The 125,430-nt window shown below is 53.1% G+C and overlaps 6 protein-coding genes and 1 long non-coding RNA gene across 11 annotated transcripts; 3 read left to right on the forward strand and 4 right to left on the reverse strand.

Moving 5' to 3' along the window:
- The first annotated feature begins 14,016 nt into the window (after window positions 1–14,016).
- Window positions 14,017–28,700, forward strand: SUMO2 (small ubiquitin like modifier 2). Of its 2 annotated transcripts, XM_062216005.1 has the most exons (4): window positions 14,021–14,188; window positions 15,440–15,571; window positions 22,063–22,134; window positions 28,378–28,700. In XM_062216005.1, exons 1-4 carry the CDS (start codon window positions 14,168–14,170, stop codon window positions 28,438–28,440), a joined length of 288 nt encoding a protein of 95 aa, XP_062071989.1. In that variant the 5' UTR covers window positions 14,021–14,167; the 3' UTR covers window positions 28,441–28,700. The 2 variants fall into 2 exon arrangements, with proteins under 2 accessions (XP_062071990.1, XP_062071989.1); XM_062216006.1 differs by lacking the exon at window positions 22,063–22,134 and having other exon boundaries at window positions 14,017–14,188.
- Window positions 28,701–39,868: 11,168 nt separating this feature from the next.
- Window positions 39,869–57,156, forward strand: JPT1 (Jupiter microtubule associated homolog 1). The gene is made up of 5 exons (XM_062175695.1): window positions 39,869–40,050; window positions 51,014–51,156; window positions 51,966–52,063; window positions 53,226–53,244; window positions 56,894–57,156. The coding sequence occupies exons 1-5, from the start codon at window positions 39,995–39,997 to the stop codon at window positions 57,040–57,042; spliced, it is 465 nt and encodes a 154-aa protein (XP_062031679.1). The 5' UTR covers window positions 39,869–39,994; the 3' UTR covers window positions 57,043–57,156.
- LOC133747319 (uncharacterized) lies at window positions 40,791–60,577 on the reverse strand. Its single transcript, XR_009864305.1, has 3 exons — window positions 60,295–60,577; window positions 42,143–42,232; window positions 40,791–41,973 (listed from the first exon to the last, which is right to left on the reverse strand). It is a non-coding gene; the product is annotated as an uncharacterized LOC133747319 (long non-coding RNA).
- Window positions 60,578–60,682: 105 nt separating this feature from the next.
- Window positions 60,683–61,992, forward strand: NT5C (5', 3'-nucleotidase, cytosolic). The gene is made up of 5 exons (XM_062216718.1): window positions 60,683–60,878; window positions 61,053–61,153; window positions 61,231–61,291; window positions 61,444–61,558; window positions 61,669–61,992. The coding sequence occupies exons 1-5, from the start codon at window positions 60,702–60,704 to the stop codon at window positions 61,818–61,820; spliced, it is 606 nt and encodes a 201-aa protein (XP_062072702.1). The 5' UTR covers window positions 60,683–60,701; the 3' UTR covers window positions 61,821–61,992.
- Window positions 61,993–61,996: 4 nt separating this feature from the next.
- Window positions 61,997–81,899, reverse strand: ARMC7 (armadillo repeat containing 7). Of its 2 annotated transcripts, none has more exons than XM_062216719.1 (3): window positions 81,631–81,899; window positions 80,646–80,789; window positions 61,997–63,795 (listed from the first exon to the last, which is right to left on the reverse strand). In XM_062216719.1, the coding sequence occupies exons 1-3, from the start codon at window positions 81,719–81,721 to the stop codon at window positions 63,434–63,436; spliced, it is 597 nt and encodes a 198-aa protein (XP_062072703.1). In that variant the 5' UTR covers window positions 81,722–81,899; the 3' UTR covers window positions 61,997–63,433. The 2 variants fall into 2 exon arrangements, with proteins under 2 accessions (XP_062072703.1, XP_062072704.1); XM_062216720.1 differs by lacking the exon at window positions 61,997–63,795 and adding an exon at window positions 72,023–74,571.
- Window positions 81,900–82,682: 783 nt separating this feature from the next.
- SLC16A5 (solute carrier family 16 member 5) lies at window positions 82,683–105,094 on the reverse strand. 3 transcript variants are annotated; one of them, XM_062174787.1, is made up of 5 exons: window positions 104,935–105,094; window positions 103,711–103,906; window positions 90,158–90,301; window positions 86,862–87,671; window positions 82,683–85,508 (listed from the first exon to the last, which is right to left on the reverse strand). In XM_062174787.1, exons 2-5 carry the CDS (start codon window positions 103,871–103,873, stop codon window positions 85,264–85,266), a joined length of 1,362 nt encoding a protein of 453 aa, XP_062030771.1. In that variant the 5' UTR covers window positions 103,874–103,906; window positions 104,935–105,094; the 3' UTR covers window positions 82,683–85,263. The 3 variants fall into 3 exon arrangements, with proteins under 3 accessions (XP_062030771.1, XP_062030770.1, XP_062030772.1); XM_062174786.1 differs by lacking the exon at window positions 104,935–105,094 and adding an exon at window positions 92,694–92,938 and having other exon boundaries at window positions 103,711–103,800; XM_062174788.1 differs by lacking the exon at window positions 90,158–90,301.
- Window positions 105,095–113,653: 8,559 nt separating this feature from the next.
- Window positions 113,654–120,449, reverse strand: LOC133776898 (E3 ubiquitin/ISG15 ligase TRIM25-like). The gene is made up of 6 exons (XM_062216196.1): window positions 119,853–120,449; window positions 116,870–116,965; window positions 116,484–116,717; window positions 115,216–115,378; window positions 114,973–115,035; window positions 113,654–114,240 (listed from the first exon to the last, which is right to left on the reverse strand). Exons 1-6 carry the CDS (start codon window positions 120,447–120,449, stop codon window positions 113,654–113,656), a joined length of 1,740 nt encoding a protein of 579 aa, XP_062072180.1.
- Window positions 120,450–125,430: the final 4,981 nt, after the last annotated feature.

Below are 125,430 nucleotides of genomic sequence, written 5' to 3' on the forward strand. Positions count from 1 at the left end.
GGGCGGTGGCAGGGGTAAGTGCCCACGGTGGCGGCCCTGGCTCCCCCGTCCGCGCTGCGTGGCATCCGCACAACAGCGTCTCCGAGCCCCGGCGATCGAAAGGGCGTACGTTAGGAAGCCGTCGCCGCCATTGCTTCTCGGGAGCGCGGACCTAATTGATGGCGGCTGAACCAGCCGCGAGGAGTGGACGCCTGGACCTGCTGGTGCTGTGCGAAACAGCGCGCGCGTCCGCGACCGGCGGAGGAGGCAGAGGGGCTCCAGTGGCCCGCAGCCGTTGTTTCCTGAGTGACATGGAGGGGCGGTGGCGCTGGCCTCCGCTCCCGCTCGGCCGCGTGGGCGAACTTAAACTCGCGATTTGGAAGTTTTAGGAAACGGCGCGCGGAGTGGAGCAGCTCAGCGCGGGAGGAATCTGGCCCGAGGGCCAGTGTGGCAGCGCGTGCCCGGGGGCGAACGCGCCTTTCCCTGCTGGAACTGCCGCCCAGCCGTGTGTTCTTGTCGGGGGCGCGGGTTCGAGTCCCAGCTGCTCCACTTCCCATCCAGCTCCCTGCTAAAAGCAGCGGAAGTCCTTGGGCTCCTGCACCCACGTCGGGGACCCAGCTGGAGCTCCTGGCTCCCCGCTTCAGCGTGGCCCAGCCCCTGCCCATTGCTGCCATTTGGGGAGTGAACCAACAGATGCAAGATGCATTCTCTCTCTCCCCCTCCTCTCTGGGTCTCTGCCTTCAAATAAATAAATCCTTTTTTAAAAAAGTGCCTGCTACACACCTATTGAACTTCAAGTCCTACACCCGGTGCCCTCGGCAGGCCCGGACCAAGTGACTTACGGGCTTTACCCTGCCCACAGGCCAATGTACCCCACCTCTGACCTAGGGGGTTCAAAGCCGCCTACTATTTCCAAAAGGAAACTAAGCACTGAGTAGCAGATAACATTTTCAAAGTTGGGCGGGCATTTTCCCTGGCAGTCAGGACGCCTGCGTCCCATGTCGGAGTAGCTGGTTCTGCACCCCTCGGTTCCTGACTCGCCTCTTGCTGGCCCAGACCATGAGGGACAGCAGTAATGGCTCAAGTGGTTGGTTCCTGGCGTCCACACGGGGACTTGGATGGGGCTACCCAGTTCCTGGGTGCTGGCTTCGCCCAAACCCGAGACATCATGGACACTGGAGCTGTGAACTGTTGGGTGGGAGCTCTCTTTGTCTTTCTGGATCCTTCCTCTCTGCCTAGCAAACATACTTTTTTTTTTTTTTAATATTTATTTATTTTATTTGAAAGTCAGAGTTACACAAAGAGAGGAGAGGCAGAGAGAGAGGTCTTCCATCTGCTGGTTCACTCCCCAAATGGCCGCAACTGCCAGAGCTGTGCCGATCCAAAGCCAGGAGCTTCTTCCGGGTCTCCCACGTGGGTGCAGGGGCCCAAGGACTTGGGCCATCTTCCAGAGAGCTGGATCGGAAGTGGAGCCACAGGGTGTTGAACCTTTGTCCATATGGGATGCTGATGCCTCAGGCCAGGATGTTAACCCACCTGCTGCACTACAGCTCTGGCCCCACAAACACGTTTTTAAAAGTTAAAAAAAAAAAAAAATTGGGGCTGGTGCTGTGGCGTAGTGGGTAAAGCCACTATGCAGTGCCAGCATCCCATATGGGTGCCAGTTTAAGTCCTGGCTGTTCCACTTCCGATCCAGCTCTCTGCTATGGCCTGGGAAAGCAGTGGAAGATGGCCCAAGTCCTTGGGCCCCTGCATCCACGTGGGAGACCCAGAAGAAGCTCCTGGCTCCTGGCTTCGGATTGGCACAGCTCCAGCTGTTGTGGCCATCTGGGGAGTGAACCATCGGATGGAAGACCTCTCTCTCTCTGTTTGCCTCTCTCTCTCTGTAACTCTGTCTTTCAAATAAACAAAATAAATCTTTAAAAAAAAATTTAAAGTAGTTATTATGTTTATTCTGGCTGTTCAAAATTCCCCAGCAGCAGCGGTTCAAGTCAAGATTACGGAGTTGGGGGCCAGCACAGTGGCACAGTGTGGTAAAGCCCCAGCCTGAAGTGCTAGCATCCTGTATGAGCACTGGTTCTAGTACCAGCTGTTCCACTTCCAATACAGCTCCCTGCTATGGCCTGGGAAAGCAGCAGAAGATGGCCCAAGTGTTTGGGCCCCTGCACCCACCTAGGGGACCCAGAGGAAGCTCTGGCTATTGCAGCCATTTGGGGAGTGAACCAGCAGATGGAAGATCTTTCTATCTCGCTCTGTCTCTATTTCTCTCTGTAACGCTTGTCTTTCAAATAAATAAAAATAAATCTTAAAAAAGATTCTGGGTAGTGACGTTTGGTGCAGTGGTGGGCACTGCCCCACAGGGAGTTAAGCCGCCGCTTGGGATGGCTGCACGGCACAGTGGGTCGCCTGTTCGATTCCCGGCTGCTCCACTGCTGATCCTGCCGCCTTCTGCTGTGCCTGGGAAGCAGAAGTTGATGACTCCAGTACTTGAGGCACAGACGGACTTTCTGGCTCCTGACTTCAGCCTGGCCAAGCCCTGGCTGTAGGACTGCTTAATGCCCTGCATCACAGCACCAGCCCAGCCTCCAGCTCTGCTTTTGATTCCAGCGTCAGGCTAATGCACACCCCAGAACAGCAGAGAAATGAACATATAGGTAACTGTTTCAAGGGACACCACTACTTTGGAAAACAAGGTTAAAATGCATTTCCAAGATTCATACAAATACTTGTATACTTTGTGGAAATCTTCTCTTGAAAATTTAAATATCATTTAAAAAAAAAAACACGATGTATTTATTTGAATGACAGAGTTATAGAGGGAGACCTTCCGTCCTCTGGTTCACTCACCAAATGGCTGCACCAGCCAGGCTGGGCCAGGAGACTGAAACTCCATTGGGATCTCCCATGTGGGTGGCAGCAAAGCCCAAGTGCTTACGCCATCCTCCGCTGCTTTCCCAGGCCATCAGCAGGGAGCCGGGTCAGAAGTGGAGCAGCCGGGACTCAAACCTGCGCTCACATGGGCTGCTGGTGCTTCAGGTGGCAGCCTAACCCACTGGGCCACAGCACCATCCCCAATCTGAAATAATTTCAAAAAACAAAACATACATGAATTTGGGATGCGCTAGGAAGAACGTAACAGGAGAATAAATTGCTCAGCCCATTGATAATCTGAGCCAGACAATTCTGAGTTTTCCGGTGCGTTGTAGGTTGTTTAAATATACAGCCTCTAGCTGGCGCCGCGGCTCACTAGGCTAATCCTCCACCTTGCGGCGCCGGCACACCGGGTTCTAGTGCCGGTCGGGGCACTGGATTCTGTCCCGGTTGCCCCTCTTCCTGGCCAGCTCTCTGCAGTGGCCCGGGAGTGCAGTGGAGGATGGCCCAAGTGCTTGGGCCCTGCACCCGCATGGGAGACCAGGAGAAGCACCTGGCTCCTGCCTTCGGATCAGCGCGGTGCACCAGCCACAGCGCGCCAGCCGCAGCGGCCATTGGAGGGTGAACCAACGGCAAAGGAAGACCTTTCTCTCTGTCTCTCTCTCTCACTGTCCACTCTGCCTGTGAAAAATTAAAATAAATAAATAAATAAATATACAGCCTCTCCCCACTAGATGCCAAGAGCATCCCTCAACAATGGTGACAACCAAAAATATATTCAGACATTGCTAACTTCCACTAGGGGCAAAATCATCTGTATTGAGAGCCCATAGAGTCATAGCTAAATAAATATATTGAAGAGATTGTTACCTATTTAAAAAGAAACATGAAGAATGAAAAGGACATGCAAAAATCCTTCAAGAGGTTTTTAAAATGTCCAACTTTTTTTTTTTTTGGACAGGCAGAGTTAGACAATGAGAGAGAGACAGAGAGAAAGGTCTTCCTTCAGTTGGTTCACCCCCTAAGTGGCCGCTACGGCTGGCATGTTGGGCCAGCGCGCCACACCAATCCGAAGCCAGGAGCCAGGTGCTTCCTCCTCGTCTCCCATGGAGGTGCGGGCCCAAGGACTTGGGCCATCCTCCACTGCCTTCCCAGCCCACAGCAGAGAGCTGGACTGGAAGAGGGGCAACCGGGATAGAATCCGGCACCCTGATCGGGACTAGAACCCCGGGGTGCCGGCGCCGCAGGTGGAGGATTAGTCTAGTGAGCCACGGCGCCGACCAAAATGTCCAACTTTTTAAAAAAGATTTATTGATTTGAAAGGCAGAATATGGCCGGCGCCGTGGCTCAACAAGCTAATCCTCTGCCTAGCGGCGCCGGCACACGGGTTCTAGTCCCGGTCGGGGCGCCGGATTCTGTCCCGGTTGCCCCTCTTCCAGGCCAGCTCTCTGCTATGGCCAGGGAGTGCAGTGGAGGATGGCCCAAGTGCTTGGGCCCTGCACCTCATGGGAGACCAGGAGAAGCACCTGGCTCCTGGCTTCGGATCAGCACGATGCGCCGGCCGCAGCAGCCATTGGAGGGTGAACCAACGGAAAAGGAAGACCTTTCTCTCTGTCTCTCTCTCTCTCACTGTCCACTCTGCCTGTCAAAAGAAAGAAAGAAAGAAAGAAAGAAAGAAAGAAAGAAAGAAAGAAAGAAAGAAAGAAAGAAAGAGAGAGAGGAGAGAGAGAGAGAGAGAGAGAGAGAGAGAGAGAGAAAGAAAGAAAGAAAGAAAGAAAGAAAGAAAGAAAGAATAATGGAGAAGGAGAGAGTCAGAGAGAGTCAAATAAATAAATCCTTAAAAACAAGCGTGGATCCCCAGAGCTTCTGTATCAGTAGGTCTGGGGCAGGGCCTGCATATTTGCATTTCTAAAGATTTCTAACCAGGTGGCTCCCTTTGCAGCACAGTAGGTCAACCATCTGCCAGCTTGAGTCCTGGTTGCTCCACTTCTGATCCGGCTCCCTGCTAATGCAGCTAGAAGGCAATGGAAGATGGCCCAAATCCCTGAAAATAAATAAATAAATATATAAAAAAGGCAGAGTTATAGAGAGGGGGAGAGAGAAAGAGAGAGAGAGAGGTCCTCCATCTGCTGGTTCACTCTCCAGAAGGAACCAACAGCCAGAGCTGGACCAGATGGAAGCCAGGAGCCAGGAGTTTCTTCTAGATCTCCCATGTGGGTGGCAGAGGCCCAAACACTTGGGCCATCCTCTGCTGCTTTTCCCAGGCCATGAACTAGGGCCCACATGGGATGTCAATGTCCCGGGTGGCTGCTTTACCCACTATACCACAACGCAGACTCCAGAGTAAATAAAATTGTTAAAAAAAAAAAAAAAAAGAGAGAGAGAGAGAGAGAGAGAGAGACTTCCCCAGTAAAGTCTCTTTATCCATGGAACCACCCTTTGAGAACCATCCTTCCAACTTTGTCTCCCCCATGTTGGAGTGACAGTAACCAATCCCAGTAGAAACGTTGGGAGGAAGGACAACATCTATATTGGGTAAAATGCTACAAAATGTAGCTTAGCTTATTTTGTTCATGTTTTTACAAAACAGCCTCAAGTGACTGGACCTCGTTCCAGTGTTTGACTGCGGCCATGGACAGAGCGGAGTTGGAGCACAACTGAGGCCAGGAGACCAGCCATCGCCATCTCTAGGCAGAGGCTGTGTGATGGACGGGCGCTCGGAGCCTCTGCTGAAAGGCAGTTTTGGGTTTTCCCATGGAAAGTATGACCAAGTTAGCACTGCCTCAACAAGTACATGAATATTTACTGACCTCCAGCTCGCAAACCTCTGTTATTGGCTGAGACTACAAAGATGAAAGATAGGGGCTGGCAATGTGGCATGGTGGGTAAAGCCGCCACCTGCAGCACTGGCATCCCATATGGTTGCCGGTTCTACTGCCAGCTGCTCCATTTCTGATCCAGCTCCCTGCTGATGGCCTGGGAAAGCAGTAGATATGATCCAAGTGCTTAGGCCTCTGTACCCACACGGGAGACCTGGAAGAAGCTCCTGGCTTCGGATTGGCCCAGGGCTCCAGCCGTTATGGCCATTTGGGGAGTGAAACAGTGGATGGAAGCCCTTTCTCTTCCTCTCTCTGTCTGTAACTCTGCTTCTCAAGTAAATAAATAAATATTTATCCGGTTGGGGTGCCGGGTTCTGTCCCGGTTGCTCCTCTTCCAGTCCAGCTCTCTGCTGTGGCCCGGGAGTGCAGTGGAGGATGGCCCAAGTGCTTGGGCCCTGCACCCGCATGGGAGACCAGGAGAAGCACCTGGCTCCTGGCTTTGGATCAGCGTGCTGCGCGGCCATAGCAGCCATTTGGGGAGTGAACCAACGGAAGGAAGACCTTTCTCTCTCTCTCTTTCACTGTCTAACTCTGCCTGTCAAAAAAAAAATATTAAAAAAAAAAAAAGATGTAATGGGACTGCCCACAGATGATCACTTTCTAAGATATGTGCGCAATATGTATATCAATAGTGAGGGACTTTAACGTTTTGTTCAATGGGTGATTCAGTGTTCACTGAATGTATGACATTGTGAAGTGACACAATATTTCCTTACAACCTGACACATTTAAAGACCCGTATCCCAGATTTTTTGCATCAGCTGCAGACACTGGTTTGCCGTGACCCAAAGTGTTAAGTTGGAAGGTTTCTACAACATCATTATTTTGCTTCCGATTTCGTGCAGTGTTGAGGAATTCAGTATTGACTACTGCAGCATTCACAAAGACAGTTCAAGTACTCAACTCTGTTACCGCTGGAAGGAAATTTGGTGGCATACAGCATGCACCATTTAGCCATCTGCATTATAAATGTTGTTACGTGTTTCTCGGGGTTTTTGGCAAGAGTCTAAACCTCTAAACAGATTCTGAGGTTCTGTTCTTCTGCCCCTTTTAGAAATGATGTTATGTTGGTGACAGCATTGTCACACAGTGGATTAAGCCACAGCTTACCATAGCAGCATCCCATAACGGGGTGCCAGTTTGAGTCCTAGCCGCTCCGCTTCCAATCCAACTTCTTGCTAATGTGCCTGGGAAGGCAGTGGACTATGGCTCAAGTACTTGGGCCCCTGCTACTATGTGGGAGACCAGGATGGAGTTCTTTAGTTTTTTTTTGTTGTTGTTAAGATTTATTTATTTATTTGAAAGAGTTACACAGAGAGAGGAGAGGCAGAGGCAGAGAGAGAGGTCTTCCATTCGATGGTTCACTCCCCAGGTGGCCGCAATGGCTGGAACTGTGCCAATCCGAAGCCAGGAGCCAGGAGCTTCTTCCTGGTCTCCCACGTGAGTGCAGGGGCCCAAGGACTTGGGCCATCTTCTACTGCCTTCCCAGGCCATAGCAGAGAGCTGGACAGGAAGTGGAGCAGCCGAGTCTTGAACTGATGCCCATATGGGATGCCAGTGCTTCAGGCCAGGGCGTTAACCCGCTGTGCCACAGCGCCAGCCCCAAGTTCTTTAGTTTTTTGCTCCTGGCTTCAGCGTGACCCAGCCTTGGGTGTTTCCACCATTTTAGGAATTAATCAATAGACGGAAAATCTCTCTCTTTCACTCTCTGTTGCTCTGCTTTTCAAAGAAAGAAAGAAATCTAAGAAATGATGTTATTTTTCTTTGGCACCTGACCTTGGGGAGTAGATTCTAACTTGTTCTGTTCACCCCATTCTTACTTTCTCCTTCTAACACCAATTATTGATATTTCATTAGGTTCCTGGAGCAAGCAGGCCTTTCTGGCCCAGGTTAAGCCCTAATAGTTAAGCCCTAATAGTGAAAACTACTCACGGGGCTGGTGTTGTGGCGTCCTGGATTAAGCTGCTGCCTGCAACACTGGTTTCCCATATGAGCACCAGCTACTCCATTTCCAATCCAGTTCCCTGCTAACGCACCTGGAAAAGCAGTGGGAGATGGCCCAAGTGCTCTGTCCACATGGGAGACCTGGAAGAATCTCCTGTCTTCTGGCTTAGGCCTAGCCCAGTCCCAGCCATCTGGGGAGAGAATCAGATTGAAAAATATTTCAATCTCTCTCTCTCCCCCTCGCCTTCTCCATGCTCTTCTCCCCTCTTTCTTTCTGTAACTCTGCCTTTCAAATAAATAAGGAAGAAAAGAAAACTAGTCACTGCTCAATTCCTTCCTCATTCATTCCCATATTCACCCAGGAAATGTGCAAAACGCTGGGAAAAACACCTTGAACAAGAAAGGCAGATCTCTGCTTTCATGGAACTTGCCTTCTGCCAGAAAAGGCAAGCGACAGAACAATTTGACTGCACTCTGGTCCTATACTAGGATTTCCTTTGCCTTTCCATGTGTTCTCTCTGTATTCTTTCACAGTCATCTCTGTGCCACCTCCCAAAAATTAAGCACTGGGCTCTGAGTCAGAAGCCTGAGTTCCACACTGGCTCTGCCACGTCGAGCTGGGTGACCAAGTTGCCCAACCGCTCTCTCTCACTTTCCTCATATGTAAAGTGGTGATAATTATAATAGATGTTTTCCGAGGATTAAGGATTTAGCACTGAGAGTTCAAACATAATAATCACCAGGTTAATGAGTGCCACTCTTACCTTTCCTGTGTGTTTTCCTTGTAATTTCTCTCTCTCTCTCTCTCTCTTTTTTTTTTTTTTTTTTTTTTTTTGACAGGCAGAGTGGACAGTGAGAGAGAGAGAGAGAGAGAGAAAGGTCTTCCTTTGTCGTTGGTTCACCCTCCAATGGCTGCTGCGGCCGGCGCACCACGCTGTTCCGATGGCAGGAGCCAGGTGCTTCTCCTGGTCTCCCATGGGGTGCAGGGCCCAAGCACTTGGGCCATTCTCCACTGCACTCCTGGGCCACAGCAGAGAGCTGGCCTGGAAGAAGGGCAACCGGGACAGAATCCGGCGCCCCGACCGGGACTAGAACCCGGGGTGCCGGTGCCGCAAGGCGGAGGATTAGCCTGTTGAGCCACGGCGCCGGCCCCTTGTAATTTCTTTTAATTTCTTTTTCAAAAGCATCCTTTTTCTGCACACAGCTGCCTCTTATCCCACCCCTAAAAAATGAAGGAGGGAGAAACTGCATGTTGGGGGATTTCTACCTTTTCACAATTGGAAAAGGATTCTCAGTGTGTGACTTTGGTCGATGGCTGAGGCCAGCAGAACAGAATTTGAGTTTGCCATTGGAATATATACTGCTGACACATTTGAATATGATTCTTCTATGAAGTCCTTCTTTACTTAGCATAACTTGGGAGGGGAGTGGATATTGTAGGCACATCCATCACCCAGAAACCAATGAAAGCAAACATTTGACTATCGGTGGCCTCAGCACATTACTGAAAGTAAGCTTAACATGGGACACTCCTCTTTTTTAAGAAATAAGATTTATTTATTTGTAAGGCAGAAAGACAGAGAGATTTTCCATCTGTTGGATTACTCTTCAAATGGCCACAATGGCTGAGGCTGGTTCAGGTTGAAGCCAAGAGCCCCGAACTTCATTCGGGATTCCCATATGGGTGGCAGAAGTCCAAATACTTGTGCTATCTTCCATTGCTTTCCAAGGTACATTAGCAGGCAGCTGGATAGGGAACAGAGCAGCAGAGACTTGAACCAGTGCTCTGATAGCAGATGCCAACATCACAAACAGCAGCTTAACCTACTGCGCCACAACAGTGGCCAGACTCAACCTGGCTGACACAAAGCTATGGAAGCATGTGGTGGCAACAGAAAACCTGCATTTAGGACAGCCTTGGCCGGCGCCGTGGCTTAACAGGCTAATCCTCCACCTTGCAGCGCCGGCACACCGGGTTCTAGTCCCGGTTGGGGCGCCGGACTCTATCCCGGTTGCCCCTCTTCCAGGCCAGCTCTCTGCTATGGCCCAGGAAGGCAGTGGAGGATGGCCCAAGTGCTTGGGCCCTGCACCCGCAAGGGAGACCAGGAGAAGCACCTGGCTTCTGGCTTCAGATCAGCAAGATGCGCCATCCGCAGCGGCCATTGGAGGGTGAACCAACGGCAAAAAGGAAGACCTTTCTCTCTGTCTCTCTTTCTCTCTCACTATCCACTCTGCCTGTCAAAAAAAAAAAAAAAAAAAAAAAAAGGACAGCCTCAAGGACAAGGATGACATCTCTTTTCCTGGGTCTTACTACCTGGAACAATGCTGGTGTGTTTCTTCTTTGACATACGGCAGGACTACTACTTTCTAGCCCCTTTGAGGCCCAGTGGCAAAGGTTTAAGTAAGGAGCAAATGAGCTACCATTAGTAAAACCTCACGATGGCTGATCCGTGGCAGGTGTTTGGCATTTGCTGATTTCGTTCTGCTGTCATTTCTTGTGATTTACTCCTACCCCAGATACGGGGTATTGGCGTCAGGAGTCAGGGACTGCGTCTGCTCCTCCCATCTCCAGTGCCATGGGAACTTACACACTGTGATAGTTTCAGTCTATCTACTCGTTCAACAAGTGTTGCAGCACCTGCAATGGACAAAACCCTGGAGTTGGGCCGGCGCCGTGGCTCAACAGGCTAATCCTCCACCTTGCGGCGCCGGCACACCGGGTTCTAGTCCCGGTCGGGGCACCGATCCTGTCCCGGTTGCCCCTCTTCCAGGCCAGCTCTCTGCTGTGGCCAGGGAGTGCAGTGGAGGATGGCCCAAGTGTTTGGGCTCTGCACCCCATGGGAGACCAGGAGAAGCACCTGGCTCCTGCCATCGGAACAGCGCGGTGCGCCGGCCGCAACGCGCTACCGCGGCGGCCATTGGAGGGTGAACCAACGGCAAAGGAAGACCTTTCTCTCTGTCTCTCTCTCTCTCACTGTCCACTCTGCCTGTCAAAAAAAAAAAAAAAAAAACACCCTGGAGTTGAGGGAGAACAAGCACATTTGGGAACCCCAAGAAATTGTGATCAACACAAAGGCTTCAAGGAGGAAATGAGGTGGAATGAGGCTAGGGGAGTTAGAACAGATTAGCTCTCAAAGGGCTTTTTAGGTCTCCTGAGAAATTTGGACTTTATCCTGTGAGGCAGAGGATTGTCCCAGAACCAGGGAGTGCCCAGCAGTTCTATTTTAGAAGGGTTTGTTTCAAACTTCAGTGTGCCTAAGAATCACGGGGCCGCGGTGGCGGGGGGCAGCTGGCGTCGTGGCTCAGCAGGGTAAGCAGCACCAGCAAGGCCAGCAACCCATATCAGCACTGGCTCGAGTCCCAGCTGCTCCACTTCCAATCCAATTCCCTGATAACACGCCTGGGAAAGCAGCAGAGGACAGCCCAAGTATTTGGGCCCCTGTCACTCATTTAGAAGATCCAGAAGCAGCTCTTGGTTCCTGACTTGGGCTTGGCCCAGCCCCGGCTTTGTGGTCATTTGGGGGAGTGAACCAGTGATGTAGCATCTCTTTCTTTGTAACTGCCTTGGTGCTGTGGTGTAGCGGGTAAAGCCAGCATCCCATATGGGCACCAGTTTGAGTCCTGGCTTCTCCACTTCCGATCCAGCTCTCTGCTATGGCCTGGGAAAGCAGTAGAAGATGGCCCAAGTCCTTGGGGCCCTGCATCCATGTGGCAGACCTAGAAGAAGCTCCTGGCTTCTGGACATCATGGCCATCTGGGGAGTGAACCAGCAAGTAGAAGACCTTTCAATCTGCTTCTGCCTCTGAGTAACTCTGCCTTTTGAATAAATAAATAAATCTTTAAAAAAAAATCACTAGGTTGCTTGTTAAAAGGCAGATTCCAGAGCCACACTGCCAAGAGGCCTAAGGGTGTGTTTTAAACTAGCACCCTGAGTGACTTTTTTAAAAAGATTTATTTATTTATTTGAAAGTCAGAGTTACACAGGGAGAGAAGGAGAGGCAGAGAGAGAGAGAGAGAGAGAGAGAGAGAGAGAGAGAGGTCTTCCATCCGATGGTTCACTCCCAAATTGGCCGCAATGGCCGGAGCTGCACCCATCCGAAGCCAGGAGCTAGGAGCTTCCTCCAGGTCTCTCACACGGGTGCAGGGGCCCAAGGACTTGGGCCATCTTCCACTGCCTTCCCAGGCCATTACAGAGAGCTGGATCGGAAGAGGAACAGCCAGGGCTCAAACCAGTGTTCATATGGGATGCTGGCACTGAAGGCGGCAGCTTTACCTGCTATGCCACAGTGCCGGCCCCAGCCCTGGGTGATTTTCATTCACTTAACTATTCAGGCACCAGTGGCAGGACCTTAAAATACATATATTTTAAGATTTATTTATTTGAGAGGTAAAGTTACAGAAAGAGGGAGAGAAAGTTCTTCCATCCACTGGTTCACTCCCAAATAGCTGCAATGGCTGGAGCTGTGCTGATCCGAAGCCAGGAGCCAGGAGCTTCTTTCAGGTCTCCCATGTAGGTACAGGGACCCAAGGCCCAAGGACTTGGGCCGTCTTCTACTGCTTTCCCAGCCCATAGCAGAGAGCTGGATGGGAGGAGGAGCACCCAGGACAGGAACCAGCACCCATATAGGATGCCGGGATGCAGGCAGAGGTTTAGCCTACTATGTCACAACGTGGGCCTCAGGACCTTAACATAAAGCTAGTTTAGAGGGCATTGTAGTAGCCCTGGTACAGTTGATCTGAACTAAGCAGCACTGGGCTTCCCTTGCCTCCTCTGATCGACCTGCTTAGATTGGTTTGTCTTAAGTTTATGATCTTCGGCCTCTTCCTCTCCAATGCAGCTCCACCCAGAGCCAGAGGCTAAGAGAAGTGGAGCGATTTGGTAGCTACTTACAAGTGCAATAAACAAGAGATTGATTGGCCAGTGTGAGATGGGCTCAGGGATGCCCTGGGGCAATGTCACCAAGGGGAGCCATTGAGTGCAAGAAGGGCAGGCCTGGAAGAGGGCGTGTCAAGGAAGGCCCCCCGCCAGGAGTGTCAGTGGACTCCTGAGGCACCCCTGGGACACCCAAATGGAGATGTTCAGAAGTTGGCTGACTATACAGGTTGGAAATTAAAAGGAAAGATCTGACCTAGAAATAACAGATTTGAGCACCATTAGCAGATAGATGTTAATGGAAGGGGATGAAGTTGTCCCAGGAAAAGGGAATACAGTCACCAAAGGGTCTAGAACAAAACCCCAAGGAACAGTGAGGGGGAGGGCTGAGGCCAGATGAGGATGAGAGGAAGTTTGACCGACCAAGAAGTCGGAGCGAGTTCAAACTGGGACGCACACTGGCTCCAGCAAGGCCGCGGCAGCGACCTGGGAGAGAGCAGTTTCAGCCGAGCCCGGGCTCGGCAGCACCAGATTGCAGCGGATCGAGCATGAGTGGGAGGCGAGGGAGGAGGGACAGCTGGCCTGGACACTTTTTCAAGCGGTTTGGCCAAGAATGGAGATACGGTGGTAGCATAATAGAATTCAGGCTTTTTTTTTTTTCCTATGCTAATGCAAGAGTGGAAGAAAATACAGGGAAAAGGAGAAAATAAAGCCGACTGAGAGGTGCGAGATGGATTCCACGGCACAGACGTGGGGATCCTTCTTCAAACAGGAGGCGCCCACTGTATTCTTTAACTGAACGCGGGGAGGAAACGACCGCTGGGTGTGGAAGCTTGACGTGGGGTAGCGCGCTGCTGGGCTGCTTCCTCTTGGCAGTTGAAGGGCAGGTCACGAGTGAGTTGTTGAATGAATAAACGAGCATTTTCCTCAGGTAGTCGAAGTCTGGGGTTACCCACAGGGCGGAGGTCGCCACAGGGCTCGCGGCAGGAGCCCGGTGGGAAGCCGGCTGACGCTGCATGAGGCTGCCTGCGAGGAAGTGGGCTGTTCCTGTAACCCTGAGGAGAGCTGCATGAGGGCCACCAAGCAAGAGGGTTTTTTCCAGAGCCTCACGCTGGGGGGTTGATTTAGGCTTCCCCTTCCGTGTCCAGTGGGTCTGCCCTCCCCGGCCTACAGCTCACGTCGAAGGCCTCGGGTCTCCTCGTCCTCAGTGAGGACCAGCTGGAAGCCATTTTGATTATGCTCCACCACAGAAGGAGGACAATACAGCCCCGCCCAGAGCCAGGCGCGCCCCCGCGGCGGGCCGGGTGCGCGTGTCCGCGCCTCTTCCCGCCGGCCTGGCGGGCGCCTGGCCCAGGCGGCGGCCGCGCGGGGCTGGGGGGGCGGGGGTGGTTATGTAAGCGTTGCGCGCTCCCGCGACGCGGTAGCCAATAGGAGGCCTCGGCGGCTCGTGCTCGCGCACGTCGGGTGGGGGGAGGGAGCGCACGACGTGCGCGCGCCCTCGCCTTCGTCCAGCGCTGCCGCCTCCTTCTTCTGCCGCTCCTGGTGCTGCTTGTGTGCTCGTTCGGTGCGGACCTGGTGCCTCTTTTGTGAAGCGGCAGCTGAGGAGACTCCGGCGCTCGCCATGGCCGACGAAAAGCCCAAGGTGAGCGCAGCGCCGGCCCCTCGCCTCGCGGCCGGGGTGACGGCGCGGCCGGGGTCCGGCCCGGGCCGCCGCGGGCTCCCAGCGCCCTCCCGGGCCCCCCGCGGGGCCGGCCGCGGCTCAGGCCCGGGCGCTCCGCGCCATTTTCCTCCCGCCCGCCCGCCCTCCCGCGCCGGAGGAGGCCCCGCCGCCCGCCCCCGCCCCCGCGGCCTGCGAGTGCGCGCCGGCGCGAGCGGGGCGGGCGGATCGCGGACGCCCGTGGCCGCCGGCCCCGCGCGGGGCTTCTCGGCGCGGCCGGCTGGGCGCGCGTGGGCAGGGGCGTTAGTGCCCGCGGCTCGCACGCTCGGCCGAGCCCGCGCGGGGTGCCGCCTCCCGGCGCGGGGCAGCGCCTGCGGCCCGGGTCTCCTCGGGGATCAGTGGGCGGCGGCGGGGCCGGGGCCGCCCGAGGCGCCTTCCCCAGCGGACGGCGGGAGGGCCGGCGAGCCCCCGCCGCGGCCGCCGTGTGCTTTCGGGAAGTTGGAGGCGGCCGTGCCGCGGACACTTCGCGGGCTCAACTTCTGGACGCGGCGCGGGGCGCGGGACGTGCGGCTCGCGTGACACCCGCCGCTCCCCACGCCGGAGCTCTGAGCTCCGAAGGGCGCGCGGAGGGCTTGGGGCGGCCGTGTGCCGGCCGCTGACCGCACGCTGCACCGGAGTCCGACCCAGCGCGAAGGGAGATGCCCGCGGGGGCGGCCGCCGGTGGCGGTTCCGGGGAAGCCGGAGGGCCCGCCAAGAGGGCGTCTTAATTTTTCTTGTTTTCTTTGATGCAGCTTGAATTGAAGTTGTGGCGCTGACTTTGGTAACTTTTTAACGAGATAATAGTGGTGGGTTCTGAACTGCAGGCTCTGGGTTTTTGTCGATGCGTTCTGATTTCAGCAGTTGCCTCTGAACACGCTTTGAGGAGAGAAAGGACGCTTTCCGCCTTTTGGGGGAAAAGATAGTTTTGGGAGTAACGAGACTTGAGAGCATCGCGGCGAACTGAGTGGGACCCCTCTTGGGCCTGCTGTTGCCCCGCTAGTGTCGCACGCAGGCTTCTGTGACAGCTCTGGTCCCTGCAGGATGTGTCGTGGTTCACATTGATTGCGGTGGCTGGAAGCAGCTGTGTGTTGTATCAGAACCAGAAACCTGTTGATTGCCGAAGCAACTTGGGCTGCTGCTTTTCTAAAAGGTGTTTTCCACATTTTCCAAATTACACTTTTATTTTTCTTTCAACAGGAAGGAGTCAAGACTGAGAACAACGATCATATTAATTTGAAGGTGGCGGGGCAGGATGGTTCTGTGGTGCAGTTTAAGATTAAGAGGCATACACCACTTAGTAAACTAATGAAAGCCTATTGTGAACGACAGGTGAGGAATTGTCTGCACTTTCGCTGAATACCACTACTTTTTTAAAGCCGTATTTCTTGAGGAAATAGACTAGGGTAATATTGCAATGAATATTTTTGATAGGATAAATATGCACTTACATACTTGACAACAGTTTTTTCGTACACTGGGTGTATACATATATATATTTATATATGATTCTAAATGGAAAACCCTTAGAATAATTAATATTATACATAATTCCAGTCCTTTCCCAGAGATGCATCTGTATTCATTTATAATGCTAGTTTGCTTCCAAGGGGTTGCAGTTTTACCTTTATAAGAAAATAAGAGTGAACTTGACAAAATTTCTTGTCAAACTCTCCCATCAGAATATTCATTTTTAGTATTTTAACCAATTTGGTAATAAAAGAGTTAAGGATATTGACAGTTTCCCAATGTATGTAAATTGTATCATTTGCCTTTTTTTTTTTTACACTGACAGTATACACTGATAGTAGAGGCCAGAAAAATTTAAGTTCACTGAGCCAAGCATAAATATTGCTATAGGAGTATTTGCATTTTACTCAGAAAAATAGTATATAAGCATCAAGAAGAGGAAGTGGGAAAGTCTGCTGTCTTGATTTGACCAGATGCAATGGGGTAAATGCAAGTTTTCACTGCTTTTCTGGAATTTTGGGAGTCCCTAACAAGACAAAAGCAACTATAAAGATGACTTTTACAAATGTAACAAAAAGTGGTGTCTGAATCTGTTAATCCAACAATAACCTAACAGCAGAAATATCCTATCAAAATGTATAATACATAAAAGTTGGGAAAATAGTTTTTTTAGGCTACAGGAAGTTAATCTACATTGTGAAGTGATGTAAAAAATAGGCTCAAAATAGAACAAGACTTAAACCTTTCTAAGTTGGGAGGCTGTTTGAGTTGATACTTGGGCTTCTTCCATGATACCTAAGGATATTTGAAAGATACAGTGACATAAACTTTTTAAGTGTTTGAAGCATTATTTTATGCCTACGCCATTCACAATGTAATAGAATACTAAGCTCATAATTCTTTACCTTGATATGTAAATTTTATAGTTCCTGACAAAAATAAGATCTTTAATATACTTTTATCTGAACAATTTTGGTTAAATTCTTCTAAGGGTTAGTAAATACAAACTTACTAATTGTGCTAAACAATTTATGCACTGATGTCTTCCATATTTGAACACTAAGTGACCCTTCAGGTTACAGGGGTTTGAAAAGGTAATTATTTTGTAGAACTTATGTAGCAAAATCTTATACAAAATAAAAACTTAGGCTTTCTTTGGGTGGTTTTGAACAATGTTGTATGAATTTTTCTGTAATCACTACAAAATTTTAGCTTTTAGTATCAGATTTTTCAACAATTACTAAGAAAACAAATTTTTTTTTTTTTGTAGTCAATGTACCCCTGTGTTACTGCTACCTTCAGATATTAGCAGTTTGTTATATGTGTTAACTCCTTCTGTCCATCCTAAAAGGATCATTTAAGACTTCCTATGTCACATATCAGGGTCCCAAAGGATATCAGATATTTACCAGGTGCCTACCATGTGCTGGGGGCATTATGTATTATATATGAGGTACCAAAAAAAAAAAAAAAAAAATAATGGAGCTCATCCGCTATTCCCGATGGTCTTTATAAGAGATTGCTTTGTAAGATGAAGTGTTATCAGGTCCATCAAGAATTTTTGGGTTTTCTTGTGATAAACTGAGTTTAGTATATTACCCAGTATAAGTAAGTTTTTCTTTCTTTTTCTTTTTTTTTTTGACAGGCAGAGTGGATAGAGAGAGAGAGACAGAAAGGTCTTCCTTTTTGCCGTTGGTTGACCCTCCAATGGCTGCTGTGTCCGGCGCATCGCGCTGATCCAAAGCCAGGAGCCAGGTGCTTCTCCTGGTCTCCCAGGCGGGTGCAGGGCCCAAGCACTTGGGCCATCCTCCACTGCCTTCCTGGGCCATAGCAGAGAGCTGGCCTGGAAGAGGGGCAACCGGGATAGAATCCGGCGCCCTGACCAGGACTAGAACCTGGTGTGCCGGCGCCACAAGGTGGAGGATTAGCCTGTTAAGCCACGGCGCTGGCCAAGTTTGTCTTTTAATTGGGATTATATTGACTAAACTTGTTAAGAACACTCTTTAATTTGCACTAAGGAACCAGAAGCACTACTAGTCCATAGAAAGTAGAATTAAGTTTTGCTTATCTCAGAATATAAATATGATTTGAAAGTCTTGAGCAGGAAGAGCTCAGAAAGAGATTCTCATTTTCCTCATAAATTGGGAATAACTTCCCAGTTCTGCATAACAGATTCTTATTTATATTTCAAATGGTTTGTTTGCTTCTAAGGCAGAGAGAGTTGGAATGTCACATAAGGTACTGGCTATGAAAAGACTATGTGATCTGATTTGCATAGCTACGTGATTTTTTTTGTTTGTTTGTTTTTGTTTTTTGGGTGGTTAAGAATTCCTGACCAAGTATTTTCTATCTAGATTAATTGAATGTTCATATTTATTTTTGAGTGAGTTCACTTGGTATCATCATGTCTCTGAAGTGGATCCCATAGATGTCTTAAAAGGCATCTCAAACTCAATATGTAAAGGAGGACTCTTGTATTTACCCCTAGAAATCTCATTGAACAGATGATACTGTGGTGGGCTATTTGGTGCAGTGGTAGGAGTGCTGCTTGGGACAATTGCATCCCATATCTAAGTACCTGGATTCAGATCCTGTTCCACTTCCAATTCCAGCTCCCTGCTGAATGTGCACTTTGGGAGGCAGCAGGTGGGTACTTAAGTACTTGGGTCCTTGTCACCCACATGAGAGACCTGGATTGAGTTCTGGACTCCTGGTTTCTTTCTGGCCCAGCCCTAGCTATTCTGGGCATTTGGGGAGTGAACCAGCAGATAGAAGATCTTTTTTCTATCTCTCTGCCTTTCAAATACAATGAAAATAAATAGACATTAAAAAAAAAAAAACCTGCCTTTTTTTTTTTTTTTTTTTAGATTTATTTATTTATTTGAAAGTCAGTTACACAGAGAAGGAGAGGCAGAGAGAGAAAACAGAGATCGATCTTCCATCTGCTGCTTCACTCCCCAGATGGCCACAATGGCTGGAGCTGCACTGATCCAGAACCAGGAGCTTCTTCTGGGTCTCCCACATGGGTACAGGGGCCCAAGAACTTGGGCAATCATCTACTACTTTCCCAGGCCGTGGCAGAGAGCTGGATCGGAAGTGGAGCAGCTGGGTCTCAAGTGGCGCCCATTTGGGATGCTGTACTGCAGGCAGCAGCCTCAACTTCTATGCCGCAACGCCGGCCCCAACTGCTGGTTTTAAAAGATTAAAAAATGGTTCCATTCTATGTCCAACTGTTAAAGTAAAAATCTTGGAGTCATCCTTGATGATGCTGTCATAACTTATAAAAATCCATCAGCAAATTCCGTTCTGTCCAGTACGGTAGCCACAAGGTACATGTCCCTATTGTCCACTTGAAAGGTGGGTAATGCAAATTGAGATGTCATTTATAGTAAAATACATCCCAGATGTTGAAGATTAGATATAAGAAAAGTAGGTATCTTGACTTTAAAATTGTATGTTAAAGTAATAGTATTCTGAATTTATTGAGTTAAATTATTAAAACTTTGTTTTAAAAAAACTTTTTTGGGTAGCTTTTGGTGGAAGAGACAGCTCCCATATGCTGATTGACTCCCCAAATGCCTGCAACAGTTGGCTGAAAGCAGGAGCCAGGAGTTTAGTTCAGGTCTCTCATGTGAGCAGCAAAGACCCAAGTACTTGAGCCGTTGCCCACTGTATCCCAGGGTACACACGTTAACAAGAAGGTGGAATTAGCAAAACCAAAACTTAAGATGAGACTCCAGTAGAGGATACAGACGTCCCAACTGGCAGTTCTACCGCCAGGCCAAACACCATCCCTATTTTTAACTTTTTAATGAGGCTACTAGAAAAAATTACCTGTGTGGCTCACATTGTTATTGGATGGTGCTGAGCTAGACACTCACATGTCCTCCAACTGTTTTATTACAGTTTTGCTCAATTACTACCTCAGTCTTCTCTGACCATCAGGTCTTGAGTGGAAGTGCCCTTGTTCCCATCATTTAGTCCTCTTTTTTGGTTTGTTTTTTGCCTTGATTACTTCCTGTTTTTGTCAATTTTCACTAAAATGTGAGCTCTAGGAGGATAGGAACTTTTCACTCTTTGTCCAGCGTGCACTGTGTCTGCACATATGGCATGTTCAGTAAGTGCTTATAAGTGACAGCAGACATTCACTGTGCAGAGATGGGTTTGTGAAGAGCTTTTTCAATCACAAAGGAGTAGTTTGCACACTGTCTGCACGTAGCCTTCAGCTGAGAGCTGTTGATACTGTTTGATTCTAGCGGTTATATCATGGGGTATATAACAGTGAGTACCATTTACTACAGTTCATTCTTAGGAAATGAAGCAGCAGCAATGCCTTGTGATTCCTCACAGGACTCCTGGGCGCAGCCAGCTCAGGGATAGGGTTTGTACAGAAGAGGAACTCAAATGCTGGTGTAAGGAATCTTAGAGGCAAGTAAATGTTCTTTGGACTTGATATCATGGCAAATTAATGAGTGATGACTTAGTTTAATTGGTAGGGGAAAGCATTGAGTCATCTAAGAAAACGGAGTTAGAGGAGCCTGGTGACAGTGCATGACTTGTTTGGGATGTGTTTTGTGTTGGGGCCCTCAGCATTCTCGGCACAGCTCTTCCCGGCACTCTGCACATTTGTGTGCCCTACGATACAGGGTTAGGTTCTGTGGTACTGCCCTTGCCTTTGTCCTCTTGAGTGACCTCGTCATTGACTACTGGTGGGTTTAGTGAAGAGCCCAGCTAAGAAGGTGCTTAGCATTTTGGTGACAGAAGACTTACCTGGAGTGCTTGCACATATGTAATACTTAGCGAAATTAATGGCTTTTAGGGGATTCTTGGTTGTTTGGTGTAACGACAAATTTGAAAGTTGCAATGAATTAAAGTTATAGGTGTCACCTGCCTGGTTGGGGACTGCTTGTCGTCCTCAGCCAAGACAAGGTATAGTTTGAAAGTGGTACGTGCTCACCACTTAACCAGAGTAGCATTTTAAAGGAGAGCAAATAGGAACTTCATGTGATGGGTAGTTTTTTTGTAAGCACAGGTTCAGTAAATCCTTGTTAAATAATGAATATAGGTATTACACAAGTGTGTGAGTGCTTTGTTTCAATATTTTTAGTCCCAGGAACTGTTCTTTAATCATCAATTGCTATTTAAGGGAGTTGATTTAACAGCAGTTGTAATATGAACATGATTCAGTGGTGACTTTTTGTTAGACGTTTCCTAGAAAGCTATTAAGTGAATTCACAGCATTTCTCCAAAGATACTTTCCTGTCTTGTCTTCATTTGGTTGTTGCCAACAATTTCGCTTTTTTGCTTCTTTTCCCTTCTCCTTACCCCTTTGTCGGGTAAATCATGCTAAATTCATAAGTACAACGCTGAAATCTGTTTTGCAGGAATGGCATGCCTATGCTCATGAATCTCCTAAATACACATAAAAGTACTTTGAAGCTTAACTAACATAGTTTTAAAATTTCATTTTTATAATAAAGCTTCCTTCCAACTTTTTAGTATCTTTTGGTTTATTTTTGATTTTTAGGTTAACAAAGTAAAGTGGGGTTAGATGCATATTGCTTTTCATCATTTTACTGTTAGTACTTAGCAGTACCTACTGTGTCTAATACAGTAAGTAAGACAGTTTCTCCTGGAACTTGTTTTGTAGCGAGACATTTACTAATAATTACAGGTTAGGTAAGTACTAGGCAAGACATGAAGAACCAGGTACTTTTGAGCTATGCTAGGAATGTCAGGAGTATAGAGTGTGGTCTTGTGGGTGATTTTAAGAACAGTTACTCCCTGACTTCTGGAAATCAACTGACGACTTCAAGGCTGAGAACTTGTTCAGTGCTCATGGCATGGGTAGCATTGTTCAGGAGTTGGGGTCTTTGGTTTGCGTAGTGGTAGGAACTGTGTGGGTAGGAAGGAATGTAAGCTTTTTTCTCTCTTAAAGGCAAATTTTTAATTTAATCATCCAACATGTTTTCAGGTGACTTTGTTTTTATTGTAAAGGAGGGTTTTTCCCCCTTTTAGAGAGTTAACAGGAATTTGTTACTTTGTTTCCTTTCAGTGTCTCACTTATTTAAATACAATATTTGTCTCAGGTATGATCTGTTCTAGTTTGGGGTAGCTGTGGTGTCAAGCAGTAAAGGTTTTTTAAAAGATGATTTGTTTTTCCTACTAGATCCAGGCATACTCGAAAGAATCACTATAGAGTCTTTTTATTACTTGGAAATGTCAATATTGATGATTGTTTAATTAGGTATCTTTTACTATACTCAGGTGTAAATATGCTTATGGTTTCATCTCAGTAGAATTCTTACTGCTTCTTTACATATTCCTTATTGCTTGTAAACTCTCTTGTTCAGGGTTTGTCAATGAGGCAGATCAGATTCCGATTTGACGGGCAGCCAATCAATGAATCAGACACACCTGCACAGGTAAAAATTTCTTGGTGCTTATTAGAAAAATCATTTTTTTCCAACAGCTTCTCAAATTTGTGAGGCTCTAGATATTGGAATATAGTTTTTGAAGAGTCAGAGCCATGTGAAATGTGACCAAAGGGGAGCAAAGCAAAAAACAAGAACGGATTAAGGAAATGCTAATGATTGTCAAATATGTGGTTATCAGTAAAGGGAGTAAGGCATCTAATTACTATTAATTTATTAATAATGAATCCCTTTTTCCTGTTATCAGTATTATTTGGAGAAAATAATTAAAATTTCTGTCTGTGCCGGCACCGCGGCTCAATAGGCTAATCCTCCGCCTTGCGGCGCTGGCACACTGGGTTCTAGTCCCGGTCGGGGTGCCAGATTCTGTCCCGGTTGCCCCTCTTCCAGGCCAGCTCTCTGCTATGGCCCGGGAGTGCAGTGGAGGATGGCCCAAGTGCTTGGGCCCTGCGACCCATGGGAGACCAGGAGAAGCACTTGGCTCCTGGCTTCGGATCAGCACGGTGTGCCGGCTGGGGTGCACCGGCCACGGCGGCCATTGGAGGGTGAACCAACAGCAAAGGAAGACCTTTCTCTCTGTCTCTGTCTCTCTCTCACTGTCCACTCTGCCTGTCAAAAAAAAATTTTTTTTTTCTGTCTGCTTCTTCAGAAAGTAGTTTGCTCTTTGTTTTTGTTGCTGTAGCCCATGATCATGCCCAGGTTTCTCTACAGGTGTGTTTTGTTGTTGTTTTAAGATCCTTTTGTTTACTTGAAAGGCAGAGAGAGAGAGACAGTGAGTGATGACCTCTTCCATCCACTGGTTCACTCCCCAAATGGCTGCAACAGCTGGAGCTGAGTCAGTCTGAAGGCAGGAGCCTGGAGCTGCTTCTGGGTCTCCCGCACGGTTGCAGGGACCCAAGCACTTGGGCCATCTTCTGCTTTCCAAATTAGATAGCTGGATCAGAAGCAGAGCATCCAGGAGTTGAACCATAGAGAGGAGAGGCAGAGAGAGAGAGAAAGGTCTTCCATCTGCTGGTTTACTCCCCAGTTGGCTGCAGTGGCTGGAGCTGCGCCCATCAGGAGCCAGGAGCTTCTTCTAGGTCTCCCACGTGGGGGCAGCAGCCCAAGGACTTGGGCCATCTTCCACTGCTTTCCCAGGTCATAGCAGAGAGCTGGATAGGAAGAGGAACAGCTGGGACTAGAACCAGCGCCCATATGGGATGCCGCCCCCCCCCCCTTTATTTTATTTTATTTTGAAGGCAGAATAATATGACACAGAGATCTTCCATCTGCTGATTCACTCCCCAGATGCTCATGGCAACTGGGGCTAGACCAGGCAGAAGCCAAGAGCTTAGAATTCAGTCTGGGTCTTCTATATGGGTAGTAGGAACCCAAATAGTTGAGCCATCACTTGTTCCCCCCAAGTTATGTGTTAGCATGAAATTTGATCCAAAGTGGAGTAGCTGGGACTTGAACCAGGTGCTCTGATACAGGTGTCTCAAGCTGCAACTTAACTCATTGTGCCACAGTGCCTTCCCCAGATCCCTTTTTTTTTTTTGACAGGCAGAGTGGATAGTGAGAGAGAGACAGAGAGAAAGGTCTTCCTTTTTGCCTTTGGTTCACCTTCCAGTGGCCGCTGCGGCCAGCGCATCTCGCTGATCCAAAGCCAGGAGCCAGGTGCTTCTCCTGGTCTCCCATGCAGGTGCAGGGCCCAAGCACTTGGGCCATCCTCCACTGCCTTCCTGGGCCATAGCAGAGAGCTGGCCTGGAAGAGGGGCAACAGGGATAGAATCCGGCGCCCCAACCGGGACTAGAACCCGGTGTGCCGGCGCCACAAGGTGGAGGATTAGCCTGTTAAGCCACGGCGCCGGCCTCCCCAGATCCCTTTTTACTATTATTTTTTAAAGATTTGTTTGTTTGAAAAGCATAATTCCATTGAGAAAGAGAGAAAAACAAATTTCATCCAGTGTTACTCCTCAAATGTCCTCAAAGGCTCAGATGGGACCAGGCCAAAGCCAGGAGCCTGGAACTCCATCCAGGTCCCCACGTGGGTACGGGGCCCAAGCACTCAGGTCATCTGCTGCTTTCCCAGGTGCATTAGCAGGGAGCTGGGTTGGGAGTGGAGCGGCCAGAAATTGAAGAACTGGTGCTGATAGGGGATACCAGTGCTAGCTTAACTTGCCCTGCCCAAATTCTGACTTCTCAAAACATTTTTTCCGGGGCCGGTGCTGTGGCTCGCTTGGTTAATCCTCCGCCTTGCGGCGCCGACATCCCATATGGGCACCGGGTTCTAGTCCTGGTTGCTCCTTTTCCAGTCCAGCTCTCTGCTGTCGCCCGGGAGGGCAGTGGAGGATGGCCCAAGTGCTTGGGTGCCTGTACCCGCATGGGAGGCCAGGAAGAAGCAGCTGGCTCCTGGCTTCGGATTGGTGCAGCGCCGGCCGTAGCAGCCATTTGGGGAGTGAACCAACGGAAGGAAGACCTTTCTCTCTGTCTCTATCTATAACTCTACCTGTCAAATAAAAAAATGTTTAAAGTATTTCAAAAAGTTTGGGGAAAAATAGAATTAAAAGATGTTTATTAAAAAAAACCATTTTTTCCTTCAAGTACAACTCATAGAAATCTCCAGTCTTCCAAGATTGTCAACAAAACTTCAATCTGGATATGCTGTTACACACATGTCATAATTATTTTTAGGTTTGTTTCTTTCTTTTTTAAGATTTGTTTGAAAGAGCTACACAGAGGAGAGACAGAGGGCTTCACTCCCCAGAAGGCTGCAATAGCCGAGGCTGGACCAAGCTGGAGCCAGGAGCTTCCTCTGGGTCTCGTGTGGGTGGCAGGGGCCCAAGAAGTTGGGCCATCTTCTGCTTTGCCAGGCACATTAGCCAGGGAACTGGATCAGAAGTGGAGCAGTCAGTGTTGGCAGGTGGCAGCCCTGGTTTCTTGTTTATTTTTGCTTTGAGAGACAGAGCTCCCATCTGCTGGTTCATCCCCGAAATGCCCACAACAGTCAGGACTGCACGAGGTCAGAGCTGGGAGCTGGGAACTCCATCCAGGTTTTCCACATGGGTAGCAGGAATATCTGGGGACCTAGGCACTCTGATATGGGGCCTGGGCATCCTGACCAGCAGCTTAGTCACAGACCAAACATCCACTTGTATTTTTTAGTTGCTATTGAGTGGTAAAACTGAAATATAAAAAATACAGGGGCCAGCATTGACACAGCAGGTTAAGCCACCGCCTGTGAAGCTGGTGTCCTTTATGGGCACTGGCTTAAATTTCCTTTGGTGAATCTGTAAGAAGCAATTATAGTGTGTAGCCACAAGGAGGAGCCAGATTCTTTTCATGAATGCTGAGGGAAAGGATCTCTTAAGTTTTTTGAAGACGTTAAAGTTTCCTTACAAAAGTTATCATGCCATGGGCTGGCGCTGTGGCATAGAAGGTGAAGCCTCTGCCTGGCTGCCAGCATCCAATGTGGGTGCTGGTTCGAATCCCAGCTGCTCCACTTTCCATCCAGCTCCCTGCTAATGCACCTGGGATAGCAGTGGAAGATGGTTCAAATCCCTGGGCCCCTGCACCCATGTGGGAGACCCAGATGAAGCTCTGGCTTCCACCTGGCGTACCCCTGGCCATTATGGCCGTTTGGGGAGAGAATCAGTGGATGGAAGGCTTCTCTCTCTGCCCCGCCTCACCCCGGTAATTCTGTTTTTCAAATAAATAAAATTTTTAAGTTAACATTTCAGCAGGTAGGACGACTATCCTGTTGTGATTATTTAAGCAATTGTTTTAAGAAAAAATACTGAGGGACCAGGATTAGGCCTAGGGGTTAAGATACTGGTTGTAGCACATGTGTCCCATATTAGAGCACCTGAGTTTGATCCATCTCTGGCTGTTGACTACAGCTTCCTGTTAATGCAGACCTGGGAAGCAGTGGTAATGGCTCAAGTAATTGAATTTCTGGCTTCAGGCTGTCCATTGCAGGCATTCAGGTAGTGACTTGCAGATGGGAAGTCTCTCTGCCTCTCAAGTGAATACATTTTTAAACAAAAACTGAATACAGGGGCTGGTGTGGTCCAGTGGGCTGACCTACATCCACACAAGCACTGGTTTGAGTTCTGGCTTCTGATCCAGCTCCCTGCTAATATGACTGGGGAAACGGCACACAGTGGCCCAAGTGCTCGGGACCTTTCTGGGAGCACTTGGAGCTCTGGGTTCCTGGCTTTGGCCTGGCCCAGCCATGGCTTTTGAGGCCATTTGGTGAGTGAACCAGTTTGGATGATCTGTCTCTCCCTCACTCTGTAACTCTGCCTTTCAAATAAAACAAAATGAAACAAAACAAAACCTGAGTGAAAAGAATGTAGTTTGGTAGAATGTGTTTTGTGTGTGTGTTTTAAGGACTTACTTATTCGAAGGTGGAGTTGCAGAGAGGCAGAGGCAGAGAGAGAGAATTCTTCCATCCGCTGGCACTGCAGGCGGTGGCTTTACCAACTACACTACAGCACCGCCCCTATTTTCTGTTTTTAACCCCTCCTTATCCATAACCATGCCTTACTACTACTACTACTTTTTTAAAAAATTTATTTATTTGAAAGTGTTACAGTGAGAGAGAGGCAGACAGAGAAATCTTAATCCAGTGGCTCACTCCCCACGTGGCCGCAATGGCCAGCACTGGGCCAGGAACTCTGTCCAGGTCTCCCATGTGGGTGGCAGGAGCCCCAGTACTTGGGATGTCTTCTACTTTCCCAGATACCTGAGCCAGGGAGCTGGATGGGAAGTGGAGCGGCCAGGACTTGAACTGGCCCCACATGGGATGCCTGTGCTGCAGGCTGGCACTTTACCCTCTGTACCACAGTGCTTAGCCCCAGTACTACTTTCAGTGTATTTGCACTTATTAGAAAGCATCCCTTTAGATGTCCATGGTTACTATTTTACCTTTGAGATTACCAGTATTTAGAAAGTTTTTCAAAGTTAATTAGCACAATAAACTTGTAAAACTGCCTATTTTTAAATAATATTTAAAATTAGTTGTTTTTTTTTTTTTTTTTGACAGAGTGGACAGTGAGAGAGAGAGACAGAGAGAAAGGTCTTCCTTTTGCCGTTGGTTCACCCTCCAATGGCCGCCGCGGTAGCGCGCTGCGTCCAGCGCACCACGCTGATCCGATGGCAGGAGCCAGGTGCTTCTCCTGGTCTCCCATGGGGTGCAGGGCCCAAGGACTTGGGTCATCCTCCACTGCACTCCCTGGCCACAGCAGAGAGCTGGCCTGGAAGAGGGGCAACCGGGACAGGATCGGTGCCCCGACCGGGACTAGAACCTGGTGTGCCGGCGCTGCAAGGCGGAGGATTAGCCTAGTGAGCCGCGGCACCGGCCTAAAATTAGTTTTTTTTAAAACAGGTAAACTTGTTCATGGAAAGCAATTAGTATTATTTATTATTTAAAGATTTATTTATTATTGTCAGAGTTAGAGGGAAGAGGCACAGAGATCTCCCATCCACTGGTTTAGTCCCAAGTGACTGCAATGTGCAGCAAGCCAGGAGGCCAGAACTCCATTTGTCTCCCCTGTGGGTGGCAGAGGCCCACGTACTAAGTCATCTCCCACTGGTTTCCCATTGTGCATTAGCAGGGCGCTGGATGAAAAGTGGAGTAGCCAGCACTAGAGTTGGTGCTCCTGTGGGTTGCTGGTGTGGAAAGCAGTGGCCCAGGTTGGCCCCTGTTGTAAGCAATTTTTTTTAAAGATTTATTTGTTTATTTAAAAGGTGAGTTACAGAGAGGCAGAGAGAGAGAGTTCAATTTTCCATTTTCTGGTTCACTCCCACAAGGCTGCAATGGTGAGGACGAGGCTAGGCTGAAGCTAGGAGCTGCTTCCTGGTCTGCCATGTGAGTGTCAGGGATCCAAATACCTGGGCCGACTTCTGTGTTCCCAGGCCATTAACAGTGAGCCAGATTGAAAGTGGAACAGCCAGGACTCACCCGGTGCCCATATGGGATGCTGGTGTCACAGGTGGTGTCTTTACCTGCTGTGCCGCAACACTGGCCCCAGAAATAAATCTTTAGAAACGAGCTACACTTTCTCTAACATTCATACAAAGGGTGACCAAGTGAGAAATCTTACGCACTTTATGTTATGGGATATCTAAAATAATGAGCACTGGAATTAGATAAAACTTGTGCATTTTTTCCAGGATATTTAAATCTGAAAATTACAAATTTTAGGAGCTTCATCAGTGGTCTTAACGTTTGTTTTTTCCTTTTGATGTTAGTTGGAAATGGAGGACGAAGATACGATTGATGTGTTCCAGCAGCAGACGGGCGGTGTCTACTGAAAAGGGAACCCGCTGCTTTACTCCAGAACTCTGTCCTTACAGACCAAGAACACATTCTCAACCTGAAAACTGCGATTGGTTCCATCACATCCTGACTACTGCAGCATAGTTTTCTCTACTCTTTCATTTCCCCTTCCCCATTCCTTTATTGTACATAAAGTAACTGGTGTATGTGCACAAGCATATTGCATTTTTTCTTTTCTTTCTCTCCTTTTTTTTTTTTTTTTTAAACTAAATGGCCAATGGTATGTTTTGATTGACATCAAATGGAGATGGAATGGGGAAAAATCCTGGTTCTGTGAAAATACCCCCTTTCTCCATGAGTGGCATGCTCATTCAGCTCTTATCTTTATATTCCAGTAAGTTATTTTGCTCTCACTGTTTTAACAAAAAAAACCAACAACATAAAAATCCTTGCATACCTTGTTTGATTGGAGAATTTTAATGTTTTTCATTTATCATTGTAAAACCAAGGACAATTTTATAACTTTTTTGTACGTAGCTGTTACATGTAGGGCAATCTGTCTTTAAGTAGGGGTAAATTACTCTTAAAAAAAAAAATGAATCCTAGATAGTTTTCCCTTCAAGTCAAGCGTCTTGTTGTTTAAATAAACTTCTTGTTTAAAATGAGCTGTTTTCATTATTCTGAGGAATATTAAGTAGAAAGGTAAACCTTAGAAAAATCATGATGTGGACAGAAGCAGCGTTTCAAGGAAGAAGAGTCCCTTGCATTTCTGGTAGGGACAAGGCAAAAAATTACCAGTAAGGGAAATTTTAGCCTTTTTCTTCAAAACTCTTACGTAGGTCCAGATCCAAATATGCAGCTTTATTAGCAAAAGATAGGAAGTGGGTCATGATATTGTGGATACACTCCCAAGTATTTTTCTGAGGCAGTGTATGGTAGTGCATGTCAGGTAGGGAAAAGTTATTATTGTGCCTTCTCTGCTGATAAGTCACAGAACCATCCATCCCTGGCTTTGGTGAGTAAATACTCACCTACCAAAGTTTGTGTTCTTCATGTTGGGATATTGAAGGACAGAAAATGTGAGCATACTTGCATACCCATTCTTAGAGCTTAAATAATCACAGATGATCTAGTTCTAACCCACATAGCGATGAGGAAGCCAAGGATCAAAATGGGTGTTGTCACATAGCCGAACAGCGACAAAATCACAGAACGGTTGAGTGATTTCTGCAATATAGAACTCATACTTCCAGTGTAGCCTTATCAGGTCCCCGTGAACTATCTGTCTCCTTGGATCACTTAATTCATTCTACCTGTATTGTATTGGGCTTTTTTTTTTTTTTTTTTTTTTTTTAACCTTCCACATTTCTATAAGCTACCTGCCCTTGTAGAGAGCAGGAACTCAGTAGGTTTTCTAGTTTTGTGTATGAGTCTTAATCTTGAATCAGGTGGCCTTTGTTGAGTATAGGGGTATCAACTCAGAAATTTGTATTGTGAAACTGGTAAGCCTGTCCACAAGAACTCCTAGTATGAGATCAGTTGCTCCACTTCAGATCCAGCTCCCTGCTAATGGCCTGGGAAAAGCAGTGGAAGATGGCCCAAGTACTTGGGCCCTGCACCCATGTCAGGGACCCCAATTAAGCTGGCTTTTGGCTTCAACCTGGCCCAGCCCCAGCCATATGGGGATGAATAGACCAACAGGTGGTAGATAACTTCCCACCCTCCTTGTTTCCTTTTCTCTCTCAGACTTTCAAATAAAAATTTTTTAAAAAAGAGGAACTTAATGTCTCTGTTACCAAAAAGGATAAAATCTTTCATAGAAAACCTGGGTAGGATATAAAAAACTAATACTGGGGGAACAGGCATCTGGCACAGCAGTTAAGATATTTGGGACACTTCCATCCCATCTCGCACTACCTGGGGCAAGTCTGGCTACTTAGCTTCTGCTAACGTACCCTGGGAGGCAGCAAGTGCTGGAGTCCCTGCCACCCACGTATGAGACTTGGATCGAGTTCTGGGCTCCTGCCTTCCGCCTGACCCAGCCCTGGCTACTGGCATTTGGAGAGTGAGCCAGCAAATGGAAGATCTCTCCTTCTCTCCCTATCTCTACCTTTCAAGTAAATGAAAATAAATAAAACATTAAAAGTTAAATAGGGACAGGCATTGTGTCTGGGTGGCTTAACATCTTGGAATATCTGCATCCCATAATGGGGTGCATAGGATTGAGCCCTGCCTGGGTTTCTGATTCAGTTTCCTGCTAATACACACTGGAGGCAGCAGACACATGCTTCAGCACCTGAGCCTTTGCACCCACAGTGGGAGACCTGGATGAAGTTCCTGGCTCCTGGCTTCAGTGTGGCTCAGCCATGGCTGTTGCTGGCATTTGGGAAGTGAACCAGAGGATGGAAGAACTCATCTGTGTTCTACTTTTCAAGTAAATGAAAATAAAGAGAAATTGTCCAGTTGTAATAGATGACCACAGTTTTCTGTAGCAAAGAGTTAATTTTTAACTTCAGCATCCTTCATTCTACAAGCTGACTCGGGTCAAAATAAAAGGTACTAGCAACTTTTCAGATACAGGAGTATCAAGTCTTAGCCCAAGTGTTTACATGGGAATTACTTTAATCTGGTCAGATTGCAGTCTAAAGGGAGTGAGATTGAATGGCAGATAGGAAGAAGTGGAGGGCCTTTGTCCAGGTGTACTTGTGTGACCGTGAGGTCAGCGGGCAGTGGATCCCCTGTTGGAATGTTTTTCCCAAGGTCTATTGTGGTTCTCATGCACTGAAGATGGCCAGCTGTGCTGCTGGGGATTATTTTTCAGGTAGGATTCTGCTAGTTTTTGTTTTTTTTGTTTTTTTTTTTTTTTTCTTTTTCTTTTTAAAGATTTATTTCACAGAGTTACACAGAGGAGAGGCAGAGAGAGAGAGAGGGGTCTTCCATCTGATGGTTCACTCCCCAGATGGCAGCAACGGCCGGAGCTGCGCCAATCTGAAGTCAGGAACCTCCTCTGGGTCCCCCACGTGGGTGCAGGGGCCCAAGCACTTGGGCCATCTTCCACTGCTTTCCCAGGCCACAGCAGAGAGCTGGATCAGAAGTGGAGCAGCCGGGGCTAGAACCGCCGCTCATATGGGATGCCAGCACTTCAGGCCACTGCGCCACAGCGCTGGTCCCGGATTCTGCTAGTTTTGAGTATGATGGATTCTGGACCATGGTTTAGCATCAGAATTCTCTGGCAAACTTCTAGAAGACAGGAATTCCTGGAACTACCTCAGAAATATTTCTTCTGTCTGTTTTAAGATTTATTTATTTGAAAGGCAAAGTGACAGGGAGAGAGAGGGAGAGACAGACCTCCCATCCTCTGGTTCACTCCCCATATGGCATGAGGACTCCATCCAAGTCTCCCACATGGATGGCAGGGGCCCAAGTGCTTGGGCACACTAGCAGAAGCAGGATCAGCCAGGGACTTGAACTAGCACTCTGACATGGGATACTAGTGTCACGAGTGGCGACTTAACCTGCTGCATCACAATGCTGGCCCCAGAAAGTCTGGGAGACACTCTCCTAACCAGGAGTGAAGTGCCTATGGTGAGATGGAATGAGGGAAAATCATAGAGTTCTGAGGTTTCAGCTGACCACTGGCCTGCATTTCATTCAAATGAAACCAGTCCAGGCCGGCTTTCTATTCATTCTGAACACGGAATAAACTATTTTTCTCAGGTTTTGTAATAAAAATGAAATAATTGTGCCCTAGTGAATCTTCAAGGAAAACTTCAGCATTTCAATGACTCTAGTACCTTAAGAAGCAAAGGGCCCATCTCCAGACTGCTTCAGCTTGCTTTTTCTTTCTTTCTAAGTTTTATTTCTTTTGAGAGACAGAGAGCTCCCACCAGCTGGTTCACTTCCCAAATGCCTACAATAGCCAGTTGTAGTTGAGGACCAACTACATGAGCCATCACCAGTTTGCTGTCTCTTAAGCTGTTCAATAACAAGAACCTAGCATCCAGAGCACTTCCAGGACTTGAACCCAGGCACCTTGATAAAGGATACAAGTGCCCCAACCTGTATTTAACCACTAACCCAAATGCCCACCCCAGCTTCCTTCCTTGTTTCAAACCCCAAATGGCTTCAATGGCCAGAGCTGGGCTGATCTGATCTGAAGCCAGGAAGCTTTTCCAGGTCTCCCACGTGGGTGCAGGGGCCCAAGGACTTGGGCCATCTTCCACTGCTTTCCCAGGCCATAGCAGAGAGCTGGATTGGAGGTGGAGCAGCTGGACTCGAACCAGCGTCCAAATGGGATGCCGGCACTGCAGGTGGTGGCTTTACCCACTATGCCACAGCGCTGGACTCAACCCCAGCTTTCTGATCTAGGTGATTTGGAGGTTAGTACTGGATGTCATAGAATTTGGTTTTCATAGTGGTTAGCTAATGAATGGAGTTCCTCAGATGAAATGTAATTGGAACATAAACAGATTCCAATTTAATCTGTTATTTGGGTGTTGGGTGTCACTTCCCTGAAAGCATGACTATATGAGAGCACTTTAAGGTTTCCTCCAGCCTGGGGCCTTGTGAGACACTCATGTATTTGTTTTCTTTATAATCCATATTTTAAAGGTCTATCATGTGGCTAACTTTGCCAGAAGTTGTAGAACTTGGAATATTAAGAATTTTCCCACTTATTTTTCTGGGCATACATTTTTAAATTATTTATAATTTTAACAATTACATTTGCAACAGAGGCTAATTCCATCTCTAGAAGAGCAGGACAGAGGGGCAGGGAAGCTTGTTTCGAGAAACAGTTCATTGAATTGGGGAAAAGGATGAATTTATACCAAAAAATCCTTATTTAGCTCCTAGTTTGAGGAAGAGAAACGGACAGGGAGTTAGGAATTAATGGTCTCCATTTCTTTTTTCTTTTTCTTTTTTTGACAGGCAGAGTGGATAGTGAGAGAGAGACAGAGAGAAAGGTCTTCCTTTTTGCCGTTGGTTCACCCTCCAATGGCTGCTGCAGCCGGCGCATCACGCTGATCCGAAGCCAGGAGCCAGGTGCTTCTCCTGGTCTCCCATGCGGGTGCAGGGCCCAAGCACTTGGGCCATCCTCCACTGCCTTCCCGGGCCATAGCAGAGAGCTGGCCTGGAAGAGGGGCAACCGGGATAGAATCCGGCGCCCCAACCAGGACTAGAACCCAGTGTGCCGGTGCCGCAAGGCAGAGGATTAGCCTGTTAAGCCACTGTGCCGGCCAATAGTCTCCATTTCTACAATTCAGGGTGGTGACAAAAGGATTTGAGAAGGGCACAGACCTCTGCCCAGGTGTATGTGCCATTCTGTTGACCATGACTTAGCATAAAGGGAAGGCATGGACATGACAAAGACATTTTCTATATCTGAGGCCTCTTGCTCCATTTGTTTAGTTTTAAGAGGAAGTACCCCTTTCCCAACGGTCTTGATGTGTCTTGTTTTGTGAGGATACAGCTAAGAAAAGGGTGGGCAGATGTGCACTAAATTTGGCTGCAGGAGTGATGGATGCAGAATGTGTGTGTGTGAAAATGTGTCCTTAAGTTACAGTGATTCACTCAAGAGACACCTGGAGATGCTGGGATTCAGAAGTAAAATTTGTTAGAAAAGCTTGTCGGAGTGGCGCTATGGCGTAGCAAGTAAAGCCACTCCCTGCAGTGCTGGCATCCTATGTGGGTGCCAGTTCAGGTCCCAGGTGCTCCACTTCCGATCCAGCTCTCTGCTATGGCCTGGGTAAAGCAGTAGAAGATGACCCAAGTCCTTGGGCCCCTGCACCCATGTGGGAGACCTGGAGGAGGCTCCAGGCTCCTGGCTTCAGATCGGCCCAGCTCTGGCCATTGCAGCCATTTGGGGAGTAAACCAGCAGATGAAAGACCTCCCTCCCTCTCTCTCTCTCTCTCTCTCTCTCTGCCTCTCAAATAAATAAATAAATCTTAAAAAAAAAGAAAGAATGAGTCCAATATAGATTGTCCATTTCTTCCAACAAACTGAAATAAATTGGGGCAGGTTGAAATAATAGGGGATTCAAATCACTGCCTATTAATAGTGGGAAAGCTGGTAACACTCAAAGCGCAATAGATACTTGAGAGCTAAGAGATGCTAAGTTAGTGTATATTTTTGTATTGGTTAAAATTTAGTTATTACCTTAGGCACAAAGTGGTGCAGAAGAACTTTCCAGATGATTATTTAAGTAAATTACACATTATATTCTTTTTAAAAAAGATTTATTTGTTTTATTTGAAAGTCAGAGTTATACAGAGAGAGAGGGGAGGCAGAGAGAGAGAGAGAGAGAGAGAGAGAAAGAGAGGTCTTCCATCTGCTGTTCACTCCCCAGATGGCCACAACATCCAGAGCTGAGCCGATCTGAAGCCAGGAGCCAGGTGCTTCCTCCTGGTCTCCCATGTGGGTGCAGGGGCCCAAGCACTTGGGCCATCCTCCACTGCCCTCCCGTGCCACAGCAGAGAGCTGGACTGGGAGAGGTGCAACTGGGATAGAATCTGGTGCCCCGACCGGGACTGGAACCCGGGGTGCTGGTGCCGCAGGCAGAGGATTAGCTTAGTGAGCCATGGTGCCGGCCGAAGAAATGATTTTATATAAGATTTTTTTTTTTTTTTGACAGGCAGAGTGGACAGTGAGAGAGAGAAAGACAGAGAGAAAGGTCTTCCTTTGCCGTTGGTTCACCCTCCAATGGCCGCCGTGGCTGGCGTGCTGTGGCCCGTGCACCGCGCTGATCCGATGGCAGGAGCCAGGTGCTTCTCCTGGTCTCCCATGGGGTGCAGGGCCCAAGCACTTGGGCCATCCTCCACTGCACTCCCGGGCCACAGCAGAGAGCTGGCCTGGAAGAGGGGCAACCGGGACAGAATCCGGCACCCCGACCGGGACTAGAACCCGGTGTGCCGGCGCCACTAGGCGGAGGATTAGCCTATTGAGCCGCGGCGCTGGCCTATATAAGCTTCTACAGATTGTTAGATGTTTTTAAAAAATGATAATGATGGGGGCCAGTGTTGTGGCACAGCCGGCAAAGCTGCTGCCTGCGGTGCTGGCATCCCACATGGGCACGGGTTTGAGTCCCAGCTGCTCCACTTCTTGATTCAGCTCCCTGCTAATGTGCCTTGGAAAGCAGTGGAGAATGGCCCAAGTACTGGGCACCTGCACCCACGTGGGAGACCTGGATGAAACTCTTGGCTCCTGACTTTGGCCTGGCTCAGTCCTGGCCATTGTGGCCAATTGTGGAGTGAACCACAGGAAGTTTCTCTCTCTCTCTCTCTCTCCCTCTCTGTGTAACTCTGCCTTTCAAATAAATAAATAAATCTTTAAAAAAATCGTAATGATAGGTCTTGATGATTTTAAACACAAATATTCACACTGGCACATCCCTTTGCACTTCTTATGATCTGTATTGATTTTTGTGGACAAAATATATTTTATTATTTTCTAATTTCAACTGAGTTGGTCATTCTGAGCAAAGGTTATTATAGCAGAGTGATGTATATCTGCTTTACCACAAATCTCTATCTTAGAGCAGGAAATGGAATATAGTGATTTTATACTTGTTAAAAGATTTATTTTATTTACTTGAAAGTCAGAGTTACAGAGAAAAAAAGAGACACACAGAGAAAAAGATCTTCCATCTGCTGGTTCACCCCCACAAATGGCCATAAAGACCAGGACTGGGCCAGGTTGAATCCAGGAGTCTGGAGCTCCATCCATGTCTCCCACATGAGTGACTGGGGCCCAGGCACTTGGGCCATCTTCCCCTGCTTTCCCAGGCACATTAGCAGGGAGCTGATTTAGAAGTGGAGAAGCTGGGACTCCAATTGGTGCTCTGATTTGGAATGCCGGAGTTGCAAAAGTAACCCGCTGTGCCAAGACTGGCCCAGGATGTAGCAATTTTAGTCATAACTGTTACAGTACATGAACAGGTAAATGGGAGGGGTAGGTATTCCAATCTGTCACAATTTCAAGTTAGGATAAAGATGCCAACCAGGTCGACATCCTTAGTCAGATGTTTATGTAAGTTTGCTCTTACTCATAAATAAGATTAAAAGGTTTCTGCTGGGACTGATTCCTCACTTTTTTTTTTTTTTAAGATTTATTTTATTTATTTGAAAGACAGAGTTACAGAGAGAGAGGTCTTCCATCTGATGGTTCACTCCCCAGGTGGCCGCAACGGCCGGAGCTGCACCGATCCGAAGCCAGGAGCCAGGAGCTTCTTCTGGGTCCCCCACGTGGGTGCAGGGGCCTAAGGACTTGGGTCACCTTCTACTGCTTTCCCAGACCATAGCAGAGAGCTGGATTGGAATTGGAGCAGCTGGGTCTTGAACCAACACCCATATAGGATGCTGGCACTTCAGGAGGTGGCTTTTACCTGCTATGTCACAGCACCAGCCCCAATTCCTCATCTTTGTAACAAACATTCTCAGCCCAATCTATAAATGAAACTTACTTTTGATTTTATTTTCAAAAAAAAATTTAGGGGCTTGAGTTGTGCTACAGTGAGTTAAGCTGGCACCCCATATCAGAGAACCACTTCAACTCCCCGTGCTCTGCTTCCTATCCAGCTCCCTGCTAATGTGCACAGGGAAGCAATAGAGGACGGCCTGAGTGCCTGGGCCCCTGCCACCCACTTGGGAGACCCAGATGGAGTTCCTGGCTCTGGGCTTCAGGAGCTGTTGCAGCCATTTGGGCAGTGACCCAATGGATGGAAGATCTCTCTCTCTCTCTGCCTCTCCTCTCTTTCAAATCAGTAAAATAAATCTTTTTTTTTTTTTTTGACAGGCAGAGTGGACAGTGGGAGAGAGAGAGACAGAGAGAAAGCTCTTCCTTTTCTGTTGGTTCACCCCCCAATGGCCGCTGTGGCCGGCGCATCACGCTGATCCGAAGCCAGGAGCCAGGTGCTTCCTCCTGGTCTCCCATGCAGGTGCAGGGCCCAAGCACTTGGGCCATCCTCCACTGCCTTCCTGGGCCACAGCAGAGAGCTGGACTGGAAGAGGAGCAACTGGGATAGACTCTGGCGCCCCAACCAGGACTAGAACCCAGTGTGCCGGTGCCGCAGGCGGAGGATTAGCCTATTGAGCCGTGGCGCCAGCCAGTAAAATAAATCTTTAAAAAATTTAAACGTGTTTGAGAGGCAGAAGAAGAGACAGGCAGAGAGAGTGTCCTGTTAGTTCACTCCTGGAAGCTGGGAATCAGGAATGCAGTCCAGGTCTCCCCCTTGGGTGGCAGGACTTGGGCTGCCTGTGTCATCAGCTGCTGCCTCCCAGTGCATGCATTAGCAGAAGGCTGCACTGAGACCTGCGGTCCAAGCCCTGGCACACTGATGATATCTCAACTGCCAGGCCAGCTCCGTGCCCCGCCCCTAGTTAAAGATACCCATGACCGGACTCCAGCCCTGGAAACACAAGTGACCACATGGGGGAGGGGGGGCAGAATTCATTGTGTTCCTTAAACTCTCCCAGGTGGTTCTGATATGCAACCAGGGTGGGGCACTTCTAACCGTTTGGCAAATACAACATTCTTAAATTTCTCTCTTTCCAACTCTTATGACTCAGAGTAGGTGCATTAACTCCATTTTACAAAAGAGGAAACCAGCTCAGCGACATAAAGGACATTCCGGTGTCTTACAGGGTGGGGCAAGACTGGAACCAAGCTGCACCAAGCTATCTTCCACACTCAAGGGATCCGCCAATCCGGCAAGTCAAGTACAAAGTCAAAGTTTACAACAAAAGATTCCCTAAGAGTGAAATTGAAACCTGTCATTTAACAGTACAAGAAAATATGCGATTGATTACCTTCCAAGGAAGTCTGATCATAAAAGTCTGTCCTAGAACACTGCAGTCCAGGGACTCATGTATCCTGACTTCATAAATGAAATATAGTAAGGGGGCTGGCACTCTGATGTAGGGGGTTAAGCCTCTGCCTGTGGTGCTGGCTGGAGTCTCGGCTGCTCCACTTCTGATCCAGCTCCCTGCTAAAGGCCTGGGAAAGCAGAAGATGGCCCAAGTGCTTGGGCCCCTGCACCCGCGTGGGAGACCTGGAAGAAGCTCCTGGCTCCTCGTTTTGGATGGACCCAGCTCTGGCAGTTGCGGCCATTTGGGGAGTGAACCAGCAGATGGAAGACACCCAACCTCCCCCCTCAGCCCAACTCTGTCAAAAAAAAAAAAAAAAAAAAGTTTCAAACCCAGATTTCCCCCATGAGAGCCTGAGCTAGCACCCGCCATGTTGCACTACCTCCCTGCGGGTGATTATGTGATTTCTGAGGAGGGCAGGCTTGCTGGCTGGATTGGTCTGACAGGGTTTCTTTGCTTTGTTTTGTTAAGGTTTTGGAAATTTAGGCTCAGCCTTTAAAAAAGGGAAGATTCTAACCCAAACAAGTGGTGTGCCTCATGCTGTAGTGGTAGGCACACACACGCATGCTCAAGCCATCCAGAAGGGAAGAAGCTCCTCTCCGGCTTTTATGGGGAGCTCAGGGGAGGATGGTTAACCAACACCGCCAAGAATACAAACTTCCCAACTGCTTGGAGGCAGGCCAAGCAATGTGGAATGTAGCTCAGTCTTTATGGAAATAGTGACAAGCAAAGACATCTGCCTTGAGGAGATATGCGGGACACGGGAAGGGGTCAGCCACCCACGGCCGGCTCGCGTTTGCCCAGTCTTTGCTGCTGCGATCCTGCTAAGCGCCGTTCCCCTCCAAGTGCGTCTGCATTTGGCGCAGGGGCGGATTACCCGGACAGGTGGCGGAGTCAGGACTCAAGGGTTGTAAACAGCTGCAGAGGCCGGGGCTGCGCCCCAGTCTTGATGGCAGGCGAACGGCCCAGCCGCCGGGGCCCCAGATGGGAACGCCGGTCATTTTGGTCTAGTGCGTGCACCGCCCATTACAGCTACATAGCAGCGTTGAAATGTGAAGAATGCCCAGTCGTTGTATATGGAATCATCCTGGCGTGCTTTCTGCTGCTGACTCATGCTGCTACCGCTTTGGGACTGTTAGGTTTCCAAAAGGAACACACAGTAGGTATTCAATAAACACGTCTGCCTGCTGTGGCATGGGCATCCCTCCGGGGGAATGCCCGTAATACCCCGCCGAAAGAGGCAGACGAGCGGTGAACGACAAATCCGCCCTCGGGTTGCCGGTTCTAATCCCCCAGAGCAAGCCTTTCCCTCGTCCAGGTAACTTTTCCGGTGACAGCGAGCACAGCTTGTTCCGAGCTCGGGCAGCTCCGTCGTCTATCCAATCGTCTCCGGGATTTTGGGATGGGGGAAGGGAGAGCAGACCTTCCCTGTCCAGGAAGGGGGCGGGCTTAGGCTAAACCGTGGTCCCCGCAGCCCGTCGTTGCGCCGTAGGGTACTTGGCACTCGAGGAAACCAATAGGAATGAAGAGATCCGTTTGAATCAGCCAATGCCGACAGGGCAGGGGCGGGGCCTCGGGGCCCTATAAAGGCGGTGGCCGAGCAGCCCGGCGGTGGCGGAGGCTCTCGCAGTGGTAGCGGGCTGTGGGGTCTGGAGTGTGCCTGCGCCCCTCGGGTCCGACCCTTTCAGCGTTCTGCACCCGCGCCAGCCTACCTCGCTCCTCGGCGCCATGACCACCACCACCACCTTCAAGGGTGTCGACCCCAACAGCAGGAACAGCTCCCGGTGAGGCGACGGGGCGGCGAGCCGCGCGGGGCTGGGGGCCAGGGGCGCGGTGGCCGGCGGCCGCACAGGCCGGGCGCCGGGCGTTGGCGGCCGCGTGCTCGGGGCGCCGCGCTCACGCCCGGGCGGGCAGCGGGGTTCGGCTGCGGGCGCCGCCTTTGTGCCGCCCGGCGAGCCGGCCCCGCCCAGATGCCCGTGGCTCTCCATTCATTCTTCCCACGGAGCGTGGGGCCGGGGAGGCCGGGGCCCGCCGCCCCTCGCAGCACGCCGGGTCTCGTTAACGGGGGAGCGCGGAGAGGGTCGTGGCCCCCCGCTCTGCAGCCGGCCGGCCCGGCCCCTGGGTGGTGGTCCCGGCTCCCCGGGTGCCCGGGCGAGCCTCTGGGGCGCCGCGCTGGGGCCCATTGTCCCTCCCCCGGACCACGCGCTCCTGCCTCTGGCCGGCATGTGCTCCTCTCTCCGGCGCGGGGCGCGGGGATTCGATCCTGCGATCGGATCGGTCGGGTCCTGCGGGCTCCGACCCTCGCCGCGGCCCCGCTCCTGGGTCCCCGGTCGGGCCGCCTGGCAGGTGCACTGGTGCTCGGGCGGGGCCGGGTTCCGCAACCCTTTACTCCCGCTCCGGACTCAGCCGTCAGTGCCCTCTCTGAAGTGCCGCCCCTCTCCTAACAAAGAAAAGACCCCTCTCTTCCCCTCCCTACGCCCACCCCCGGGCGGGAGGGGGAGCAGGCCAGCCCCAATGGGCTCTCTGCGCCCAGACCTTCCGCCCTCGGTCTCGGCACCCCAACCTTTTCACTTGTCGCTTTGACGTTTACCAAATGCGTTCATCCCTGGCCCCGGCTCCCCCGAGGGAGGGGGCTTCCTGCTCCTGGGCGGGGCCCGACACGTCCATTGTCTCCTCCGGTTCTCTCCACCTGGGAAGAGGGCCCTTTCTTGCCACTCAGCCACTGCGTCTTGCAGGGGGGACACTGGGCACGGTATCGGGACTGGGACCGTTTGCCAAGCCCTTGCTTAACTTGGTGCCAGGGTTTGGGTCGTGTAGAGGTGTCCACATTGTCTCGGCTAGGGCACACTGTTGTTCCAGGTGTTACGGGCGTTCCTGGGATGACCCTCGTGGCTCAGAGGAAGGGTAGAGTCCACTTTGTCTGGGCTTCTGTTCTAAACTGATCCAACCTGCAGTCCTGTGTGGCCAGCCTTGGGGTCCTGGCCAAGTGGCACAAAGGGAGCCATTTTGTAGGGCTGCAAAGACAGGCGTGAGATAGCAATGTCTCCCAGGGGTTAGAGAACTTGGGGACAAAAAGCTGGCCCAGCACAGGGGTCTAGGAGGAGGCCCTGCAAACGATAATCCTTATCAGCTCATCTCTGAGCTTTACCATGTGGAAAAGAATGAGAAGATTGGAAGAAAAGAAAAACATTCACTGAGTGGTTGCTGGCAGGGTGGGAGAACTTGCGAGGTGGAGACCCAGGAAACACTGGCCACTCCTGTGTGGCCATCCTGCCGAGGACGGCATTTTTTCAGAGGGCACCGGAACAGATCAAGCCTTGGTTTTCATTTTGGGCGAGGAGGTCAACTTCTTGCCGGTCAGACTCCAGATGTCAGAAGGAAGGTGTGGAGTCGGGGTTTTGTCCGTTGGGGTTGAGCTCAGGTTAGTGCTTTGCCAGGTCAGATGACCTCTCAGGCGAGTTTCTCTTATGTGTACTTGAAATGTGAGACAGAAGTGATGTCTGGTTCGGCAAACTGAATGTGTGAACTCACCCGTGGTCATCTGGTGGCACACTGCTGTGGCGCTGGCATTTACTGGCTACCCTTCTTCCTGTGGTCTCACCTAATTCTCCTAAACTCCTTTTCTCCAGGAACATTGTCCTGGCTCCAGAAACTTGCTTTAAATTTAGTCTGGTAGGGAATGATTTGCAGCGATCATATTGTGAACTCTAGGATTTAAGGACAGAAGAAAGAAAAGGAGTAATTTTCTAAAAATCGCTATCTAAAGTACATGGATCCGTTTTTGTTGAGTCTTAAATTGGTAATTCTGATTTAGTTATCATGTGTGTGGTTTAGAAAGATGAATAGGATCTTCAGAATTAAAATGGAAATACTTACTGTCTTGTGATCCAAGTCCTTTGTTTGGGGATCTCTCACTATTACAAATGGTCTCTCCAACGCTGACGTCATCGGAGTAGCTGTCACCTGCTATTGCAAGAACACAGACCTTTAAAAAGTTGAATGTGGCAGACCTTTGCTTGCTTTTAAGCTAGTGTCTGGGTCCTACTATCTCCTCCCTCTGATTCCCCCCACAAGGCTAAAAATATTTCTCAGCCCGCTAGGGTTCTAAATATTTTTATCTGGCCAAAATAATTCATGAGATTTTAATCTGGATTAATAAAGAAAAAAATCATTCTACTCTAGGGGATAACAATGAAGCAAGTTGATTTTGATTATGGTATTTCAATGTCTTCTTTGTTGATTTAGGGGAAAATTATAAAAACCTAATTGCTTCAAACTCCAACGTGAAAGAAAGCATATTAAGAATTGATAACAAACTTTTGTGATTTAATCGGTTTAATTAAACCTAAAATTATCATCTTTGTTAAATATATACTAGAACATTTATCTTATTTCATATAACAATATCTGAGACCTTAAAAAAAGTAGTAAAGATGAACAATGAAAATTATTCAGGATGAATTGGACATTGCTTTTTGCTGTGGGCAGACACTAATACTACATTCGGGGGAAGAAGCTCAGGGCTGATGCTGTGGTGTGGCGCGTTGAACCACGTGGTCTGCAGTGCCAGCATCGCATATGAACACCTGTTTGTGTCGGGTGGAGAATATCTCTGTGGCTCTGCCTTTCAAATAAATAAATCAATCTCTTTAAGATTTATTTATTTGAAAGGGTTACACAGTTTTACATATATATATATGTGTGTGTGTGTGTGTGTGTGTCTGTATATATATGAGAGGGAGAGAGAGATCCTTCATCCACTGGTTCACTCCCCAAATGGCCTCAACGGCCAGGGCTGGGCCAGGCTGAAGCAGGAGCTTCTTCTAGTTCTCCCATGTGGGTACAGGAGCCAAGACACTTGGGCCATGTTCTGCTGTCTTCCCAGGAACATTAGCAGGGAGTTGGAGCAGAAGTGGAGCAGCTGGGTGTTGAACTGGTACCAATGTGAGATGCTTGCATTGTAGGCAGTGGCTTTATCCCCTATACCACAATGCCAGCCCCAATAATTAAAACTTAAAAAAAGGCGGGGTGGGCCAGTGCCGTGGCTTAACAGGCTAATCCTCCGCCTTGCGGCGCCGGCACACCAGGTTCTAGTCCCGGTTGGGGCGCCGGATTCTATTCCAGTTGCCCCTCTTCCAGGTCAGCTCTCTGCTATGGCCCAGGAAGGCAGTGGAGGATGGCCCAAGTCCTTGGGCCCTGCACCCGCATGGGAGACCAGGAGAAGCACCTGGCTCCCGGCTTCGGATCAGTGAGATGGGCCGGCCGCAGCGGCCATTGGAGGGTGAACCAACGGCAAAAAGGAAGACCTTTCTCTCTGTCTCTCTCTCTCACTATCCACTCTGCCTGTCAAAAAATAAAAATAAAAACTAAATAAATAAAAAAGAATAAGGAAAAAAAAAGGCGGGGTGGAGGAAGCTAGAGGAAATGTACATAAGAAATGTAAGACAGGGCCAGCGCTGTGGCTTAACAGGCTAATCCTCCACCTTGTGGCGCCGGCACACCAGGTTCTAGTCCTGGTTGGGGCGCCGGATTCTATCCCGGTTGCCCCTCTTCCAGGCCAGCTCTCTGCTGTGGCCCAGGAGTGCAGTGGAGGATGGCCCAAGTCCTTGGGCCCTGCAACCACATGGGAGACCAGGAGAAGCCCCTGGCTCCTGGCTTCGGATCAGCGAGATGCGCCGGCTGCAGCGGCCATTGGAGGGTGAACCAACGGCAAAAAAAGGAAGACCTTTCTCTCTGTCTCTCTCTCTCTCTCTCTCACTATCCACTCTGCCTGTAAAAAAAAAAAAGAAATGTAAGACAGGACAGCCCACAGTTAAAGGGCCTGCGTTCCACGTCAGAGCACCTGGCTTGATTCCTGACTCCAGTTTACTGCTAGTGCAGACCCTAGCACACAGCAGTGCTAGAATTCCAGGCTTGCTGTGGGCATCTGGGGAGTGAATCAGTGGAAGAAAGCACTCTGTCTCTTAAATAAATACATTTTTTTTAATTTAAAAAAGGAAATAGAAGATAGATCAAGGCTAGAAGACAAGAAAACCTTAGTCATAGTAGCAACTGTACAAGTTTGTAATTTTAAAAAGTGGTAGGGCAGAGCTGGCGCTGTGGCATAGCAGGTAAAGCTGCTGCCTGCAGTGCCAGCATCCCATGTGGGTGCTGGTTTGAGTCCCAGCTTCTCCACTTCCGATCCAGGTCTCTGCTATGTCCTAGGAAAGCAGTGGAAGATGGCTCAAGTGCTTGGGCCCCTGCATCCGCATGGGAGATCCAGAAGAAGCTCCTGGCTCCTGGCTTCAGATAGGTGCTGCTGTAGCCATTGTGGCCACTTGGGGAGTGAGTCAGCAGATGGGAGACTCTCTCTCTCTCTCTGTCTGTCTGTCTCTATGCTTCTGCCTCTCTGTAGCTCTGCCTTTCAAATAAATAAATACATCTTTAAAAAAAGGGGGGTGGGGTGGGGCTAGGATTATGGTACAGAGAGGTGAGCTGCCACTTGTGATGCCAGCATCTCATTTTGGTGCTGGTTCAGGTCCTGGCTGCTCCCCTTCTAATCCAGCTCCCTGCTAATATTCCTGGGAAAGCAGCAGAACATGGCGAAAGTGTTTGGGCCCCTGCCTGCCACATATGTGGGAGACCCAGATGGAGTTCTGGCTCCTGGCTTTAGCTTAGCCCAGTCCTATATATTGCAGCCATTTGGGGGAGTGAACCAGTGGGTGGAAGATCTCTCTGTCTCTCTCTCTGCGTCTTTCTCTCTCTGTAGCTCCACCTTTCAAATCAATCAATCTTAAAAAAAAGAGAAACATGGCACTGTGTGGTTCCCCCACATTGGAGCACTTGGAGCTCATGTTGTGTGCCTGCTACGAACTAAGGTTTGGGGCTATGTTTCCATCTTTATCTATAATTATGGATTTTGCTCTTCTAACATGAGGCTGTTCAACTACACTGAGCAGAACTCAGCAACCTACAGACTACCTGCAGCCACTCAGCAACACCTGTTTTTGTAGGATCCATGAACTATGATTTTTTTTTTTTCTTTCAGATTTATTTATCTGAAAAGCAGAGAGAGAGAGAGAAGGAGGTCTTCCATCTGCTGGCTCACTGCCCGAATCCCTGCATCAACCAGGGCTGGGCCCTACCAAAGCCAGGAGCCAGGAGCTCCATTTGGGTCTCCCACAAGGGTGGCAGGGGCCCGAGTATTCAGGCCATTTTCTGTTGACTTCTCAAGTGCATCAGCAGGAAGCTAGATAGGAAGCAGAGCACCTGGACTCCAACTGGTACTCTGCATGCCAGCAACACAAGCAGTGGCTGAACTTTCTACACCACAGTGCTGGCCCCTTAATTTATTTAAAAAAAAAAAAAGATTTATTTATTTAAAAGGCAGAGCTACAGAGAGGCAGATGGAGACAGGGAGACAGGGAGGGAGGGAGGGAGGGAGAGAGAGAGAAGGAGAAAGAGAGATAGAGGTCTTCCATCTGCTGGTTCACTCCCCAAATGGCTGCAATGGCAGGAGCTGAGCCAATCCAAAGCTAGGAGCCTGGAGCATCTTCTGGGTCTTCCACAGGAGTGCAGGGGCCCAAAGCACTTGGGCCATCTTCTGCTGCTTTCCTAAGGCCACAGCAGAGAACTGGATTGGAAGTGGAGCAGCTGGGTCTCGAACCAGCACCCATTTGGGATGCTGGCACTGCAGGCGGTGGCTTTTACCTGCTATGCCACAGCGCTGGCCCCTGTTTTACTTTTAAGGCTGACAGAGACACAGAAACAGAAACTTATGTTTTTTTTTAAAAGGAAGTATTTATTTCTTTGGAAGTCAGAGTTACACAGTTCACTCCCCAAATGGCCACAACTGTCCAGGGCTGGGCCAGGCCGAAGCCAGGAGCTTTGCTCAGGTTTCCCATACGGGTGGCAGGGCCCTAAAACATGGGCCATTTCTGCTGCTTTTCCTGGGCTATTAGCAGGGAGATGGATTGGAATGGAACAGCCAGAACTCAAACCAATACCCATATGGGATGCCAGTGTCACCAGTGGCAGCTTTACCTGCTGTGCCACAGCACTCGCCCCCAAGATACGTTCTATGTGGTGGTTCATTCCCCAAACACCCACAATATCCAGGACTGGGCCAGGCTGAAGCCAGGAGCCCAAGTGGGCGGCAGAGACCCAAGTACTTGAGCCATCGGTGCTGCCAGCCTGGGATGTGCATTTGCGGGAGGCACTATGTCTTGGAACATGGAACTGGGATGCAGTGTCCTAACCGCTGCTCCTCACTCACCCCACACTTGTTTTCATGTTGTCTGTGGCTGCCTTGGTGCAATCTGACAGTGAATGATTCCTAAAGACCCAGGGCTGGCGCCGTGGCTCACTAGGTTAATCCTCCGCCTGTGGCGCCTGTTCTGTCCTAGTCACTCCTCTTCCAGGCAAGCTCTCTGCTGTGGCCCGGGAGTGCAGTGGAGGATGGCCCAAGTGCTTGGGCCCCTGCATCCGCATGGGAGACCAGGAGAAGCACCTGGCTCCTGGCTTTGGATCGGCGCAGCGCCAGCTGTAGCAGCCATTTTGGGGGTGAACCAACGGAAGGAAGACCTTTATCTTTGTCTCTCTCACTGTCTAACTCCACCTGTCAAAAAAAAAAAAAAGAAAAAGAAAAAAAAAGATGTGATTCACAACCAAAAATATTTCCTGTCTGGCCCCTTACAGGAAGAGCTGGTGCCTCCTGAGGACAGGAGTGCCAGGCTCCCTGTGTTCTCTGCTGCCCTGTGAGTTTCCCTTGGCAGTCATGGAGGCTCTAACTGCTTCCTGGAGTAGCTGGAGGCTTAGGGTGAGGCTGTACTTTGGTTCACACCTAGGGAAGGGTGGAGAAAGTTCCAGACTGGAGGAAATAGGCCAATAAAGACTCAAAGGTGGTGAGAAATGGTGAAGAGTCACCTGACTGCACTGTTGGGGAAGGTGGTAGGAATTGTCACAGTTATGTTGGAGGGGAGCCCATACTGCTGCTCGGCAAAGCCCGTCTGGTGCCTTTGGCACCTGCTCCACCAGTTTTGCATCTGCTGGGCCATGGAGCCCAGCCAGCAAAGGACATGGGACAGGCAGGGCTCACCACTGAGCACAGGAGGGTTGGTGTAAAGGTGCAGAGGCAGGGCCCTCAAGGGAGCTGAGTAGCTGTGCTTTCTGCCTAGAAATCCAGGAGGGACACAGACACAGGTGACCAAAGGACCACATTCCTTGGAACAGACAGGGAAAAGGTGTATTGTCAAAAGAAACCTTGTTAGGGAATTCTGGAACCCAGAAGCATTTAAAATAATCTTAGGTTAATAGCAACACAGAAAAATCAGTTTTAAAATGATATTAAGGTATTGTGGTATAGTGGGTAAAGTCATCACCTGTGATGCCAGCATCCCATATGGGCACCCCTGTGAGTCCCAGATGCTCCACTTCCCATCTAGCTCCCTGCTAATGCACCTGGGAGAGCAGCAGAAGATGGCCCAAGTGCTTGGGCCCCTGCACCCATGTGGGAGACCTGGAAGAGAAGCTCTTGGCTTTTGTCTGGCTCAGCCGTGTCCACTGTGGCCATTTTAGGGGTGAGCCAGTGGATAGAAAATCTCTCTCTCCCACTTCTCTCTAACTCGGCATTTCAAATAAATAAAATAAAACGAAAAAGACATGCACATTCACCTGAAATCCCACTTGTGAGAAAGAGCCCCAGGTAGCACTGTGGTGACACTTCTGTCTGGTTATGGTCCTGACTGCGGGCTTCCAGCGCAGTGTACATGACATCCTTGTAACAACATTATCCTGATCCAAGAGGAGAAAACCCAGGCCTGGAGAGGGTCTGCAGTTTACCCAGTCACACTGCTCTGTGTATCTCTGTGTACACAGCTTTATAGAACACGTAATTTGGCTCACACATACTTGTTTTCTAACATTTTTCATTCCCTGTGCTTTGGGTAACTTCACATCTACTCATAAAGGGGAATCTCACCCCACCATGCCTACCTTAATATTTATGAACACTGACAACTGACCCCTACTATTAGGCAGGTAAGAAATTACCAACTTTTTTACAGATTACTCTATAGGAGTATCCTTGTACATATGTCTGGTTATCTGTAAATTTCTGGAAGAAGAAATGCTAGTTCAGATAAGATGCAAGTTTGAACATTTGGTAAATGTTATCAAGATGTCCTTTAGAAAGTTTGTATAGGGGCTGGCTTGTGGTACAGTGGGTTAAACTGCTGCCTGCCACACCAGCATCCCCCATCTGTGTGGGCTTGAATCCTGGCCACTCCACTTCTTTATTATTATCATTTTTGAAGGGTTTACTTGCAGAGTTAGAGAGAGAGATATTCCATCCACTGGCTCACTCCCCAAATGCCCACAACAGCCAGGGTTGGGACAGGCCAAAGCTGGGATTCCAGAACTGAATTCGGGTTTTCCACATGGGTAGCAGGAACCCAAGTACTTGAGCCTTCATCTCTTATTTCTCAAGGTATGCCTTAGCAGGAAACTGAAACCAGAAGTGGAGCCAGGATTTGAACCCAAGCAGGTGATATGGGATGTGGGTATTCCCAGTGATACCTTAACCACTGTGCTAAATATCTACCACTTGCATGTACTTTTGACAAGTTTAATCTGTTTTTCATGGTTTCATCTTTTGCTTAGAAAGCTCTTTAAGACTAGAACCATATTTCATATATGTTTTTATCCAGTGGTTTTAAAAATATTTAATTTGAAAAGCAGAGAGATCTCTCATCCACTGGTTCACTCCCCAAATGCCTGTAACAGTTGAGGCTGGACCAGACAGAAGCCTGGAGCTGGGTCTCTCATGTGTTTGGCAGGGATCCAACTATGCCAGCCATCACCTGCTGCTTCCCAGGGTTGCACTAGCAGGGAGCTGGAATCAGAAGTGAAGCTGAAACTTAAGCCCTATACTTAGAGAATGCAGGTATCTCAAAGTGGTGTTTAAACCATGGGCCAAATACCCACCCCCTTGTTATAATTTAAAGCTAGCAAACAGTAAATTAGTAAGACCTCCATGTTTGGCAAAATAAAGGTACACTTTATTTTAAATAACCTATGGATCAAAGAAGATAATGGAAATGAGAAAAAATTAGAATGAAACAATAGGGACAAGTGTTAAACTGCTGCTTGGGATCAAGTCCTGCGTTCTCCAATCCAGATTCCTGTTAGCACACCCTGGGAAGCAGCAGATGATGGCACAAGTGCTTGGCCTCTGTCACCCACATGGGAGACCTGGATGGAGTTCCTGACCTGGCCCACATCAGACTGTTGGGGACATCTGGGAAGTGAACCAGCAGATGGGAGCGCTGTCTCTGGCTTTGCTTCTCAAGTGAAATAAAAGTCACAGTAAAAATTAGAAAGTATTTAAAAGGAAAGAATGAAATAGTAAAAATGGTGCATATCAAAACTAGAGAATGCCTCTAAAGGGATACTTAGAAGAGAGTTTATACCTTAAGTGTTTAATTTTAAACTTTTCCGATTTAATGAAAACTTACAAATAACATTTATTTGGAAACTTGGAAGAAATGACATTTTCATAGAAAAATGTTTCTTATTCAACTTGATTTAAGGAGAAATAGAACAGATCCACTGCTGTCACCAATAGGGAAATTTACAAAGAGCTGTGCAGTTTTCTCGTACCCCCATCATGATTTTTTGTTTGAAGAGGTGGCAAGAGGAGTTAACTTGCGTTTTCCCAGGGAGGAGACAAACTGGGCAGCACACAGCATGAAGGTTCAGAAGTGTGAAGCTCTGTGTCTCCACGTTTATCAGAAGCTGTGGGTGGTAACCAGAGGGACACGAGTATCGGACACACATGGAATCCCACACTTAGCTCCTCACCTTGATGATGTCCTTAGCCAGTAGTCACTCGTGTCTAAACAAGAACAGTGAGACGCATGTTGCTGATGTGGAGGTAGTAGACAATTCTGTTATCAGTTCTTGTGCCTCTAAATTGGTTGAGTTAGTTTTTTTCTTAAGATTTTTTTTTTTTTTAAAGATTTATTTGAAAGTCACAGTTACACAGAGAGAGAAGGAGAGGCAGAGAGAGAGAGAGATCTTCCATCCACTGGTTCACTCCCCAGTTGGCCACAATGGCTGGAGCTGCCAATCCGAAGCCAGGAGCCAGGAACTTCTTCCAGGTCTCCCATGTTGGTGAAGGGGCCAAGGACTTGGGCCATCTTCTACTGCTTTTCCAGGCCATAGCACAGAGCTGGATGGGAAGTGGAGCAGCTGTGACTCGAACTGGTGTCCATATGGGATGCTGGCACTGCAGGCGGCGGCTTTACTCTCTACATCACAGCACCAGCACCAGTCGAGTTAGTTTTAATGTATATATCCTTGTATTTTTTATGTAGTCAGAATGCTTTCTAAATGAATAAAGAACAAGATGTGTTTCTAAGTCTCTTTGCAAGTATATTCAGCTAAGTCCTGTAGGGTGAAGACATGGAGTCTTTGCCCTTTCTGCAAAGGGGACACCCACCTTGCTGTCTGTGATGGGTTCCAGGCTACTCCACCTGCCTGGGGTGATGGGTGACCTTACCGCAGATGATGTAAAGAAGTACTTGCTGTCTGAACATCCCATGTTTGGTTTATACCATGATGGAATCAATTCCTTTGGGAATTAGCTCTCTTTTGTTTGGGGTAGGGGACGAGTAGGTGTGGGAGAGGAGATGAAAGGTTTGTAAAAACATTTATACTAAGAAAGGTCTTGATAATGATCTGAAATTGATGTTCTGCCATTATTTCTAGGGTTTTACGGCCTCCAGGTGGTGGTTCCAACTTTTCATTAGGTTTTGATGAACCAACAGAACAACCTGTGAGGAAGAACAAAATGGCCTCCAGCATCTTTGGGACACCTGAAGAAAACCCCCCTTCCTGGGCCAAGTCTGCAGGTACTACTTTTTTTTTTTTTTTTTTTTTTAAGATTTATTTATTTATTTGAAAGAGTTACACAGAGAGAGGAGATGTCGGGGGAGAGAGAGGTCTTCCATTCTCTGGTTCACTCCCCAATTGGCCACAGTGGTGGGAGCTGTGCCAATCCGAAGCCAGGAGCCAGGAGCTTCTTCCGGGTCTCCCACACTGGTGCAGGGGCCAAGGACTTGGGCTGTCTTCTACTGCTCTTCCAGCCCACAGCAGAGAGCTGGATCAGAAGTGGAGCAGCTTCCATATAGGATGGAACCGGCTTCCATATGGGATGCTGGCACTGCATGTGGTGGCTTTACTCGCTGCGCCACAGTGCCAGCCCCTGCAGGTATTGCTTTTATCTGTGGTCACTGTGCCCGCTGAAACCAGCCACAGCTGGGTTTGCAGTGACAAGTGAAATGCAGCTTAACGGTAAGAAAATAAATGATTCCAGGCTAATGTGAGAGGGAGGAAATAGGACACTCTGGAGGATAAGTGTGTGGCATCTCTACTCACAGTCCAGCTCCCTGCTATGGCCTGGGAGGCAGTAGAAGATGGCCTATGTGCTTGGGTCCCTGCACCCATGTGAGAGACCCAGGCAGAATTCCAGGCTCCTGGCTTTAGCCTGGCCCCGTCCTGGCTGATGTGAGTATTTGGGGAGTAAACCAGCAGATCAAAGATCTCTGTCACTTGCCTTTCAAGTAAATATATCAATTTTGAAAAATCAAATTTTAAAAAAAGGGGTTTGGCTTCAGGATTTTGTGTTGTGTCCCTGATGAGGCAGTGTTTTGAGTTTCAGGTGCCAAGTCTGGTGGTGGCAGGGAAGATCCGGAGCCATCGGGGCTGCAGAGGAGGAACTCCTCGGAAGCCAGCTCGGGAGACTTCTTCGATCTGAAGGTCGGTGTGACCAGCGCAATGAGGTTCAGAAATTAAACTTCCCCCTTTCTTACTAAAGGTTTCAGTTCTGCCCCTGGAATTTCCCATGGTGGTAATCAGGAAGGGACTGGGCCATATTGGTGGTGAAAGGTTGATAAACAGAGTACAGCCAGGAAAGGGAGTGAAAAACACTCTGTTCAGATGTCTCTGACCATCAGGATTAGTTTGAGCTCCTTCAGCACTGAATTTGAAGCTTCCTGTGTTTCCCACATAAAGTAGCATTTCTCAGTTCAAGGACCATTGTAGCTGTTTGCAGATGTGGTTTTGGGTTCAATTCCAGGAGATTCACAGTGGCGTTACTGTCCATTGTGTCTGCTCCAAGCCCAGGGTGTCTGGAAAGTTCTGCCTGGCAGGGAGGCCTTGGAGCTCACCAAGGCATTAGGCGTCTAAGAGAGACACCGAACGGGTTTTGGAATTGACAGGCACCCTTCAACAGGGGATAAGGAGAGAAAAAAAGAAACACATGATCTGCCAGTTTCCTCTTCCTTTTTTTTGGACAGGCAGAGTGGACAGTGAAAGAGAGAGACAGAGAGAAAGGTCTTCCTTTTTTCCATTGGTTCACCCCCCAGTTTCCTCTTCTGACAAAAGAAACTCTGAAATGTTAATTGTCTGAGGTCATCAGAGGAAATGTGTGTTAGGTGTTACAGTCCATTTATTGTGCAGAATTCTTGTCTAGCATTGTTCCAGCCTAACTCTGTGCTTGACTGCATCAAAATGAAATTTCGCATTTTTTTATTTGAAAGCAGAGTTACAGAGAGGCAGAGGCAGAGAGACAAAGAGGTCTTTCATCCATCTGCTGGTTCACTCCCCAGATGGCTGCAACGGCCAAAGCTGTGCCGATCTGAAGCCAGGAGCCAGGAGCTTCTTCTGGGCTCCCATGCGGATGCAGGGGCCCAAGGACTTGGGCCATCTTCTACTGCTTTCCCAGGCCATAGCAGAGAGCTGGATGGGAAGTGGAGCAGCTGGGACTTGAACCAGTGGCTATATGGGATGTCGGCACTACAGGCAGCAGCTTTACCTGCTATGCTACAGCACTGGCCCCTCTCATTTGGTTTTGAATAGATGTTAGCTGCTCTGCAAAATTAAAATGGGAAGTAACTTTTTGAATTTTCTTCTTTTCCAGGGAGAAGGTGATATTCATGGTGAGTAGTTCTGAAGACTTAGTGCTTGGTTCTATAAATGGTGTTAGAACTGATCTGAATTTTGATTCAGATTATGTGTTGGGGAAAGAGACTGGGGAGTGAAACTTGGCCAATCCCCAGTACAATACACTTGGGTGAGAGGAAGAAACAAATGAAACTATAAAGCAAGCAACTATAGCCACCTTTTTAATCTGCCAGCCATGAGATGAGTGCTGGAGACCCCTTGAAGAATATACATACATTAATCAAGTCGGTATCTGCTACCCTTAATGAGAACTTTTAAATAAGCGGCTCTGGCATTTCAAGCTCAGCTTACAGCATTCAATTTACGAAGTTCATTTGATTTTACACCGAGGAGCTTACTCAGCAAGACACTGGTTACCAGGCAGTGATTTTATAAATGATGATTTAGGGGGCAGATGTAAATTTTCAGTTAGCTACATTGCCAATTAAAGGTGGAGATAAGCGGTAATCATTGACTCAATTATTTTAGATCTTTGAAGCATTTATTGGCCTTTCCTTACCCAGTGCCAGGGCTTTGCTGACGAATGTAATACAGTTTGCGAGAGACGAGGGGTAGCAATGGCTAAGCTGCTGGGCCAGAAGGAAGAAGTTGCTTCCTTACAGCTTTTTCCTGCTGGTACATTTGGTGAGGCTGTGTTCACCAGCAAACATAAATGCTCATGAACCAATTTGCCAAGAAGCTGTTGAGCCTTTGTGAGCAAAAATTGCCTGGGGGCTTCCTTAGACAGAACCAGTCTTTTCTACTGCTGTGTAGTATTCCATGGTGTACATATCCCATAATTTCTTTATCCAGTCTTCAGTTGATCAGTCACTTGGGACTGAAGATCTGTTACTTATTGTTGGGTTGAATCTGTGCCATTTGCCAAGACTGTTCTGGAAGTAAAATTTCCTATGCTTTTCCATTCTGCTGCTTTTCATATCTGACTACTGCCATAGTCAGACCTTTAGCAAGAATCAGGTAGTTTTTATTCAGTAATTTTGGCCACTGGTTATTAGAAATTTGGAGTAGCTGGAGACATGTGACAGAGCCCCAATGACATTCTAGACAGGTGTCATTAGGCCTACTGATTCATTAATTTCTTCCTCCTACCAGCTCAGTTTGTTATCATTTCTTCAGGTAAATGGCACATTGAATGGTAATCGATGACAAGTCCTTCCTTGCTTTTTTTAACAGTCATCAGTTTTTGCACCTGCTTATTCTGTTTATGACTGCTACAACTTTGTTTACTTGTCATAAAATCACAGAGGGGCACACTGCCTCAAGACATGTCGGCCAGGTGAAAGTCCCCCTCAATTCATTATGAAGCTTATTTCAAGGCAGGATACTCTGGTCAGTAAAATGTAAGACAGGTTCTGTCTGGATGTAGGGAAATGGCCTTGCCCTTTTGGGTAACCAAGCACAGGAATAGCTACAGGGAATACTTAGGGACCCTTTAAGAAGGGTTCTAGAAGGCCCACAAGTTTAGGCAGAGGTCCATCCCTGCCTTCAGGCAAGTCAGACTGCATTTCTTCTGGTTCTGATTCTTTGATCCTTACAATGAATTGGCTTTTTTCTGTTCATATACAGGTGTTACTCAGCTATCCTATTGATGTGTAAAGAGGAAAGATATGCAGGCATAAGATCTACGTTTTGGTAGTCTGGAAGTTTGTAAATGCTCAGTCAGTTCCAGGACTTGCCTCATCGCTTGCTGGTTACAAAACAGACTGCCTCTTTTGGCCCGAGCATTTCTGACCTGAGCAACATAGAAATTATGGCCTGCCACTGCTTGTTTAGTCTCGTGGAGTGTTTTTTTTTCCCCCTTCTTTCCTTTTTTGGTATATTGTTGTCTATTTGTGAAAAATAAGGTGCCAGCTTTGTGGCATGGTGGGTTAGGCTGCTACCTGTGATCCGTGATCCCATATGAGCACCAGTTCAAGTCCCAGCTGCTCCACTTCAGATCCAGCTTCCTGCTGATGTGCTGGGAAAGCAGCCAAGGCCATTTGGGGATTGAACCAGTGGGTGGAAGATCTCTCTCCCTCTCAGCAATTCTGCCTTCCAAATAAGTAAATCTTTAACATAATAATGTAAAGACAAATAAAAGATTGGTGGGAATGAGCTTGATTCATTTGAAGATCCTGTTATGAAAATAATGTACAGTGGTAGAGCTGCAAGGTAATTGTATCTTTGAGAATAGTTGTTAAAGTGTTTGATCCAGGCAATGAAGAATTCAAATTCATTTGGGTCTTACATAGTGTGAGGCCTCATCCCACCAGCAGAAATGAAACAACCTCACAGATAAGTTGTCTCAGGCTGAAGTCATGGTCTGCATTTTCTTCACCTTGTATTTTTTTGAATGTGGAATTTTGTTTTGAATCTGCAATAAATTGAACTTTTTTAAAAAAAAAGATTTATTTATTTAAAAGTCAGAGTTACACAGAGAGAGAGAAGGAAAGGCAGAGAGCAAGAAAGAGAGGTCTTCCATCCACTGGTTCACTCCCCAATTGGCCGCAGTGGCTGGAGCTGCGCTGATCCAAAGCCAGGAGCCAGGAGCTTCTTCCAGATCTCTCACGCAGGTGCAGGGGCCCAAGGATTTGGGTCATCTTCTACTGCTTTCCCAGGCCATAGCAGAGAGCTGGATTGGAAGTGGAGCAGCCAGGTTTTGAACCAGCACCCATATGGGATGCTGGCACTGCAGGCCAAGTTGTTAACCTGCTGCGCCACAATGCTGGCCCCTAAATCGAACTTCTTCACTTTTCCTGTTATGTGAGGGTCACGTATCCCTGCATATATATCACAGCTTTGTTTGCCATGGTTGGGTGGTTTCCAGGTTTTGACACCAGAGGAATGGATACTGTAGAATAAAATACTGTAAAGCAATTAAGGTAAATATGGCCATGTGTCTAAGTATGGATAAATTCCACGAGTGAAAGGAAGATTTCTTTTAAAGATTTTATTTTATTTATTTGAAAGGTAGAGTTAAAGAGAGGAAAAGAGGTCTTCCACCTGCTGGTTCACTTTCCAAATGGGCACAATGACCAGGGCTGGGCTAGGCTGAAGCAAAGAGTCTGAAGCTTCATCCAGGTCCTTGGGCCATCTTCCACTGCTTTCCCAGGTGCATTAGCAGGGAGCTGGATCGAAGTGGAGCAGCTGAGATTCCAACTTGTGCCCGTATGGGATGCTGGGGACACAAGCGGTGACTTAACCCACAGTACCACAACACTGGCCCCTGAGTGACAAAGTTGATTCCATTTATGTTAAATGCACCCAGTACGGTACTGAATGTTGTCTGTGACTACATGTAGACGTACAGCAGAGAGACCAGAAAGCCACACACAAATCTTAGCAGAGCTTCTGAGGACAGGAAAGGCAGGTCCTGGGTAGGGATGGAGTCACAGACTAGCACTTCCTGTGAGTTCGGATTAAAATATTTGTCTTCATTCATTTGTGTAACTTTGGGAAGAGTGTACATAGAACAAGGGGGATAAAACCCAAACAGCAGTTATCTCCAAGTAGTAGTGGCAAGGTTGATGGTGGCTGTTTCTTTATATTTTTAGATCTGTTTCAAACTATCCTCAAAACAAAAAACTGACTCATAATCTTAGCCAGAAAGAGTTATTAGTGTTATTTCCGTTCTTATTTTTCTAGAAAATGTGGACACAGACTTGCAAGCCAGCCTGGGGCAGAGTGAAGAGAAGCCTGTGCCTGCTGCGCCTGTGCCCAGCCCTGTGGCCCCGGCCCCAGCCCCATCCAGGAGAAACCCTCCTGGTGGCAAGTCCAGCCTCGTCTTGGGTTAACTCCACCTGTCTCAACTCTGTCGTTTTGTTTGTTTTCTCCATGCTTGTGAACTGCACAACTTGAGCCTGACTGTACATCTTTTGGATTTGTTTCATTAAAAAAGAAGCACTTTATGTACTGCTGTCTTTTTTTTTTTCCCTTGAGGAAAGGTCTCTGTCTTTTCTCTCTCTCTCCCTCTCTCTCTCCCGCCCTTCCTCTCTCTCTGTCCTGACTCCTTGGGGTCTCTGGGCTGTGGCATGAGTGTTTTCTAGTAGTAGATTGGAGGGAAAGCTTTGTGACGCTTAGTGCCGTGTTTTTAAGAGCAAATACTTTGGTTCCTAATGTGGTAGAGGGTCTTTTGTAGCAAGATTTTGGACACACTTTATTGGGGTTGACAAGCCTTGGCACCCGCCGTTCCTGTCATGCCCCACTTGCAAGGCTGCCTTGCCGCGGAGCCTTCTTGGCGTCTCTACCCCGCCAGGACCCTTGGCCAGGAGCATCTCACTGTGCCATGTGGAACAAGACAGGCCTGCACCTCATGCCTTGCTGCCTGCAAAGCAAAGAAACTACCTTTTTTTTTTTTTTTTTTTTAAACCTTCAGAAGGAAGCCTGATACTAGCTGGACTGGCTGGCTAATGGCCAAGCCTGCTGCCGCTGGCAGCAGAAGGCTTCGGTTGTACAATCAAACTGACCAGAAGGGAAAGTGGTGAAGGGAGCGCACAAGCAGGTCTTCATCCACCCAGGAGTGGATCCCACGGGGGCATTGTTCTTGCTAAATAGCTCGATGCTGTGTGCATGATGCTGGTGCTTGACCATGAAACGGAAGTCTCATCCTTACAATGTGTGTTGTACTTCACAATCCGGGATTGTTGCTTAAGTAAATGATACCCACATTTTGAAACATTGTGTCTGGTGTCTTCTTTTTAGATCTCTTCAGTGTTCTGGCTGTTTAGTTGCTTTTTCCTTTGTTACTGTAAATTCAGCCCAATGATTTGATGAGTCACTTAAAGATATAACAGATTAACTGAGGTCCAGAGAGCTCAGGTTTCTCGCTAAAGAAAATAAACCAGGTACTCTCCTGCCACCTACTCTTGGTTCTGGGTGGCAACTTTTTTTTTTTTTTTTGACAGGCAGAGTTAGACAGTGAGAGAGAGAGAGAAATGTCTTCCTTTTGCCATTGGTTAACCCCCAATGGCCACTGCAGCGGGCGCACTGCGGCTGGCACACCGTGCTGATCCGAAGACTGGAGCCAGGTGCTTCTCCTGGTCTCCCATGCGGGTGCAGGGCTCAAGTACTTGGGCCATCCTCCACTGCACTCCCGGGCCACAGCAGAGAGCTGAACTGGAAGAAGCAACCGGGACTAGCACCTGAGGTGCCGGCGCCGCAGGTGGAGGATTAGCCTATTGAGCCACAGCGCCAGCCTGGGTGGCAACATTTAAAATTTTTTTCCCACCTGTGAAGGCCTTTCCCATGGTGGGTGCTTGAAGAGCGCAGTTAGCAGGGGCTAAGGGAATCAGCCCCCGGGAATTCCAGAGCCTTAGGAAAAGAGAAAGCTTCCTGGAGTCCAGGCTGAAAGTTCCAGATCAACATTCTGTGTTAAGTGTCCAGTCAGTGCTGTTAAGACCTGGCTTTTGTGTCTTCCTGTGCTATGGGCCAGCAGTGCTCCTTTGGCTTATCTTTGGGGCTTCTATTTCCTATCTTACAATTAGGCCTATCTTTGGGAAGAATAAGAGATTAATAGATTGTGTGGTCTAAGTGTTTCTTCCCTTATGTTTATAAAGCATTTGCAAAATGGAGACTCAACTGCTGTGTTTATGAGTTCCAGTATTACTGAAACAGGTTAGTCCTATAAATACCAGCATGGGCTTTATTGGCCTGTTACGGTTTCTGTAACTCTTCTGAGGTTGGCAACCTCCCCACCTCTGCTGGTGTGGGTGGGGCTCCCGGGAAAGAAATGCCCTGGTTTGTGTCACAACTTGACAGTTGGCCTTAATTGTGTTACTCTATGAAGATAAGTAGTAGTTGTCATCTGCTTTTTGTTACTTTAACTAAAATGCCTGAGAGGAGCTTCTTTGGAAAGAAATTGTTTACATTAGCTCAGTTTGAGGTTACAGGATCTGGTGGCCTCATAGTCCACCATCTGGTGGATGCTGGTTAATGACGTACAGAGGCACAATCACATTATAGGGCAGGAGCAGGGAAGGCACAGCTAGCCAGAACTTGAATTCAATACAAACCTCTCATGAGAACCACCATCAGTGACCCACAGACCTCCCAGGGCCCCACCTCTAAGATACTATAATTAGATTATCTCCACCATAAGTCAACCATTAAGACATTAAGCTTTCTGGGGTCAGTGCTATGGCATGGTAGGCTAAGCCTCGGCCTGCGATGCCAGCATTCCATTTGGGTGTCCCGGCTGCTCGTCTTCCAATCCGGCTCTCTGCTGATGGCCTGGGAAAGCAGTGGAAGATGGCCCAAATCCTTGGGCCCTTGCACATGCATGGGAGACCCAGAAGAAGCTCCTGGCTTTGGGTCAGTACAGCTCCAGCCATTGCAGCCATCTGGGGAGTGAACCAGCGGATGGAAGACTTCTCCCTTTCAAATAAAATAAATAAATCTTAAAAAAGTGGAGCAGCTGGGACTGAACTGACACCTATATGGGAAGCTGGCCTTGCAGGTGGCAGCTTTACTGATACACCACAGCGCTGGCCTCAATAAATCACTTAAGGAAAAAAAACACTGCAACTGTGGCATCAGAGTGCCTGGATTTGATACCTGGCTCCACTCGACTCCGCCTTCCTTGCCAATGAAAACCTTGGCGGCAAAATGATGGCTCAACTGATTGGTCACTGCCATCTGCGTGGGAGAGCTGGACTGCGTGCCTGACCTGGCTCAGCCCCAGCAGATATTCAGGACGCGAGCCAGTGCGTGGAAGCTGTCTCCGGTAACGATTATTTTTCAAATTACCCAAAGAGCAGCTGAAACCATATCGTGGCAGCTGGGCCTTTCGCCTGTCGGAGTGACTTGAGTCAGGCCTGCGTGAGGAGGGGCTCAGCATCTGCGCTTGCGCCCTGAGGCGGCAGCGCCTCAGCTCCCAGGCGGCCCTCGGCGACGCCAACGTGCCGCTAATGGTCTGTGGGTAACCAGATCCGAGCACAACCAAGAGTTCGGCGGAGTCCACCCACAGAGGCGTGGGGCGGCATCCCCGCCGCGGGTATACGATGACCAGGCCGGGGCAGCGGCCAGCTCCACACAACCGCCCTGGTTACCTGAGCCTTCCAGGTGGAACTGGACGTTCGAAGCGGCACCGGTCTCAGGGGCGGGGAAGGACCCAACCGCGGGCCCCAGGGCACGTTCTAGAACCTTCGAGGAGCCGGCCCCACAGGCCGCGGGAGCCCGAGTGCCTCCGGAAAGCGCGTCCTCGCGTCCCAGGCCGGCCCCTTGCCAGGCACCACGACTCTCCACTTGGGGTGAGCGACAAAGCGGGGGCGGCTGGGGCCGGGGGCCGGCAGCGAGCGGCCGAGACCGCTGAGGCGCCACGAGGGCGGCCGCCATGCGCAGCCCCGGCCCGCGCACTCTATGCAAATTAGCCCCGGCAGGGCCCCGCCCCCCGCGCGCGGCCCCGGAAGCGGGCGCTCCGCGCGCTGCCGCCCGCGCTTCCGGCCGGCCCGCGGCGATGGCGGCGCGGCGCGTGCGCGTGCTGGTGGACATGGACGGCGTGCTGGCCGACTTCGAGGGCGGGCTCCTGCGGGGCTTCCTGCGCCGCTTCCCCGGGGAGCCGCACGTGCCGCTGGAGCAGCGCCGGGGCTTCCTCGCCTGCGAGCAGTACCGGGCCCTGCGGCCGGACCTGGGGGTAGGCGCGGGAGCCCGCATCCCCGGGGATGCTCACCGCGGAAAGGGAGGTCAGGGCGGGTGCCCCTTCCCCCGACCCCAACCAGACTCCTCGATCCGGAGCCTTTCGTGTGAGCCCTCGTCGGCCCGGGTCTGCTGGAGGCACGCCCGGGACCGCGTCCGCTGTGTCTTGCAGGACAAAGTGGCCAGCGTGTACGAAGCCCCAGGCTTTTTCCTAGACTTGGAGCCCATCCCGGGGGCCGTGGAAGCCTTGCGGGAGATGCACGCCATGCCAGAGTAAGGAGGGGGGGGGCGGGCGGGGCGGTGCCTGAGGCGGGGGCGGCGCTGACGGGACCCCCACCCCCTCTCCGCAGCACCGAGGTCTTCATCTGCACCAGCCCCCTGCTGAAGTATGACCACTGTGTGGGCGAGAAGGTGCGGCCGCCTTCCCAAGTCCCCACTTCCGAAATAAGCCTCGCAGAAATAGTGGAGGGCTGGGGGAGAGGGGACCTTAGACCCCGTTCGCCCCTCCACGCCCCCTGCTCCCGAACTCAGAGCCCCCCCCACACCCCTTGTCTCCTACACAGTACCGCTGGGTGGAGCGGCACCTGGGCCCCCAGTTTGTGAAGCAGATCATCCTGACGCGGGACAAGACCGTGGTCTTGGGGGACCTGCTCATCGATGACAAGGACACCATTCAAGGTTGGGCCGTTTATCCTTGGCAACCCCAGGCATCTGGCCGGCCGGGATTAGGGGGAGGGAGTAAAAATAACCAGCTTACGGGTCACCTGCTGGCTGCTCCCCTGTCCTAGGCCACGAGGAGACCCCCAGCTGGGAGCACATCCTGTTCACCTGTTGCCACAATCGGCACCTGGCCCTGCCCCCGACCAGGCGGCGGCTGCTCTCCTGGAGCGACAACTGGAGGGAGATCATAGACAGCAAGCGCGGAGCCGACCGGCAGTGAACAGGCCGGCGTGGACAGTGGCCGCAGGGAAGCCCCCTGGAGCCAGTGGCACCAGCGCCAGGGAGACACTGGTGCAGGCCCGGCCAGCTGGCACCTCCAGGGACGGCTGCACCCAGTGCTGGGCTGGCATGGGAACAGTGGGGAGAGCAGTCGGTGACGCTTTTAATAAAAAACTGTGTTTTTTTTAATAAAAGACTGTCTTTTGAGACCTTTTAATGGGGAGCAGCTGGAACGGGGCTGAGGACGGCTCCCCTCCTTCCCTCCTCCCGAGTGCAGACTGCAGAACCTGCCTCTGCCCACCTGGGCACCGTTCTGGCCCCGCGTTTCCCGGGTGTCTCCAGTCCCTGCTGTCCTGAGAGCCTCGGAGGCACTTCCCGGGGTGAGGGCCCCCCTTCACTGTGCGGGGGGGCAGGGTGCTTCCCGGGGTGAGGGCCCCCCTTCACTGTGCGGGGGGGGGCAGGGTGCTCCCAGGGGTGAGGACCCCCCTTCACTGTGCGGGGGGGGGCAGGGTGCTTCCCGGGGTGAGGGCCCCCCTTCACTGTGCGGGGGGGGAGCAGGGTGCTCCCAGGGGTGAGGACTCCCCTTCACTGTGTGTGGGGGGTTGGGTGCTTCCAGGGGTGAGGGCCCCCTTCACTGTGCAAGGGCGTTGCGGGGTGCTTCCAGGGGTGAGGGCCCCCCTTCACTGTGCCAGGGGGGTGCTTTCAGGTGAGGGCCCCCCTTCACTGTGCAGAGGGGGTGCTCCCAGGGGTGAGGGCCCCCTTCACTGTGCAAGGGCGTTGCGGGGTGCTTCCAGGGGTGAGGGCCCCCCTTCACTGTGCCAGGGGGGGTGCTTTCAGGTGAGGGCCCCCCTTCACTGTGCAGAGGGGGTGCGGGGTGCTTCCAGGGGGAGGACTCCCCTTCACGGTGCAGCAGGGGTGGGGCGCGGGGTGGTGAGGGGACAGACTGAGCTCCCAGGGCTCTGCCTTTGTTCTGAGGCGGCGTCCCCGCACGGCCTTGGTCCTGATGCCACGTTAACAGTCATGGCTGTCACTCGAGGGCAGGGACCGCGCCTTCGTTTCGGAGTCCCTTCCATGATGTCTGGCAGACAGCAGGACGCAGGGACGTTCATCCTGCACCCAGCTCGGCGACTGCCACGCCCGGGTGCCAGCCTGGGAGCTGGACGGGAGGGGTCCATCTCAGCACAGCCCTGGAGGAGGCGTCACGCCCCCGGCTCCCTGGGGCCCGCGCTCTTATCCCCCCAGAGCTCATTTCTGTTCCTCAAAATGACTGCAGGCCCTTATTTCTTCAAGTGCAGGCAGTTCTCTGCCTCCGGCTCAGAACCTGCCCCTCTGAAAGCCTGTGGACCCAGGGACCTAGCAGTGGGGCAGCGCCGGCCTGTGGAAACGGCGTCAGCTTTGGCGTCTGTCTCCACGTGTCCCCGAGTCTGGCTTCCTGCCCTAGTGCCCTCTCATCAGAGTATAAGTATCTGTCGTGCTGCGAAAACTCACCTGTAAAGTGGCCGAGACAGCACAATCCTGGCAGCGCGTGCCCAGGGGAGCTGGGCCCCGCCTGCTCCCTGCCCCACGACCGTGGTGTCTGGCAGTAAGGGGCTGCAGCCCAGGGGCTGCTCCGGATCAGGGCTGTTGTGGGGCCTCAGACTTTGGCAGTGGGATGCCCAGGGCAGAGTGGGCCTGCCGGCTGCGGGCTTCGGCCACCTGGCTTGGGGAACAGAAGTCCTCCAGGAAGATCTGGGCCAGGTTCCGGAGTCTTGTGTTGGCCGAGAGAGAGAAGCGCAGCATGCATTGGACCACGGGCATGGCGGTCAGCTCCGGGTGGCAGCCAGGGCCCGGCGAGCCCAGGTACATGAGCGTGGTGACAGCGGACAGCACCGTCTCCTCGTTGGTGCTGGACAGGCAGTTGGTGATGAGTGGGATGCCCCCCGCCTGCAGGATGTGCTCCTTGTTGGCTCTGTCCGGGCACAGGTTGCAGAGGCCTCCTGTGAGAGAGCAAGAAAGTCTGGGGCTGCCGCCCTGGGCTTCCTCCCATTTCCGCTCCCCAAGCCTCCCTACCCAGTCCCGGGAAGGACCCAGGCCTGTGAGAGGCTGGCCCTGGGACGAGGAGTCCAAAGTCTGTTGTGGTCTCCTGTCCTCTCTCTCAAAGGTTCCAGAACGGTCTTCTGAAGTGGGCAAAATTCCCGTTCCCTCTTGGTTCATCCAGCTTGATGGCTGACATGTTTTCCTTTTTTACAGATAAAAAATAAAATGAATGGGGCTGTTGTGGTGTAAAGGGTTAAGCTGCTGCATGTTCCACTTCTGGTCCAGCTCCCTGTTAATGTGCCTGGGAAAGCGCTGGAGGGTGGCCCAAGTACCTGGGCCCCTGCACCCACGTGGGAGACCTGGATGAAGCTCCTGGCTCTCCTGGCTTTGGCTTGGCCCAGCTCTGGCTGTTGTGGCCATTTGGGGAGTGAACCAGTGGATGGGACATCTATCTTCCACCCTCCAGCCACTGTAACTCTGCCTTTCAAATAAATAAATAAATCTTTAAACAAAAAACACACAATACTCTGCCTACCATCACTTTAGAAGAATTTTTATATATAGGTAAAGTGATGGTTTTTACATGTCAAAACTTATCCAATCAAATGGCACCCCTCAAATATGGACAACTTATATCAATCACACCCCAACACACCTACTAAACAGCAGCTAAAGCACCTTACTTCTACCCTCCAGTTATTTATTTTTCGTCCCATAATCTTAAAGCCTGTGAATATGGGCTGGCGCCATGGCTCAATAGGCTAATCCTCCACCTGTGGCGCTGGCATCCTGGGTTCTAGTCCCAGTTGCTCCTCTTCTAGTCCAGCTCTCTGCTATGGCCCAGGAAGGCAGTGGAGGATGGCCCGAGTGCTTGGGCCCTGCACCCGCATGGGAGACCAGGAGGAAGCACCTGGCTCCTGGCTTCGGATCGGCGCAGCGCCAGCCGTAGCGGCCCTTTGGGGGGTGAACCAAGGGAAGGAAGACCTTTCTGTCTCTCTCACACTAACTCTGCCTATCCAAAAAAAAAAAAAAAAAAAAGCCTGCGAATACACACAAATCTCTAATAGAGAAGGGGCCTCTCCTCGCCTTGTGCCAGCCAGTCCCATGAACACTGTGATCACCTTTCCGTGGAGAGCAGCGACTGCAGGTGAACGACCGCACTGCGGCATTTAGTGCCGTTTCCATGACGGCAGCTCATCCCCCTGGCAGGTGCCACTGCTGCTGGGACCCTGGGAGAAGCAGGGAAGGCTCCAGAAGGAAGCACCCATGGACTCAGGCGGTGTGAGCAGACCCCTCCCCCTTTCTGCTCAGGCTGCCTCAACTTACCCCCCCCCCCCTTGCCTTGGGGACAGATGCTGCCTTGTCTTGAGGCTCAGTGCTTAGCACAGGTTACTCAATGCTGGAAGATGGCTTCCTGAGCATCGACTCAGCTTCCTGCCACTGCCCTGCCCCCACCTCTAGGTTCCTGCTCAGTTGGAGGAAGCCCTGTCTCAGCTCATTTATATAAGATATTCAAGGAGTCTTGATGGACCAATCAGGAGTAGGAAGTCCAGCCCCACCCACTTCCCTGTTTCTCTGGAGACTCAAAAAGAGAAGTGGGCTTCCGGACCTTCCCCAGCAAGAGGGCACAGTGCCCTCTTCTCCTGCTCCCCCAGGGGTGGGAGTCAAGGTTTCTCTCTGGCCAGGCTGAGTGCTGCTTTAGAAAAACATTTTTCAAGTTTCATCCCTGTGACCTCTGGGATTTTCCACTGCATTTGGAATGAAATCCTAACTCTCTCCCGTGCCCTTCGCCCCAGCGTTAGCTGGCCAGGTCCTTCCCCTCTCCCTGCGCTCACTGCAGACACCAACCCCAGTCCACCCCAGACCCTTCTGGCTCCAGGTCCTTCCTCACCTGCATCCAGCCTATTGCTAACCAGCAGGGTCCTCCCTGAGTACCTGACCAGCCCCTCACCACGTCCAGGGTAGCCCCCCCCCCCCCATGTCTCGTATACTTTTCTTTTTAAAAAATATTTATTTATTTGAAAGGCAGAGTGACAGAGAATTTCCATCCATCTGTTCACTCCACAAATGCTTGCTGGGCCAGGCTGATGCCAGGAGCCAGGAATTCCATCCAGGTCTCTCATGTGGATGACCAGGACCCAAGTTGTTGAGGCATCAGCTGCTGCCTGCCAGGCACATTAGCAAGAAGCTGGATGGGAAGCCGAGGCAGCGCTTCATCCCAGACGTCCTGATATGGGATGCTGGCATCCTTAGCATCCACTTAATCTGCCGCACTACAACACCCTCCCCGCTTGTGTCCTGTCCTCCACATACTTAGAACCCTGAGAATAACCTCCGTGAATTTGTTGTCTTGTTCACTGCCCACCAAGCCCCACTAGAAAGTAAGTGCTCTGTGGTCAGAACCCTGGCTATCAAGGGGTAGGTACTGTGGCCCAGCGTGGGCTGCCCTTGGGAGGCTTGCATCCCCTCTCCAAGTGCCAGTGAGTCTCAGCTACCTCCCTTTGGATCCAGCTCTCTGCTCATTTGCCTGGGAAGGCAGCAGATGATGGCCCAAGGGCTTGGATCCATGACACTCACATAGGAGAACAGGATGGAGTTCCAGCCTGTCCAGCTCTGACTACTGTGGGGATTTGGGGAGTGAACAAGTGGATAGAAGATCTCTGTCTCTCCCCCTCTCTGTGTCATTCTGCCTTTCAAACAAATAAATAAACAAATAAAAAAAAATAAAACCCAAAGATGAAAAAAACAATATTGGCTTTTTTATTTTAAAGATTTATTTATTTGAAAGCCAGAGTTACAGAGAGAAGTCTTCTGTCCACTGGTTCACTCTCCAAAAGGCCACAACAGCAGGAGCCAGGAGCTTCTTCGGGGTCTCCTAGACAGATGCAGGGGCCCAAGGACTTGGGTCATCCTCTACTGCTTTCCCAGGCTACAGCAGAGAGCTGGATCGGAAGTGGAGCAGCCGGGACTCAAACTGGCATCCACATGGGATGCTGCTATTATGCTCTGCGGCACAGTGCCGGCCACATGTTGGCTGTCTTATTTCTGCCATGTTTTGTGCCAGGCACAGGAAGCACTCCGCGAATGTTTGCTGAAAGCATTTTGAAGCAGTGACTAGGGGAGGCGACTGGGAGACCTGCAGAGGGTTGGAGGATGGACTGGGAAGCCCACCCTGGACTTGCACAGACCTGGGATCTGGGTTGTGGCTCACACACAGGGCCTGTGTGAGGGAGGAAGGGGCCTCGTGGTCTCCCTGGAGTGCTAAGCAGCAGCAGGGGGTGACCAGGCACACTGACAGGGCCGCCCTTCTGCACGTATGTCCACCACCTTTCCTGCCAGCCCCTACAGCAGCACCCTCAGCCCTAGGGTGCTGCCCAGCACCGGCTGGCGTCGTCCCTGACTGCCTTCTGTGGTTGCACTAGGCGCCAAAAGGCAGGGCCCTGATCCCTGTTCCACCGCAGTATCCCAGGTGCCTGGAACTGTGGGGACCACTGAACACAGGCTGGCACACGGCTGAACCCTAGTATCCCTGGTGCTTGGAACTGTGGGGACCACTGAACACAGGCTGGGCACACGGCTGAACCCTAGTATCCCTGGTGCTTGGAACTGCGGGGACCACTGAACACAGGCTGGGCACACGGCTGAACCCTAGTATCCCTGGTGCTTGGAACTGCGGGGACCACTGAACACAGGCTGGGCACACGGCTGAACCCTAGTATCCCTGGTGCTTGGAACTGCGGGGACCACTGAACACACGGCTGAACCCTGCGAGGCAAGGGCTCCCCCCCTTCCACTTCAGTGGAGAAGCAGCTGTGAGGCTGAGTAACTTGCCCAAAGTCCCAGAGAGCCTTGCCACCGCCTCTGGATGCCACACAGCACCAGCCTTGCTGTGGGCAGCCAGCAGGCTCGGCCTAGGGCAGGGCTGAGCCGAAGCGCTCTGGCTGGCCTGGTTACATACTTCTGCTGTGGCTCCAGAGCAGAGTGGTCACACAGCCTCCCACCCTCACCCTGCTCTGAGGGGAGGGGACAGGACTGGGCAGGACTTACCTCTGCTGCAAGGTGTGACAGTCACTGCCTGCCTAGCTGCTGAGTCATCGTAACACCCAGGTGTGCCTGGGCAGGGCACTGCCACCCAGACCAGGGTGAAGCCAGATAGCATCGCTGGAGGGTGGGGACAGGAGGAGGCCTCAGGACAGGGGCCAGGAAAGCCCATGGGTGGACCACGTGCCTGCCCATGCTCACGAGCTGCCGTCTACGTTTCAGGCCCTCAGGCTGGATGGCAGTGTTCCACCAGGTGAAGGGAGCGAGGGCCAGGGGGCCCAGGTGGGGCCGCAGCACCAAGATGGGCCAGGATGGCTCTGTGGACTCCCGAGAGGCTCTGGAGGACTCACCCAACCCCGTCCACGTGAGAACTTGCTCTGAAGAACTAATGAGGGCTGCGGGCAAGAGCAGCACAGAAACCGGAGCTTCCCCAGATGCCCAACAGCACACTGGTTAAGCAGATGATGGCCATTTACAGGGTGAAGAACGACACGCCCCTTAAAAATGCTGTCTTCCGGGGGCGGCGCTGTGGCGTAGGTTAGCTGCTGCCTGCAGCACCCACATCCCATATGGACTCTGATTCGAGTCCCGGCTGCTCTACTTCCAATCCAGCTCCCTGCTAATGCACCTGGGAAAGCAGCAGAGGATGACCCAAATGTTTGGGCCCCTGCACCCATGTGGGAGACCTGGAAGAGGCTCCTGGCTCCTGGTTTTGGCCTGGCCCAGCCCTGGCCATTGCAGCCATCTAGGAAGTAAACCAGCGGATGGAAGACGTCTGTCTGTCTCTCCCTCTCACTCTCTGAAACTCTGCCTTTCAAATGCATAAATAAATCTCTTCCCAAAATAAGATTTTTAATTTAATTTAATTTTTTGTCTCCAGAGAACATTTAATGCAGTAAAGTGTTTGCAGTATCAGGCTATTCCTTACAATAAAGTAAGTCCTTGAACATGTCCCCTCTGAGAGCCTCCCACCACCAACTAACCAGCCCTCACTCCACCATGCTGCCCCTCCCGGCTTCATCCCTTGTCTTCACACCTACATTAGTTACTTGTCAAAGTATTTGGTGGTTATCCCACTCAACTGTCAGTCCCGCGGGAATGGCGACTCTGTGTGGTCCCATCCTGATCTGTAGTTTGGCACACAGCAGGTGCTCCACGGACACGCCTCAGAGAAGGCAGCTGGGGCCGCTGCTGTAGCTAGGTGGGTTAAGCCACCACTCGAGATGCCCACATCCCATACGGCAGGCTGGTTCGAGTCCCACCTCTGCTTCCGGTTCAGCTGCAAAGGCAGCAGATGATGGCCCAGGTGCTTGGGCCTCTGCCACCCATGTGGGAGACCCTGATAGAGGTCCTAGTTCCTGGCTTTGGCCTGGCCAAGCCCCAGCCTTTGTGGGTATTTGGGGAGTAAACCAGCAAATGGAAGATCTCTCTCTCTCCGTCTTTGTCTTCCCTCCTCTCTGTCACTCTGACTTTCAAAGAAATAAATAAACCTTAAAATAACTAACAGGGGCCACCCTGTGGCATGGTCTGGTTAAGTCACCGTCTTCAACGCCAGCATCCTGTGTGGACGCCGGATGTTGCCCCAGCTGCCCCACTTCTGATCCATTTCTCTGCTACTGTGTTTGAGAAAGCAGCAGAGGATGGCCCAAGAACTTGGGACCCTGACACCCACGTGGGAGACTCAGATGGAGCACCAGGCTCCTGGCTTCAGCCTGACCCAGCCCTGGCTGTTGTGGTCATTTGGGGAGTGAACCAGCAGATGGAAGATCTCTGTCTCTCTCTCTCCTACTATAACTCTGCCTTTCAAATAAATAAATAAATATTTAAGGGAGAAAAAAAAGAACACCAGCAACTCATCAGCGTGGCACTTAAGACATGTGCATTCTACTGTGTGTCGCTCACACTGCAATTTTTAAAATGGTTACAAAATGGAGAGAACAAGTTCTGACCGGCTGACGTACATGCTTTGGACTGATAACAGACTGAGATAGCACAAGGAGCAGGAACCACAGGAAGTGAAAACCCGAATGCAGACTGAGAAAGGCAGAGGTAGCTGACCTCGGGCCACATAGCACCAGGGCGCTGGTGCTGGGGGAGATGACCTAGTCCACGAGCAGAGGGTCGAAGGGTCATCCCAGGGGTTAAATGAAGTGATGCTGACCAGTGCTCACGTAGCCAGCACTCAGGGCCTGCTGCCAGAAGGGACGCCAGAGACAGTGCTACATCTGTGGCTCCACCTACTCCGCCACACTGGGCTGATGCAGGCCAGCATCAAACTCTTGATCAGGGACCATTTGTTCTTGGGTTTTACTTTGGCCTCTTGAAAATGGGCCCTCTTGGGGCTGGCACTGTGGCTTAGTTGGCTGCCTGTGGTGCCAGCATTCTATATGGGTGCCGGTTCAAGATCCCACTGCTCCTCTTCCAATCCAGCTCTCTGCTGTGGTCTGGGAAAGCAGTAGAAGATGGCCTGAGTCTTTCGGCCCTTGAACCCACGTGGGAGACTCCTAAGAAGCTTTTGGCTCCTGGTTTTGGATTGGCCCGGATCTGGCCGGGGAGTGAACCAGCAGATGGAGGACCTTTCTCTGTCTCTCCCTCTGTCTATAGCTCTACCTCTCAAAGAAATAAATAAAAGATAAAAACAAAGGGTCTTCCTGAAATGTCCAAGTTGGGGGACAGACAGCCTAAGCTACCATCCGGGTACGGGGTGGCGGGTGCAGACGATCTGCACATGTGTAAAACACCAAGGATGATGCTAAGGAAGCTGGTTGTGGGAGGAGAGAACAGGGCTGCTAGGACCAGAATGGAAAGGAGATGCTGTGAAAACGCCTTGCAAGAGAGCTTGGACTTTCATATGCGGAAAACATCAAGTTGAATCAAAAGCAAAAACCAGCATGACTTTTCATATCCTGACCTCGATATTTCGCTTCTAGAAACTTACCCTGCAGATAAATGCCCACAAGTGGGAAATGACACAGAGGTCAGACACTGCACCACTGCCCATGAGAGCAAACCCGAAACCACCTACACGTGCATCTCCGAGGGGCTGGCTCGGAGCCAGGCTGAGAACAGCGCCAGCACTTCGACAGAAACTAGGCAGCTCAGGCCGCCACTGCGGCACAGCGAGCAGTCGCCACCTATGCAACCCATGAGTGCCAGTGCGAGCCCCAGTTGCTTCACTTTCTTTTTTTCTTTTTAAAGATTCATTTATTATTTCAAAGGCAGAGTTACAGAGAGGCAGAGGCAAAGAGAGAGGGAGGGAGGGAGGGAGAGGAGTTCTTTCATCTGCTGGTTCACTCCCCAAATGGCCATAAACAGCCAGAGCTGGGCCGATTTGAAGTCAGGAGCCAGGAGCTTCTTCTGGGTCTCCCACGTGGGTGTAGAGGCCCAAGGACTTGGGCCATCTTCTACTGCTTTCCCAGGCCACAGCAGAGAGCCGGATCGGAAAAGCAGCAGCCGGGATGCGAATGATGCTCATATGGGATGCTGCCACTGCAGGCGGCGGCTTTACCTGCTCCCTGCTAATGACTTGGGAAAAGCAGCTGAAGATGGCCCAAATGCTTGGGCCCTGCCATTCACGTGGGAGACCCAGATGGACTTGCAAGATCTCAGCTTTGGCCTGGCCCAGCCCCAGCTATTGTGGTTATTTGGAGAGTGAACCAGCGGATGGAAGATATTCTCTCCACCCGACCCTGTCTTGCAACTTAGATTTTCAGATAAATAAATAAATAAATATTAAAAAAAAAAAAGTCAGCTCTTCACTGACTGATGGGGCACATGTGCCAGGACACTTGCTGAGTTAAAAAAAAAAAAAACAGAATATCAATATAGAAGGCTGCCATGTGTGTAGAATGTGCAAAAACATACACACATACACATATTTGCTTATAAATCCTGAACCCAGTGCTGGAGGACACATAGTAACCAGACAGGGTCACCAAGGCAGAGATGTTCACTCTGCACCCTTTTTTTTTTTTTGACAGGCAGAGTGGACAGTGAGAGAGAAAGACAGAGAGAAAGGTCTTCCTTTGCCATTGGTTCACTCTCCAATGGCCGCCACGGCCGGCGCGCTGCGGTTGGCGCACCGCGCTGATCCAAAGCCAGGAGCCAGGTGCTTCTCCTGGTCTCCCATGGGGTGCAGGACCCAAGCACTTGGGCCATCCTCCACTGCACTCCCGGGCCACAGCAGAGAGCTGGCCTGGAAGAGGGGCGACCGGGACAGAATCCGGCGCCCCGACCGGGACTAGAACCCAGTGTGCAGGCTCTGCAAGGCAGAGGATTAGCCTAGTGAGCCGCGGCGCCGGCTCACTCTGCACCCTTTTGAATTTGGTACCACCTGAAGCAATCGTGTATTTACATAAATTATTCACACACACACACATACACACACACGCCCTGCTTGAGCCAGCACTACAGAGAGGGGAACTGGTCTCTGGAAGTTAGGGGAAGGCAGGCCGGGGCTGCCCTGGCTCAGGGGTACAGCTTGAGCCAGGCTTCTGAGCTGCTGAGGGAGCTGGAGACAGCCCGGGACACAGCAGAGGAGGGAGAAGCTCCAAATCAGCCCCTCCTGTGTGGGGGACCCTGCCACAAGTGGAAGGCTGGGAATTTCTTTTTGGGCAGAAGGTCAGGGATGGAACCAGGGCCTTGGGCTGGGCAGCTGTAAGTGCAGTCCCATGGAGGGCCTAGGGGACCACGGTGACTCAGTTTCTCTAAGCCTCTGCTTCTGGACACTGTGACTAGGGCACCTGGCAGGCAGAGTGTGTGGGGAGCAAGCATGCACCTGTTTCTGGCACAGGACCACACCTGCACCCACACACACAGAAGTGCTGGCACGGTCAGGGCGAGGGTACCAGCCCCGAGGTGATCCTTAAATGCTGCATGTCCCTCTCAGAGAACTCCCCCTCCCCCAGAGCGTGGTCCTATCACAGGAGTCACCACTGTGTCTGGCATCATCTGCCTGACCTGGTGTGTGAGATCCTGCACGAAGCTTTAGGTTTCACGCTCACTGCTAAACGGAGTTAAGTATCTCAGGATGCTGGTATCCACTCTATTACTGATTTTTTTCAGTTTACGATTATTACAGATGCTGCTGGAGGTAGCGTCTTTTCCCCCTTTTCCCAAAGATTTATTCATTTATTTGAAAGGCAGAGTTCTGGAGAGAGGAGAGAGAAATAGAGGGGGAGAGAGAGAGAGAGATCAATCCTCCATCCACTGGTCCAATCCCCAAATGGTCGCAATGACCAGGACTACGCCAGGCTGAAGATGGGAGCCAGGAGCCTCCTCCATGTCTCCCATGCAGGGGCCCAGGGACTTGCCGTCTTCTGCCACCTTCTTAGGCACATTAGCAGGGAGCTGATCAGAAGTGGAGCAGCTGGTACTCAAACCAGCATCCATATGGGATGCCAGCACCGCAGGCCGTGGCTCAATCCACGCCAGCCCCCGCTAGTGGCATTTCTGTACACGTGTCTGGATGTGCATGTGCCTGACCCTGTGAAGGAAACTGCCGGGTCCTAGAGGGTCCCTATCTTCCACTTTACTACACAGTATTTACCAGACAGCAGGCACAGGCGCCACTTGCCAGCCTTTACCTGAGCACCACCACCATCTTGTGGCAGCCACATGTATTGCAGGAAGTAGAATATAGGAAAGCAATTTAACCTTAATTCACTTACTTGAATCCATTATTTATTTTTATTTCAAAGAGTGAGAGTGAAAAGGAAAGAAAGAGAGAGGCAGAGAGAGAGAGAGAGAGAGAGAGAGATCTTCATCTGCTGGTTCATGCCCCAAATGGTTACAACAGCCAGGTCTGGACCAAGCCAAAGCCAGGATCCAGGAATTCCATCCGGGTCTTCCACATGGGTGACAGGGGCTCAAGCACTTAGGCCATCCTGAGCTTCCTTCCCAAGCACATTAGCAGGAAGCTGGATCAGAAACAGGAGCCGGGACTTGAACTGGCACTCATATGAGATGCCAGCATCACTTCCAAGTGGCGGCTTAACCCACTGCCCAACAGCACTGGTCCCTGAACCCTGTTTAGTAACCCTGCCATAACTATGACATTCGAGGATTCAGCCAGTTTTCGCGGGAGCAGAAACTCTCTCCTGGTCCCTCTATAGCCCTGTATGGCATCTGGGATGGCACAGGTGTATGACACTGGTGCTTTGAGCAAACATCCCCAAATCAGCACCAAGGGCTGCCAGTGTTTTCACTGGGGCTTGAGCTCAGAATTCTCATTCACCCCGTGAGTGTTTCCTGAGACTCCAGCTCTGCATCTTTTCCTCGCCAGCATCCAGAGGCAGCTCTCACCTCACCAGTGCCACCTCCGGTGGCAGTGCCTGACCCTGACCGTGGGCGGTGCCACTCACAGCAGGGATGACGACTTCCCGACTCCCCACCAGAACTAGCTCAGGGATGTGGTGGAGGCGAGGGTGGAGCCTGAGCCTGGGTCCACCCACTGTGTCCCCCGGGTGGGGTGACTGAGAAAGCACTGGCCTGGATGACTGCAGGAAGGTCCCGGCTCCAGGGCAGGCGTAGGTGCAGCCGCAAAGGTGCCACCTGGGGTGCCTGCGTCCCACTTCTGATTCAGCTCCTGCTAACATGTTCCATGGGTGATGGTTCTGCCACATACATGGGGGAGACTCGGGTTCAAATTCAGGCTCCTGGCTTTGGCTTGGCTCCACCCTGTCTGTTGGAGGCATCTGAGGAGTAAACCAGCAGATGGAAAAATCTCAGTCTCTCCCTCTGCCTTTCAAATAAATAAGTATTCAAAAACCCTGGCTCCAGTTATTACTAATAGCGGGAAGGCTTAACTTCACTAAGATGTAACTTCCTGTTTTGTAGACAGGGGTTAACATCACAAGACCTTGCAAGCCCCTGACATGGTGGGCATGTGTTGGTATGTGGAGGCCGCATGGCATACCTGGGGTGGGCATTCAGAAAGGTTGCTTTTATAACAACAGCACTGGATGGGGGTTGGCGCTGTGGCGTAGTGGGTAAAGCTGCCACCCGCAGTGCAGGCATTCCCATATGCGTGCCAGTTCAAGTCCCAGCTGCTCCGCTTCCGATCCAGCTCTCTGCTATGGCCTGGGTAAAGCAGTACGAGATGGCCTAAGTCCTTGGGCCCCTGTATGTACGTGAGAGACCCAGAAGAAGCTCCTGGCTTTGGATTGGCGCAGCTCCAGCCATTGCAGCCAATTGGGGAGTGAACAAGCGGGTGGAAGACCTCTCTCTCTCTCTCTCTTTCTCTCTGCCTCTCCTTCTCTCTCTGTGTAACTCTGACTTCCAAATAAATAAATTTTAAAAAAGAGTTACGATTTAAACAAAACAAAACAAAAACAAAAAACAGCAATGTCTTCAGAGCCCTGGACCCTGAAGGAACTAAACCAAAACCAAAGTCCTTGCAAAAGACTTGAGCCCAGGCCTGCCTGACCCCAAAGCCCAGCTCTTCACAGGCTGGTTCTGGTTCAGTGGGCAGATGGGCAGTCTGGCCAAGTCTTCTCTCTGCAGGTTACTCCAGAACCCGTCCTGTGCAGGGCTCCGCCAGGCCACAGCCAGGACTCCATGCCTGTCAGTCAAATTCAGATCTGCTTCTGTGCTTCCTTCCTCCACCCTCCTCCCTGGTGCGGAGGTCGGCAAGGCTGGGCTGTGCCCTCACGGGTGCCACAGTCTCAGGGATGAGGCCTGGAGCCCCACGGCACCGCACCTGCCCTGGCAGGAGCAGCAGCAGAGGGGCCTGACCGGGGGGCCCAGTCAGTGCCGGACACATGGAGAAACAGGCTTCACGACAAACACAGAGAAATGTGATCTGCAGAGGATCCCACGGAGGGAGCTGACGCTGAGAAACACTGCTCTGGGGCCCGGGCGCTCGCTCTGGTTGAGGAAGGAAGGGGGGAAAGGAGGAAGCAGCAGCTGGGAAAGAGGGGTGCCTGCGACTAGGGCGGTGCCGACAGGCACGGTAGCCTCTGCTCCTAAAGCGGCCCTGTGAGCTGGGCGAGGCACAGGCGAGAAAATGAGTCGGGGGGCCGGGCTCCCTCACAGAATCTGCTAAAAACTGGAGATGTGGCCGGCACCGCGGCTCAATAGGTTAATCCTCCACCTGCGGCGCCGGCACACCAGGTTCTTGTCCCGGTCGGGGTGCCAGATTCTGTCCCCGGTTGCTCCTCTTCGAGGCCAGCTCTCTGCTGTGGCTTGGGAGTGTAATGGAGGATGGCCCAGGTCCTTGGGCCCTGCACCCGCATGGGAGACCAGGAAGAAGCACCTGGCTCCTGGCTTCGGATCGGCACAGCGTGCTGGCCGCAACACGCCGGCCGTAGTGGCCACTTGGGGGATGAACCAACAGCAAAAAGAAGACCTTTCTCTCTGTCTCTCTCTCTCACTGTCTAACTCTGCCTGCCAAAACAAACAAACAAACAAACAAAAAAAAAACTGGAGATGTGGGAGGCTGCCCAGGACAGCAAGAAGCCAGGAAAGCCCAAACCTCCCCTATAGCTGAGGGCTCAGTGAGCCAAGATCTTAGGGCACCTGAGAGGTGCCCTTGGAGGTGGAGAAGCCAGGATTCGAAACAGGCACCCATACCAGGGTGCGAGCAATCTGACTGCTGCGGCACCAAACCCCTCCCACGCATCTGTTGTTTAAAGATTTATTTGTTTATGTGAAAGGCAGAGTGACAGAGAGAGAGGGAGGGACAGGGACATCTTCTGTATGCTGGTTTGCTCTCCAAATGGCTGCAATGGCAGGTGCTGGGACAGGCCAAAGCCAGGAGCCAGGATCTCTATCCAGGTCTCATGGCTGGCAGGAGCCCAAGCACTTTGGCCACCTCGTTGCCTTCCCAGAGACATTAGAGGAGAGTCTGGATCGGAAGTAGACGAGCTGGACTGGAACCGGTGTTCCGATATTGGATGCCAGCTTTGTAGGAGGCAGTGTAGCTCACTGCACAACACCAGTCCTGAAATGTTGCCTTTTCTTTTTTTAAGGGAAAAGGTTTATTGGGGGAAACCCCACAGACTGGAGGGAAGGAGCGAAGAAGGAAAAGAGGGAGGAGAGTATAAGAGCGATCCAGAGACAGAGAGAAACTGAAATGTGCTTTTAAAAGATGCGTACTAGGCTGGCGCCGTGGCTCAACAGGCTAATCCTCCGCCTTGCGGCGCCAGCACACCAGGTTCTAGTCCCGGTCAGGACACTGGATTCTGTCCCGGTTGCCCCTCTTCCAGGCCAGCTCTCTGCTGTGGCCTGGGAGTGCAGTGGAGGATGGCCCAAGTGCTTGGGCCCTGCACCCCATGGGAGACCAGGGTAAGCACCTGGCTCCTGCCTTTGGACCGGCACAGTGCACCGGCTGCGGCGGCCATTGAAGGGTGAACCAAAGGCAAAAAGGAAGACCTTTCTCTCTGTCTCACTATCCATTCTGCCTGTCCAAAAAAAAAAGATGCATGCTGATGTTAAAGCAAACAAACAAAACAAAACAAAAAGCTGGGTAAAGCCACCGCCTGCAGGGTCAGCATCCCATATGGGTTCCGGTTGAGTCCTGGCTGCTCCACTCCCCATCCAGCTCCCTGCTAATGCACCTAGGAAAGCAGCAGAAGATGGTCCAAGTCCTTGGCCCTTTGCACCCACATGGGAGACCCAGAGGAAGATCCTGGCTCCTGGCTTCAGATCAGCCCAGCTCTGGCCATTGTGGACATTTAAGGAGTGAACCAGTGGATGGAAGATTCTCTCTCTCTGCCTCTGCCTCTCTGTAACCGCCTTTCAAATACATAAAATAAATCTTTAGGGCCGGCATTGTGGCATGGCAGGTAAAGCCACTGCCTGAAGTGCTAGCATACCATATGGTTGCCGGTTCGAGTCCTGGCTACTCCACTTCTTTTTTTTTTTTTTTTTTTTTTTTTTTTTTTTTTTTTTAATTTTTTGACAGGCAGAGAAGACAGAGAGAGAGGTCTTCCTTTTGCCGTTGGTTCACCCTCCAATGGCCGCCGCTGCCGGCGCACTGCGACCAGCGCACCGCACTGATCCGAAGGCAGGAACCAGGTGCTTCTCTTGGTCTTTCAAGGGGTGCAGGGCCCAAGGACTTGGGCCATCCTCCTCTGCACTCCCGGGCCATAGCATAGAGCTGGCCTGGAAGAGGGGCAACTGGGACAGAATCCAGTGCCCTGACCAGGACTAGAACCCGGTGTGCCGGCGCTGCAGGCAGAGGATTAGCCTAGTGAGCCGCGGCGCCAGCATTGCTCCACTTCTGGTTCAGCTTTCCGCTATGGTCTGGGAAGGCAGTAGAAGATGGCCCAAGGCCTTGGACCTCTGCACCCACGTGGGAGACCCGGAAGAAGCTCCTGGCTCCTGGCTTCAGATCAGCCCAGCTCCAGCCGTTGCGGCCATCTGGGGAGTGAACCAGTGGATGGAAGACATCTTTCTCTCTCTCTCTCTCTGCCTCTCCCCTCTCTCTAACTCTGACTTTCAAATGAATAAATAAAATAAATCTTAAAAACTGCATGCTGAAAAAAATAATTTGTGTTTGCTCTCATAATAAACCCCAAACTCATCCCCACGGTCAGATGTAAGCCCTGGCCAGCTCCGCTGCCAGTAGCCTCATTTGGCACCATTTTCCAGGTCTCTCACCCCAATCCTGTCGCACCTGCTTTCCCTCTGCACCTTCACGGCTTCTGCATCTCTGCCGAGGGTGCCCTGCCCACCACGGCCAACACGGAAGCTGTCCCCCTCTAGTCGACTTCATCCCAAGCAGCATCATTTTAATTTACTCCCCACGTCTCCCCTTCTAGAATGTAAGCTCCTGTAGGCAGAACCCATTGCTCAACTTGCTCAATATCTCTCCAACATTCAGAACAGTACCTGGCTTAAAGAGTGAGGGGGCGGAGCCAGTGTGTGGTGTAGCAGCACCCTGCCATGCCGGCATCCCACACGGTGTGCGTTCAAGTCCCGACTGCTCCATTTCTGATCACGCTCCCTGCTAATGTGCCTAGGGAAACAGCTGAAGAGGACCCAAGTCCCTGGGCCCCTGTAGCCATGTGGGAGACTCTGATGAAGCTCCTGGTTCCTGGCTTCGGCCTGGCCCAGCCCCAGCCCCAGCTGTTGTGGCCATTTGGGGAGTGAACCAGTGGATGGAAGATCTCTGTATCTCTCCCTCTCTCTCCACAATTCTGCCTTTCAAATAAACAAATATTTAAAAAAAAAATGAGGGAGATCCTCAAAAAGAGTATGGAATATGTGTATTATGAAAAGTATATAAGTATATGGATTTATAAGGGGCCAGCGCAATGGCGTAGGTTCATATCCCGGCTGCTCCACTTCTGACCCAGCTCCCTGCTAATGTGCCTGGAAAGCAACAAAGGGTTGTCCAGGTGTTTGGGCCCCTGCAGCCACCTGGGAGACATGGAAGAAGCTCCTGGCCTTCAGATCAGCCCAGCTCCAGACATCGCAGCATCTGGAGAGTGAACCAGCCAGTGGGAGATCTAGCTTGTTCTCTGTCTCTTTTGCTCCCTCTCTATATAACTCTGCCCTTCAAATAAATAAATACATTTTTTAGATTATTTATTTTATAGGCAGAGATATAGACAGAGAGAGGAGGAGAGAGAGAGAGAGAAAGATCTTCCATCTGCTGGTTCACTCCCCAAATGGCCACAATGGCCAATCCAGAGCTAGGAGCCAGGAACTTCTTCAGGGTCTCCCACACGGGTGCAGGGGCCTAAGCACTTGGGCCATCCTTTGTTGCTTTCCAGGCGCATTAGCAGGGAGCTGGGTCAGAAGAGGAGCAGCCGGGACACGAACCGGTGCCACAAGTGGATGCTTAGCCTACTACACCACAGTACCGGCCCCAAATAAATAAATCTTTAAAAAAAAAAAAAGAAAGAAAGAAAGAAAAGAGTGTGTGTGGGGAAATCTTTTAAAAAATTCATGGAATATGTGTATTATGAAAAAATTTAGATTTTTTTTAAATTGCATTGCACCAAAAACACCCTTATATTTTAATTCCATTTCCCATTAACTTGCTGAAATATCCTTGTACTCACTGGGCAGGCACTGTATGAGAGGTTCAAGTGACTGGATCCGTGACACTCACGGGGGAGACCCAGATTGAATTCCTGGCCCCCAGCATTGGCCTGGACCAGCCCTGGCTGTTTCTGCCATTTGAGGAGTAAAACAACAGATAGAAGTTCTGTCTCTCTGCCTCTCAAATTAATTAATTAATTACAAGTTCATGAAAAAGCATTACAAAAAACCTATGTATGGACTTCAAACATTTCTGCATGAGGACAGGGATGATGGCCCAGCGGGTTAACTGATGGGAGTCCCGGCTCAAGTCCCAGCTGCTCTGCTTCCAATCCAGCCGGGAAGGCAGTGCTGGGCCCTTGTTAGCCCTGTGTGAGACCTGGATGAAGGTCCAGGATCCTGGCCCTGGCCTGGCCTAGACCTGGGTGAAGTTGTAGCCATTTGCAGAGTGAACCAGCGGGTGTAATCTCTCAATCTCTCTCTCTCTGCCTTTCAGTAAATAAAAAAAAAAAACTAAAAAACCCTACATTATCGTTGCATTAAAGATCCACCTCCAAACTGCTCCCTCTCGGTGGCTCCCTCCTGTTCCCTGTATGTGATCCCATCTCTAGGCAGCAGGGTGGGTCCTGGGTGGGACCCCCGCCCTCTCACATTAGCTGTGACCTGGACGGCCTGTGGGGCGACAAGGGGGCCCCTAAAGGCCCCTTTGCCGACGACTCCCTTGCGACCCTCCCGTCGCGCGGCAGCCCCGCAGGTGTCGGGGTCCGGCCCCCCTTACCCATAGCGAACTCCACCAGGGTCTCGTTCTCCTCCGAGAGCGAATCCAGGAACAAATCCAGGACCTGAAGCTGCCGCAGGTACTGGAAGTTGCTGGGGTCATAGGCGAAGTTGGCCAGGTTGGCGAGGACTTGCTCCTTGGCGTCTGCAACGGGAAAGCGACCCTGGAGCCAGGTCCCGGGCGGCGGCCCCCGCGGCTCTGCCCACGGCCCGCGGCGCCCACCCGCGGCTCTGCCCTCGGCCCGCGCCGGCGCCCACCCGCGGCTCTCCCCACGGCTCGCGACGCCCACCCGCGGCGCCCACCTCGGCCCGCGCCGGCGCCCACCCGCGGCTCTCCCCACGGCTCGCGGCGCCCACCCGCAGCTCCCACCTCGGCCCGCGGCGCCCACCCGCGGCTCTCCCCTCGGCCCGCGCCGGCGCCCACCCGCGGCGCCCACCTTGGCCCGCGCCGGCGCCCACACGCGGCTCTCCCCACGGCTCGCGGCGCCCACCCGCAGCTCCCACCTCGGCCCGCGGCGCCCACCCGCGGCTCTCCCCACGGCCCGCGCCGGCGCCCACCCGCGGCTCTCCCCAAGGCTCGCGGCGCCCACCCGCAGCTCCCACCTCGGCCCGCGGCTCTCCCCACGGCCCGCGCCGGCGCTCACCCGCGGCGCCCACCTCGGCCCGCGCCGGCGCCCACCCGCGGCTCCCACCTCGGCCCGCGGCGCCCACCCGCGGCTCTCCCCACGGCCCGCGCCGGCGCCCACCCGCGGCTCTCCCCTCTGCCCGCGACGGCGCCCACCCGCGGCTCTCCCCACGGCTCGCGGTGCCCACCCGCGTTTCCCACCTCGGCTCGCGGCGCCCACCCGCGGCTCTCCCCTCGGCTCGCGGCGCCCACCCGCGGCTCCCACCTCGGCCCGCGGCGCCCACCCGCGGCTCCCACCTCGGCCCGCGGCGCCCACCCGCGGCTCTCCCCATGGCCCGCGGCGCCCACGCGCGTTTCCCACCTCGGCTCGCGGTCTCCTGGAACTCCGTGACGAGCGCCTGCAGGTATCCCAGCCGCCCGACGTGGGGGTCCACCTTCGGCTTCTGGGCCATGGCGGGGCGGCCGAGCGCTCCTGGGCCCGGTGGGACAAGGGCGAAGGGGAGGCTGGACAGCCGCGTGAGACCCTCCCCGGGGCGGCCGGGGGGCTCAGGTCCTGCGAGAACCCGCAGCTCGAAACGGCAAGTGCGAGGGGACCCTCAGAACCCTGTCAGAGTCCCGGCCGGAAGCCGCGCTAGTCCCGCCCCCGGAGGGCGGAAGGGGCGGGGCGGGGCGAGGCGAGGCGGGGCGGGGCGGAAGGGGCGGGGCGGAAGGGGCGGGGCCGGACCGGGCCGGACCGGGCCGTCACGGAGCTCCTCGGCTCGCGTGCGCAAGAGCCCCGGGCCCGCGGGGACGCGCGCGGCAGACAGGTGCGCGGTCTGGTATGCGGCGAGGAGCCTGGGCGACCCAGGAGCACAGCAGAATCTGGGGGTGCCCACGTAGGGGGCTGTCGAGGCAAAGGCACGCACACTCCCCACACCTGCTGGGGGTCGCAGCCCAGCCTTCCCCCCTAGACTTCCCCCTGGAGCCTCAGCGTCGGCTCCCTGCGCCCCCTTCAGTCCTTTCAAATCCCGCCGACTCCACTCCAGACCCCAGTGGGGCCCTCCACCTCTGACCGAAGTCCCGAGGACTGGGGTCCTGCCTAAGCCTCTTTGCCAGCTGGGTTGTCCCGGGCAGCACCGGGGGGCCCTGGAAGGAGCCTCAGCTCGCCCCTGTGGACCGCTGCAGCTTTCTGGGTTGCTGGGCCCAGGATCCTGAAGCCCTTTGGTCTGACTCCTCGGAGCTTCTCAGGAGAGAACAGCACCGGGAAAGGAGGCCTTGCCACATCCCCGTGGTGCGTGGAGCTGTGAGCTCCTGAGGACGAGGAATGTGGCTCACCCCTGGGCCAAGTACAGCTGCGGTGGAAGCAGGCTCCAGCCCTGCCCTGTGCACACCTTCTTCTTCAAAGGTTTATTTTATTTATTTGAAAGACAGAGTTAGAGAGAGAGGTAGAGACAGAAAGAGAAAGGTCTTCCATCTGCTGGTTCACTCCCCAAATGGCCGCAACGGCCGGAGCTGTGCTGATCCAAAGCCAGGAGCCAGGAGCTTCTTCCGGGTCTCCCGTGTGGGTGCAGGGGCCTAGGGACTTGGGCCATCTTCCGCTGCTTTCCCAGGCACACTAGCAGGGAGCTGGGTTCAAAGTGGAGGGGCTGGGACACGAACCGGCACCCACATGGGATGCCGACACTACAGGCCGTGGCTTTAACCAGTTGTGCCACAGCGCAGTTCTGACCTTGGCCTTGGTGCTTGGGTACCATAGCTGCCCTTTGCCCTTTGGCTCTGTGGGGAGCCTGGATGGCCTGGGAAAGTGCGTCTTAGCCAGGGGACTTCCCGCCTGTTGCTGGATGGAGCAGCAAAGGCCTGGGGACCAGGAGCCTGGGGCTTGAGGGCACACGGAGGTGAGCTCCTCCTTTCTCTGGCTGGGAACTGCTTTCCCAGGAAAACACCTGCAGGTTTTGGTGTCTGATGGGCAACCCCAGCCTCCCCCAGTGTCTGGTCTTCTCCCTTCCTAAGGCCTCAGGGGCCCTGCTTGGAGAATTCCCAATCCTTGGTTTTGTGCAGAACTTGCTCCCCCTCTCTGCCCAGTGCCTGGCGCATGGTGGTGCTTCATAAGTGTGTGTGGGAGGGATTCTGCCCAGGGGTTATCGTTATTCCTGGGGGCAGGCGAGGGTCTCACTTTCTGTGCTGAGTGCTCACTTCCATGTTTTGTGGAAGTGGGCACAGGGCTGCCCACCTTATCAAAGCCTGGTGCATACCAGCACCAAATGCACCTGCCTGCAGCCCCTGCTCGCTCCCTTCCCACCAATCCAGGTGGACAGACCCTGGGGAGATGTGTCCAGTCTTGTCGAGAGCACAAGCTATGCCTGTGGCCAAGCACAGGAATGAACAGGGAGCCCGAAGGTGTGGCTTCAATACACTCAAATTCAGACTTTCCAGACTGGAAGAGGCTTAACTCCAGGCTAACCCCTTCCCTTTCCAAGGCCCAGAGATGGTGACCGTTTGCCTGAAGTCACACAGCGTATCATGGCACAGAAGTGACATCCCACCTCTATCCCAGCTGTCTTTGGCTTTGCCTCTGCACTGCCTCCTTTTGGCCATTAGGGGGCACTCATGGCAGAGTCCTGGAGCTTGCGGACCACCCCCAAGGATGCTTATTCACGCTACAGCACACGTGATGGAGGCAGGCTGAGGCTGGGTCATGAACATAAAATCAATCCTCCTGATAACATTTTCTTGCTGGAGCCTGGCTGAGCCTGAATCAACAAACAAGGGCCTGAGCCCGAGCAGCCCCTGCCAGGTTGGGAGAAAGAGGAGGGGGCTCTCACTCCAGGCCTGCTTTCCAGCTTTATTAGCTCAGAGTTTATGACTGGCTGCAGGGAATGTTTTTGTGTGCAGTTCAAACACACTGTGTTTTCCCATCCCCTCGGCTCCCAGCTGGGACAAGCCTGGGCTGACGGCAGCCAGCGCTCAGGTGGGTGGCGACCTCAGGGAAGGGCACCAGCAATGTGTTTGTGGCGGGGCGGGCTCTGCCCTCCAGGACACAGTGCAGGGAGCAAGGGTGGCCAGACAGCTGGCCCAGCCAGCTACTCTGCCTGGGTTCACACCTCTGACACAGCAGGGGTGGAGGGGCGGAGGGGGCGGGAGTCTGTTGGAGAAGCAGCCCTGTTTTCACAGTGGTCCTCAAGCTGCCCAGCAAGCCTTCCCCTCCCCTGGACAGTGTCCGGCTTCTCCACCCCAGCATTCTTCTTCCCCACTGAGAGTGGGGGGCGGGTGCAGGCAAAGGTGGGAGGAAGGCCCTGAGTCAGGTCCTGCTGAGACTGTCGGGGAGCCCCTCAGACTCCTGGGACCCCAGCCAGGGGCTCCCCTCCTGCTCTCTGCACAGGTGCCAGGAAGGGCACTCACTGGACCTGTCAACTGTCCCCATCCTGCACCTGGGGCCGCCTCCTCAGCACCTCTCACAGGCTCCAGCAACCCTGGCTGGGGCAGCCCCACCCTCAGTGTTGGCTTTCCTAAGGGACTGACTGGCTGGGTCCCTTGGGAAGAGGGGGTAGGGCGGGCCCCGGAAGCAAGGTAAACTCTTCCGAATTGTCCAGAAGCCCAAGAAGCACAAAGAGGGATGATGTCCGTGGTATCCCGGTTGGAGGTGAAAGTCCAGTGCGTTGAGTTGTAGGAGCAGCAAGGCAGCCAGCTGAACTGAACGGCTGGGACAGTCCTGAGCAGGGCTTGGCCCCAGCTTCCTGGGTCCTAGGTCCCCTGGTCCCCTTGGAAAAGTCAGGAGAGCCACCTCCTCGATCCGGCTGCAGGGGAGGACCCTGGGTCTGTCTTCAGAGACCATACTGCTGGGCCCTGGCCCCTGGCTGAGTCCCGCCCTGCAGAGTCTGGACAGCCTTGGGTCCAGGCTTCCCAGGCTGCCCTTCACCCCTGGCAAAGCCGCCAGAGGTCGCAAGTCTCTGCTGAGACAGTGGCCACACACTGATCTCAGGGCTCAGAAGCTGGTCACACGCGTGACCTGTGAGGCTCAGACACTGGTCACGTATGTGATCTCCAGACACGGCTGCTTCTCTGAGGTCTCCTTGCCTTTGGGGCTTAGAGCCTGCGGCAGGGCAGCCTCCCGGATGGCTCCTTCCACCTTGGCTTGCCTGCCTTGCTCTGTCTTCCGTAGGACGTAGAAGCTGCCCCCCATGAAGAGGGCGGCTGAGATGAGGAAGAAGCTGGACAGGTAGAAAACGTAGCTGAAGTTGTTGCTGGCGTCCAGGAGGAGGCCTGGGGGACAGAGAGCGAGTTAGAGCACCCTCAGGGCTGCCAGGCCTCCCTCCACTGAACTCTGTGCCACGTGAGAGTGGGGGTTTGATTCCTGTCTCTGTCGTCCAGGAGCTATCGCGACGCTCGCTCGGTGTCCTTTGGCCTGGGGAGGAGGAGCCTAGGCCGGAAGAGAACTTAAGGACCCGAGTCCCTTGCCCTAGGTGGCAGACTTGTTTGCTGAGCCACTGCCAGGCCGCACCCTTACCTCTTCCTGGGTAGCTCTCTCCACTTCTTGGCTTGGAGACCAATCTTGGAAACCACGACTCGCTAAGCCACACGTGAGTGGCAAGTCCTCCCTGTGTCCCACCCCATGCTGCTGCCAGCACCCGGGCCTGGGCAGACTTGCCTCACTCTCTCTGAGTGTCACACGTCCTCTCCAGTGCGTGTCTTACTTCCACGCTCTTCCCTCCCGGTGTAAATCACCGGTGGGGTCACAAACGTGCCTGCTCCGGGAGAAGCCGATCCCAGAGGGGGAACCTCCCGGGCACCTGTGACCGCACAGCTTAGGGCAGCAGCAGTTCTGTTCTGCAATTCACAGATGACGTCATGGTGCAGGGGAGCAAAGGAAACACAGCGGACACGTGCCGGGCGCTTCTGTGTGCCAGGCTCGCGATGAAGCTCCTGACTGTGCGACTGGGGATCCTTGCAGCAGGCCCAGGAGGTACATGCTATTATCACACCCACTTTACTGATAAGGAATCGGGTGTGTGGGGCCGGCGTTGTGGCGCAGTGGGTGAAGCTGCCACTTGTGACACAGGCATGCCGGATCAGAGCGCCAGTTGGAGTCCCAGCTGTTCTGCTTCCCATCCAGCTCCCTGCTGGCGTGCGTGGGAAAGCAGCGGAAGATGGCCCAAGTGCTTGGGTCCCTGCCACCCAGGTGGGAGACCTGCGTGGAGTTCCTGGCTCCTGGCTTCCACCTAGACCATCCTTGGCCATTATAGCCTTTTGGGGAGTGACCCAGAGAATGGGAGAACTCTCTCTCTTTCTCTCGTTGCCCTCCGTCTCCTCTCTCTGTTACTCTGCATTCCAAACAAATAAAATAAATCTTCAAGAAAAAAAAAAAAAAAGAAAGAAAATCAGGTGCATTGAGGATGACGGAGGACACAGGCAAGTCTGGTAGGCAACCCCTGACTTAATTTTTCACCCCAAGTACGAGTTGGGGAACAGGCCCTTGTCCTCTGGGGTACACGGGGAAATCAGAGAGTCCAAGTCCCTAGCTCTGGAGGTGACGCTAGACTGGACCAGCTCTGTACAGACCGTCCCCCCCACCCCTGCCCAGGCCGCACCTGCCCACCTCCCCTCCTGGGGCCTCACCTGCCAGTGGCGGAGAGATGAGGGCTGCGACGCCACTGAGGATGGTGAAGAGGCCCAGGGCGCTGGGGAACCGGTCCATGGAGACAATGTCCATGAGGACCTGGAAGATGAGGACGCCGACGCCACTCATGGACACGCTGTACAACAGGCAGTAGCCCACCAGCACCCGGAAGTCAGCTGACACTGTGCACACCAGGTTGGTGAGCCCGTTGAGCAGGACTGCTAGGCAGAACAGGTGCTTGCGGTAGCCGGCAAAGGCCCGCCGGCCCATCAACAGCCCAGCCACGGGCCGCAGGAAGATGTTGCTCAAGCCGATGATGGACATGAGTAGGGCCGACCGGTGCTCGTCCACCCCGTGCCTCACGGCGAATGGGACCAGGAAGACGTGAGGCAGCGGGAAACCCATGATCATCCACATCACGCCCAGGGTGTACACGCAGTAGCCCCGGTTGTGCCGCAGGATGTCGAAGGCCAGGTGGTGCTGGATGGCCTGGCCGCAGGCTGCCAGGCAGCTGTGCACAGGCGTCTTTGAAGGTGGAGGGGGACTTTCCGTGGTCTCAGGGGCCGCGTTGGTGGCCACGGGCCTCAGGAGGGCCCCGCAGACGCAGCAGTGCAGAAAGACCCCGCCGAAGATGAGGAAGGCGCCCCTCCAGCCCAGGTCCTCCAGGAGGTAGCGGGACAACAGCGGCCAGAGGGTGATGCCCAGGGAGGACCCCACTGAGGCCAGTGCATTGGCCAGAGCCCGCCGGCGGACAAAGTAAAAGCCCAGCACTGTGATGCCCGACTGGAAGCTGAAGCTCATGCCCAGGCCTGTAGTGCGAGAGGGGAGACCAGCTCAGGGTCATCCTGGGGCCCTGGAGCATGTGTGCCCCCTTCCGTTCTAGCCAAGACCTGCTTCCAAGACCCCAGGGACCGCCTCGCCACCCCCGCAGGCATCCACCCCTCCAGTCTGTTCTCCTGAGGCTGCCAGGGACAAGCTGGTTCCTCTCAGCATAGCACCAGGCTGATCTTTCAATATAAACTTGCATCTGTTTATTTGCATTTTTATCTGAAAGGCAGAGAGAGAAAGACAGAAATTTCCCATCTGTCGACTGGCTAACTCCCCAAATGCCCACAGCAGCCACAGCTGGGGCAGGCTGAAACCAGGAGTCGGGAACTCCAGCCAGATCACCCACGTGGGTGGCACGGATCCAAGTACTTGAGCTGTCACCTGCTGCTTCCTGGGATGCACATCAGCCGGAAGCTGGAATCAGAAGTGGAGCCCGGACTTGAAGCCAGGCGCTCTGATACAGGATGCGGGTCAAGTCACAAACAGTAACTTAGCCAGCTGTGCCCTCATGGTTACCATCTGAACAAAGAAGAGGACGGGCATTTGGCCTGGCAATTATGACACCTGCCCCATATCAGAGGGAACGGCAAACGTGAAGTCCCGAAGTTCAGGAGCAGCGATGTGGGTGCTAGGTTAGAGGGGCATAACAAGGGCACCAAAGAAGCGGGGTGGAGGTGGGATGGGGGTCCAGCTCTCAGAAGGGTTTGTGGGGAGGTGGGGAGGTTCGGAGTGCCTGGATTCATCTCCCTCCAGTGCTGACCCTGGGAGGCAGCGGCGATGACTCGATTAATTGGGTTCTTGTCACCGTGTGGGAGATCTGCTTGAGTTTCTTGTTCCTGGCTTGGGGAGTGAACCAGAGAATGGGAACTCTCTCTCTCTCTCTCTCTCTCTCTCTGCCTCTCAAATAAAGGAAGCAAGGAAAGCCCCCACGGGCCGCCATCACTGCCCCCCAAGAACAGGCCTGTTTTGGGGTCCCCTTGCATCAGGCAGCCACAGAGACACTGCTAGGTCTGCACCTTTGCTCGCCTTCCTCCTGCTCGCTTCTGAACCTGACACCTGCACCAGCCTTACTCCTGTCACTGCCTCTGACGCCCCGGGACTCCAAGCAGGGGAGACGGGCCCTCTCTTTGACACCCTTTACTTGCTTTCTGCGGGGAGGATTCTTGAGTCTCCTTCCACCTCTCTGGTCGCTTCTTCCTGGCCAGACCTCTCACCACCCTCATCGCCCGGTGACAGCAGGCGATCCCGCAACTCACGGCTTCCATGCCGCCATCTCACAGCTCTGAAGCACCGGCTCCGGCTTGGGCCTCCCGCTGAACACCCAACTTGCCCCAGACCTGCTCCTCTCCCACCCACGTTCTCCCAACAGTTAACAGCTGCTGCATCTTCCCAGGGGCTCAGGGCAGTGAGTCTTGGTGTCCCCTGAGAACCTTGGGTCACCCTTGCCTTCTCTTTCGGCACCTCAGGTGCAGACCACCCTGCGCAGAGCCCCAGCCCCCTCCCACCTGGCTCCTGGCTGTGCCCCTAACCTCCCCGCCTGCGCCTAGCCCGAGGCCTGCAGCGGATTCTCAGTTCCACAGCTGGAGTGATGCTTTACAAACCCCAGCTGCAGCACGCCTGAACTCTTCCCTCTGCCTGAACCTCCCCATCTCCCCACAGACCCTTCTAAGAACTGAGCCCCCATCCCACCTGCACCCTCCTCTTTAGCCCCCTTGTTCAGTTCCCTCTGATCCAGCACCCACATCCCTGCACCTGAACTTGGGGGACTTGGCATTTTGGCCTAGTTCTTAAGAGGCCACTTAGGCCAGCGCCATGGCTCACTTGGCTAATCCTCCGCCTGCGGCGCCAGCACCCCAGGTTCTAGTCCTGGTTGGGGCGCCGGGTACTAGTCCCGGTTGCTCCTCTTCCAGTCCAGCTCTCTGCTGTGGCCTGGGAGGGCAGCGGAGGATGGCCCAAGTGCTTGGGTTCCTGCACCCACATGGGAGACCAGGAGGAAGCACCCGGCTCCTGGCTTCAGGTCGGCGCAGCGCCAGCTGTGGCGGCCATTAGGGGAGTGAACCAATGGAAAGAAGACCTTTCTCTCTGTCTCTCTCTGTCTATAACTCTGCCTGTCAAATAAAAATAAAATAAAATAAAGATGCCACTTGGGACACCCACCATCTACATGGGAGTCCTAGGTTTGAGTCCCAGCTCAGCTCCCAATTCCTGCTTCCTGACTTGGGTCCCTGCCTTCCATGCAGGAACCCCAGATTGAGTTCTAAGCTCCTGCCTCAGCCTGGCACAGCCCCAGCTGTGCAGCGACTTGGGGAGTTTTCAGTATGGATAGGAGATCTCTCTCTCCCTCTCTCTCTCTCTCTCTCTCTGGTCTTTAATTTAAAAATTAATAAATAAAACAACAAAAGCAGCAGCTTGCCTGCCCCATCCACTTGTGCCTGGTACTGCTTAGTCGAGATGAAATGACGGTCACCTGTGATGAAGCCTGCCGTGACGTAGAGCTGGCTGAGGGTGCGGGAGAAGGAGCTGGCCACCATGCCCAGGCTGGCCAGCACGCCCCCCAACATCATGGTCACTCGGCAGCCAAAGCGTCCCACCAGGATGCTGCACAGGGGCCCTGTGGGGAAGAGACAGCCAGCAGGTGGCAGGTGAACGAGGTGGTCAGGAGGTGGGGAGAGAGTGATGGTGGGGAAGAGCGATCCAGCCCCGGAGCCTGCTGGCCTGGTTCCTGCCACAGACTGACCACATGGCCCGAGCAGGACCCCAGCCCTCTCTATGCCTCAGTTTCCCCCCCCCCACAGAGTGAGGGGTTGGGTTGAGTAACATTTGTTCCCCCCCCCGGGGTGGGGGGACAACCCAGGCCCTATGCTGCACTGACCCAAAGCTGACTCCACCCAGGTGAAAGGGGGACTGGCCCACAACCTGAGTGCACACCCCTTGCTAGGGGTCTGTCTGGGTGGGGGGTGCATCCCAAGGCATCTAAAGCAGAGAGAGCGCTCTCAGCCTCTGTTCTGCCTGCCTCCGCTCTGCCCCGAAATCCTCAGGAAGACAGGCCACAGTGCTCCCGCCACCTTCCACCTTGCACCCTTGGGAGGGAGACCCTCGACATTCCGCAGCCTCCTTGCACTGGAGTCTGGAATGTTCTGGAGGAAATCAGGTGGGTTCCCTTCTCCCTTCCCCCATCTCCTCCAGCCTTAGACTCCGTGTGGGAAGGGACCTGCCCCTCCCCCCACCAACTGCTTTCTGGTCTGCCCACACCTGGGAGAGCCGAAGCCAGCCAGTCCCCTCCAGTTCCACCTGGAACCTCGCAGGGGCCCCAGTCATGCAGCACCCTGGCCCAAGCACACGTCACGGGGCTTGTCACAGTCCCTGTTTGCCGTGGAGAGGGGTGTGCGTGGTGCGAGTCAGGTGAATGAGAGTGATGGGGACGTGAGCAGCTCATCCTGGGAGACAATCAAGCAGAGGCTGCCGATCGGTGGTCCCGGCCGCTGCCGAGGGAGAGGCCAGGCTCTGGATGTGACCGTGGCCCACACATGTTCCCCACCCCTGAGCCTCTGGTCTGATGCAGGAGAAGGTGACACTGGGCGAAGCCCTGAGTCAGGGCAGGTGGGGCCCTGGGAGGCAGGCATTTCCTTTGCCACACTCACGTTGCAGCCACCGTGGGCAGACCTTGGACCCTGTGCCTGCTCACTTCCCATGCCTCTCCAATGTGCAGGGGCGGGGAGAGCTCCAGACACTCAATGACACGTTCAAGTTCAACATGTCCAGGACATTCTGAAAACGCCTCGGCTAGAGGGGTGTGTGTCTATCAGGGACAGATGGACACACAGGTCAGCTGTGACTTTGGTGTGCCTGCTAGGGGGTGTGAGCCCAAGGCTGGCTGGGCAGCAGGAGTCCCTACAGGTGCCCAGTTCCTGTGACCCAGGCTCTCCTTGGCCTGCGTGAGAGTCACCTGCGGTTCCCAGTACCTGTCCTTTGCAGGTCTTGCAGGCCAAAGGGAGGGCGGCAATCTCCCCCAGGCGGCAATCTCTTCTCCATGTGTGGGAAGGACCAGGGAATAACCAGCAGACTGCTGGTGCCCACTGGTAGGAGTGGCAGGGCAGCAGCCAGGGAGCTGGGGTCTGCCGAGGCAAACCTGTACATTCACTGGGAGGCTCAAGGAGTTGACCGGGCCCCCTCCATGGGGTTCCAGTCTGTGGGGTCTTCCCAGGAGCCAAGGGCAGGTCCCTGAACCCAGGCCCAGGCCTCCAGCAGAGCCTTCCGTGGGCAGCTCCTGCCCTGCCTCCATGGCTGGGGTCACGGTGAGGTGGACACATTCCTAGAATTCCCAGCCAGGACCCAGAGGCCTCAGTCTGAGGCAGGCAGAGGGGGAGGGGGGCTGCCTTTGTCCCACTGCCCCAGCCCCTGCAAACGTCTTTCTGCGGGGAACCCCAGGGAAAGTCCCTCTCTGCTTCTGGTTCTCGGTGTCTCCCTTACACCCCTGAAGACCCCAGGAGGGTCTCCAAAATGCTAATCACTCACCGGTGCATTGATCTCCTAGTTCCTGTCTGGCCTACCTAACTGTCCCATGTGGGAGCTGGGTGGGATTCTAGGTGTCACCCCCATATCGCAGAGGGAGAAATGGGGGTTCAGCGAGATCACCCGGTTGGAAGGCAGCAACAGAGCCCAGTGTGCTGGCGCTGCCGCTGGCTCCTCCCAGTTTGGCTGGGCACAGCTGCACTTAGTCTGGCTCAGTTCTGCAGCGGCTCAGAGAGGCCTCTCTAGGAAGTGCGTCTGGCTTGCACCTGGGGTGCTTCCCACTCACCCCATCCTCGGCCCAGCCTGGAGACACAGCCCAGGCCAGCTGGACTCCAGCTGCAGAAATCAGGTGAAATCTCAGGAATTCATCTGGAGGCGCGGCCAGTGGCCCCTGAGAGAGGGACCTGGGAGGCTAGGGAAGTGGTGGCTCCTGCCCCCCCCACCCCCGCCACTTCCTCCTCCCTCCCCAGCCCCCTCCCCACGCTGCTCACCCCCAGCATGGAGCATAGCCACCAGGATAGAGGGGAACCAGGAGGTCTCGCTGTTGCTGGCCTGGAAGTCACGCTGCAGGTCGGTGAAGAAGACGCCGATGCACGAGGGGAACCCCAGGGTGAGGCCCTGGGTCGCCAAGGCCGCCAGCAGAACCACCCAGGCCCAGCTGCCGTCTGCACGCTCCAGGGCCTGGGGCATCCTGTTACCAGCGCCACCACGGCCTCACTGTCACCGGGCCCACTGCCTGGGGAGGGGACAGAACAGAGCCCCGTGGTTGGCAGGCTGCCTGGCCTCCCTGCCCCACCTGCCACCTGCCCTGGATGGCTGAAACTGTCTCTTCCTTATGCTCTAGCACCAGGTGTCACCCGGGGCACCGCCCCCTGGGAGGTGGCCAGAGCCCATGTGTTGGCTGCAGCCGCTCCTTCACCCACTACCCAGCCTGGCAGGAGGTGGCGGGAGGCAGGGGTGGGGCGGAAGCCGGCGCTGGCACAGGCAGGCGGGTGGAATTTTTTCCAGGTGTTAAATCAGTTGGCAGTCAGCAGGTAGGAGCCTCCTCAGAGCAGACCTCCGGGCCAGGGAAGTTCCTACATCCCCAAAGGCACATGGGACGCATTTTCAGACACCCCAGGCCAGGCTCCCCGCGCACCAACACAGCCTTTCACAATGCCCCAGGAACAGCAAAGTCCACTGTCAGTGCCGCTGCGAGGGCTGGAGTGACCAAGCTGGCGCTGCCTGTGTGCAGCCAAGCGGCGTACACACAGCAGCTCAATGAGGGCACCCAAGCAGCTGCCTTCAAGGAAAAGGAACAGTCTCACGGGGAGGCCCTTGGAAATCACCTTCCCATGCTTCGGCAAGGAGCACCAGGCCGAGAGTCCAGCTCTACGATCCTGCTGAGCTCCTGGCAGTACATGAACAGAGATAACGGACGCCGGCACACACACAGACAAGCACGGAGACACACAGGAGACAAAGACACATGCTCAGAGCCACCCGTGGTGACACACAGACCTACACACAGCCACACAAACTCACGGAGACACACCAACACGCACGGATACATACCACAAAGACATAGACAGACACATGGGCACGCCTGGAGACAGACACACAGTCACACCCTGTGCAGGCACAGACGCCAACAGGCACGCAGAGCACACATAGACACAGGCAGACATGCCACACAGACATGCAGACATACCTAGTCACACGCCGCGTGTGCACACACACACACGCTCCTACTTTTGGCTCAGAAAGGCACTCCACCCAGGCCACACTCATCACAGGGGCTGCCTTAACCAGGCCTCCAAAGCCCCAAGACCCCCTCCCCAAATTCACATTTCCAACTCCCTCCCTCCTAACTGGACCCACACCTGGGGCTCCAGGCTGCAGGCGGCACAGGCGGCGGCTCTCACCTCGGCTCAGCTCAGCCGGCTGACCCCATGAGCTGTGATTCCTCCCTCTCTTTAGTCCCAGGTCCTGGGAGGAAACTCCGGAAACTACCAGAAATCTGAAACCCCCTCTTCCTGCCCAGCCCAGCACCCCACACCTTCCCCACTACACCCAGGAGTTTTTCCAAACAGACCCTAAGCGGGATCCACCCTGTGATCTGCCTCCTCCATGGCTCCAGGAGCCCTGCCAAGGTGATCCCATTCATCACAGCCTCAGGGTGCCTGCCAGTGGCAGCCTGAGCGTGGCCGCCAAGCAGGCTGGCCCCTCCTGAGCCTGCAGGGCGCATTTGGCCCCAGCCATCCTTCCAGCCCCCAGTTCCCTTCTGACCCAGCTCCAGGACCCTGGGGATACCTCCCCTGTAAACTGGCTCCGCCCCTTCCAGGAGTTTGTTCCCTGGGCAAAAGGAAAGGTCACAGGCGCCACTTGATCCTCCGTGCTGCCCCAACCTCAAGTTTCCACACGGCTCCCTGGCTCTTGGCCTTTCCCACCGGACACTTTCCCTTCAGGCTCTCAGGAGGGCTGGGGACCTTCCTGGCTTCCTCTGCCCCTTCCCCGTCACGGCTGCTTCAGCCTGAGCACTGCCCAGCCCCTGACACCCTGAAGCCTTTAGGGGACCTGGAGGCTGGACCCCAGCTCTGCTCCCTCTGCCCACTGACCCGTCCGGTTCTTCCTTCTCCTGCCCCCATGATGGAGAGCTCTCCCCTAGTGGCCTTATCAGCAGCCTCTTTTCAGGGACCCTGATTGTGCTCCTGTGACCCTCGACCAGTTCCCCGCCTTCCCTCCAGGAGGTCTCGGAGGCTGGGGCCGCCTGTTCCCCAGCAGCTCCTCTCTCTGGGCTTAGGAAGCCGCTGGTCCTGGGCTGCAGGCCAACAACCTGCTGCATGGTTGCTTCACCTGTGCACGCTGGAGCCCCTGCAGACTTGGGCTTCCATGAGGGGCAGTCCCCTCCCCCAGCCCTAGAACGCCCAGGTCACACACATCACTTACGTCCAGTTGGCCCTCTAGCACCCACCGCAGCCAGCTGGTCCTTCGTCAGTGTGAGAGCACCGGGCCTGCACCCCCAGGCCTGAGGAAGTAGGCGCAGGCAGACGCCCTCAAGGCCAGCAGAACTTACTGCTCCAGAAAGCCTGCACCTGGGGACATCCACCAGGCACGCCAGGAGCCCCCCGCCCCCATCAGGGTCCCCCTGGCCCTCTGTGCCTCCCCCAACAAGCTGCCTAAGAGGGGACTCTGCCTGCCGCTCAGACGGAATGAAGCCTGGCTTCAAACCCCGCCCTCTGCCCGGGAGGCTCAACCCCACGCCCATTCTGTTCTCCCTAAAATAAAGTCTTCTCTACTTCTCTACACTGTGGCATAGTGGGTAAAGCCACTGTCTGAAGCACCAGCATCCCATATGGGCGCTGGTTCGAGTCCTGGCTGCTCCACTTCGATCCAGCTCTCTGCTATGGCCTGGGAAAGCAGTAGAAGATGACCCAAGTCTTTGGGCCCCTGCACCCACGTGGGAGACCCCGAAGAAGCTCCTGGCTTCAGATTGGCCCAGCACTGGCCATTGCAGCCATTTGGGGAGTGAACCAGCAGATGGAAGACTTGTCTCTCTCTGTGTCTATGCCTCTCAGTAACTCTGCCTTTCAAATAAAAAAGTAAATAACTATTTAAAAAAAGTCTTCTCTACTTTAACTAGCTGCCGCCTCTCCTTCTTTGAACTCTAACACCCTAAAACGTAACATAATAGTGCCAAAACCTGGGACGAAGGCAGACCGGGGGCGGCTCGTCTCTGCTGACTTCCTTCCTGTTCTGTCATGTCTAGGTCCTCTCCCCTCGAGGCCCCTCCTTGGGGTCACTCGGGCGGGCTTGAGAGATGCCTCTGGGAATCGCCTTGGCCTCTTCCCCTCCGTCCCCACTTGAGCTTTCTCGTCTGCAGGTTCACGGCCACAGACACCCTGTTGGATCTCCCTCTACATGCAACACCAGATCTGGTTCTCAGCCGGTTGGACTGGAAAGAGGGCGGCCCTGTCTCTGCAAAGCATGCTGGGGCAGACCGGCCACTGTCCCCTGCCTCTGGCAGGTCTAAGATACACTTTGGCCCCTTTCCCTTTTGTTCTGGGAACAAGAGGAGACCTCTGGGAGGTCTAACGTGGCAGGACCCTGTCCCACTTTTGGGCGGGGACGCCTGTCTCACAAAGTCAGGACCACGCTCTCTCCTCTCCGGGAGAAGAGTCCGCTTGCGTGGGGCTCCTCAGAGGACGCTCTAAGTGAGTGACCCTCCAACCTCCGGGCCCATTTTACCTGATCCATGGGCTCCAAAGTTTCCTGCGTTCTGCCTGATACCCTCTCCTGCCCCACCTGCTAATTAAAAAAAAAAAAAAAATCCCTGAGCAGGCTGGGCTTAAGAGGGGGAGATAAGGCCAAAAGAGTTCATTTTCTTCTGCACTAAAGCTTGGCCAGAATTTGTCACTTCCAACCTCCAAATTCTCGGTGACCTGGATCACTGCACGGAGACACGACAAACGGCCTGAGGTTCCCTACGTCCAGGCACTTCTCTTTCTCCATAACTGCCCTTCATTCATTTCCTAAGATGCTACGAACTGTTGTGATTGTAATCATGACTAGTTTACATTTTTGTCATTAACAATGTGATTCTTCAAAATATTTATGTCTGTTAACAAAGCGTTGCTGGTATTATGCTTAAATGTCTCATTTTCTAGGCTAAAATTTCCTGAGACTCCTACGGTTTGCAACACGTTGGTAAAGTAAGTTAATCTCTCCAATGTTCAAAAAAACTGCTTTAATGCTTTCAGAATTCAAAAAAACTGCTTTAAAAGTAACTATGGTGGGGCTGGTGCTGTGGCATAGTGGGTAAAGCCACTGGCAGTGGCATCCCACATGGGGCCCAGTTTGTGTACCGGCTGCTCCACTTCTGGTACAACTCCCTTCTAGTGCATCTGGGAGAGCAGCATGAGATGGCTCAAGGGGCCCTGCACCCACTTAGGGGCTTGGAGGAAGCTCCTGGATCCTGGCTTTGGATTGGCCCAGCTCTGGCTGTCATGGCCATTTGGGGAGTGAACCCGCAGATAGAGGATCTCTCTCTCTCTCTCTCTCTCTCTCTGATTCTGCCTTTAAAATAAATCAATAAATCTTTTTTTTTTTATTAAAATAACTATGGGGGCTGGCACTGTGGCATAGTGGGTTAAGCCCCTGGCATCCCATATGGGCACCAGTTTGGGGCCCAGCTGCTCCAATTCTGATCCAGCTCTCTGTTGTGGCCTGGGAGAGCAGTGGAAGGTGGTCCAAGTCCTTGGGCCCCTACACCCACGTGAGAGACCTGGATGAGACTCCTGGCTTCAGATCAGCGCAGCTCTGGCCGTTGCAGCCAATTGGGGAGTGAACCAGTGGAGGATCGATCTCTCTCTCTCTCTCTCTCTGCCTCTCCTTCTCTCTCTGTGTAACTCTTTCAAATAAATAAATACATCTTAAAAAAAAAAGTAACTGGGTTAAAATTCTCCATGTTCTTTTTTTTTTCTTTTAAAGATTTATTTATTTATTTGAAAGTCAGAGTTACACAGAGAGAGAAAGAGAGGTGGTTGAGGGGGAGGTCCTTCATCAGCTGGTTCATTCCCCAACTGGCCGCAATGGCCGAAGCAAAAGCCAGGAGCTTCTTCTGGGTCTTCCATGCAGGTGCAGGGGCCCAAGCACTTGGACCATCTTCTACTGCTTTTCCAGGCCACAGCAGAGAGCTGGATCAGAAGTGGAGCAGCCAGGACTCGAACCGGCACCCATATGGAATGCTGGCACTGTAGGTGGTGGCTTTACCCGTTGTGCCACAGCACCAGCCCCACTAGCCTTTTTCAATCAAGGCTTTTCTGTGCCTTGTAACTGACCTAGGTAACAAAATTCTACAGATCTCAGGGAAGTTCCATGTACTTTCTGTTGCTTTTATTGAGCTGAATTGCTTTAAAAGCTTAGTCTTAAGGGAGTTAACTTTATTTGATTAGATCTGGTCCACAGCTTTGGTTAAAACACCTCTGTATGGCTGGCGCCGTGGCTCACTTGGCTAATCCTCCACCTGCAGCACTGGCACCCCTGGTTCTAGTTCTGGTTGGGGTGCCGGATTCTGTCCCAGATGCCCCTCTTCCAGGCCAGCTCTCTGCTATGGCCCGGGAGTGCAGTGGAGGATGACCCAGGTTCTTGGGCCCTGCACCCCATGGGAGACTAGGAGAAGCACCTGGCTCCTGCCTTTGGATCAGCGTGGTGGCCATTGGAAGGTGAACCAACGGCAAAAGGAAGACCTTTCTCTCTGTCTCTCTCTCTCACTGTCCACTCTGCCTGTCAAAAATAAATACATAAATAAATAATAAAAAACAATGATGCCAGACTTGTGCTGCACTTATATTAAATTCTGATGTTTTACGCACTGGGGTCAATCACTGTTAATGGGCGCAATTACACAGCAGACCCATCCCCCAGGGATTTATACCAGACAAAGCTTGTCCTACCCACTGTGTTGGCTGTGTGATGGGGAAGCGTTCATGGGGACCCTCGCTTCCTCATCCGCAGCTTCTGGCTGTGGCCAGCGCAGCACTGGGACAAGGAGCCGGCTAAACCTCCCCAACCACATTTCCACCCTTGCTTTAAACAGCCAAAGCCAGTTAAAGAAAAAAAAAGGAAAAGAAAGAAAAAGAAAAAGAAAAAGGTTACATGGACACTTTTTATCCTGCCCCCTTTTCCTGCTTGGAAAATTAGCCCTCAGCCCTGAACATAAAGCCAGCACCCTAGTAAGTAGATGATACAAAGTGACTGACATGTTTGATCCTATCTGAAGGGATAAACGAAGGAAGAGGGCGCAGAACAGGAGGAGGCAGAATACGGACTCGCGGCCAGACCAAATTTATTCAAAGAAAATAAACTCGCAGAGGTCGACCCACTGCCAGCATGCACACAGCCCGAGCGGGTGGCAGAGGGGCCAGACCCCAGCAGGCTGGGCCTTTTTATATCTCAGGTGGGCTAAGATGGGGGTGGGGGCAGTAGGTGGAGGTGAGCTTCCCCATACAAGTTCTTCAAATTTGGCCCACCGGCTTCCGGACCTGGGGAAGAACGCAGGGGGTGAGGCTGGACTGGTCTCTCGAAAGAAGGAGGGGTAACAAGAACCTAAAACGGCTGAGGCTTCTGTCCTTGTTCCGTCAATTAACAGCTGTTTTATGTGGGGATCTGCATTCAACAAGACCCAAGGAGGCCAGTCCACTCCTAAACAGCTTTGTGTGCAAAAAGCCCAGAGCATCAAACTAACAGCTGCCATGACAGAGGCTAGCTTCCACGGAAGCCCCACCCACTCTGCCAAAAAACCTGGCCACTGGAAGGGAGAGACTGCCCCCCAACCCCGGGGTTAGAATCACAAAGCCTGTGGCCAGTGCTGTGGCATGGCATGTGTAGCAGGTAAAGCCACAGACGGTAGTGCCAGCACCCCACACGGGCGCTGGTTCGAGTTCGTCACTCTACCTGCCATCACTGTTAAATGTATTTTGTAAAGATTTATTTATTAATTTGAAAGGCAGAGTTACAGGAAAACAAGGAAGGAGGGAGGGCGGGAGAGAAAAAGAGAGAGAGAGAGAATCTTTCATCCACTGGTTTACTACCCAAATGGCCGCAATGGCCTGGGCTGGGCCAGGCTGAAACCAGGAGCCTGGAGCTTTCTCCAGGTCTCCTAGGTGGGTGCAGGGGTCCAAGGATCTGGGCCATCATCTGCTGCCTTCCCAGGCGCATTAGCAGGGAACTGGATCAGAAGTGGAGCAGCTGGGACTCAAACTGGTACCCATATGGGATGCTGGCACTGCAGACAGCAGCTCAATCCACTACGCCACAGTGCCAGATCCCTGGCGTTGCTATTGAGGGGATGGCCGAGTCCTTGCTGGCATTAGAGGTAGGACTGTAAATTTCTGTACCTTCCTAGCTAGCTAGGTAGCGACTAGCCTATGTGTGCAAGCAGTGGCTGAAGGAAGTACGGGAATTTGGTGTGGCTAAATGATCCGAAGTCTTGCCCTGGTTCATAACCTTGTCAAGGTAGGTTGCAGCCTTCCCCTGGGGACAGCCTGAGCATCTCCCCTACCCTGCATTAAGGGAGCTATTAGGACCCACAATTACAAATCAAGTCCAACAACCTGGCTCCCAGGAGCAGGTTAGGGAAAACTTTCCCCACTCTACAGGCTATTGAGTCTATGGGAAAGTCTTGGGAGGAATTTCAGGAATTCCACCCCCAGGAAGCCCTCCACTTCTGCGATGTCCCAGACAGGAAGAGCAAACCAAAAGGAAGGGCTCATAAACCTCCATAAAGGTATCTCTTAAGGACCTCTCTCCATTAAACCCTCAATCTACAGCCACTCCCACCCAGTTGGAGTGGGTCTTCCTGGGTCACTTTAGCTACTACAGCCCCTAAAGTCAGGCCTTGGATTCATTTCTCCAGGATAAACCTAACAGGTCGAGAGGTGGTGATCACAAACCGTGATACCCAGGTCTCTACTTCACTGCTATTCCAGGAGACCCCGAAGAGATGACTGCTCCTGAGACCCCACCCCCACATCTGATCTTGGACAGTCCCATGATATTGTCCTAACCACGTTCAAAGCTGCCACTCCCACATCCAAGCCACATAAAACTTTCACTTTCCTGTGGGGCTGTGTCCTCCAGGGCAGCTGTATCGCGTGCATTCCTGAGGGCCTTTGCCCCTGGCTCGGCCTGTTCTACATATTCTGAGCCCCAACACCTGAAGGTGATTTTCCTTTCTTTTAAAGATTTTATTTATTGGCCGGCGCCATGGCTCAATAGGCTAATCCTCTGCCTGCGGCACCAGCACCCCAGGTTCTAGCCCCGGTCGGGGCACCGGATTCTGTCCCAGTTGCCCCTCTTCCAGTCCAGCTCTCTGCTGTGGCCCGGGAGTGCAGTGGAGGATGGCCCAAGTGCTTGGGCCCTGCACCCCACGGGAGACCAGGATAAGCACCTGGCTCCTGGCTTCGGATCAGCGCAGTGCGCTGACCACGGCGGCCATTGGAGGGTGAACCAACAGCAAAAAGGAAGACCTTTCTCTCTGTCTCTCTCTCTCACTGTCCACTCTGCCTGTCAAAAAAAAAAGATTTTATTTATTGAGAGAGTTACAGAGAGAAAGGTCTTCCATCCACTGGTTCACTCCCCAAGGCTGATCTAAAAGCAGGAGCCAGGAGCTTCTTCTGGGTCTCCCACCTGGGTGCAGGGAGCAGCCGGGATTCGAACCAGCACCCAAATGGGATGCCAGCACTGCAGGTGGAGGCTTAGCCCACTACGCCACAGTGCCAGCCCTGCTTCACTTTTTTTTTTTTTTTTTTACAGATAGAGTTAGACAGTGAGGAGAGAGACAGAGAAAGATCTTCCTTCCGTTGGTTCCCCCCCAAATGGCAGCCATGGCCGGAGCTACGCCGAGCCACAGCCAGGAGCCAGGTGCTTCTTCCTGGTCTCCCATGCGGGTGCAGGGCCCAAGCACCTGGGCCATCCTCCACTGCCTTCCCCGGCCACAGCAGAGAGCTGGACTGGAAGAGGAGCACAGGAACTAGAACCCCGCACCCATATGGGATGCCGGCGCCCCAGGCAGAGGATTAACCAGACAGCGCCGGCCCCCCTGCTCCAGTTCTGGCCCAGCTCCCTGCTAATGTGCCTGGGAAAGCAGTAGAAGAGGGCTGAAGTCCTTGGGCCCCTGCATCCACGTGGGAGACCGGGAAGAAGGTCCAGATGGGCCATCTGGGGAGTGAGCCAGTGGATGGAAGACCTCTCTCTGTCTCTGCCTCTCTTTAACTCTGACTTTAAAATAAATAATCTTGAAGGGGGGGGAGGGAGCATCATTTTCAGACGTAGCAAAAACTTTTTTTTTTTTTTAATCTTTAAACCCCATCCTTAGCCCAGTTACTATGAACATAGCACTCCTAGCCAAGACTCCGTTAATTACCAAGTCTCTCCCTAGGCTAACCGCAAATTCACATAACCTGTCTGGTTCTCAAGCTCCCCCACCCTCTACGTGCCTAACTCCCAGTTCTGTGTAGGTAAATCGCCAGGAGCAACCCGAATGAACCATGGCAACCCCTACGACCTCTCACAGGTGCCACACTGATAGGCGGATGAACCCAAAGAAGGATGCTGCTTGCATGTGACTCAACCCCGCCTTGGCCGGATGCTGCTCGCAAGCTGACAGCGCACCCAGAATTCAACAGTGGACATCTGACCGCAACAGCTGGTTCCAGAAGCCCTCCTGGCTGTGTCCCTTCCCACCCCTCGTAACAATGTTTTCTTCTTGTTTATCTGGGGCCATGCACCCTTCAGCTGTTGCAGTGGTTCGTTCAGTGATGCGGAACACCCCCAGACCCCCGCCGACAATACCCTGCTAAGAGGTGCTGAATTCCACCGCCACTCCAGCCATCTCAGCGCTGGAGCAGGAGAGACCTCTCTTCTCACCGCGCCCCCTCTCAGCAGGAAACAGCCACGGAGACTGTGGGCGTCCCTGTTCCAGCTTCTCCCTCCCACAGGGCTCTTGTCTCTGTAACACCACAGGTCTTTTTTCTCCTTTCTTCCTACATATGTGTTAAAATGCTGGATCTGTGAGAGCGCGGGCCTGAACCCCCAGGCCTGAACCCCCAGGCCTGAGGAAGTAGGCGCAGGCAGACGCCCTCAAGGCCAGCAGAACTTACTGCTCCAGAAAGCCTGCACCTGGGGACATCCACCAGGCACGCCAGGAGCCCCCCGCCCCCATCAGGGTCCCCTGGCCCTCTGCGCCTCCCCCAACAAGCTGCCCAAGAGGGGACTCTGCCTGCCACTCAGACGGAATGAAGCCTGGCTTCAAACCCCGCCCTCTGCCCGGGAGGCTCAACCCCATGCCCATTCTGTCCTCCCTAAAATAAAGTCTTCTCTACTTAAACTAGCCGCCTTCTCTCCTTCTTCAAACCCTAAAATCTTTTTTTTTTTTTTTAATAGGCAGAGTTTAGACAGAGAGACAGAGAGAAAGGTCTTTCTTCCATTGGTTCAGTCGCTACAGCCGGCTCCCTGCGCCGATCCGAAGCCAGGAGCCAGGTGCTTCCTCCTGGTCTCCCATGCGGGTGCAGGGCCCAAGCACTTGGGCCATCCTCCACTGCCTTCCCGGGCCACAGCAGAGAGCTGGGCTGGAAGAGGAGCAACCGGGACAGAATCCAGCACCCCAACCAGGACTAGAACCAGGGGTGCTGGTGCCGCAGGCAGAAGATTAGCCAAGTGAGCCGCTGCGCCGGCCTCAAACCCTAAAATCTTAAAACCTGACACTCAGGACTTTGTCTGATGGGATTCCAAAATTCTTAGCCTGAGAGACACCTAATTGCAGTACCCTAGGATGCTACCCTGACCCCTATCCAGGCTGGGCCAGGCCCCTACCTGTCTACCCTCCTTCACAGTGGTGTTCACACCACGGTGGAGGGGCTCCTCCCCCTGTCTGTTGTCACCCCACCTCTCTCCTCCCTTCTACACCAGGAGCAGGGACTCCTTCATGCACCCCTACTCAGCACAAAAGACAATGCCAGCATGACCCACCTGTGTCCCCCAGGGAGCAGGCACGCCCTGGACTCAGAGTGACCCGGCTTCCTGGCAGGCAGGTCCATCTCGGAAGAGGCCAGCAGACTGGAGAAGCGGTCGGGCTGGGGCTCTGACCTCGTCTGTGCCTCGGCAGTGGAGTGGTCTTCCCACTGGGCACCATGAGTCAGGATCACGGCCTGGTGCGTCCTTGTGGCTGAGAGGGAGACAGGACTGAGAGGCTGCCTCTCACCTCCTGTGAGTGTGGGTAAGCCTGGGCTGCAGGAGCTGCCACCCTCAGCTCTCAGGGGCCCCTCAGCCCAGCGAGACCGGTTTCTCAGCCAAGCTGATGCTTGGACGGGGCAAAAGTCCAGCTGGTGTTTCGGGTCCTGCTCTCAGCCACACAACCCCAATCTATATTTTTAGGGCTCTCCACCAGGTGATAGGGGCCTCTCTAGGCCCTTAGAGTCCTGCTTGCCCCCGCCCCTTGGAGCTTTGCAGGCAGTCACAGGGGTGCTCTCGGGCTGGAGTTTGGGGGTATACAGGCACCCGTTGTCCAGAGTGGATGAGAGGCCTTCTCCTCTTCTTCCCTGTTCTCTCAATGGCCAGCTCTGATGGGAAGCCCTGGGGTAGGGTGGTGGCTGGGGCTTTGGGCCTTGAAGCTCCCAGCAGAGGGGCCCCCAGAAGTGGGAGAGCAGCAGGAGTCTGAGCTTGGAGCTGACACCCCTCCTGTCCCCAGCCAGAAGAGGAGAGAGGAGGCTCACTGAGAGACCGAGGAGCTGGCCAGGCCTCAAGACCCCACCTCCCCTTCTCCCTATCCCCGGAGGAGCCCTCCGTGTTCCCTACTGCCAGCTGACCACAGCCTGCCGGAAACCAGTTGGGCAACAGGAACTTCCTGACCTCCCCTGGCCCTGGCCCAGTCGCTGCTTCCTGCCTGGGATGTGGGGTCCAATCGGCTTCCCCAGCCTCCCCAGCCGGGGTCTCCCTGGGGTGGGGCTTCTAAGATGCCCAGGCCAGACTCTGGGTGGTGCCTGCCCCTACCCCCAGGCCGCGGAGGGCAGGGAGTCACTTGGGGTGCCCCAGTCATCCCAGGCTCTGGAAGCCGGCAGGGGTCTAGGGGAGTGGGGCAGGGAGATTTCTGGGGCCCGGAGGCACCCCCCGAGCCACAGGTGGGGAGGGACCCTCCCCCAAAGGAACCCAGGCAGAAGATGCATTCGGAAGCAGCAGGGGCCGGCAGCCGCTCACCGTGCACGGGCCTGGAAGTGGCTGCTTGGCTCCCCGGACCTGCGGATCGGCACGGCCCCGGGAGGGCGGGGCGGGCCGGGTGCAGGGAGACGGTGGGCCGAGACCCCACCTTCCGACTCCTGGGGCGGTTCGGGGCGGGTGGGAGGAGGTCTAGCCTCGCGACGGCCCTTCCGGGGATGCGGACTGTCCGGCGGCCCAAGCCGGGCTCTGGAGGCGGGCTAGTTGGGCTCATTTGCATGACGTTAGCATGTGATTTGCATAGCCCGCCGCACCCTGCCTGGTTTGCGTTTCGATTCCCGGGGAGCTCCAGGCCCGCGGCCACGGGAGGGCAACGCGAGAGCCAGAGAAGGAGGAGTGGGCGGAGCAGGGCCGAAGTCGAGGACCCCTCCTCTTCTGGCTTTAGCTGTCCGGGGGTCTTTCTAGTGAAACCCTGGAGCCCGGAGGGCCGCATCCGCGGGATCCCCGGCAGGCAGCTGTGGACGACAGGCCGGACCCCCATCCTGGGAGCGGCGCCCAGGACGCCCACCGCCTCCGCAGCCCCTTTCCAGCCTCTGCAACCAGCCGGCTCCGGGCTGCAGTTAGGGCCAGGTGTTCGGGGTAACGGTCACGCTAGTTGGGCGGCTTCACCTGCTATGCCACAGCGAGCATCCAATAAGAGCACCGGTCGGAGTTCCGGTTGCTCCTCTTCCGGTCCAGTTCCCTGCTGATGGCCTGGGAAAGCAGGGGAGGATGGCCCAAGTCCTTGGGCCCCTGCATCTGCGTGGGACGCCCAGAAGTAGCTCCTGGCTCCTGGCTTCAGCCTGGCCCATCCCCTGCCATTGTGGCCATTTAGGGAATGAACCAGTGAACGGGAGCTCGCTCTCTCTCCATCTCTAACTCTACATTTCAAATAAATAAATCTTAAAAAAAAAGAAAAGAAAAGAGAAAAAAAGACACTAGTTGGGCATCCCACCTCCGATGCTAATGCAGACGCTGGGGGGCAGCAGGTGAGGGTTCAAGTACTTGGGTCTCTGCCACCCTCCCGGGAGTCAGGAATGGAGTTCTGGGCTCCTTGCAGCCTGGCCCAGCTGGGACTGTTGTGGGCATTTGGGGGCTGGACCAGCAGACGGAAGGTCTCTCTCTTTGTCTCTCTCTGCCTTTGGAATAAATATATGCATATATACATACGTAAAATGACTGCATTTAGAATAACCCAGACAACGTGCTGCTGGCTTATGATACATCAGTGGGATAGAACAGAGATTAATTAACCCCTTATATTCGTGGTCCACACACCCATCAATGTGGAAAGAATAGTGGACAACTGGACATCCACAGAACGGGGGTGGGGAGCCTTTTGCCTGCCAAGGGCCACTTGGGTACATCATACAAAATTACCAGCTTAGAAATGCGCCTGCTGTATAGTTATTCAATTTCCAGTCCTGCCTGTGGCTGCATGGCAGGGCCAGACCCAATGATTTTGCAGCCCTTGTATGGCTCACAGGCCGGACATTCCCCACCCCTGGGAGAAGAATGAGGTTTGATCTCCACGTCTCACCATCTACAGAAACCCTCATGCGTCACAGACCACACACAAAGATCTCTTAGAAGAAAGCATAGGAAGGGGCCGGCGCTATGGCACAGTGGGTTAAAGCCCTGGCCTGCAGTGCCAGCATCCAGTATGGGTGCCAGTTCTAGTCCTGGCTGCTCCTTTTCTGATCCATCTCTCTGCCATGGCCTGGGAAAGCAGTGGAGGATGGCCCAAGTCCTTGGGTCCCTGCACCCGTGTAGGAGACCTGGAAGAAGCTCCTGGCTTCAGATCGGGGCAGCTCCGGCCATTGCGGCCATCTGGGGAGTGAACCAGTGGATGGAAGACCTCTCTCTCTCTCTGTCTCTGCCTCTCTCTGTAACTCTGTCTTTCAAATAAATAAAAAAAGAAAAAGAAAGTATATGAGTATTCCTTTGTGAATATGGGTTAGGCAATTAATTCTTTTTTTAAAAAATTATTTATTTATTTATTTGAGAGGCGGAGCTGCAGAACGAGAGAGGGACAGAGAGAAAGGTCTTCCATCTGCTGGTTTGCTCTGATCCAAAACCAGGAGCCAGGAGCTTCTTCCAGGTCTCCCACGTGGATGCAGAGGCCCAAGCACTTGGGTCATCTGCCACTGCTTTCCCAGGCCATAGCAGAGAGCTGGATCGGAAGTGGAGCAGCTGGGACACGAACCAGCACCCATATAGGGTGCTGGCACTGCAAGCAAAGGCTTAACCTACTATGCCATGTTCTTAGATATGCATTCTTTTTTTTTTTTTTTTTTTTTTTTTTTGACAGGCAGAGTTAGACAGTGAGAGAGAGAGAAAGGTCTTCCTTTTCCGTTGGTTCACCCCCCAAATGGTTGCTACGGCCGGCGCTGCGCCAATCCGAAGCCAGGAGCCAGGTGCTTCCTCCTGGTCTCCCATGCGGGTGCAGGGCCCAAGCACTTGGGCCATCCTCCACTGCCTTTCTGGGCCACAGCAGAGAGCTGGACTGGAAAAGGAGCAACCGGGACAGAATCCAGCACCCCAACCAGGACTAGAACCCGGGGTGACGGCACTGCAGGTAGAGGATTAGCCTAGTGAGCCGCGGCACTGGCCAGATATGCATTCTTGTGTCTAAGAATCCAAAGCCAAGCAACAGCATAAAATTAAGTATAAACTGGACTTTTTCAAAATTGCAAAGCTTTTGTTCTTTAAAGAACAGATCAAGAAAGTGAATAACCCAGATAATGGGGGGAAATATTTGCAAATGATGTATCAGATAAAGCACTTGTATGGAGAATATAACAAAGAACTCAAACAACACAACAATAAAAAGACAACCCTGACAGCTGGACAGGTGCAGGTGTTGTGGCCTGCAGGTTAAGCTGCTGTTTGGACGCCTGAATCCCACACTGCAGTGCCTGGTTCCAGGCCTGGCTGCTCCGCTTCTGATCCAGCGTCCTGCTGGCGCACCCTGGGAGGCAGAACATGCTGGCTCAAGTACTTGGGTCCCTTCCACCCACCTGGGAGACCCAAATGGAGTTTCTGGCTCTTGGCTTTGGCCTGGCTTTGGCTGTTGTGGGCATTTGAAGAGTGGACTAATGGACAGAAGATCTCTCTCTCTGTCTCTGTGTTGTTCTTTCAAGTGGCTGAAAATAAATGAACATCAAAAAAAAAAAAAAAACTGGGCAAAGATCTGAACATTCTCCAAAGAAAACATGCAAATGCCTAACAAGTACATGAAAAGAAATTCAGTTTTATTAGTCATCAAGAAATGCAGATCAAAGCCGCAATAAGGCTTCACACCCACCGCAATGGCTTAGCGCCTGGGTAGCTCATGCAGGAGGTGGCCGCGTTTGGGCCAGAAGTCACCCTTGCCATGGCTCCTCTTCCTGGTGTTGGTGCTGCACAGGACCAGCGGCTCTCACGTGAGGAACCCCCAGCTTCGTCTGAGGTTCCCGGGCACAACCTTGGAGAGGAGGGGACCCAGGGAGGTTTGCTCCATAGTCTTCTTTTTTTTTTTTTTAATTATTTATTTATTTATTTTTTGACAGGCAGAGTGGATAGTGAGAGAGAGACAGAGAGAAAGGTCTTCCTTTTTGCCGTTGGTTCACCCTCCAATGGCCGCTGCGGCCGGCACATCTCGCTGATCCGAAGCCAGGAGCCAGGTGCTTCTCCTGGTCTCCCATGGGGTGCAGGGCCCAAGCACTTGGGCCATCCTCCACTGCCTTCCCGGGCCATGGCAGAGAGCTGGCCTGGAAGAGGGGCAACCGGGATAGAATCCGGCACCCCAACCGGGACTAGAACCTGGTGTGCCGGCGCCGCAAGGCGGAGGATTAGCCTGTTAAGCCACGGCGCCGGCCTGCTCCATAGTCTTTTAAGGATGGGCCCAGGCCTGCCTGGGATGGAGGACAGAGGGAGGTCATTCTAGGATGACCTCAGCACCCCTTATCTCACCGTGGCCCAATCCTGAGAGCGGCTCAATGCCACCACCTCCCTCGCCAGCCCCCAGGATTCTGGCAGGACCCAGGCACTCAACACCTCGGAGACCCACCCCCCCAACCGCTGAGAAAACTCAAGCAGGGGAGGGGGAGGCTTTTCAGGACCCTCCTGTTCTTTGGGGAGCCTCGCCCTAAACTTTGTCCTCTACTTTATCAAGATTGACATCGATAGAGTTCTGGGAATATCTTGAACTCTGGGTGCCTCTCCGGGGTGAGGCTCTTACAGGCTGGGGCTGAGTAACCCAGAGCCAGGTGCCCCCCGTCTGCCCCGCACCTCCACTGGGACTCTGTCCCCCAGGTGCTGGGCTGAGCACACAGCTTAGTCACAGGCATAGTTCTGGGAGGGCCTAGGGCACCTGTCAGAGATGGGTGGGTCCCAAGGGGCCCAGAGTGGAAGAGTCGTCCTCTAGAAAAAGATACTGAGGCATTGGCTCAAAGAGGCCAAAGGGAGGAAGCACCTGCGGAAACCCCACATTGAGGAATTAACAGGAACCAGCGATCCGCAGCTCGGTCACCATGGCGTGCAGGGGCCACCACCACCATCGTTTCTTTTGCTGCTCCGCCCAGCGTCCTGAACTCTGTGCACCTGTCTGGCTGTTCCCTTTCCCTAGAATCATCCAACCTGATGACCCTGGCCTGTGGCTGGCTGCCCTTTGAGGCCTGAGCCCCGCTGGGTGATGTCTCCCTGAGTTCCCGCAGGCCAGGAGCTTTCTGGCTTCCCCAGCACTCGTGCACCTCCAGCCCAGGATGACAACGGAGCCTCATGAGGAGGGGGTGCGTACGCGGGAGCACAGTCCTGAGCGCCGTCCAGCACGGACGCACGGCTGTTGTCCCCGCGCATCCCTCCTCTGTTCTTGCGTCTGCACACTCCCAGCGCCCGGCCTTCCGGAACTGTCTGAGCTCTAAGAGCTGCTTGTCCCCCGGCTCTCTCCCAGCCCTCGGCTTCTGTGACTCTGTGAAGTCCTCGGCCCGGCCAGGGAGCCCTCTGCTGGGGCGCGGGGGCCACAGTGTGTGCAGGCCTTCCTGGGTGCTGCTGAGCGGCTGGGGCCTGCTCAGTGCCCTCCACTTCTGCTCTGGCTCCAGGGACGGCTCCTCTGTCCTTTCTCCACCTCTGTCCGCGGGCTCCCTGCCTGTACCACCACGCTCTGCTCCCCAGAGCACCTCGCTTCCAGCCCTAGGGGCGGGGGGCTTCTGGTCTGCCCAGCCATGACCCACACACCCCACAGCTCATCCCTCTGTCTCCTCGGCCTCACCCCCGCCCCGTGTGCTCCTGCCGGCTGTGCATGCCCTCACCTCCTCACCTCCCACTCCCGCTCAGCCTGGCCCTGGTTCCCAGGTTGCACACCCTGTTCCCCTGCCCTAGCCAAGGCCCTGATGCCCCCACAGCTGCCCTAAAATGACCCGGACCATGCCACCTCCTTGTGCCCTCTCTGCACGGTGCCCGGAACACTCCAGAATCTAGCTCAGCTTCCTCCCGGCTTCTTCCCTTCTCTGTCTCCAGTCTTTTTTTTTTTTGACAGGCAGAGTGGATAGTGAGAGAGAGAGACAGAGAGAAAGGTCTTCCTTTTTGCCGTTGGTTCACCCTCCAATGGCCGCCGTGGTCGGCGCACTGCGCTGATCCGAAGCCAGGAGCCAGGTGCTTCTCCTGGTCTCCCATGCGGGTGCAGGGCCCAAGGACCTGGGCCATCCTCCACTGCCTTCCTGGGCCACAGCAGAGAGCTGGCCTGGAAGAGGGGCAACCGGGACAGGATCGGTGCCCCGACCGGGACTAGAACCCGGTGTGCCGGCGCCGCAAGGTGGAGGATTAGCCTGTTAAGCCACGGCGCCGGCCTCTGTCTCCAGTCTTGATCCTGGTTGGCCACTTCCCTGCTTCCATACAGGTGCTGTAACACCGAGTGCCACCTCCTGCAGGGAGCCCTCCCTGGTGGCCCCTGAGGTCACGGCTTCCCAGGAGCCAGGACTTCCCCGGGGGATTCTCTGCCTTAGTGTCTCCGGCACCCAAGCACCCAAAGTGCGACGTAGCTTCCTGTGGTTGCTGGAATAAAGTCCCAGGGGACTGGATGATGTAAAGCCACAGGTGGGCACCGTCTCACCGCTCTGGAGGACCCAGGTCCCAAATCACGGTGCTGGCAGGGCTGGTTCTTTCTGGAGGTTCTGGGAGATGAACCAGCTTCTGGGGGCTGCGGGTCGCTCTTGCTATTCCTTGGCTTCTACCCGCATCTTCTGCCTTTGTCTTCCCTCAATGCCTGTATCTCTTTCTCCTCCTTTAAACAATCTTGTATTATTTATTTTTATTTGAAAGGCAGAGAGAGGGAGCGAGCGAGCATGAGACCCCTCTTCCATCTGCTGGTTCGCTCCCCCAGTCCCCCACTTGGGTCACCTTCTGCTGCTTTTTACAGGCAGCAGCGTCACCCGCTATGCCACAACGCCAGGCCCCACTATCTTCTTTAAGCTTGTGTGTTTACCATGCTGAATGCGTTACAGGCAAGGTAGGTGTCGTGCCTAACAGGCAGACTGGGGGTTAATACTGGCCGAGTGCCTGGGTGCAGTGGATGAAGCTCAAGTGCTCGGGCCCCTGCCACCCGCTGGGGAGACCTGGATGGAGTTCCAGGCTCCTGACTTTGTCCTGACCTTGGCTGTTGCGGGCATTTGTGGAATAAACCAGCAGGGATGGAAGCTCTGTCTCTCAAATCACAAAAATAAATAATAAATAGATTGCCTGGTTTTGAATTTTGTCTTCTCAGATGATATCTTTGTAGGGTGGGTGTCGTGGCCACAGCAGGTGAAGCCATTGTTTTTGGATACCCAGAAACCCTCATCGGAGTGCTGGTTCGAGTCCTGCCGACTCTGTGCTTCTGATCCTGTTAATGCACCCGGATGATGGCACAAGTACTTGGGTCCACGCCACCCTACGTGGGAGACCCAGATGGAGTTCCTGACTCCTGGCTTCAACTGTCGTGGGCATTTGGGGTGTGAACCAGCAGATGGAAGATGTCTCCCTCCGTCTCTCCCTTTCTGTCACTCTGCTTTTCAAATAAAAAATAAATCTTTAAAAAGAGAGATATTGGGCTCGTCACTTAACCTCTCGCCCACACAATGGGAGTGGTCAATCACGCCTATCCATAGGGTTATTATGAGGATTAAGTGAGTTCATATTTTTTTATGTACATATTTTTATGTACATTGCATTTCCTATGAACGGGGTTGGCACAAAGTGAGCACTATATGTGTGTTTGTTAAAAGCAAAATTACTTTTTTTTTAAAGAAAGAAGAAACAATTTCTGCAGCCCTCTAAGATTCTTTTTTAAAAATACTTATTTATTGATTTATTTGAAAGCAGAGTTACAGAGAGAGAGAAAAGAAGAGAAAGACAGAGAGCTCCTCCACCCCTCAAATGGCCGCAATGGCCAGGGCTGGGCCGGGCTGAAGCCAGGAGCTTCCTCCTAGTCCCCCACATGGGTGCAGGGGCCCAAGCACCCAGGCCATCCTCCGCTGCCCTCCCAGGAGCACCAGCAGAGATCAGGATTGGAAGTAGAACAGCTGGGACATGAACAGATGCCGGCACTGCAGGCTGTGGCTTAACCCACTGCGTCACAGCGCTGGCCCTGAAAATCACTTTTATAAAAATGTGAGAGACAGAGAGCAAGCTCCCACCACCTGGTCCCCAGAGCACCCTCTGCTCCGTCTGCTCGGCGTGGCTCCGGAGCGATGGCCTCCAGGAGAAAGCCGGGTCACTGCTTTCCCTGGGAGCGGGCCAGGCGCTGGAACTCCGAGCACCCTCGTGGGGCACCTTTGGCCTGGCTCTGCACTGGGTTGCCCCAGGGAGTTCCCCTGTGACTTGTGCCATTTCCTCTCCGGAGCCAATCATTAACCTTCCTGAGCCCGGGGACAAGTGGCAGGTGGAGGCCGGAGATGTGGGGGCAGTTTCCTGGTTGCCTGGAACTCGCAGCTTCCCCACCGTGGCCCTGCTGGGGTCCCCTGGTGGAGGCCCTGCCTGGATCCAGTTTTTCTGGAAGACTTCCACACATTCCCGCTGTGCAGGTCAGACGGCCGAGGCCTAGATGTGGACAAAGCCCCCTTTGCTCACAGGCAGGGCTCCCGCTGTGGGAGCTGAGTGCGATGGTCTGATGGCAGCGGGGACAGAGGGTGGCTCGAGGGATGCCCACCTAGGACAACACCCACACTCCTCCAGGCTAGACAGCCAGACTGTGACAGAAGCTCTGCTCTGGGCTGTGGGCTCAGCGGCCTTGGCCGAGATCCTCAGCCTGTTATTTTGCATCCAAGAGAGTAGCTCTGGATCGCTCTGGCTTCACCTCCCAACAACCCTCAATCAAACCATGAACTGACAGCGAGAACCCCACCTCGGGGGAGAAGCTGGAGAGCAGCCACCTAGCCCAAGCCTTGCCTGCTGTCAAGTGACAAGGCCCTGGAGAACCAAGGCCAGGGACCTCTGCTGGGGCCTGGGGGCTTGGGTGAGGGCAGTGGGCTGTGTATGGGGTCAGAAACCTTCATCCCCAAGGCTCATTCTGGGAGAATGGCCGCCTGGGTCAGAATCCTCCTGTGGCAGTACCTAGGAAGGTTTGGGATTTCTGGGGCCACCTGGCAGCTGCTGCAGGCACGGTCCCTTCTACTCTGAGTACAAGGGACCACAGGAGGCCAGCGCCCGGTGCCCCTTCCTCTCGGTGCCCCTTCCCCCTGTCCAGCCAGCTCAGTAGAATCCTGCTTTATTGGCAGCTGCCCTGGGCCGGCCCAGGAGCTGACAGCTCCGAGCACTGTTGGAGCGTGACCGAGGCGCCCCGGCTGACCATGACGGCGGGGTAGAGCGGCTCGAGGAATGTGGCGAGGAAGCGGTAGATGAGGCTGACGTCGTCGGCCACGCTGTAGAAGGAGAGGCAACCAGTGGTGCAGTCCAGTGCCACGCCGAGCGTGTGCTGGTAGGTGCCGTGCAGCACAGTCTCTGTGTTGTTGTGCCACACCGAGAACCTGAGGGAGTCCCACTGCAGGCACCACGAGTGGGCGTTGCGGCCCAGCAGGTAGACCACGTGGTGGGGCGGGGGGCCGTCGGGCTGGGGGCTGCGGCGGCGGTAGGTGACACCCAGGCATAGCCATGAGTTGGACACCTTGGCCTCCCAGTAGTGGCTGCCCCTGGACAGACCACGTGAACACAGCACCTGCGGCCACGGCTGGAAGCTCAGGTCGTCGGTGGCCGAGGGCTCCAGGAGCACACCCAGGTTCAGCACGGAGTGCGTCTCCTGGAAGAGGAACAGCTCCTTGGTGGCCGTGGTGGGGTCAAAGTTCAGGTTGCAGTAACCTGAGGAAGGACAGGGAAGGTGGGCGCCAAGCGACATGGTGCGTTGTCAGCTTCGTCGCAGGATGCTTCTAGCCCAAGCTCCTGGGAGTGGCCCTCCCATCCAGCCCCGCCAAGCTGGGTGCTGCTGACATAGTTCGGAGCCATGATCTGGGCACTGTCCAAAGTTCCACCTTGGGGGAGCCGTTGGGGACCAGGAGTGCCCCTCCCTCTCCCACCAGGTCCTGACATAACCCCCTGTGGTACCTGTTAAGGACACAGGTGAGTGGGACTGAGGGACAGCCAAGGGCTCCTGCAGGAGCCGATTCAGAGGGGGACACCACAGACAGCACAGCCTTGACCCCCGAGGCCACAGAGAAGCCAGTGGGGGTTTGGTCCCTGGGCCTGGCGGGGGAGCAGGGCTGCAGGGGCGTGGAATGCACAGGGAGCGATGCACAGATCCACCTGAGGCTGCCTTGGCCGAAGCCCAGGGAGGCTGGCAGGTGTCCAGCGGAGGGCAGAGGTTGAGCCACACCAGGGCCAGGGAGCGGTTGCAAAACCAGCTCTGGGCGAGGACAGGGCCTGGGCAGAGTCCTTCTGAGGTCCCCAGTCCACAATGAGCAGTCAGAGCAAGACAGAGCTGGCATCCCCCCTGACCCTGCCTGGGGAGTGAGCCCTGCCGGAACACAGGGCTTAGGAAACTGAGGCACCGGGGCCCCCGCTCCTTCTCTTCCCACTCTAGGACTGGTGACTCACACTTGAGGAGTGTTTTCCTGTCCACGGCTGGCGGCAGCACCTCGTGGGAGTTCATCTTAATGCCTGGGGGGGGGGGAGGGGCTTGGATGAGGACCCTGTCTGGGCCCAGCACCCTTCTGGAGAGAGGCCTGGGCACGCAGGGGGCTGTGGCACGTTGAGGGGGTGCACACGAGCTGGCAGCAGCGACCTCCCATCCTAGCCCATTAGGGTGGTCCCCTCTCCGGAACGCGGCCAAGGACTGACCCTTCAAGGGGAGCTGGTCCACGAAGCTGAGACACACGTCCACCAGCCACGTCTGGAGCTCAGCCACCGTCTCCGGCAGCTGGAAGAAGCTCTGGGCGTCGTCACAGTTGGTGCCCAGCAGGGGCTCCTTGCAGGATGGGAAGTGCTTCAGCCTGGGGAACTCCTGGCGGGCAGGGAGCGGCCGGTGGTGCCATCAGCCAGGGCTCAGGCAGAAGGTGGAGGCTCCTACTTGTGCCAGGGGCCGGGCTGGTCCCCAGAACCATGGGCAGGTGGAGCAAGAAGTTTCCCTTTGCAAAACTGGACGCCTCTCTCCCCTCCTCCTGGTGGTTGTTTGGCTGTGTTAGCTTGGTGATTTGCCACAGGCAGAGCCCCTAGGGCCGAGTGCATTGGGCGAAGAGGATTCTTAGAAAAGCATGGTGCCAGGCCGGCGCCGTGGCTCAACAGGCTAATCCTCCGCCTTGCGGCGCCGGCACACCGGGTTCTAGTCCCGGTCGGGGCGCCGGATTCTATCCCGGTTGCCCCCCTTCCAGGCCAGCTCTCTGCTGTGGCCCGGGAAGGCAGTGGAGGATGGCCCAAGTCCTTGGGCCCTGCACCTGGCTCCTGACTTCGGGTCAGTGAGATGCGCCGGCCGCAGCGGCCATTGGAGGGTGAACCAACGGCAACGGCAAAAAGGAAGACCTTTCTCTCTGTCTCTCTCTCTCACTATCCACTCTGCCTCTCACTGCTCACTGAAAGCCATCGCCGACTGCTTCCTGTCGGGCGCAGGAGGCAAGGCAAGTGGAAGCCCTGCAAGTTTCTGTCCAGCGGTGTTAAGGCAGCTTGGGGAAGAGGACCTGTGCTAGGAGGTCCCCAGTGCAGTAACAGCACAAGAGCGGCCAGCTGGGGCTGGGTAGAGGAAAGGGATTTCAACTGAGGGTCTGCAGATTGCTCCCGGCTCCCTCCAGCCCTGGTCTGTCCAAGTCTGGAGAAATTGCGGACTGTGTCAGTGCCCAGAATCCTAACCTCTTCCCCGCCACTCCTCTCCCCTGCCAGCCACGTGTTCCAGGGAACTGAAGGCAGGAAAGCTAGGCTCGGGCTGCGGTGTAAGAAGCCGAGGCAGAGGGATGGACAAGGTGAAGCAGCCCCCAGTGCTGACCACTTTGGCCGAGGTCCCAGCAGATGTGTGTGGTGCGTCTGCGGGCGGAGGGGCCCGGGGCTGGGCGTGGCCTGGGCCGGCGTGGGGGAGGGGCGGCCTTGCTCCCCCCACCCCCACCCCAGCGAGGCCTCGCCTGCAGGAACTGCTCGTCGCTGCAGTTGGTGAGCAGGGTGTGCAGCCAGATGCTGTCCCCCTCCAGCCTCAGCAGCCGGCTGTCGCTCTGCTGGAGGGAGCTGCTCAGCTTCTCCAGGGCAGCCGCCTCCTCTTTGGTGATGAAATCCAGGATCTTTGTCTGCAGCTGTTTGGCCTCCTGGATGATCTCGGAGAAGCAGGCGTTCACCTCATCTCGCATTTTCTGGATTCGTTTCTGGGGGTGGGAGGCTGCTTAGCGGGGCGTCTGAGACCTGCCCTGTTGTCTCCGCCCGGAGCTGGCCTAGGCGGCCTCACTCTGACCGCCTGGCCTCCCACCGGCCCCCCCAAGCTCCAGGAGGTGCCCTCAGGCTGCTGCAGGTCCCTTACCGAGAGAGAGGCCACCTGCCCGCGGTGCTTCTGCCTGTTGGAGGTGATGGTCAGCATCTGGTTCTCCACGCTGGCCTGCACCTTCCGGACCTCGACCTGCAGTGGGTGGGGTGGGTGAGGAGTGGTTGTCGGTTCAGAGAAGGGCCTGGGAGAAGCCCTGCTGCAAACAGCCCCACGTCTGAGTCCAGAGACGCCTCCTCCAATGAGAACGAGAGGGAAAGACCGGAGCCGGAGGCTGGGTGCCCCGGGCCTACCCTCGGCTCTCAGCCTCTTGCTCTCTGAGAGCCCGTCTCCCCCGTTCCTGGGAGCCAGGTTCTCTGCTCCTAACAGTGATGACCACAGAATTTCAGGCCACAGGAAGGGACCAGGGAGGGGTTGGTGGTTTGAGAGGCCTGGACGGGCACAGCAGGTGGAACTTTCTGGACTCCCTGTGGCAGCACTGCCAGGTCCCCAGTCCTTGTGCTTAAACCTTTTGTCTCCATCTCTGCCAGCAATGATCATTTTCTTTCCTTTTCTTTGTTTACTTGAAAGGCAGAGCGACAGAGAGTCAGAGGGAGAGAGAAATCTATCACGGGTTGGTTCACTCCCCCAATGGCTGCCACAGCCAGAGCTGGGCCAGGCTGAGGCCGGGAGCCAGGAGCTCCACCCAGGTCTCCCATATGGGAGGCAGGCACCAGTACTCGAGTCACCAGCCACTGCTTCTGGGTATGTTAGCAGGGAGCTGCATCAGAAGCAGAGGAGCCGGGACTCCAACCGGGCATTCCGATATGGGCTGGGGGCATCCGAGTGGCAGCTTAGCCCACTGCACCACAACGCCAGCCCCAGGAGTGGGCATTTTCATTGTTATGTTAAGAATGTGCGGTTCTAAGTGCCTGTCCTTGAACTGTTGCTGGTCTGTAATACTGTGAGAAGTCACACCAGGCTATAAAGCAGTGCCCGGGTGTAACTGGGATATTGTGGGCTTGGTTCTGGACCACCACAGTAAAGTTAAAATCACAATAAAGTGAGTCACATGAATTTTTTTGGTTTCCCAGTGCATATAAAAACTATATTTACACTATGCCATAACCTACTAAGTGTACAATAGCGTTGTACTGGAAAAAATGTACATATCTTAATTAAAAAATACTTTCTTGGGGCTGACGCTGTGGCATAGCAGGTAAAGCTGTTGCCTGCAGTGCCGGCATCCCATATGGATGCTGGTTTGAGTCCCAGCTGCTCCACTTCCAATCCAGCTCTCTGCTATGGCCTGGGAAAACAGTAGAAGATGGCCCAAGTCCTTGGGCCCCTGCACCTGTGTGGGAGACCTGGAAGAAGCTCCTGGCTCCTGGCTGTGGATCGGCACAGCTCTGGCCATCGTAGCCAATTGGGGAGTGAACCAGTGGATGGAAGACTTTCTCTCTCTCTCTCTCTTTCTCTCTCTGCCTCTCCTTCTCTCTCTGTGTAACTCTGACTTTCAAATAAATAAATCTTATTCGCTAACAAACGCTAACCATCGTCTGAGCTGTTGGGAAAATGGCACCAACAGCTTTGCTTGCTTCAGGGATCCACACATCTTCCATTTGTAAAAGCTTCAGTCTCTAGGAGGTGTGACAAAATGAGGTACGCCTGGGGTGGCGAGTGGCGCTGGGAGCTAAGCCTTGCTTGTGGCTCCAACAGCCCAAACCTGAGTGCCAGACTGAGTCCCGGCTGCTCCGCTTCTGGTCCAGCTCCCTACTAGCACCTGGAAAGGCAGCAGACAACGGCCCAAGCGCTCAGGCCCCTGCCAACCACACAGAGACCCGGAAAGAGCTCAGGGCTCCTGGCTTCAGCCAGGCCATGTGGGGAGTGAACCTGGAGATGGAAGATCTCTGTCTCTGTCTCTATCCCCCCCCACCACCATTGTTTTGCCTTTCAAATAAATAAATCTATTTTTTAAATGAAATGCGCCTGTGGTGCTCGCTTGTTGAGAAAGTCTTGTGTTGAATGAAGCATCAGCTGAACTAAGTGGTACTGAGCAATGAGTTGGCTTATGTTCCGTCACAGGCTGCTCGTCTTGCCAGGGATGGCTGCCGGCTGGCTGTTAGGCTGGCACCGTTACAGAACCCACCTGAGGTGAGGGCAGCAGTAGAAGGATTACCCCATAGCAGAAGTCACACAGGGTGGGCACTGGGTGCAGTGGATAAGATGGCCCTGGGGCTGCAGCCCGTGCCAGAGCGCCCAGATCCAAGTCCTGGCTCTGCCTTTGCTTCTGACTCCAGCTTCCTGCGAATGCACACCCTGGGAGGCAGAAGGTGACGGCTCGTATCTGGATCCCCGCCAGCCACATGGGAGACCTGGTTGGAGTTCCTGGCTCCTGGCCATGGTCTGGCTGGTCTTGGCTGTTGCAGATATTTGGGGAGTGGAACAGAGGACAGAGAGATCTCTCTCTATGTCTCTGTCTCTCTGCCTTTCAAATAAATAATTAAAAAGCACATTTTAGCCGGCGCCGTGGCTCAACAGGCTAATCCTCCACCTTGTGGTGCCGGCACACTGGGTTCTAGTCCCGGTCGGGGCGCCGGATTCTGTCCCGGTTGCCCCTCTTCCAGGCCAGCTCTCTGCTGTGGCCAGGGAGTGCAGGGGAGGATGGCCCAAGTGCTTGGGCCCTGCACCCCATGGGAGACCAGGATAAGTACCTGGCTCCTGCCATCGGATCAGCACAGTGCGCCGACCACGGCAAAGGAAGACCTTTCTGTCTCTCTCTCTCTCTCTCACTGTCCACTCTGCCTGTCAAAAAATTAAAATTAAAAAAAAAGCACATTTTAAAACACTATACAAAGCCATACAAACATAGGAGCATTAAAAATTTGAAAATGAATGGAATGAGGATTCGCCCGACCTCAGCTGATCTGTGCCTGCTTTGCATTCCGGACTTTGGTCCGTTCTGCCTGCCAGCGCCCGCTCACGTCCTGCCGGGACCCTGGGGATTGTCCCTTTAGCGAGGAGTGAAAACCGCGCCGCTCACCTCCAGGCGGGCGCGCTCCTTCTCCAGCGGCACGGTGCTGTGGTCCTTGTGCGCCTCCAGCCGGCAGGCCCGGCACACGCAGCAGCCCTCCGTGCGGCAGTACAGCCGCCGCAGCTTGCGATGCTTCTGGCACAGGCGGGCCTTGAGATCCCACAGGGGCTCCAGCAGCTGGTGGTCCTGGAGGGCCTGGTCCTCCAAGTGGCTGTGCAAGTGCTTCTCGCACAGGGAGGCCATGCACTGCAGGCACGACTTGACGGACTTGAGCTTCCGGGACGAACAGAAGTCGCAGGGCACGTCCCGGGGCCCCGCCGCGTTCCCCAAGGGCCCCGAAGCCTGGCCCTTGGCCTGGGTGAAGCAGGCCACCATCTCCCCCAGGAGGACGTTCTTGCAGAGGCGGGGCCTGGAGGGGAAGCTCTCGCGGCACTGGGGGCAGTAGTAACCGGCCCCCGCGGCGGCCTGGTGGTCCCAGCAACTCTGCAGGCAGGTCATGCAGAAGCTATGGCCGCATGCGGTGGTGACCGGGCTGTGGAACACTTCCAAGCAAATGGGACAGAGGACTTTGTCCTCAAACGTGCGAGGTTTGCTGTCCTTACTCATCAGGAGCTGGCCTTGGGGAAGGCTTGTGAGCTGGGCAGGGGGCTGCGGGGCTGGGGCTTGGTCCTGGGCTGGCCCTGGGAAGACAGAGCAAAGCTATGCTGAAGCCAAGGCAGGGTTCACCGTCCTCTTAGGAGCTGCCGTCTGCCCGTGGGGTTCAAGGGGTTAGTTTGGGCATAAATTGGGTCTGGGGTCTCCTCGTCCAGCACCGTGACAAGGGGAGGTGGCTCAGATGCAGAAGTACTTACGTGCAACCCTGCAGATCGGGGGACCAGACACTCTGCTGCCTGTGCAGACAGGGGGAGGAAGCTTGGGCACTGAGGCACCGGGACCCCACCCCAGCCCTGCTCCCGGATGCAGGGAGGGGCCCTAGCAGTCTGTTGTGCCCCCACCGCAGGTGCCTCACGTCTCTTGGGATCTGGTGACCGACCTCTAACCTTTCCCTCTGGCTGCTGTTTCAGTCTGTCGGGCTATCTCTCCTCCTTGATGACCACCCCAACTTTGCTCCCTGATGTCACTATTCAAGTGTGACCAGCCCTGGCACCTGCTTGTGATGTCAGCAGGGCACAAGGGGTGCCAGTGGATGCTGGGGTTGCAGATGCATTCTGTCTCTCCGTGGGCAGGTTGGTTTTTTGGAGAGAGACAGACCTAGTGAGCTCCAATCTGCTGGTCCACTCCACAGATACCTACAGAAGCAGAGGCCAAAGCTGAGAACTTGGAACTCAGTCGAGGTCTCTTATATGGACAGCAGGAACCCAACATGAGCCGTCACCTGTTGCATCCAGATCCTGTATTAGCTGGAAACTGAACTCAGGACCCAAACCTAGGCATGGCAATACGGATGCAGGCACCTTAGCTGCTATACCGAACATCCATCCCGGTGGGTGGATTCTTTACCCAAGAACCTTCATCCCAGGAAGCACAGTAGCTGCTGGCCCCTAGGGCCACTTGCAGCGGACCTAAGAGCCTCTCATATTACTGACCAGAGAGGAACAAGAACAACTAAGTAACAGCAGGATCTTAGGCTCTGTGACCCAATCAGTGGGGCCATTGCAGGTGATATTTCAAGGCCCCTTCTTGGTCTCAGGTTGGACGACCGAAACATCATCTGACTGCTGATCCTAAAGGCTGCTCGCTTAAAGGCTGTGGCTCTAGTTCTGACCCCTGGAAGAAAATAAGGACGAGAGAAGATGAAGAGAGGCCCCCGTCGCGCGGTGTGGCTCTCGGGTCTCCCCCGTCCCACTGCAGAAATGCTACACAAGTGTGTAGTGTGTCAATCTCCCACTCCGGTTAGCCGGGCCCTTCGTGTTGAATAGGAAGTTAGCCCTTTGTGTTGAGCAGGAAGTTAGCTGGGTCCTTTGTGTTGAGTAGAAGTGGGAATGAAAGGCAACTTTTTCCCATTTCCCTTCTTCAGAGGAAACATTTTCAACTTCCTCCGTTAATTATGCTATTTGTTAAAGGTTCGCCGTGGAGATCTCGTCTAAGGAGATTCCTTGTGTTCCTAGTTTGCTAGGAGTTGTTACCTGGAATGGCTGCTGACTTTTATTCAATTCTTTTTTTCTGAATCTTTTGAGATGATCACAAGTTTTGTCTCTTTTATTCTGTTAAATGCGATAAATTTAATTTAATCATTTCCATTTATTTATTTTTTAAGTTTATTTTTATTTATTTGTAAAGCAGGGTGACAGACAGAAAGGGAAAGACAAACAGAGGTCTTCCATCCACTGGTTCATTTCACAAATGGCTACAACAGCTGGTGCTGCTAGGAGCCAGAAGCCAGTATCTTCATCAGGGTATCCCGCGTGGGTGCAGGAGCCCAGGTACCTGGCCATCTTCTGCTGCTTTCCCAGGTGCATTAGCAGGGAGCTGGATTGGAAGTGGAGCATCTGCTCTTTGATATGGGATGCTGGCGTTGCAGGCAATAGCTTAACCTGTGCCACAGTGCCAATCCCACATTTCCAATTATTTATTTATTTATTCATTTTATTTGTGAGGTAGAGTTACAGACAGAGAGAGGGAGAGACAGAGAGAGGTATTCCATCTGTTGGATCACTCCCCCAAATGGCCACAATGGCCAGAGCTGAGCCAATCCAAAGCCAGGAGCTTCCTCCAGGTCTTGCATGTTGGGTACAGGGGCCCAAGCACATGGGCCATTTTTTCCTCCTTCCTTCCTTCCTTCCTCTTTCTTCCTTTCTTTTTCTTTCTTAAAGGTATATTTATTTATTTGAAAGGCAGAGTTACAGAGAGGCAGAGGCAGAGAGAAACAGACATCTTCTATCCACTGGTTCACTCCCCAAATGGCCACAATGGCCAGAGCTGGGCCAATCTGAAGCCAGGAGACAGGAGCTTCTTCAGGGTCTCCCACGTGGGTGCAAGGGCCCAAGCACTTGGGCCATCTTCCACTGCTTTTTCAGGCCATAGCAGAGAGCTGGACTGGAAGTAGAGCAGCTGGGACTCGAACCATCACCCATATGGGATGCTGGCACTGTAGGCGGCAGGTTAGTCTACTGTGCCACAGCACCGGCTCCCATTTCCAATTATTAAGCTGACTTATATTCTCATGAACTCTTGTTGGCTCAGATTTTTTTCAATTACTATTATTCAATTTACTAACATTAGGATTTCTGCATCACAAACGGGGTTGGCCTGCAGTTTTCATTCTATGGAATGTCTGTCAATACTGACAGTAGCCTAATGCGGTGAGTTGGGAGGTCTTTGTTTTCTGTTGCTTACCTGGAAGAATGAGACTGACATTACATCTTCCTTAAATGTTTGCTGAATCCACTGGGACAGCCTTCTAGGACACGATGTTTTTCTGTGCAAAGTTTATTAACTACATATTCAATTTATTTAAGAGATTGAGAATTCTTCATATAAAACATTTATTTTGCATCAGCTTTAGTAAATGAGATTTTCCTAGAACTTTTTCCATTTCACTTAAAAATTTATTTTGACAGGCAGAGTGGACAGTGAGAGAGACAGAGAGAAAGGTCCTACCTCTGCTGGTTCACCCCTCAAATGGCTGCTATGGTTGGCGCGCTGCGGCCAGTGCGCTGTGCTGATCCAAAGCCAGGAGGCAGGTGCCTCCTCCTGGTCTCCCATGTGGGTGCAGGGCCCAGGCACTTGGGCCATCCTCCACTGCCTTCCTGGGCCACAGCAGAGAGCTGGACTGGAAGAGGAGCAACCGGGACAGACTCCGGCACCCCAACCGGGACTAGAACCCGGGGTGCCAGTGCCGCAGGTGGAGGATTAGCCAAGCGAGCTACGGCGCCAGCCACATTTCACTTAAATGTTCAAAATTTTTGGTATAAAACTTTTCATAATACCCATTTATAATTTGCATATAACATTGGCCACTTTAACCATTTTTGTGGACAATTCAGTGGTATTAGGTACATTCACAAGGTGCAGCAACACAATTTGTAACTGCAATGTGTCTGGGGCATAACAGATCTTCCCAGGCAGACAAATCGATTAATTCACAGGCTTTTATTGGGGTTCTGCTCCCGGGCGAGGTTCACCGGTCCCAACAGAGCAACAGAGCGGGGCCGGGGAAGTCAAGCACATCAGAGATTGGGAGGGCTCCTTTTATAGACTCAGGGCATGGGGGTTAAAGGTTGAGGCGGGTCTGATCCTCATTGGTTGACCTTTAGGCACCCGCAGGGACCTTGACAAGGACTTTCTTCCCCAGAAGTAGGCCTCTCCATTCCCGGAAGTGTAGGCCTTCCCCCTTGCGGATCCCAAATATTCTCACCCTGACTTGTATACTACAGTGCCTGTTTAAGTGTTTACAGCAGGTGATAATGGAATGAACCAAGGCCTTCAGCAACCAGGCAGTCAACCAGATGCTTCTCCATCCACACATGCCTGTCCCTGCGGAGCCCCAAGATACCCCCAGCGGGCCCCTGTAGACGACGCCCCCAGTCAGCAGGAAGTAGCCAGAGACTCATTGTCGCCCCCTCTCCTATCATCAAAAGGTCCAGATGGTAGCTTTGGGATCCGCAAGGGGGAAGGCCTACACTTCCGGGAATGGAGAGGCCTACTTCCGGGAAGAAAGTCCTTGTCAAGGTCCCTGCGGGTGCCTGAAGGTCAACCAATGAGGATCAGACCCGCCTCAACCTTTAACCCCCATGCCCTGAGTCTATAAAAGGAGCCCTCCCAATCTCTGATGCACGACCTCCCCGGCCCCGCTCTGTTTCTCTGTTGGGACCGGTGAACCTCGCCCGGGAGCAGAACCCCAATAAAAGCCTGTGAATTAATTGATTCGTCTGCCTGGGAAGATTTGTTACGCACTGGACACCTTACAGTAACCTCTACAGACTCTGGGTCTCCCCCAAAATCCATGTGGAAAATCTAATCTTCAGAATGATGGTGTTAGGAGGTGGGAGAGCTTCAGGAATGGGGATGTGTCATGAAAGGACACAACGAGAATCGAGAAGGAGGCCACGGAGGCTGGCGTGGTGGCACAGCAGGTCAAACTGCCGCTTCTGATGCCGGCATCCCACATGAGCGCTGGTTCAAGTCCCAGCTGCTCCACTTCTGATCCAGCTCTCTGCTAGTGCACCTGGGAAGGCAGCAGGTGATGGCTCAGGTGCTTGGGCCCTGCTGCCCATGTGGGAGACCCGGATGGAGTTCCAGGCTCCTGGCTTTGGCCTGGCCCAGCTCTGGCTGTTGCGGCCATTTGGGGAGTGGACCGGTGGATGGAAGACCTCTCTCTCTCTCCCTGTCACTTTGCGGCTCACTGCAAACCACTGCTGGTGTCTTGATCTTAGACATCCTCCCACCCCCAAGCCAGGCTCCAGGACTATAAAAAATAAATTTTTAAAATTTAAGTCACCTAGTTTATGGTTATTTGCATTACAGCCATGTGAGTGGACTAACACCCAAAACTTTTTCACAACCCCTAAGAGAAACTTTGAAATCATTAAGTAACATTTCCCTATCCCCTCACTGCCCACCCCCAACCACTAACAACCTCTTATCT

This window comes from Lepus europaeus, chromosome 18, assembly GCF_033115175.1.
Source record: "Lepus europaeus isolate LE1 chromosome 18, mLepTim1.pri, whole genome shotgun sequence".
NCBI lineage: Eukaryota > Metazoa > Chordata > Mammalia > Lagomorpha > Leporidae > Lepus > Lepus europaeus.

What these genes read in the sequence shown, in the direction of transcription:
- SUMO2 (XM_062216005.1), top strand. Translation starts at nt 14,168, where the DNA reads ATGGCCGACGAAAAGCCCAAG. An exon ending in TGGCCGACGAAAAGCCCAAG is followed by an intron (nt 14,189 to 15,439) that starts GTGAGCGCAGCG and finishes TTCTTTCAACAG; the next exon opens with GAAGGAGTCAAGACTGAGAA. An exon ending in AATCAGACACACCTGCACAG is followed by an intron (nt 22,135 to 28,377) that starts GTAAAAATTTCT and finishes TTTTGATGTTAG; the next exon opens with TTGGAAATGGAGGACGAAGA.
- JPT1 (XM_062175695.1), top strand. Translation starts at nt 39,995, where the DNA reads ATGACCACCACCACCACCTTCAAGGGTGTCGACCCCAACAGCAGGAAC. An exon ending in AACAGCAGGAACAGCTCCCG is followed by an intron (nt 40,051 to 51,013) that starts GTGAGGCGACGG and finishes CATTATTTCTAG; the next exon opens with GGTTTTACGGCCTCCAGGTG. An exon ending in TTCCTGGGCCAAGTCTGCAG is followed by an intron (nt 51,157 to 51,965) that starts GTACTACTTTTT and finishes TTTGAGTTTCAG; the next exon opens with GTGCCAAGTCTGGTGGTGGC.
- NT5C (XM_062216718.1), top strand. Translation starts at nt 60,702, where the DNA reads ATGGCGGCGCGGCGCGTGCGCGTGCTGGTGGACATGGACGGCGTGCTG. An exon ending in GAGATGCACGCCATGCCAGA is followed by an intron (nt 61,154 to 61,230) that starts GTAAGGAGGGGG and finishes CCCTCTCCGCAG; the next exon opens with CACCGAGGTCTTCATCTGCA. An exon ending in TGACAAGGACACCATTCAAG is followed by an intron (nt 61,559 to 61,668) that starts GTTGGGCCGTTT and finishes CCCCTGTCCTAG; the next exon opens with GCCACGAGGAGACCCCCAGC.
- ARMC7 (XM_062216719.1), bottom strand. Translation starts at nt 81,721, where the DNA reads ATGGCCCAGAAGCCGAAGGTGGACCCCCACGTCGGGCGGCTGGGATAC. An exon ending in CCAGGAGACCGCGAGCCGAG is followed by an intron (nt 80,790 to 81,630) that starts GTGGGAAACGCG and finishes TTCCCGTTGCAG; the next exon opens with ACGCCAAGGAGCAAGTCCTC. An exon ending in CCTGGTGGAGTTCGCTATGG is followed by an intron (nt 63,796 to 80,645) that starts GTAAGGGGGGCC and finishes GCTCTCTCACAG; the next exon opens with GAGGCCTCTGCAACCTGTGC.
- SLC16A5 (XM_062174786.1), bottom strand. Translation starts at nt 92,892, where the DNA reads ATGCCCCAGGCCCTGGAGCGTGCAGACGGCAGCTGGGCCTGGGTGGTT. An exon ending in CACGGCAGGCTTCATCACAG is followed by an intron (nt 87,672 to 90,157) that starts GTGACCGTCATT and finishes CTCGCACTACAG; the next exon opens with GCCTGGGCATGAGCTTCAGC. An exon ending in CATCTCTCCGCCACTGGCAG is followed by an intron (nt 85,509 to 86,861) that starts GTGAGGCCCCAG and finishes TCTGTCCCCCAG; the next exon opens with GCCTCCTCCTGGACGCCAGC.
- LOC133776898 (XM_062216196.1), bottom strand. Translation starts at nt 120,449, where the DNA reads ATGAGTAAGGACAGCAAACCTCGCACGTTTGAGGACAAAGTCCTCTGT. An exon ending in GGCAGGTGGCCTCTCTCTCG is followed by an intron (nt 116,718 to 116,869) that starts GTAAGGGACCTG and finishes TCCCACCCCCAG; the next exon opens with AAACGAATCCAGAAAATGCG. An exon ending in GGACCAGCTCCCCTTGAAGG is followed by an intron (nt 115,036 to 115,215) that starts GTCAGTCCTTGG and finishes CCCCCCCCCCAG; the next exon opens with GCATTAAGATGAACTCCCAC.